General features: G+C 37.6%; 7 protein-coding genes across 15 annotated transcripts in view; 3 read left to right on the top strand and 4 right to left on the bottom strand.

Annotated features, from left to right (window-relative positions):
* Positions 1-32,119: 32,119 nt before the first annotated feature.
* On the top strand, positions 32,120-38,149 carry si:dkey-79d12.5 (protein BTG3). 2 transcript variants are annotated; one of them, XM_060870852.1, is made up of 5 exons: positions 32,120-32,296; positions 34,983-35,162; positions 35,307-35,444; positions 36,170-36,488; positions 36,897-38,149. In XM_060870852.1, the coding sequence occupies exons 2-5, from the start codon at positions 34,990-34,992 to the stop codon at positions 37,089-37,091; spliced, it is 825 nt and encodes a 274-aa protein (XP_060726835.1). In that variant the 5' UTR covers positions 32,120-32,296; positions 34,983-34,989; the 3' UTR covers positions 37,092-38,149. The 2 variants fall into 2 exon arrangements, with proteins under 2 accessions (XP_060726835.1, XP_060726834.1); XM_060870851.1 differs by having other exon boundaries at positions 34,979-35,162.
* A 7,585-nt stretch (positions 38,150-45,734) lies between these two features.
* Positions 45,735-85,255, top strand: kcnn4 (potassium intermediate/small conductance calcium-activated channel, subfamily N, member 4). Of its 3 annotated transcripts, none has more exons than XM_060870850.1 (9): positions 45,735-45,941; positions 57,936-58,031; positions 64,255-64,712; positions 66,378-66,513; positions 72,248-72,358; positions 75,364-75,485; positions 76,967-77,036; positions 78,566-78,732; positions 83,977-85,255. In XM_060870850.1, the coding sequence occupies exons 1-9, from the start codon at positions 45,783-45,785 to the stop codon at positions 83,978-83,980; spliced, it is 1,323 nt and encodes a 440-aa protein (XP_060726833.1). In that variant the 5' UTR covers positions 45,735-45,782; the 3' UTR covers positions 83,981-85,255. The 3 variants fall into 3 exon arrangements, 2 of the variants coding, with proteins under 2 accessions (XP_060726833.1, XP_060726832.1); XM_060870849.1 differs by lacking the exon at positions 45,735-45,941 and adding an exon at positions 49,808-50,300; XR_009648475.1 differs by lacking the exons at positions 45,735-45,941; positions 78,566-78,732; positions 83,977-85,255 and adding exons at positions 49,794-50,300; positions 74,598-74,658.
* Positions 85,256-86,483: 1,228 nt separating this feature from the next.
* Positions 86,484-91,859, bottom strand: si:dkey-79d12.4 (uncharacterized). 2 transcript variants are annotated; one of them, XM_060870847.1, is made up of 3 exons: positions 91,472-91,859; positions 90,676-90,774; positions 86,484-90,451 (listed from the first exon to the last, which is right to left on the bottom strand). In XM_060870847.1, the coding sequence occupies exons 2-3, from the start codon at positions 90,757-90,759 to the stop codon at positions 87,623-87,625; spliced, it is 2,913 nt and encodes a 970-aa protein (XP_060726830.1). In that variant the 5' UTR covers positions 90,760-90,774; positions 91,472-91,859; the 3' UTR covers positions 86,484-87,622. The 2 variants fall into 2 exon arrangements, with proteins under 2 accessions (XP_060726830.1, XP_060726831.1); XM_060870848.1 differs by lacking the exon at positions 91,472-91,859 and adding an exon at positions 90,927-91,077.
* Positions 91,860-93,677: 1,818 nt separating this feature from the next.
* On the bottom strand, positions 93,678-102,374 carry smg9 (SMG9 nonsense mediated mRNA decay factor). The gene is made up of 14 exons (XM_060870846.1): positions 102,155-102,374; positions 101,900-102,056; positions 101,734-101,808; positions 101,287-101,512; positions 100,803-100,900; positions 100,513-100,625; positions 99,761-99,872; positions 98,627-98,722; positions 98,209-98,294; positions 97,241-97,347; positions 95,740-95,847; positions 95,398-95,523; positions 94,886-95,030; positions 93,678-94,405 (listed from the first exon to the last, which is right to left on the bottom strand). Exons 2-14 carry the CDS (start codon positions 102,041-102,043, stop codon positions 94,327-94,329), a joined length of 1,515 nt encoding a protein of 504 aa, XP_060726829.1. The 5' UTR covers positions 102,044-102,056; positions 102,155-102,374; the 3' UTR covers positions 93,678-94,326.
* A 5,759-nt stretch (positions 102,375-108,133) lies between these two features.
* Positions 108,134-124,260, bottom strand: ywhabl (tyrosine 3-monooxygenase/tryptophan 5-monooxygenase activation protein, beta polypeptide like). 2 transcript variants are annotated; one of them, XM_060870843.1, is made up of 6 exons: positions 124,103-124,260; positions 121,122-121,427; positions 114,215-114,338; positions 109,681-109,844; positions 109,002-109,097; positions 108,134-108,696 (listed from the first exon to the last, which is right to left on the bottom strand). In XM_060870843.1, the coding sequence occupies exons 2-6, from the start codon at positions 121,413-121,415 to the stop codon at positions 108,637-108,639; spliced, it is 738 nt and encodes a 245-aa protein (XP_060726826.1). In that variant the 5' UTR covers positions 121,416-121,427; positions 124,103-124,260; the 3' UTR covers positions 108,134-108,636. The 2 variants fall into 2 exon arrangements, with proteins under 2 accessions (XP_060726826.1, XP_060726828.1); XM_060870845.1 differs by lacking the exon at positions 124,103-124,260 and adding an exon at positions 123,337-123,357.
* A 5,113-nt stretch (positions 124,261-129,373) lies between these two features.
* Positions 129,374-135,238, top strand: pon2 (paraoxonase 2). Its single transcript, XM_060870842.1, has 9 exons — positions 129,374-129,531; positions 129,760-129,830; positions 130,845-130,900; positions 131,095-131,254; positions 131,346-131,472; positions 131,561-131,761; positions 131,846-131,927; positions 132,045-132,173; positions 133,615-135,238. The coding sequence occupies exons 1-9, from the start codon at positions 129,455-129,457 to the stop codon at positions 133,774-133,776; spliced, it is 1,065 nt and encodes a 354-aa protein (XP_060726825.1). The 5' UTR covers positions 129,374-129,454; the 3' UTR covers positions 133,777-135,238.
* Positions 135,239-136,071: 833 nt separating this feature from the next.
* Positions 136,072-138,759, bottom strand: part of si:dkey-56f14.7 (engulfment and cell motility protein 1) — a 6,921-nt gene continuing 4,233 nt past the window's right edge. For all 4 annotated transcript variants that reach the window (XM_060869333.1, XM_060869332.1, XM_060869334.1 and 1 more), the window contains 2 exons: positions 137,366-137,443; positions 136,072-136,937 (listed from right to left, as the gene is read on the bottom strand). In XM_060869333.1, coding sequence (XP_060725316.1) covers positions 136,725-136,937; positions 137,366-137,443 — 291 coding nt within the window. In that variant the 3' untranslated portion in view covers positions 136,072-136,724. The remainder of the gene's footprint in view (positions 136,938-137,365; positions 137,444-138,759) is intronic.

The raw sequence follows: 138,759 nt of genomic DNA, 5'->3' as shown, positions 1-138,759 counted from the left end.
ACATGAGGGATCCTACTCCGTCCAGGGTGTATCCTGCCTTGATGCCCGATGACGCCTGAGATAGGCACAGGCTCCCCGTGACCCGAGGTAGTTCGGATAAGCGGTAGAAGATGAATGAATGAATGAATGAGGGATCCTCAATACCATGGCATTTGCAAATGACAAAATTACAGTACACAAATGTTTAAAGCACGTTTCTTTCTTAGTCATTTTGTTATTTGCAATTTAATATTCTATAACAGTGATACCGACTCAACATTTTTATGGTTGCTATTTGGCTTCCTTGAAACAATTGTGTATATTTGTTTTCATTACAGCAGTAGCATCAGAAGCCCCACTGCTGCCACTGTTGGGCCCTTGAACATGGCCATTAACTCTCTCTGCTTCAGGAGCACTGTACCCTGGTTGATCCTGCACCTAGACCCCAGTTTCTTAACAAATTAGGATTTGCAAACAATTAAATTCCTTATTTATAATATTTTAGGTTTAAATATAATAGCATCAAAAAAAAAAGCTGATATCATGTCAAATGTAAAACAACTGTAATGCTAGAAGATCAAATGAAGAGACAGAGGTCGAGAACGATGGCAGAGAACACTGACAGAGAACTAAGCTGTCTTTGCATAACATAATATGATCCCTTTAATACACGGTGTTAAACAATTCAGGAACCAATGAGAGTTTCAAGCCATAGCAAGAAACATTATATCTATATTTTCATCGAATATTAATGCAATTTTTCACATAAAAATTTAAATATGTATGAATAAATGGGTAAACAAATTCGAAATACACAATCTACATACTGTATAGGTATGTAGTTTAACGCCCATTGACTTCTAGGTTTTTGAACACCCTGTGTACACTGGAATAGTACAGTGTTCCATTTTAACAAATTTTAATTACATTCATAATTAATAACTAATAGCACTAGAACACTAAGACAGCTTTGAAGGTAGTCATACTACGGGGTCACGACCCTTAGCTCTCTTCTGACTGGACCATTTTATAGGTCATAACACAAAGCCAGCCTACAGAGTGTGCCCCCTTGAGCCAATATATATATATATATATATATATATATATATATATATATATATATATATATATATATATATATATATATATATATATATATATACACGTATATATATATATATACATATATATACGTGTATATATATATATATATATATATATATATATATACACACACACACACACACACTGTATACTTGATAATAATAAACTAATAATTAATAATATTAATAATTATAATAATAATTATCCTATGAATAAACAGGAGTTCATGAATGGCTCTTGGTTTTTATAATTGATGACTTTGCAGGCTGCCCCGTTCCTGACCACCTCACCTGTGACCTGCATTTACATCACAGGTTAAGGGTCTCAGGGATGGAGATGCATGCAGAAAAATGACAGTTTTTTTTTTTTAAAGCAATGTTTGTGAGTTATACTTCTCTGTTGCTCTACATACTAAAGATTTTCCCTAAGACTTTATATGCAAGCTGCTGCTAATCCATAACTCCACACAGAATAGGGAAATGTGGTTTTGGATTACGTTTGCACCAAATATTTTTGTCAGTGATGATAAAACCGTGGGATGTCGGTGGATATTTTTGCCGCAGTGAGGTTGTGTCGTCACAGAGGATTTAAACCTGAATCTTTCTAAGCCGTATAAGCTCATCTACATTTGCTTACTGAGACAAAATGGTTGTGCATTTTTTCTAAACATTTAGCACCAAACCCTATTAAACATGTTTGCTAGACAGACAGAGACAGAAAGACAGATGAACAGATAGGCAGAAAGATAAGCAGACAGTAAAATGTTAACATATAACAGTTATTTGCTGAATTTTGTTTGAATGCCATGTTATACCATTTTAAATTAAAGCAACAAAAGAAAGGAACAGGAATGATGCGATAAAGATCAGATAAAGTACAGGCCAAGAATACAATTTTTAGGTGCAATCCGTATCCGATTTGCAAAAATAAAAAATGTAATTTAAGAAATAAAAGGTTTAAAAATTCCACAATGTTAAAGTGACAGAGAAATCCTTGGTTTAATTTGCACAAATGTTACATTAAATCCACAGAAAAAAAAGAGTATGGCACCCCCTGTGGGTAGACAGCTATCACTGACACAGGACTGACTTCATCGGGACATGTCTATCTTTGTCTTCTCAAAATCTTTTCACTGGAAACCATTTAAAACACCATTCGAGTAACAATGTGCCTGCAACTGATGACGAATGAGAACATTGTACATAGACATGAAGTCACAGATTCCTGGAGATGGTGATGAAATAATGTGGGATATTCACAGCACCTTAAATGACAACATTACGTAAAACAATGCAGAAACATCATAAAATGTTAAATTACATATCACTCATTACATATTACTAGCTGCGACAACAAATACATTATTTAAGAGATGTAGAAAGTAGGCAATACACAAAACGCTTTATCTTACCATTGCACGCTTTGTTCATTCCACTCTACTTCAGCCAGACTCACATCCTGAATATTCCTATGTGCACAGGTGAGCATGCATGTAAATGGTGTGATCACAATAAACACAAAAACATTCACTATTGTACAGCTTGTTGTACATCATGAACACATATTAATATCTACTAAAACAAGGCTCAGAGGTGAACAGGTATAGAAGGAATATTACCATGGTGGTGGTATCTCACATCTGCAGAGTTGGACAGTAACAGTGCTTTAGAGGAACAATGTATTCTTACAAGAGCATCACAAGAGCATCCAGTCTCTCTCTCTCTCTCTCTCTCTCTCTCTCTCACACACACACACACACACACACACACACACACACTCTCTCTCTCTCTGTCTCTCTCTCTCTCTCTTCTCCCACATGATGACCACAAGAAACAAAGACAGTTAAAATAAAACACACATAAAGAACATGATAGCAAATAGGTGGCCAAACAAAATCAATTTATCTCCCCTTCCCACTCCCCACACACACATCCTACAAGCTGCAGTACTAGAAATATTGCAGCCTGTAAAAACACATGCTACAAACATACCTGAGAGTGCACATGGGTTTGTGCTTTCCCCTCCTGCTAATCAGTCCCATTTGCTGACTCTGACTCTTCCCTCATCTCACCATTCTCACAGTCTTTCCTCTCTTCATCTTTCTCCTCTTGCTCACATTTTTCAGGCACCATGTCTCTAACCCCCCCATGTCTCTCACACCACCCCCCAACCCCCCCTCCCCAGGCTGCGTGTTTGCTGTCCAGTGTGTGTGTGTGTCTGTCTGTGTGTCTGTCTGTGTGTGCGTGTGTGTGTGTGTGTTTGTGTGTGTGTGTGTGTGTGTGTGTCTCTCTCTCTGCGTGTGTGTGTGTTTGATGAGGAGAGGAAATGTGTGCGAGACAGAGGGAGTAGGGAGGGGGCACATGAGGAGAGAGGAGAAGAGAAAAGACAGCAGGGAGGAGAGGGGATGTAGGGGGAGGGTCAGGATCACAACGAAGCATCTCACTGATGAGAGATGAAGCAAAGGACATGTTTGCATCTCTTAATCAATCTGTACATGCCCCGCATTTTGAGCTCTGCCCTGTACGACAAAATGAGCAAAACACTTATGCAATTTTATGAATGCTAAATAATAAACATACCCTGCTGGAGGTGGTTCTGTCGGACATACTACATTATGTACAGCAATTCTTATAAGTAAAGTCTAAGTAAAGGCCTACATTTACTGTAGGTAACCTTCTATGCAGCTCATTTGTAGGACAAAGCTGTGCATTGGTACATTTAAAATAAAGAAAAAAATGTTTATTGTTAAAAGACTGTAAATATGAACATGGTATATTTATACAGCTACTGGACTAAAGCCATTATAGGTTAGACTGTAGCACATCATAGGTTGTGTTAAGCAGTAAGTCAGTTTTGGACGTGAACTCATTTAAATGTGATTTATTATACTCTAACAGCATTAATACAAAAGAAGACTCAGACCTGCACAAAGACTCAAAGACAGCACAGACTTATCACAGATGCCATTCCAACCAAGCAGGAATGAAGAATGAACAAAACAGGAATGACCCTGTGCGCCTTTGCAATTAACGTAGCTGAAATCTTTTGTTCCGGAGCCAACATGCCTACTAGGCGTCAGAGTCATCGCCTGCCGAAATAAAGACTTTCAGACCATGTTGAAAAGCAACAAGAAAGTGTGGTAGACAGGGAAAAAGCTTGGCTATAGACTAGACAATGTTTATAAAAACATATAAACATTGTAACATGTCCAAACTTAATTTTATGGTTATATACACCACAATTATTTTTCATAACTATGTCATTTGGTATTTCCATCTGACCTGGCGATGATGTGTCACACGAAAGTCTCAATTCAACCTTATGCAGAGGCCAACACTGTGATAATGAATAACATTTACATGCGATACATTCTTGGAAGATGGAGCTTCTTACAGGAATGTGAAGATCAGGAATTATATCGTGCTTTCAGGAGAAAGAAGAAAAAAGAAGAAAAATTAGAGCAGAATAGGTTGTCAGTACATAAACTGGACTATACAATATGTATAATGCTATATTCATACATGTCCAATCACACAAAGGGTTAAAAACATATACACAAAATAAAATGAAACAAAGTACACTGCTATCCTTAAATATACATTTGATTTGTACATTTTAATAACAGAATCAAATGATTTGAGTCTCAAATCAAATGAATTGAAATTATCACCATTTTCACAGTCGCCAAGAGGCAATAGCTCCAAATAGTCTAATAACCTGGACTTTGGCCCCAGTACCTGCAAAACAAATAGCATCTTTCGATATAATTCACACAATACTTCATCATCATTTATTCCTCTTTTCATTTGTGAAGCTTGTACCTTGTGTGTGCAGTGCATGCTTTCTTCCAGTTATCCTCTGTGTTCTCTTGAATCAATGTATCTACCATACAAGCCCAGTTCTACCCTTAACACCCCCATGATATTTGCATGCACCAGTCTTATGTTATTTACCTTATTAATACACATCTGCTAAAGTTCATATAAATCTCTTTTTCTGTAGTTATTTTTCCTAGTTATACAAATAGCATTTCTGTAATTTCACATCTAACATTTGGCTGTGATTTTTCTAGGATGTTGATACGAGCCATGATATGAGCCTCTCAATATTGTACACAGCCTCAGCAAAGAAATGCCTCAGCCATCATGTGAAATTTGTAAAGTGTCTATAAGTGTGAGAAAAAATGTTATTATTATTATTATTATTATTATTACCATCACTACTTCTACTACTAATAATAACAATTCCATCTAGGGCCTCAGTGGCATTGAGGGATTGCAATAGATGTTCAGGTGCTGCCGCAGGGAAAGCTAGAAGGCTGTACAGTTATCTCCAGGCCATTTACGATGTGAAACCATACAACCAACTACCTCAATCTGCGGCACACGAAGCTCTTCTCCATGCTGAAGCTGCCAGGGAGCTCATCATAAGTTCCTCAAAATATCTGTCCAAGAAGATGACATAATAGTTTGTGTGTCCAACTGCATCAGCTTTAGTTATTTCATTTTTGAATACTTACAAACGTTACACTGATTTTCATGCATTTTCTGTCTTTTAGTTTAGCTGAAATCAGTCACAAACATTATGAACAACATAAAAATGGCTGATATTTTTATGGTATTGCCCTCCTGTGGACCAAGAAGAAAATTGAGCAAGTACTAATTTTTATGTGACTGGTATACACACACACACACACACACACACAAACACCCACACACACAAACACACACACATGAGATACTTAAGCATATGTACACATTTTAAATTGTAGAAAGTGTTTTTTTCCCATTTTTCTGTGGTATGTTCTCTAAAACGTATATTCCCTTGTATTTTAATTTATCTTTTTATGTACATATTTATTTTTAATGTGTTTATGCTTAAAAGATGTTCAACTGGATCATTCTCATCCCATACACAAAGCCTGGTGACTGCACTACACCCTGCCACTCTGCCATACTATTGAAGAGAGCAGTGGGAGAGAGGGGAGAATGAGACATATGAGCACTTCAAAGTCTTGGGCCATTGGCACACTGCCACAGCAATGCCAGAGACTCCATTAATGCACAGCCAGGTGGATTTCTTTACACTCTTCCCTTTCCCCCACCCCCTCTTCCTGCATGAAGCTCAAGTTGCTAATCCCCTTGTAAGGCCCCCGGCTAGTGCCAGATCCTCTCCATCCCCCTTTGTCTTCCCTAATTCTCTTCTTTTCCCCCTATCCCAAAATGCCACCCACAAACATGCCAGGTGTATACCTTTTTTTCACCTTATTCTGCCCTTTCTTAATTTCACTGTGTAAGTCTTGGTCTTACGCGTTGACTCTAGTTTGTCTCTGTCTGAAGCTCCTAGTCCCTTGAATTCAGCACATCTCTGTACAGCTACAACTGTCTGCGTTATCTTCTCCTCAGTTACTAGCTACATGAGTTATATGTGAGGCGTCTGTGTGCTTTGAAATGATGGCACCCCAAGCCATCCTGTACGCAGAAGTTGATAAGCTGTGATCTGAGAGTGTGCAGATACTCATTAATGGTGGCAGTATTAGAATGCTGTGTGTAATTGATCTCACTGCATGTCTGTTTTGCTCATCTACATCTAGAATTGAACAAATTATTCTGTTAATCCTTTGTCATAGAAAAAAGTTGAAAAAATGAATTCATTTAGAATTACTATAACACTTGTTTTGTGATCTATACTGAATGTACTGTATATATTGGAATTGATTATGGAACAAGGACTTATATTTATCATTCTAATAATAGAACTAACAATTTTGTCTATTTGTTTTTTTTTTAAAAAAAAAATAAGATTTCATTATGCAAATATGTAATTTTTAAAAATTTTTTAATGCATTCTTTAGTTTCTCATTACTTATAGTGGTTTTATTTTGTACCTGCTTACAAACAGAGTTCATGAGAGATGACACAATCTGGTATTTGAACTCAAGCTCACTGAATTGCTTGTACAATTATGTTGGATTTTGTAAGTAATACTTGCAGTGAAATTATACCAATTAAAAAACAAACAAACAAACAAAAAAAATAAACACAATTTAGCATTAATCCATACAGTCTTTTCATTTTTTTCTTTTTCAAAAATCCTTATCTATGGTGGTGTGTGTGAGTAGGGAATAAGTTGTTAAAAAGGGTTTCCATAGAAACAGGTGCCATAGTAACCACTGGCACTTTGGCATGGTGCCAAGCAGTCACCATGGCAGTGTTGTCAGTCAAGTTTGGGTGCTAAAGAGGTAGGTGGCACAGACATTGGATGGGTGTAATGTGGAAGCTGGTGGTTTTCGTTTATCTGGCTTCGATGTAATGAAACGCAGTGTGCCATTTAATGTGAAAAGCAAGAATTTGTATCCATTTATATTAAGTGAGAACTTACAAGAAACTGGACATCATTTACAAGTTAATAGCATTTAATGCATTGCAATACTACAGTGTTGCAGATACAAATATTATGTAGGGGAAATAATTATAGTTTTGGACATCAGTTTGTATTTAATACACTGTAAAAATGAAAAATACAGCACTATAGTAAAATACTGTTTTGTAAAATCCAGTAATACTAGGAATGCTTAATGATTTAAAGAAGGGATTTTGGCAACATAGGGCAACATTTAGGCTTTTTATGGAAAGGAATAGTATTTTCTCAAACCCATCTTGAGCCTTGTCTCCTTGTTAGATTCTGCCTTGTCTGAAATCTTTATCAGGGTTTTTCCTCTCTCATTCTCCACCATTAACACGGTAAGAGGCATCATTAAAATAAATTATTTAATTTGGATGTTTGGATTGATTAACATATATGTCCAACTCATGAAAGTTATTATGTAACTTTGTTTATAAGTTAGTTTCTATATAAATATAGATATATAGACATAGTCGACTATTTTATATACTCTAATATTTCCGAACAATAAGGCAGACATTTACACTATAACATGCAATTATTTATTATTAACCATTTTTCATTCTTAATATATTCTTAATATATTCTCAATATATCCTGATATCGTGAAATTTTCACACTCAAAAAAGTTCCATGAGATCACAACCATGAGTCTTTTCTTAAAGTCCCCAAATGGGCTGCATACTAGTTTGTACTAGCTTATTCTTGTGCTTTAAGATACTCCCTACTGACTTTTTGTGTAACCCCATAACAGGCAGACTGTAGAAATTATATTGTTTATTCACACACCAATATAAATAAATAAATGAATAAATATGTACATATCTATGTGCGGATGTGTGTACATATGCTCACACTTTCATTGTTTTTCACCTGGTTAGTTTGCCTGGGTTTTTTTGTATTTTTGCCTTGGCCTCTGATATCCTGTTTGTGAACTGCCTTTGCAATTTGTTGTTTGCCACCTTCAGTAAAAATATTACCTACAACTCCAGCTTCCGCTTTGTGGAACAAAGGAAGCAAAAGGTTGCTTCTAGGTTGCTCTCTCTCTCTCTCTCTCTCTCTCTCTCTCTCTGTCTCTCTCTCTCTCTGTCTCACACACACACACAAACACACACACACCACTATGAAGCAGTATCAGCCTCTCCCTGTCATCACATGCATGAATTCAGCGTTTTTTGCTTCTGTGTCCCTTGTATGTCTCAAATTAGGAAGGTGTGTCTGAAACTGGCTCAACTGATTATCCTGCACTTTGAAGCTCCCGTTTTTGGTGCAGGATGAAGGCATTAGAGCTGTGTATGTGCTCTGCCATACAGAACACTTGCTAGAACACACACAGTGGGTGGAATGAGCCTACGTTTATGGCAGCATCTCACCAAGGCCTAGATCCTGTGATGCTCACTATGCTTACATGTCATGACAAACAGAAATAGCTGTATTCACTCACTGGCCTCTCTATGGAACAGCTGCCTGGAACAGCTAATTTGTAACAATCTGGTACCCAAGCTATCAGGATAATTTTCCCTGAGCTCTGATTCTATTGTGATGACACTCAGTACCATTATGTCCATTATGTTCCCAGCCACATTCATCTTTTTCATCGCGCTTTGTTGGGAAGTCACTACGATTTGCAGATAAAGTTTATCAGAGGGATCAACTCCATTGCTAGTCCCCAAACAAATCTTTTGGAAAATAGTACACAGAGACAAAAAATATAACAAATGACCAAGCCTTGCATCACCTCAAGGAGGCATGTTACTCACCCTAAAACACCCTGAACCATCTACCCCATTATGAATCACCTGGGACCTGAAACAAGAAATAGCTTGTGCGATTCAGCATCAAAACCCCAGGACTAAGGGAAAGACATGCCACTTGGTCCCATACATCCCCAATTACACAGGGATTCCTAAATCCTTCCAACTGCTCTATAGTAAATACTGGTGGATGAACATGCTAATTGACTACAAATTCAACTCAAGCCCAAGTTTCATGTACTCTGGTACTCAAAGTTTCATGTACCACACTGGTAAACAAGTGCAATTGCTAAACCCACAATGTACCTGATCATATCTTCCACTAGATTTCAAGATGGACCCTCAAGACTCCCAAGGAAGGACTGTGTTTATTGTGTTTGGTCACGTTTTTTTCGGGTTTATTCTAAGTCACTCTAACCTAATTAAAAAAAAAGCCTAAAATGGTTGAAGTCCAGCCACACACATTCCCACACACTTATGTACAGTTCTGGAGAATGAGGACAAGAAAAGTAGAATTAGTTCTTTATTATTTGATGTAAATAGTCTCTTTGATGTAAATAAGAATATTTTAAAGGCTGCTTGTGCGTTAACTATGGGGGAATCAGCGCTTCCTGTAGATGAACTCTCTTGTCTTTTGCATAATTATGGCTACATGTATGAAAAGCATGTACTTTTTTTGTGAAAAGTATTGTTGATCAGTTGGCGAAACATTGTTTACTATGCAATTAGGGTCCACTACTAAGAACTGCTTCTAAGACAAATATGTGATAAAGGTACTAATAATGTAATGTACTAAAAGCATTTGCAATGATGCTATAAATTGAGTGAAGCCTGACTTGGCTCAGAGAGACTTGGATATCTTGTTTCATAACTTACTGACAGACCTAAGATAAAAATAAACATGCACTAAGAGTCAAATATGGTTCTTCCTTAAAGGAAGGTTCAAGCATTCTTTCAATCCAGTCACTAGCTACTCCATTTGTAGTGTTTCTGCGATTCCCATGGAAAGTTATTCCATGTTTACTAAATAAACAACAACAATTAAGTTAGGCTCCTACTACTTATCATGTCACAAGTAATAAGTACACAATCATTTAAAGAAAAAAGACCAAATGATGCACAATCAGGATATTCAATTAGATTACAATTTTAAACAAGGATTTTTCAAATTGCATTAGCGAATACTTACGTAATAGGGTTCGTGATAAATGTTAATATAAAGTGACACACAGGCTTATTAGGAGTACGATTAAGGGTTTTTGTGTCTGTCCTATTTATTATTTCTGTAGTACTTGCATCAGGGAACTTTTTTTTTTATAATAACTGGTATGAATGTGTGTAGTGTGTGTATGTGTGTGTGTGTGTGTGTGTGTGTGTGTGTGTGTGTGTGTGTGTGTGTGTGTGTGTGTGTGTGTGTGGATGTTGCATCAGCCACTGACTGCAAGGTGTTTGTGTAGAGGTGCCTTTTAAGAGGAGTACTATTTATTGAGAAGTAGTAGTCAGTCTTTTCCCCCACCTGCCCTTCAGTGTCCCTTTCGATTGGCCCCACATTGGTAATGCCTGGCTGACCACAGCACCCTTTAAAGGGGCCAAAGGTTAGGCAAAACAGTGTCTGGTGTCATGGCAACCTGGCTGCCACCAACCAGTCTTACTGAAAGAGAGTTATCATGGTAGGTCAATCAAACAAGGTTCAAAACCACTTGCAGGGTTTCAAATGGGCAGAAAAACATACATGCCATGTTCAAATGATCTCAGTAAGCAGAAACACACAAAACAATTTAGTACTATACTGAAACCTCTGTTGGGTTTGTGCATTTTTGTTTGTAGCACACATTTTTTAAAATCCTATTTATATTGTTTATGTATGAGACCTCACCTTTGCTACAACTGAGAAATTCGCTTTGGCTGCAAAGTGATTTTCATTCTTATTATATTCCCTGTTGATAGAATGTGTGTAAATGTGTAATAGAATCAAAATATACAAAACTGTTCATAAAATTATGACTCCAGAAATTCTAGACAAAGATACAGGAAATGTTATTTGATTGTATAGCTGAGATAAATGTAATGCTGAGTGTGTGTGTGTGTGTGTGTGTGTGTGTGTGTGTGTATGTGTGTGTGTGTGTGTGTGTGTTTTTGAGAAAGAGAGAGAGACGTACTCGTTTTGTGTGGGAAAGGTTGTTTTGTCGATAAATGGAAGAAAAATGCATTTAGATCAATAGCAGTTTCAAAGAATTCAAGGATAAGTGTGAGTCTAAGACCAAATGAGTGAGTGAGAGAGACAGAGAGCCACATAGTCTGGGCACTGTACTGTAGATTTCTTGAACCGGACTTTAATAAATAAATCAAGAGGCAGCAGATGAGAAAGGAAGGACCAAAAACAGAAATCTGTTGGAGAATAGAAAAACGTGTGGAAAAACCATGCTCTCTATGCCATAACAATTAACCTTTGTTCAAAGGTCTTGCCTTTGACCTTTTACACTCTACAGTATGAGAGAGTTTCAGTCAGGCTTCAGTTTAGGACATCATCTCGACCCTTGCTAAATGAACATTCTTTCTGGCTCAACCAGAGATATTTGGATGTAGTCATTTTGTCTGTGGTTGTAATATTTTGAGGTTTGAGAAATCCACAGGATAATTTACAGTATACTGTATTCACCATTAGCAATTATTATTGATCACTTTATTATTATTATTATTATTATTATTATTATTATTATTATTATTATTATTATTAATTTCAGACTGGTTGCTTGGAAACAACATTAATTATATATTTCTGCTGATTCAAGAGGATTTGTGGTCAGCATTATATACACACTTAATCCTTAAGTAAAATCCTTTTTTTCACAGGCTTGCATTATTTCTTGGGAGAATTCCACAGAAGTTTACAAATTTTAAAGTAATTTCTGACCTGGTGATAAGATTTTATCACAGCATCACCTACCATAGTTTCCTGATTTTGCCTGTTTCTTGCTGATCTTCTTCTTTACTTTTATAAGTGGTTGCTTGATAACAAATATCGTTGGTTGCTAAACTGCAGACTTAGTGATTAGCTTATTTCTTTCTTCTAAAGCTTTAGATAATATTTGCCTGTGGAAGCTTTAATGACAAGCCATTGGTCCAACAGAAAATCAAACACAAATATCCTCAAAATATCAACACTATGGCTTTTGTTATATAGGCAAACAAGCTAAAATGTAAAGTATTTGCTGGAACCAAGACCACCATTTCATTTCAAATAGGAATTAGAATGGCACCAAAATGTCAGTTCCCTATTCTGAGATTCTCTTCGGATTACTATATATCTTATTGTCATGTTATTGTAACGTAAAGTATTATTGAAGAATGCTGAAACATCATCTGCTTCAGTTTGATTCTTAATAATAGAAAGCTATTTAATGAGATTGAATGCAATATTAAGTAGAAATATGCAAAAATAAGTAACTGCAATAGTGTAGTAGAGGTTAGGATAAGGAATGCAAGATGTGATTTGTTTGCACAATGTTCATTAAAAAAAGTTTAAAAAGTACTACGCTCAGCCTACGTTTTTGCCAACATGGCAGCTAACTAGCCTGCAGGATTTACTTAAGTGCACCGTGGGAAAGTAAAAGGCACAAAAAGGAGTGTGACGTTCAAAATCAACCAAGGAAGTAGGATTTTCAAACTTGTTTTGGTCTGAAAATGCACTTACGCTACCATCTCCCTAGAGTGCCTCTTAACCCAAACACAGGGATAAGAGGTTTTTTCTCCCCCAAAAACAGCCCTAAAAGTCTTGTCCCACTTTTAACAACCCAGATTTTGTGGAAGCAGATATGAAATGTAGATTTAAATTGATCCCTTTTACACTCAAGCTTTTATGAAATACCTTAAAATATGCAAATGGTTTTAACCAGCATTTAAAAATCTAGGCAATGCATCGTATATAAACATGCACCTGTTCATCCTGCTGCATTTATGATGTGTACTGTAAGTAAATTATAAGCTCAAAGCTGATGAAGATAAACTTGTTCTTTTATAATAACAAAGTTATTCAACCATATTAGTCAGTATCAGTGGTGTTAGGATATTGAAATGAAAGGCATTCTAATTCAAAGGAGCACTTCACAGATTATTATTCTGCACATTTAATTTGTTTTGCATGACCTTCGTTCTGATGAATTGCATTAAACTCTAAATGAATAAAATTGTAAAGTGTGAATGCAAGGTAGGTATGAGTGTTTTTTTTGAAGCTGTTTATTCAGATGATATATAAACTCTAGGCCAGGGGTCTTTTATTCTGTCACATACAGTACATATGTTTTAATTTCAAACTAAGGCAGCACTATATCACATGAAGCTTGTGCTATATAGGTAATGTTTGTGACTGCTCAGTGCACAAGGCTGATATATTGAATTGTTTTCCAGGCTATTTTAAAAAGTACTTGCAAAATGCGTCCATACTGGCATGTCATTCATTCTATATTAATTATTAACCTTCTGCAAGTTCTCTTCATATCTGTATATATAATCACAAGCATAGGTTTTGATTTTAGATTATGGATTGATGTTTAAAACCAAAACTAAAATATTATGTAATATATAATATTTAGTAGAATATAATATAGAGCCATGGTTTGTTTGGCCATAATAAAGCTATCAGCAAAACTGGGTGAATAGTATAATGAATGTTCTGCAGTGTCATCCAAAACCCAGCAGGGAAAAAGGTATACAGTCATCACTTTTGCTAATCATGTTGGTAGCAGCATTTGGAACGTGTAAATATGGATCCTTTAGAGCTATGGTTACAAATCTGTCATGTTTGTTCACCAATCACATCAACCTTGAATTTTAAGATGTTTAAATCTCTCATAATGAATGAGAAAGTGAATTAAAAAGATTTCGTAAATAGTCAGACTTTTTATATACTGTGTCTGTTGCCTGTTTTTCACTTCTGCAATCAGCATAGCCAGATGGCCTGGGTCTTGCACATCTGTCAAATGGATCCTTATGTTTGGATGTGGCCAGTGGTGAACATTTAAATATACAAATATACAATATGCTCAGTAGTCAGTTTTTGCACCATAGCTCGAATTGCAAAGGGATGAATCATCCCACAATTCAGGAATGACCTTGGGATACTCTGGCAGTTTTATTAAATGTTGCTTTCTATCATGCTCTTTTTGGCATTAAACAGCCTCTCTGTTCTGTACAGATGTGATAGCCCCAATGTGGTCCAAACTGCATCGAATTTTTGAAACCAAACCCTGTAGGAATATTGTACCAGTACAAATGATTTGGGACAATCTGTCGTTCCAAAGCCCTGTCTCCAAAGTGCTGTTACTAAGCTTTATTATGATAAAAACTTGGTACAAACATTTTTCAAACTGCAACCAATTACATTCCTCATCTATGTTTACAACCTTCAAGATTTGTGTTACCTCATCTCTTTCTGTGAGTATAATTTACTATAGCAAATATGGCACAGTATAATCATTGTCAAGGTGTCAGATAATTTACAAACCAGCATATTGTATCTTCTAATTTCAATCTATTGACATTACAGTTTTATGTGCATAGCGTCATCAGCCTGGATTACGGGATAGGTTTGCAGCTTTAACACACTCTTAAACGTGCATTCTTTTTCTGTTTTGCTTTGTTTTCTTGGGAAGAATTCTCAAAATTTATATATGGAGTTTAAACCACTAAAGCTTTTAGTCACATAGTAACAATTTGTCAATGTCAGACATACCCTTAGACATCCAAGACTGGTCATCGATCTCCAGGTACATAACCTGAGATGTAAACATCTGCTCTCCAGTTTCCAAAGGATGTACCTGGTAGACATTGAAGCTGTCTCAAATAACACACTGTGTATCATCTTCAACTTTTTATTCCTGTCTCGTCTATTTGAGGATAACAGACTATATATACCGTTAATATATTATTTGGACATCATCTCTGGTAAATTTTTTAAGAAGATTGCTTAATTTAAATATATATAGAGAGGATTTTACAGACTTGGCTTGTTTATCACCACTATTTTATGAATCATCTCAAGTTCTCTCTCGTATGTGGGGCTGCTAAGTAATGAAGCAAATTGATAATAAACATTTCCATTTCAGATCATATATATATATATATATATATATATATATATATATATATATATATATATATATATATATATATATATATATATATGATCTAAATCTTCGATATATATATCGATATATATATATATATATATATATATATATATATATATATCTGCTATATGTGCCAAGCCCAGAAACAATATTCATTTTAAGATACCATTATAACAATGTAATGTAATATTTATGACATTACAATTTCTGGTTTATTATCAGTGCATGTCACCATATTTAAATTTTTTAGTTTTTATTAAATGTGAGCCAAAATCATCACAATTAAAAGTACCAAAGACTTAATCTACTTCGGTCTGTATGTACTGAATTTATATAATACACGAGTTGCAAAAGTATTACTGAAATAAATGAACTTTTCCTATAAGTGGAAACAAAAAAAACACTGAATGAACATACCTAAGCAACAAAAATACTTTCACAGAAAATAAATTTGTTACACAAAAGCATCATACATTAATACCTGCTATGTGGCAACATGAGCAATGACACACTCTCTCTTCCCTTTCATGGTCTATCCTCCAACTATTCAAGCTTTTAGACCTAAGAGAGGAAGAAAGAATAAAAAAAATGGGACTGGGATGATGGAGTTAGAAACAGACCAAAGATGTAAAAACAAAGGCAGAGATGTGATCTATTAATAATGAGGTGAGGAATTCTCTCTGGTCACCTAAAACACATTCCATCACATTAACCCCCACAATACCACTGCATGCTGACACATATACACACACAAAGCATCACAAGACTTGACTCTAGACAATTATGCAAATATAGCACTACTTTACACATGCTATGCTACCAGCTGTATAGATTTTCTGGCCAAAAATCTGCTTATGTAAATTCATAGACATCTGTAAATATCCAAAAGGATACAACAACAACAACAACAACAACAACAACAACAACAACAACAATAATAATAATAGTCATTCTATAATCTAGAAAGTTCTTACTGTACAGAACAAAAGAAAACGACATTATATTTAATAACACAAATATCTTGCAGATGATAATGTCTTGTTTATCAACACTATTTTATGAATCATCTCAAGTTCTCTTTTGTATGTGGGGCTGCTAAGTAATGAAGCAAATGCATAATAAACATTTCCTGGTAATTAATAATGTAATTTCATCATTCAACAGAACCCAAACTCCGAGAAGTCTGCCCTTCATCATGACACCTCCATATTGGACTCAAATTCCAAACAGCTTACCAAACTACTAACCACATCACATGTTCAAGCACATCATACATTCATCAGATCATAATCACCAGACTTGGTAACTGACTCACCTGACTTCAATCATACACACAAATGCTATAAACAGACTTTGTATTATGCATTGTCTAGCATTGAATACATTGTGTATGATATTCTTGGGTTTTTTCTTCTTCTGTGATTTGTTCCTTAGGTGCTGGTTCAAATCAGGAAATATACTCTAAATATTAAGCACCTTAAACCATGACAGCATAAGTGTATCAAGCGCGGTCATGTGATGTCAGATTTCCAAGAAGAATCAAATAGCCTTGTACGGCCTTCACTTCCCTGTATACTGTACATTATGTTCTACTGTATATATAATCATAGCCATTGTTATGTAATTTTAATAAAACTGCAGGCTTTGAAAGCATACCTTGTTCCATTGCCCATAATTACTATTTACTAAATTCTTAATAATTAATAATATCATTTAGAAATGTCTCTATGGAATGCTGCTTAGACATAATTAAATATTTCCTTTTTAAATTGTTTAAAAAGTTTAAAAAGTGTTGTCTGGAATAAATTACACACACACACACACACACACACACACACACACACACACACACACACACATATATATATATACATATGCTAGTGCACAGCAGTGAAAATATATGGTATTGTATTACAGGACTATATTGTCAAATAAAGAAGAAGACACAAATATATAGATTAAGTTAGTGGTGTTGTGGTTAGTTCAACAGACCTAAAGCTTGCATTTTTAAGACAAATGCAAAAGCTTTGTTTAATTGGACTGTAAACCAAACATGCAAATAAAATACCACACAACAAAAACATTAGCAAGAGAATTTTTCATAACACAACAAAGTTGAAGCCATTGCATGTAGATACAGTACCATTGTGTTTAGGTCTGTAGGGTTGTATGCATACTGTAACATAACACAGCATAGCACAGTAATTTCTTCAGGCATAACAAGATAGTATGTAGACGTTGTGTAGTATATAGAAGTATAGTAGCTTGCGGTATATTGAAATATAGAAGCATTAAATGCAATTTCAGTGATTGCTCAACAAGGGCAATGTGGTGGCTTGGGGAAACATAAGACAAGACAAACATAACACAAGAAAAGGATGGAAGGAGATGGAAGAAAGCACCACCGATTCCTTTGGGAAACTTCACTTCAAAAAACACCATAAAATTATTATGATTACACACTGTTTATTTCAAATCCTAACTACAAACATGCAGTGTGGTTAGACCTAACATTTTGAAGACACAGAAACATGGATACTGGAGGATCATGATAGGAGTAAGGGAGGAGGTGGAATACAATGAACATATTGCACAAAAAAAAAAGGAACTAAAATCAAGCACCATTGATTACAAGCTACAGTTTGCCCAAGGAAGCGTCAATCTCTGCACATAAATGCACAGTGTGAAAAAAAACATGTGGCATGTGGGTCTTCAAGTAAGCTCTAGATATTTAGGTTACATCCCCTTTAACAGGCCATCTTCGATTTGGGTAATGCTGAAGTTACATGAGCACATGAAAAGCAATCATGTGCAATAGCTAGAAAGCATTGGTTGACTGATTACTCTTACACAATATATGAGTATGGACGAAATGTGATGGTTGGAGAAAGAAGAAAAATGACTAACTACCCACATGGATGGCCTCTTTATCATAGCACTACAAGAAAAATGTGCACTTACATGCACAAATTAAATACATGGAAAAATATATGAGATAATATTTGCAGATAAAAAATGAAGGATTACAAGAAATGACAATTTAGAAATATCACAATAAAGGCATTAAATACCGTGAAGTGGAGGAGAGAAGCTGTGGTTTCATTTCCAGCATGGCTGTCCATCATCCTGTGTTCCTCCCTTACTTTATTTTTCCACTCTCTTCTATTAATCACAGTCGTCTTCACTGGATCCTGCTCCCTTCTTGTATTCCTTCACAGCTTGCGCATTTTTTTGTCTCTCTCTTGCTGTTCATCACTCATCTTTGCAGACATGTCTCTGTTCTTCTTCCCTCCTTTCTTTTATAAATAAAAGGGGATGAGGGAGAGGAAATTTATACTATAAAAGAAAAGGCAAGCGAGGATTCAAGTGGAGACCAAATCTCTGAATGAGAAGCATGCTTGCCCAGTGAGTGATAGAGCTGAGGGGGTGTTAATGCGAAAGCAGGAAAGGACGGGGGAAAGGGGGTGGCTTAGGAAGAAATGTGGGAGGAAAAGAGGAGGAGTGTATCAGAGAGGGGGACTTTTCTATTTTTACCCCAAATTTTGACTCTTTTGCAGCACTGATGTTAATAGCACAGTAGCATTCAACACTATCATAGATTCTAATTCATTTTCCAAGTATTTTCTACAAATTCATTACTTGTGTTCACTTATGGGCAAAATTAAAACTGTGAAATTAACTGTTCCTATGCTTTCTGCATTAGACAGTATTAGGAGATAAGAGAATATTTATTTATACTTTGTATGTGTATAAGTAAACCAGTTACATTTTCAAATATTTAGCTAAATAAAACTGATTAAATGAAAGACAGCTGCAAAGAACTGCATTTTATTAATGGCAGTATAAACAATAATGAATACAAATAATGTATAAACTAAAAAGAAATTATATAAGTAACAAATTATTTTGAAATTTGGCATATTGAGGACAGATTGTTGACTGACATTTACGGTATTGTACATGAACGTAAATACTGTCTGTTACTGTTTCTTTACATTAAATGATTTAAAAGTCTTTGTGTCCAAGGCACCTATTTATAAACTAAGAACAAGTACATTATGAAACCAGGCCAGACCATAAGCATTAAGCAAAAAAGCCATATTTGAACCTCAAAATCAATTTTCTTTTCTCCTTGCCTGCAATTAAACAACTATATATGTCACACTTTAATCCACACGCTGCTAAGATGCACATACCTGAAGTGCACAAGAAATCCAAACATGTATTGATTTGCTTTAGAGCCAATGATCCTGTACATATAAGCAAGCAGATAAAAAAAGGCAGACATACCTACAGGCAAAGGGTGTACTCTCATATATGAGAGAGAGAGAGAGAGAGAGAGAGAGAGAGAGAGAGAGAGAGAGAGAGAGAGAGAGAGAGAAAGAGAGAGAGAGAGAGAGAGAGAGAGAGAGAGAGAGAGAGAAAGAAAGAGAGAAAGAGAGAGAGAAGGAGAGAGAGAGAGCGAGACAGAGAGAAAGGCTATGTTCCAGAGTATGCTTGTGTTTTTATGTTTGTGAAAAAGAAGATAGAAAGGGTGAATGTTTGTGGGTAGGGAGGTGTGTAAGAGGTGAGATAATATGTGAGAGTACAGTCAGCTTATCCTGCTGCTGATCTTGAAAGGGCATGCTTATTGATCACATTAATCTCACTGTGAAATCAATATGTTTTTCAAGATGGAGTGTGCTGTGTGGGTGGCATTAGCCCACACAGTCTTTATTGATACAAGAACCCAGAAGTGGCCAGTTTAAGTCAATAGAAATACGCAGCCCATAAATACTGAGACACATGAAACTGAACTACTCTAAAACAAGATTATAAAGATTGTATAAGCATATTTCTGTAGACCATAGTTTGACAAAATTTGGATACCCTTACCTTATTGAAAGTGATATAAACTGTCAACAGACGCTGTTAAAAATAGACGGTTGCTGTGATGTTAAAATGATACCATGTGATACAAATCGCGCAAAAACATGGGTGCACAAGTGTTCATACTCTTTTATAATAAGACTGCTCAAATTGAACAAATCAGATTCACACTCATGTTCAAATATATTCATCACACACCTGTGATCAGCAAAGTGATTCTGATCTTATTGTCAACAAATGGAGAACATAAGGCACCACAGTGACGTTACCAAAAATTGAATGTGTCTCCAAAATACACAAATAGACAAGAAGAACTCATTTGCATTTACAGTACATCATCTGGCAGACGCTCTTATCCAGAGCGATGTACAACAGTGCTTAAGTCTCTATTGGATACATTAACTCTGGTTCACTAGGTTACATACTTAAGATAACATGAGTCTGTTTTTAAAAAAAATATTTATTTATTTATTTATTTATACATACATACAACATACAGGGAGGTAGAGCTAGTTGAAGTGTTTCATGAATAAGTAGGTCTTCAAATGCCTTTTGAAAATGGGGAGGTTCATTCCACCACCTTGATGCCAGAACAGAAAAGATTCTTGTAGTATATTTACCTCTTACCCTGCGAGATGGTGGAACCAGTCGAGCAGTGCTGGTACATCTGAGGGTGCGAGGTGCAGTGCCAGAAGTGATGAGGGCTTTGAGGTAAGAGGGAGCTGGTCCATTTTTGGCTTTTTAGGCAAGCATCAGTGTTTTGAATCTGATGCGTGCAGCTACCAGAAGCCAGTGAAGGGATCGCAGCAGCGGGTTGGCAGCTGCATTTTGTATCATTTTGGATTGGATCCATTGGATCACACATTGCATTCATAGGTAGACCTTCCATCATTGCATTGCAGTAGTCCAGTCTTGAAATGATAAGAGATTGAACAAGTACCTGAGCAGCCTGTGTGGACAAAAATGGCCGAATCCTGTTAATGTTGTAGAGAAGGATGAGCGTGTCACATTAGCAACGTGTCACATTAGCAACATGAGTAACGTGTCACATTAGCAACATCAGAGGAAAACACAGTTGATTGTCCACGGTTACCCCAAGATTGGGAGCTGTGACTGAAGGTGAGATCAGAACATCATGCAGGGATATTGCAAGATCATGACCTGGGGATGAGTCACCTAGGATGAACAGCAGTTCAGTTTTGCTAGGATTGAGTTTTAACTGATGAGTCATTATCCATGATGATATTTCTGCCAGACATGCTGAGATCCGGTCAGAAGCTGTGGTATCTGTGTGTGGAAAAGAGAAGATAAGTTGTGTATCATCAGCATAGCAGTAGTAAGAAAACCCATGTGAGGAAATAACTTCACCAAGAGAGTGAGTATACAGGGAAAAGAAGAGGACCAAGTATTGAGCCCTGTGGGACACGAGTGGAGAGTCTGCTTAAAGCAGAGGTCACTCCCCTCCATGTTACCTGATATGAGCATTCTTCCAGGTTGGATGCAAACCATTCCCAAGCTGATCCACAAATCCCAAGACTCCTGAGGGTGGACAAGAGAGTCTTGTGGTTGGCCATATCAAACGCTGCTAAAGGTCAAGGAGGATGAGGACGGATGACAGTTTAGCTGATCAGGCAGCATGTAGTTTCTCAGAGACATCGAAAAGGGCTGTCTCTGTGGAATGAGCTGCTTTAAAGCCAGACTGGTTGGGAACTTGGAGGTTGTTCTGTGAGAGATAGACAGACAGTTGATTATGGACTATACAGTACATTCAAGAATTTTAGAAAAAAACGAGAGAAGTGGAACTCTTATCAGTGAGGTTGCTAAGCGGCCTATGGCCACATTAAAGGAGCTTTAGGAATGTATGGCAAGTACTGCTCACCCCTGCATGTGCAACAATTTCTTATATTCATCTGTCTGAGCTATGGGGTAAGGTGGATGGATAGTAGCCTCAAACATTCAAAGCTGTCACCCCAAACCATAGGCTAAAAGGTGTTATGGATTGATGAGACCTACTGTATATATAGACTTTTTTGGCAAAATAATAAAAGATATGTTTGGCTCCAGAATCCAAAGAACATCATAGCCAATGTGAAGCCTGGGGATGCCAACATCATGCTATGGGAGCGCTTGTCTTTGTGGTTCTAGTCAAGAAAGAGAATCATGGTTAGACCCAATATCAATTTATTTTGGCACAAAACCCTGCAGGCCTCTGGTATATCAAGTAGGGTGAAGAACATTCATTCATTCATTCATTCATTCATTTTCTACCGCTTATCCGAACTACCTCGGGTCACGGGGAGCCTGTGCCTATCTCAGGCGTCATCGGGCATCAAGGCAGGATACACCCTGGACGGAGTGCCAACCCATTGCAGGGCACACACACACTCTCGTTCACTCACACAATCACACACTACGGACAATTTTCCAGAGATGCCAATCAACCTACCATGCATGTCTTTGGACCGGGGGAGGAAACCGGAGTACCCAGAGGAAACCCCCGAGGCACGGGGAGAACATGCAAACTCCACACACACAAGGCAGAGGCGGGAATCGAACCCCCAACCCTGGAGGTGTGAGGCGAATGTGCTAACCACTAAGCCACCGTGCCCCCCGGGTGAAGAACATATGCATTTTTAATACCTCCAGTCAGAAACCTTTCACTCAGAAACACACATTCCAAAATGTTCTTTTTATTGATCAGTTTATTCTTAGTCTCTGTATACATTTTACATATTTCTCTTATTTTATATTGAAAAACTTTCTCACTTTTTATTTTACAATTCATGGTAATAAACAGTTAGGTTACAAGGTATCAAGTTCATACTGTGTTCCTCACTGCTTTTTGTAGTTGGTGTTAATAAACCTCATTTAATGATTCAGAAATTGAGATTGTTTATGGTCCCAATAGGCAACAATTGATCAGCAAATCTGATGAGGCATATCAGGCATTAGTCCATTTTTTTCATACTTGGTATCAAAGCATAACAGCAATCTTAAACCTTGAATCTAAACTACAACTAAGCTATATTCGATTAATTCTATTTATTTGTATAGCATTTTTAGCAATTTCCTATTGTCTCAAAGCAGCTTTACAGAAGTATGGAAACAGAAAAGAGAGAAAAGGAAATGCATATAGAATAATAATGAGAAGAAGAAAAAAATAAGAAAAAAATAAATAAGTGAATATACAGTATATACAAGTGAAATTATAAAATTAATTTAAAAAACTTTAAAATACTATACATCTATCCCCTATCCCTAATATGCTGTGTTTCAAGTTCACTTACCCTTTAATCTTATTTATTGTTTGGCAAAATAGTTTTAGTTTCACAGTTTATTCATGACACAAATCTTGTTCCATTGTGTTTAGCTTGTGTTCTAACTTTGCCCTCTGTTTTTACTACGGTAAATATAACTCAGATCTATTTATGTTACCTTCAAATCTTTGTTATAAAAATCTTTTTTTGTTGTAAATTCAGTCATCAGCTGTAATTATACTTTGATCTTTCTAACAGGTAGCAAGGACAGACAAGTGCGGGTACACAAACACTTTATTAGAAAAGTTTGAGGATAAAATATCAATTTGTTAAGTTTGCATTGCATGCAAGGATAATTTATCATTTATCCTTAAACTTTGCAACAAATTTAATGAGTACAGCAAAGGTCAGAAACAGAAAACAGATCATGTTCAGGTGAGTGTCAAACAATAGAAACTAGACAAGGCAAGAATTGAGAAACAGAAAAGGACAGGGCTCAAAAGCAGAATAACACAACATAATATAAATACTTATATATTATATAAGATGGAATACAGGTGCATGACGATCAGTAAGATGGTGAGTGTGAATATGGCAAAGTTTGTGAGAGTTGAATTTGTAGTTTGCAAAAGGCATTTTTGATGTCTGTCATGTCTTGTACAATTCCCTGCCAGAACACCAGGGGGCGTTCTGGGAGGGTTTGTTTATATACTGTGCCACGTGGTTTTGTTTTTGTGTTCTCACGTGTTTGCCCCACCCTAACCTTATCCCATTTCTGCCTCCACACACTAACTTACTAATTACCCTCCCTATTTCTACGTACCTGTTGTTTTGCATATACTTTGCTGAGTCTTTCGTTATCTGGCGTTCTATGCATTATGATTTTAGTTTTCTTGTGTCTTGTTTGAAAATGATCTTTGAAATAAAATGTATAAGGGTTAGATATATTTCACATAAGCGGTAATACTCTACAGTCAACTGCACTGGTCTGCTTCATGTTTGCTGATTACTTGAAACTGTACTCAGTCAGCCCTTTGAGTATTTAAAATATTTAAACCCTTATATTTCTGTGTTCAGTGCAAAGTATTTTTCAGTGTGTGTGCCTGCCTGTCATTACTAAACTTATTGTTCTGTGTTCTGATCCTCCATTTGTTATTATTGTTTCATAATAGGCATTCTTAGATTAACTAGTTATTGTTAACTAGTAATTGCAAATTGCCCACTTGTATTCTATTTTTGAACGTGATTCACATTTTGTATTTATCTGTTTGATCCTTAAATTAAACACTTGACCACAATTGCCTCCAGACTCTGACAGGACTTTCTTAAATTGCTGAGTCAGTCACAAGACTTCAATCCAATTGAGCATGCAGACAGAACTGAACGCAGAAAAACCCACACACAAGCAGTAACTAAATGTGTCTGCTACAGTATAAAGGCCTGGTAAAGAATCTCAAGGGAGTAAATTCAGAATTTGGTTCTGTCCGTGTGCTCCAGACTTCTAGCAAAAATATAATATAAAGATGCTGTAAAGTAAAGATAGTAAAGATGCTGTTTAAGTTAATTATTAGTGTTTGTCCACACAAATTTTTCAAAACAGAAATGACTTCACAAATGCAAACTAATGGACTGAAAAGTTCATAGAAAGAGCTTGAGCCTCGATTAAGGTTGGGTATCCAGACCCAATGTAAGTAACTTTAGTCAGCCTTAATAGGCAGTGCAAATATATTTTGGGAAAAGATAAACGTTTTCAACAAAATATCGTCTTTGTATGCCTAATGTGTAAAAATCATTTTAGGGGCATTTTTAATTTGTCCTATTCCTGGAGTTTTCTTCCACCCTCTAGTGGGCCTATGGGGAATGACAGTTGTTGAATTTTAACAGATGGTTTATTACTTCATTTATATCACTATAACATTGCAATCGGTCTAAATATAGTAAGTTAACAGCACTCTCTATCTGATATTTCCAAAATAATTCAGAAATATTCAAGCAAATGTGAGGTTGTTCTGTATATCAACACAGAGTACAGTATGCTTGTGGCTTCTGCGATGTTGCTTATTGACTGAACCATCACATAGAGTGTGTTGATTGCTTACCATAGGCCATATACTGTATGTAGGCATATTATGTTTGCCACAATGGACTGCTTGGTGAGTGATTTTCACATTTCCACTCCAGGGGTGCACATTAAATTAATATTTTTTAACTGCCATTATTTTATTAATTTTTTATTAATTTAACAATTCAAAATATAAATAATTTATTGTGATGTGAATGTGGTTTTGAGTGGATATAATTGTTTTTTATTACATATTAACTGACAAATAATTGACCATAATGACAAAGTAAAAAGGTGTTTTTAGATGTTTTCCAAAATTAATTAAAAAAAATAAAAAACTAAAATCTCTCATTTCCAAATGTGTTTTTACCATTTATTTAAGATGTTGTAGAAGCCTCTTTAATGGTAATTACAAGTCTTCCTCAATACATCTCTACAAAGATTGCTCTATTCTTACATTATTTACACATATTTATTTATTTATATTTCAATTTGCACATTTTTCCACTGTACATACAACTGACTTTATTATATACGTAGTATGTGTTCATGTCTTACCAATGCCATTCTGTTTACACTGTGGAGCTTCTGTATTAGAACAAATTCCTCGTATGTGGAAACATACTTGGCAATAAAGACCTTTCTGATTCTGATTCTTTATCCAATTCTTTATGGCAGATCTGATCATAATCCATCAGATTGGACAGCAAGCATCTGTGAACTGCAGCTGTTCAATGAGGTTTAAGTCTAGGATAAGCTGGGCCACTAATTAAGGACACTAATTAAGGACACTAATTAAGGACACTAATTAAGGACATTAATTCAGACAAAAAAAATAAAACAAAGCAAATCCCAATCTCCATTCCATAGCTACATTGGTTGCCACAGAGAGGCATCTGTGGAACAATTTTACAATGATTAAAGGTAAAGATAAAGCTTTAATCTTGAATGCCCCGGTTTCTCCTAAGAGCCTGCTCTGTGATTCCATTAATCATTGACAGGTACCAGGAGGTAAAGCAGCAATCTGTGGTGTTCAAAGAGCTTATCCCTCACTGCAGCAAGGATTTAACCTGCTGAGGCAGAAGAGAAAGGTTAGGGGTAGGCCTGCACGCACGCCACATCCATATCAATGAGTTGCCAGTTGAACGTGTCTCCAGCTGGGGATCCACATCTTAGAAGACCTGTCCTGGACCACCAACACAATCCGCCTGGTCAAGAAAGCTCACCAGTGCCTGTTCTTCTTGAGGACACTGAAGAGACATCACCTGTCTTCAGCCAATCCTGGTGAACCTTTATTGCCATGTAATTGATAGCATCCTGACTGACTGTGTCACAGTTTGGTATGGGAACCGCACAGCCGCAGACTGCAAGGCACTGCAACGGGTGGTGAAAACCACTCAGCACATCACAGGAACTTTACATCCAGCCATTGAGGATGTCCAAAGGAAACGCTGTCTGCATCGAGCTCACAGCATTCTTAAAGGCTCCTCTCATTCTGTCCATAGACTGCTGGTGACCAACCACCCCTGAATATTATGTCAATAGCACCTATATATTTGTCTATATAATATATAACACCCTGTATATCATGTCTATAGCACCCAACCTGTATTTTTCAATTCAATTCAATTCAATTTATTCACATTGTCTCAAAGCAGCTTTATAGAAGTATAGAAATAGAAGCAAAAAAAGAAATAAATAGAAAGAAGAATAAGAAGCAGAAAAATAAGAAGAAAAATAAATAAATTAATACATACATTTAAACTTTAAAATGAATTTAAAAAATACTAATTTAAAATGTAAAATACTTTATATCTATCCCTTGAATATCAGGATTGACAAAGTAGTGTGGCACATACCTGTATAGCTACACAGAGAGAGAGGAAGAGGGAGAGGAAGAGGGGGAGAGAGAGAGAGAGAGAGAGAGAGAGAGAGAGAGAGAGAGAGAGAATTGTGAGGTATGATTGTAATCAGGTGATGGACAATGTAAATTATGTGCAGAGTGCAGACAGGGACTCCGGCAAGACTAGCTATGACAGTATAACTAGAAGACTGGAGCCATAAAATGACACAGACATGAGGGCTTCCGGGGATGTAAAGTATCCCACCACTCCACAGTCTCAACCTGAGTGTCTTGTGAGGGTGGTAAACCGGCAGCATCCAGACATCCCAGTTCATTAAACACTCTATGACCATGAACCCTCCAGATCTGCTCCTTTACCTAAGAAAAGCTATTCATAGAGTTAATGAGATAGAGCTATTCAAAAGCTAGACTAAACAAATTTTTTTTTTAGCCTGGACTTAAACACTGAGACTGTGCCTGAGTCCTGAACACTAATTTGAAATTAGGGTTTCCATAACTGTGGGGTTCTGTAATGAAAAAGCTCTGCCCCCTGCTGTAGTTTTTGTACTTGAGGTACTGCCAAATAGCCTGCATCTTTTATCAAAGTAGTTGTGACGGACCATAAAAAAAAACAAAATATCTCTCAGGTACTGTGGCATGTGACCATTAAGTACTTTATAGATTAGTATTTATAATCAATGCAAAATTTGACTGGAAGCAAATGCAATGAGGATAAGATAGGGGTGATGTGTTCATATCTTCTGGTTCTAGTTAGGACTCTAGCTGCTGTGTTCTGGACTAACTGGAGCTGATAGCGATACGTCAAATAAGACCTGAGCTAGGAGAAGGCTGTCGCTTTAAAACCAATAACATGTTCTAGCCTATCAAGTAAAATAGCTGGAATCAAAAGCTAAGATCAAGCAAACCAGCAAAGAAAGCAGGGGCCAGTAACAGGTCACTTACAACTTTAATCAGCGCTGTCTCTGTGCTATGATGAGGCCTAAATCCTGACTAATACATTTAATGAATATTATTATTATTATTATTATTATTATTATTATTTTATATCTTCACTTAGGCTGGAGAAATACACAGATCTAGCAGCACTAATAGATGTTTTGTAGCTATGAAGACTTTCCTTCCATGCTAATCGGAATAATGATAATTTAGTTTGACGCCATTTATGTTCTAATTTCTAGTTGATTGTTTTAAAGTTTGTGTGCTGTCATTGTACCAGAGTGCTATTTTTTCTCTTTAATTACTTTCCTTTTAAGTGGAACTACAATATCTATGGTGTAGCGAAACACTGACTCTAAATAGTTAGTCACCTGATCAAGTTCTGTGGTGTCAGCTGGTGATCCAATCATGGGTGATAATTCTGGGAGATTGTTGGTAAATCTCTCTGCAGTAGCAGATGTAAATGTACGTTTAACATGTTGACCTGGCAAATTGCAAATATCGTGTCCGAAGCACATTTTAAACAAAATTAGATAATGATCTGAGATGGCTTCTAATTGAGGCACTGTGACTATAATTTCTATATTTAATTAGAGGGTTATAACAAGATCAAGAATGTGACCTCCATTATGAGTGGGTCCTATTACGTTCTGGTTAACCCTTACTGGATCTAAGATGGAAGCAACTCTTGTTCTCAGAGGATCTTCTAACTTATCAAAATGAATATTAAAGTCTTCAACAATTACTGCTTTGTCTAAAGAAACAATTAGGTTTGAAATGAAATCTGCAAATTCAAAGAGGAATTCAGAATGTGGTCCAGAAGGTCTGCAAATAACAATTAGAGGAACTGACTCAGCAGACTTATTTTTGTGGCTACATATGTTATGTTAGTATAAAGAACTTCAAATGAGTTGAACATATGTCTACATTATTGCCTGATGCCTAGCTCATCATCATAAATAACCTTCGTTTAATGCGACAAACTAGTTTGGTTTGACCCATGTTTCTTGTCTGATCAGTAATAATTTCATTATGAATAAGAGCTTTAGATGCAAGAGACTCCTAGCTTCAGATCAAAGGTGCTGGCTGTGCATTCACTATGATCTGCTGTAATTCTATGCTAATAAGGTTAATAAAACAAATTTTCTGAGTGTTTATAGTTTTTTTTTTTTAGCTTGGGAAACAGACACAGTCTCTATATTGTGAACCCTGTGTGACAACTCAATGCAGCTGGCAGACGGTCAGATTAGCCTGCTTGTCTGCTCCCTGGCCCTGGTTTCGGATGTCACCGATTAACTAGACCTGTTCTTAAACTATGTGCTCTGTTGCAAGAAATGAGAGCAGCACCTTTCCGAGTGGGATGGACATCCAGCAGTTCAGCGACCATAACCTACTGTAAGCTACATGGCCATGTAACATTGGGATGGGGCCAGAGCATACTACAGCATCGGGCATCGCCTTTGCTAATTTACACACCTCTAAAATATTGCTCTTATTAATCTCTGACTGATGATGGCATATATCGTTAGCTCCTACATGGAAAACTACCTTTGAGTACCTATGCTAGCCTAAGACCCTAAGATTACCTACAATGTCCTGAGCCCTGGTTCCCAGAATACACCTAACCAGTACTGCAAGATACCCTAAAGGGCTAGCTAATTTCACATGCCTTAACATGGAGTATCCTATAACCAGAGCTCTTTCAGGTTTCTCAGTGGGTGCTTCACTGAGGAGAGCAAACCTGTTAGACATGTGAAGCTGAGAAAAGTGGTGCTCCCATGGGCAAGCGTTAACGTTAGCTTTGGCATTGCGACTATGCCACCAAATCGTCACCCATTCACCCCTCTGTGAGGGCTCTAATACCGGAGTTGGAGGGTTACTAACTCTGCCTAAAGGCACCCAGATTTTCCCCTACAGAAACTGCACCTCTAGATCTGAAATCTTCTGCATCAGAGAGCTAACTAAAATACACTTACAATACAATATCACAAGTGAAATTAACAGAAATGACAGAGGAAGAATTACTAAACATCCTGCAGCTCACACACTGGACAAGCTGAATGTTTGCCATACTTAATGATTACGTACCTTAGACTTGAATCAGATCGGAATATTAAAAAGATCGAAGAGCATTTCCTCCGCTAGCTGTTTGAAAACAGAAAACAAAAAGTGACTACGGAAGAAGAGGAATAAAATTAACTGCGATAGAAAACTAAAGTATTTAATAATAAATGAAAGCAACAATGTAAAATATTAACCAAAAATACAAAAGGAAAAACAGTATAATTTAAACGCATAGACAGGCACAAAACTCGCGGCAAATGATTCAAACACAGGAAGTGACATCATCAATATGTTAAAATATGTAACTATACAGTATCTTGACAATATCATATTCATCTGTACAGTATATTATCCTGTTCATATTGTAAATACTGTACTCATTCTGTAAATACTGTACATCTTGCACTTGCTGCTTATTGCACTTCTGGCTGCCTTGTACTTGTACATGTTTAATGAAAATAAAGTTGAATCTAATCTAATCTAATCTGTACTGCGGCAGGCTGGTCCTCTCCACACACTTTTATCAGGTTCTACTTGGACCTGGAGCTTACGCCTGGGTTTCAGGTCTTGCAAGGTTAGTGGTTCATGTCTTTCGTGTATATATTTGAAAATCTTGTTTCTAGTTATTTAAGTCAACGCATGTATGAGTACAATATACACCAAATAGCAGATAGAATTTGAACCCCTGATAGGTGAAGGGAATAACATTGATTATCTTGTTACAATGACATCTTATACAAGGGATAAGATAACACCACAGAAAAGCTACTGTGCCACAAATGAAAAAAAATAAAGCTGATTATGATAGAAATGTGTCAGAACACAGTGTATCGCAGCTTGCTGTATCAGGGGCAGTGTAGCCACAGGATGGTCAGAGTCCCCATTCTTACAAGTCCTAAAAAGTGCACACTCTCTGTACATGAGCAAGAAGATGGCCTAATTTCCTTTATAAACCTCATAAATCATAACAGGAACCATATTTCCTCAGATATGTTCATTCATTTTCTACTGCTTATCCGAACTACCTCGGGTCACGGGGAGCCTGTCATGCATCATTGGGCATCAAGGCAGGATAACACCCAGGATGGAGTGCCAACCCAACCCACTACGGACAATTTTCCAGAGATGCCAATCAACCTACCATGCATGTCTTTGGACCGGGGGAGGAAACCGGAGTACCCGAAGGAAACCCCCGAGGCACGGGGAGAACATGCAAACTCCACACACACAAGGCGGAGGCGGGAATCGAACCCGCAACCCTGGAGGTGTGAGGCGAACGTGCTAACCACTAAGCCACCGTGCCCCCTCAGATATGTATGTTTGTTTTTTGTTTTTTTTTTCTCTATTTTATCTTCTTAAAAAAACACAAAGATATAAGTTTTTTGCTGTGCTGTGCTGTGCAAAAACTTACTTTTTGTTTACAACGCTTCCTTCACTGCCTATATTTGGTTCGTTTCCGATGCATCATCAACTCGTCATTCTGGTGATGTGTATTTTTTGTGGGTGGGAAATAACCGGCATTGCTCAGAAACCCGAACAAGGAAGTGAGTCATGGTCTACGTTCCAAATCGCATTCTAGTGTGCTAAGTAGTGTCAAACCGGTGTAATGCAAGTGGAGGCGTACAGTTCTGTCAGACTGTTCAGAATAATAATATCTGATTGCAGACGCAACCCGTATGTTTTTTTTTTCTTTTTTATGGGAAAGCCTTGATTGAACACAAAGCGAGTAAGAAACGTGGGCAACTGTAGTACACGTTATTAAGGAAGTAACGTAAAGTAACAGCAAACAATAAAGATTTTAGCGATCTGGATCATCAGCATCTATTTTAAAACACAGTATTTTCACTAAAGATCCTTTGGTTAACAGATGCAAGGTGAGTGATATAAAGTTGAATAAGTCATAGAGAAAGTTATAAATAAATAAACGCAAATTCTGAAATATTGTAAAAAGCCTGAAACACTGTAGATTAGTTTAGAAAACGTTTGTATCATTTGTAGTCTTTTGTCTTTTATATATATATATATATATATATATATATATATATATATATATATATATATATATATATATGGATGACCTCAGATATATGATTAGAAATAAACCTAATCGAGAAAAAATATTATATAGAAATTATTAATTGTGATGTAATGTAACAATATATGGATTTTTTTGTACACTTTTTGTAAACTTTATCGATTGCTAGAAATCTGTAATGCTTGTTTATACACGTGTAGTGTCAGTATAACAATAGACTGAACAGAAAGACAATTACAGAAGCCTGTTGGAGCTATGAGCGCATTATACAAAGATAACTTTACATAAGGCTTTTTCTGTGTTAATTAGCTGTTTATAATTTGAGGGGTTTTTTTTTGCATCAAGACGCATGTACTGTATAGAAATCTTTGGAGTCACGTTTTCTGAGTTTCAGCCACGTGATGTGGGATGACAAAGACAAGCCTTGTAGCTTGTGTCACAAGTGGTGATATTAACTTATATTTAATAATGTATTAAATCAAGGAAATCAAGTTGAAATAAAAAGAAAAAAAATAAATTGGTAGGCCTATAAAATATTTAAAGTAAGGTTTCTAAAGTAGATTCTTCTATGTCTTGCAGTTCCTTGAAATTTCTTGATTTAAAACGCAGTCCATTAGGGAAATAAATGAGCATACATTTTAAAATGTTTTTTTTTTTTTTTCATTTGTGCTGATCATTGAATGTGAGTCATTATGGTGTCATTCAAAGGGTTTCTCTGACTAACTGCATCCATACTTCAAGGCTGTTCTTGTCCTTGTACAACAAACTCACTAAAAATGAATAGGAAGCATGGAATTTTTGTCTCATTTTGTTCAATTGAATTGATAAGAATATATAAGCTCTTATGTCCTCACCCTAATTTTTCATATGTTTTTTCAGAATTTCTCAGTTTTAGTTTACTTTTACACGTGTAGTTGGCCAAGCCATTACATTAGTGAGATCAACACTGTCTGGATTATCATGACCTCAGACTGACGTAAGCAGAGCAGCTACAGTGTAAGCATTAGTTTAGATAACACCAAGAACAAACTGTTTTTCACTCAGGAACTTAAGTTTGTTTTGTCAATATTCTACCACAATATTACTGTACCATGTTTCACCAAACCGCTTTACTAAATCTATCAAATAAACTTTAATGTTAACTTTATTCTGCGATCACCTATCTTTAAAATGAAGTTTTTTTTGTTGTTGTTGTTTTATTAACTTTGTCAAAATTTTTCTTAACATAACTCAATATAGTAAATCAATATAGTAAACCTCTACTTAGTTTAAAACAGTTTCAGTCTGTTAAAACAGGTGTGTTTAGTTGCAGCAGGAAATTCCAGATTGATTTGTGGACAGATATGACAGAAGGTCATATTGCTATATTTACATGAAATAATGTTCTGTAAATACAAGGAGGCTTTGTCATTACTTAAGACATTAGCACAGTCTGGACTGATGGGGTGTTGCAAACTGTTGCATAATACCATTTGCTTTTAAACAGAAAGAAATTCATATGGGTGTGCCACTGAGGCATGCTATGGTTGGCATCATATTTTTAACTGACATTAAAAGCTGTAAAGGTCCCAGTCATAAAATGACTGTTCAGCAATAACAATATATTGATTTTGTGACTACCTTCAGAAATGCATGACAAAAAATAATTTATTCTTCAGAGTATGCTTCTTTATTGCTCTTCTTTGAAGACAAAATGAACAATTAAAAGAAAATGAACATTTTCTGAATGAAATCTTCTCTATCCAGGCTTCTCTCACTGTACTCCTGCTAGGTGTGTGACAAGATGCACATCCCTCTATGTATCAGAGGAGTGTGTTGAGTAATGTAGTTGCTTTACTTTTTATATAACACACTACCTGCTAATTAACAAAGTTAGCAAACATCTGTTGCTCATTGTGTCTTAGATTCATGAACACTTTTTATCAACCTGTGTACTGTACATAATAACCGTAGCCATGATACAGTAGCATGCATGCCAAACGTCAGAGAACCGATAATTACTCTGAACCCAGAGTAATATCGCATGTAATCCTAGCATATGATGATGTGTCTTCTGTGTATATATTTGTTTTCATTAATTCCAGACTTTGTGCTAAATTTATTTGCATCTCATTTACTCTTTATGCAAACTCTGCAATATGCACTCCCATTTTCTAGCACATCTTTGGGTTAAGGAACAGAACATGTTTTCAGTAAAGCCGATGGTCTTGAAAAATCCAGTATTAGTGTATACACAGTTACAAAGTTAAATATTAGCATAAGACAAGTTTCTTCTCACTTAAATAACATAAGTGTTCTTTATTACCTAGGGTTAGCAGTTATAATCTAAGCAGTTATAAATGTCTTTGGTTTGTATAACAGTTTAATGTTTCAATGGCCCTATAGTGTAAATAAAATGGCATGTAAAATCCAAGTACTCCAGTCATACATAACAATAAAGTATTTTACAGTTGAAACAGGAACTGTCCTGGACTGTATTTAAATATTTAATACCTGTATTTAAATATTTAATTCCCTTAAGGCAGCAAGGAGATGAAGAGAGAAGTTTGTGCTGCTGTGAACTTCCTGAAACGCTTGGCCTTGGAGCGAGGACATGTTGATGAAGATAAGGCTAAAGTGTTCGCTGCAAAACTGCAGGAGTTATTGTGTGAGAAGTACCTCAACCATTGGTACCCAGAAAATCCTAACAAAGGCCAGGCATACAGGTAAACAAACCTGAATATAACTAGAGCATACTGTACAGCTTTTCTTCTTTACTTGATCAGAATAGGATCCAACCCTAGTTTTAGCAAACATTAGGCTTATTGTAGGACATGATTTTAGTCTAAACACCATTTGCCCCTCCCCAGATGCATCAGGATAAACAATAGCACACCATGTGATGACTCTGTGCTACAAGCCTGTGAGAAAAGCAAGCTAAGGCCATCAGAGCTGGGTCTTCCCCGTGAGATAACATTATGGATTGACCCACTTGAGGTGTCTGCACGGTAAGTGTGCTCAGTCCAAAAGACCTAATATTCTAGGTAATTTAGTTAATACTTGAAAAACTTATTGAAGGCTAGTCCTTGTTTACACTGGTGCAGAAAAGTACCAAACAAATAAAACTTTAGCTAATACATTTAAATACCACAGAACTAGTGGTATTTAAAAAATTTTCCATTTTAAAAAATCAGACTACTGCAGCCAAGAACAGGTGATTATTTTGTAGATCGATAGATAGACCAGTGATTCAAAACATATGCCGATTTCCACAACAACTGGTCCAATGAACACAGAATCAATCTGTTCACATGGTCATCCCATTCCCCCACCAAATGCCTGACGAAAACCTGTGAAGTGCCCAGAAAACCTAATCAGGAGAGAGATTATGTATTGAGAAGTGGTCTCAGATGTTTTTCTTTGTGTATGTTTTCTGCAGTGTTATGTTGACAGAGGGATGTTGCACAAAGTACTAAATACAACAGTGCCAAAGATGCTTAATGATCTCATATTTTCAGTGTTAGGTTTAGATTAAGCTACTTTTATTTAAAGCCATTGCTATTGTTAGTTTCCATAATTCTGGAGCTGACTGTATGGCTGTGGGTCAGAATAAACCTGAGCTACACTATTTGGGTTTAAGGCATTATTACATTACATTATTACATATTTTTGAACATTGTGCATCGTTAAAGTTCAGTTTTTAGAACCTGATCACATTTTTGATCTCCAACAGGTCAGGTGAAAATTGTAGACATTTCACAGTTGCTCGTTTCAGTGAGGAAGAGAGGAAGCATGAGCTACAAGATAAAGAGTCTGACTTGCATTGTGAAAGCTCAGATTCTGTGAACGTGGAGACCTCAGACTATCACTCGGCAACCTCCTCCGATTGCGGCTCAGAAGACTCCAGTGATGCAGAGGAGGAGAGTAAGGAAGAAGAGGTGGGGGACATGAAAGAGAAAGTGAAAGATGAGGAAAGGGGTGAAAAGCCGTTTGTAATTGCTATGAGGCCCAGGGTGAGGGAGCCAAAGCCACAGAAAATCTCCATGTCTCAAGTAAGTACTGTAAGCCACCAGACCCAAAGATCTTTTGACTTATCTGTATATAACTAGGAAAAAAGAAATAATTCATCCCTATATGCAATTATTATTATTTTTATTATTATTATTGTTGTTGTTGTTGTTGTTGTTGTTAAAATAGCCATTAAAGTTTTGTGAAAAGAAATGAGTCTCTATTTAAAGACTGCATATTAGTTCATGTACAATATATGAATGTCATGTTTGGACATTTAACATTGTATGATGTATACTAGAGGTTTATTTTGAGGTATTTTATGATTATGGATATATTAAATTAATTTTCTAAATAATTTATTTAGATTGATTATATATTTCCTCTATATTGCTTTGAATGTGATTTTTAATTATTAGTAGCATTTGTTAATTGCATAATTTTTACTACAGCCTGCAGGACTTCAATACTTTTACCACCCAACAACATTGTGGTCTCCGTATAAGAAGAAGAGGCCTGTGTTGCTCACGACTGTGTGCACTCCCCCACCTGCTCCTGTTCTCGGCTACTACGTTTTCCAGAAACCTATACCACAATTCATAATGCCTCATGCCAGTCTGCAACCCTGGGGGGCAGTCAAAGGGTAGATTGCACTTGGAAATTAAGTACAAGATAGTATGGTACTTTGTTAAGCTTCTTTTCAATTGAACTGGATTTAACTCTCACGTTCTGTTTGTTACTCTGCAATGAATGTCCCAATTTATATTAGAAATCAATATAGTAGGAATAACCTAGTTTAAAATACAGATTTCTAACATAAACAATATAGAAATATGATACTGATAATATATGGTAAATAAATCGTAATTCTAATGCAATTCTGTAAAGCACAAGGCTCTTTTCATTTGCTTATCAAATTCTGACAAATCATTTTGTCTGTTAATGACTATAACATAACTAGATATTTAGAAAAAGACATTCCTAAATTAATTGTTCTCAGGTATGTTAGTCTATCGCCTTTATTCTTTGCTTTTACGCAGGTGAATAGTTGAACCCAAAGAGCTAAGCTGCACTAAAAATACTGTGACTTTTGTGCAATACACTACATTAATGCTGTAGCTCAGTTCACTTTGACAAAATATTTCTCAGGATACCAAATAAACTGCATTAAAATAGACCACGATGTAAACGATTGATAGAAATTCTTTTTCGTTGTCATTGTGTGTAGTTTCTTGCTAATTTCTGTCACTCACTTCAGATATTGCCATGTGTTGCCCAAAGCAGTATATATTGTGCCATGCTTAGAACACCATTGCTGTATTTTTTTGCTTTTCACAGCAACCTTTTTTAAGATGTGATTTTGTACAATGCAGAACATTTCTTAGCTTTATAAGAAAGCCATGCTTTTAATATTTAGATCAATATATTAGAAAAGATATTTTTGCATTTAAGGATAACTAAATACTTCAATTTACTGTTGTAAATATCACAGGACACAGAAATTGTGAGGTTATCGTTTTTTTTTTTTGTTTGTTTTTTTTTTACTTTTTCTCATGTAATTCTTATGTGCTTTTTACTGTAACCCTATTTATTTCTGTTTATTTTTCCTTTTACCATTAAGGCATGTCAAGTAATGCAAAGCCTGTAAATATTTTTTGCTATTCATCATGTCATTTTTTTAATTAAATAAACATATATAACATTACACCACTGAGATGATATTATTTTTCCATTGAATTTCTTAATACATATACAGTACATACATACATACATGCATACATACATACATACATACATACATACATGCATACATACATACATGCATACATACATACATACATACTTGTGGCTTTTTACATATTTTTGTAAACAAACTAATCTGTGTTCTTGAAAATAAGCAGGAAAGAGTGTACTTTGTAAAAATTGAGGTGCACTTCAGATCAACTGCAGATTGTGTACAGTTTCTGGTTAAAATTCTGTGTTCAGTGTTGTATTACAGGATGCCCAGGAAGGCTGTGGGGAGAGTGGACATTAATTCTCAAGATGTTAAGATGGGGCAGGGCAGAGAGGGCAGACTAAAATACAGACATTGAGTTGGAAGACTTTATGGGTTATTAGGATAAAGAAGTAGATGAGATATAAAAAAAATTATATCCTCCGATATTTTGTACGTTTTTCCTGTTTGTTGATTTGGACCACCACTATATGAAAAAAAAAAGAATTCAGCTTTGCCACTTTATGATTCCTGTACAGTGTATGTACATATGTGTACAGTGTATGTATATATGTACATGTGTATGTACTGTGTATATATATATATAGGATGAAAACTGAAATCATCTATCTGACTCCAATCACAACATTGACCCGACTAGCCCAATTTAGCATGATAAAGACAAAAGTAAAGAAAAGACAGAATTAGTCAGACTGGATGATGCAGGGAAGAGCAATGTTTATTGAAGGTCGGTGTAACAATCAAGCAGATTATATCCATTCTCCTTATCCAGTGCTATGACCTCAGCTGCACCTTTGGTTGTTACAATGTTTTACCACATTTTCCTCCTGGACAGTTGGGAGTCTATCGAACACCATTATCTCTCAATCTTTGTGAACAGGGTCACCAACAATGTCAATTATAATCAAACCTCAGGCACACAGAGTATTAAAAATTGAAGTGCCCTTGTTTCTTATCTTTCCGGATTTCTCTCTGGTAAAAGGCTCATTCTTTGCTGAGAGGCCAACATGGGTGTCATTTTTCTGCAAAACTTCTGACAAATTTTCTAAGTGTGATGTGACATTGTGACTAAATTACGATTTGAATTTGGATGTTATTAACCACTAAACATTTTGGTTATGATTTGAATCCAAACATTGTTTAATCAATAGACTTTTTTTAGTGTCAGAATCTCACTCATGATGTTTTCTCATCTATTACACATACACTAGAGATGAGCCGGATACTCGGCTGAAACAAGTATCCGGTACGGATAAAGCACTTCTGCCAAGTACGAGTATTATACGAGTAATACGAGTCAATATCTGCGCTCGGATTGAATGAAAATCCTCATTGGGTAGCTGATTGTGTCAGCGTTCTGTGATAGGCTAGTCACAGCGCCCCTCCCCTACACACATACAGATGTATTGAGTTGCTGTGTCTCGCTCTGCTCACTCACAGTCACACACAGAACAGCTCTCTGTCTCTCCCTCAGTCACTCGGGTTCTGAGGTCTTTTCCGTTAACGTTTAGGGTTTCTTCAGCTTTTTACTTCGGGTTGTAACGATAATAATACGTACTTACTAACCAGTAGAGTTCTGGTAAACGTGGGTTCATTCAGACGTGGTGCTTGCTTGGTAGAATGCGACTCGCATTGCGTCTCTTGCGTCTATTTTTTTTCTTTTTTAAACCTTCAGCTGTCTCTAACCAGTAACCAGACACTGAGTGTCTGACACGTTTTTGCTGTATTTCATAAAAACATAAAGGTAGTAAGCTAGTGTTATAAATATTACAAATGAATTATTAAGCCACACACACACTCACACACACACACCTGGTGTGGAAATAAAAAAATAAAAAAGAACAAAAAATAAATAAATAAATCACACTGATCATAAAAATTTTTTTTTTTTTTTTTAAAAGTTAAAAAAGAAAGTTATGTTGTTCATTACATTTTACTTCATAATTGCACTGCATTGTTTTGTTTTCATTGTTGCACAACTTGTTCTGTAATATAGTTCGTTTGCTATCGTGATCAAAACCATTGATCTGAAGCTCAATCCTGATGCTGTCCTGTAAATATTTTTCTAATCAGCAATAAATATAACAATTTCTGATCAACCCATATCAATTGCATGCTTAAAATAACATACCGGTTAAAGCCCAAGACAAACTCCGCCTACTTTCGGGTTAGGCCCAACCCACTCCGAGTACAGACACAGATAATTCATATGGTTAACAGATAAGGATACAGATACAGATAATGCTGTACTCGCTCATCCCTAACATATACAATTGCAGAAAGGCCACATACATGCTCAAATAAGCCCCAAAAAATACACCAAACAGCCAATGGCACATTTAAATGTAAAATAAAATATATTAGACTCATTAATTAAGTGTGTATACTAATATTTTGGCTATTCATGACTGCTGTAGAGCTTTTATTCCTGGAGGACCAGTTCAATGGTCCAAACAAAACAATAACTACAGTATAAGAAATCAAAAAAAAAACTTTGTTAATAATGAGTTGTAATTTCCAGCATGGTAACATAAAACATGGGGAATACAAAACATGGACCACTTTACAATGTTTCACATATGTTAGAGAGTTTGATGAAGTGGGCTATAATTAGGAAACATTTCAGTGATGGACGACATACCTATATGTTTCTATACTGAGTGAGTTCCTGAAACAAATAATGTCAAGGCATGCATCACAGTGAACAGTTTAACACTGCTGAAAGCTATTGAGTTAGGAATGTGTGTTATTTTTAGGCGTCCAACGCTAGAGGTTCTCCTTTACACAAATTAGAATTTAAACCAGCATTAAGAGGGTTTTTTTTCCTGCACCACACACACCGATCACCTGCTTGTGAGTGAGCAGCCAAATTGATTTGAGATTGGGGAGCTTGGGGCTAAGAAAACCATCCCCAGTAGGAACTCTGAGTTGAAAGAGCATTTTATTCTGTTCAAGAGGCTTAGAACATAAAACAATTGAAATGTCATTAATTATTAAACTGTCAATATCCTAAGCATTCATGAGCTGTGGAAGGTTTTGAAGGAGGCCGCAAATATTTATATCAGGCCAAGATTAGGGCTTTGTCATCAGAATGACTGATCTTTATCTTATCGGGCAAATAACACAGCTACACAGACTATTTTGCAGGCATAAGGAAGTGGACATGGGGCATTCATGAGGCAGTAGCACAATGCATAAAATCATGTAGATACAGTCCAATAGCTTCAGTTAATGTTCAAATCAAACTTCAGAATTTGGAAAAAAAAATTATCTCAGTGACTTTGACTGTCACATGGTTGTTGATAGATAGATAGGCTGGTTTAAGTATCTCTGAAACTGATTATCTCCAGGCATTTAAATTTTAGTGTGGAAAAACCAAAACAGATTAGTGACAGTTCTTTTATTTTCCTGCCAATGTCCCTCTCACCTCCATCTGGCTACTTTGCATCCATTCTTCAGTCCATCTACATGATTTATGTTTTACATTATTTATAGAAGCTGGACGTTGATGAGGGGAATGATGATGATCAGCGGCATGGCAATACTAGTAGCTCTACAATTTATTAACCAATTAAACTTAATTATATTGGTCAAAGATCATTTCTAGAAATGTCAGGATTCGCCAGCCAGTAGCCAGCATTGAAGGCAAAAAAGCAAGCAGGCCACAGGGATTTTTTTCAACATCATCTGACAGCCAGACTGGGCCTGATAGACCAAACAGGGACTAACTCAGGAAACCAGATGTACTGATTGCTACAGAACACATGTATAAACTACTTATATCTGTATTGAGTGGGTGATTTTCAAAGTAGCACAGACACTGATTCACAAGATGTCAGAGCATATATCACATATAGCATTTTTTTTTAAGTGCCCTTGTTTCTTATCTTTCCGTATTTCTCTCTGGTAAAAGGCTTGTATTTTTACAGTCATGTAAATTGACTGTAAATGTTGATAAATGGAATGTTTTCTGGGCGCACCTTAGGCTTTTCCACACTGATGGTCTGCACCCCAGCAGATCTGGACTGGAACGCCTGTCGGACAGCATCTTGTATGCCGTATCTTTAGTCACAATTACACACATTCAAATGTACATATAGCCCGTTCTGTAGAAACCGTGTCTGTTCTTCAAAACAGTGAGATCATAGAGTACATTCACTACAAGATCTAGGAATAATCTTATCACAGTTAAAGCAGAAACATGTGATACTGTATAAGCAATCAAAAAACCCTTTCTAAAGTTTGGGCTTCTAAACACCCAAAGCACTTATAGTAAATGAAATTACCTCAGATAACAGACTTGATGCACTTTGCCTTACTAGAACCTCCATCAGACTGGTCATGGAGGTTGTGTTGTGGCTAATTTTCTTACTGTTACTCCGAGTACAAGATTCAGGTTTAAATCATTTGAATTGCTTGCTCTTAATGTTTCGCTCTCAAATGTACAAAAACAAATCCCTACTATCTCTTGCTCTTGTCACCATGTATAGACTCCCAGAGCCCTATGTTGATTTTATAAAAGAGTTTGCACATTTCATTCAGACCTTTTGGTTAATTTTGATGAAAAGCTTGAAAAGCTGCTGGAAAAGCTGCTAGCACCTGCGCAAACTCATACTGTAGAAATTAGAAAAAAACATTCCCAGGTTCTTATTTAGCACAGTGGCTAGATTACCAGAAAATCAGATTTCTGAAAAGAGCTAATCATCACAGTTTAGTAGTGTACAATTGTATGAATTTCCTCACTTAAAAAATTGAAAGTATTAATCAATATTCACTGAAAAAATTGAGAGAATCAGAATGATTTGTTTTTAGCTTCAGACCAAGTCTGCAGCTCACTTTTAGTTTTGGTTTATCTTAGTGCTGCATTCGATGCTAAAAATCTCGTCATTCTCCTAGATTTTTTACAAAGTTACACAGGTATTCAGGGTCATCAAAATGGTTGAGACTACCTGTACACATAGTAAATGCCTACCTGTGCATTTACAAGTATGTGCTGTTATTACTAGCTCTACTGTGAAAGACCTTGGTGTTACATTAGACAGCAACATATCTTTTGAAAATCATACCTCCCATGTTACAGAAACCTACCTTAGAAATATTGCCAAGCTAAGAAACATATATGTATCTGATGCAGAGATGCTAGTTCCTGCATTCAGATCTCTAGATTAGACTATTGTAATGATTTACTAAGTGGTTGTCCTGCATCTTCAATAAACAAGCTATAGTTAGTTCACTATGCAGCCGACAGAGTTCTTACCAGGTCTAGAAAATAATCATATCTAGACCATCATGATCAAATAACTACAATTTTATCATACACTGACTGTACCGTTTTGAATTGATAATTATTGCTACTTCCTTACAATGCTCTAAATAGTTAAGCTACCATGTATTTATCCAGTCTTCTATCATGCTACGTAAAATATCAAGGTTTACTTGTATATCAATATCAATTCCTCTCCACTTGCTTGTTTTTTCTCAGGATGCTAGCTCCAGTTGGATTCTGCTTCATGAAGATTTCGGACATTCAAATAGAAGATGCCAACCCCAAAAAGACCTTGAGGATAACAACCTTTTAATACACAAAATAACATTCTACATATGCTGTATCCTGTTAATTAACCATTTGAAGGCTTCAGCATCAAGGAGTTAGTGTTAACTCTATATTGAACTCAGATGTTATGATAACTTACGAGTTGCTCAGGAGCTCCTTGTTTACACAACTCCAAATGACTGTATACGACTGTAGAAAGGTCATTGTTTATAATCTCATTCTCTGGTGTTTATGATGATTAATAATCACACTCTCCCTTTTAAGTCTTTTCCTTGTCACAGTCACCTCAGGCTTACTCATTAGGGATGAATTTAAATACATTTTTATACAAGTCTTATATTAAACCTTGAAATTTCTAGTTCTTGAAAGTTCTATATTTTTTATATTCTGTACAGCTACTTTTAGAGAATGTCCATTGTTAAAAGTTATATACAAATAAAATTGAATATCATTTAAGAGCAGTGTTTTACTCTCTATATGCCATCATGCCAAACTGTTACTTAATTAGTCTTTCACTAGAGGTTACCCTTTACACAATCAGATTGATTGATTAATTGTAGATCAATATTTATCTACCCTACCCAGAGGTGTCATGCCCCTTCACACTGATGTGGTAGGTGCTGCTTTGCTGTTTATGTAGTAGTAATTTACAATAATCAGCATTTGTGTGCGCTTGTGGTTTTTGTCAGCAAAAACCCTATAGCTTAAACGATCACAAAACTGATTTAGTAAAAAATAGTAGGTGAATGATGCCCCTGAACCTGCATCATTTCTCACTCCTGTAAGTTCCAAGGTGGGGCTTTCATGGATCAGACTTGTTTGTCCAGCAAATACCCTGCTTCACACCCAGCGTTTCTGGATATTGGCTCCAGATCTTGACCAGGATAAAGCAGTTATGAGCAATCCATCCATCAATCAAGACAGGGGACACCCCATCACAGGGCACAATCGCACACATACTCTTTACAATACATAACTTTGGACTGCTGGAGGAACCTGGAGTACACTGAGGAAAGCATCAAAGCAAAGGGAGCAAAAATGCAAAATCCATGCACACATGGTGAAGGCGGAAATCAGACCCCTAATCTTCATTATATACCATATATATATTTATTATTAGCCATAACATTAAAATCCCATGCGTAATACTGTGTAAGTCCCTCTTGTGCTTCCAACACTTCTGAGCTGTCAAAGCATGGATTCTAGAATACCTCTGAAGTTTGCTGTGTTATCTGGCACCAAGATGTTAGTTGTCTTATTTCACTGTGTACTGCGTAGCTACATATGGTTGAAATGACATGACTATAATAAAAATTACAGAATTTTATATTGATCCCAAATGAGCAGACCTGACGCAATGGTAGCAAGAAAAAACTCCTTGAGACAATTTATTCAAATGTTCGGGAGACCTGACCGTACGAAACAGCAGTTCAAAGTCCCCAGTAGCATTGAGCACCGTCAAGCGACGAGACTCCAACCAGACGTAGGGCTTTCGGATGGATCAGGCAAGTCCAGAGAGAAGATTCATTCACACTGGAAACAGAACACCGGGACTTGGGGATTCGGTATCACTGTCACCTTTTTACGTACCTTAGATCAGAGTATGAAATAATAGGTTTCTATACTTTATAGCCTTGTTTATCTAATTTGTCAGTTTTATAAGCAAACAAAGCTTATCCCAAAATGTCACTTTAAGGGCCTGAATTAATGCATAAATACCTTTTGGTATTGGTGGGTTATTCTATGTCCAACAAGGAGCCCTTTTCTGATTCAGCTAGTGATATAGTGTAGTGCGCAAGGGAAGCACAGGTGAGCGCAAAGTTTGCTCTAGAGTTAATGTGCGTCTCGCGGAACGTTTCTCACATGTGCGTCTCATCCATGTCAAGTTTGACACGTGAATGCGCTCGAATGTGTGAAAAAGAGACCGGACAACGGTAAATTAAGACTATGAAGAGACATCGCATTTGCGTACTAGTGTATGTTTTGGGTTTTTTTCGTACCGGCCATTCGACGGACATCAAGGTGACGCTCTCGCACCGAGGCAAGCAAATGAAGTCGATCAGTGTTGACAGTTTGTACTCACTTAAAGAGAGAATGTTCCTGCTGGAGGACAAGCAGCGCCTTTGCGCGTGTGCGCTCGGAGCCGCTCTTCTCGGGATCCTGCTCATGATCCTGCACGTCGAGCTCTGTCCAGCCGTTTACCTGCCGGTGAGTGAACCTTTCACAGTACAAAAAGCACATTAACTGGCGATAAATAAAATATATTTACAGCGAAAAACATCATTTACACACAAACCTATCACAAGCCCATCGGTTTCCATAGGGACGATATTTAACGTCCCAGGATACCACAAGCTAGGCTCAATATTACACATTTTATTATTAAATTGTTATATATATATATATATATATATATATATATATATATATATATATATATATATATATATATATATATATATATATATGAATCTGTCCAGATTCAGAATTGGACTGATGAGGATCAGACCTAACTACAGTGGTGCCTCGAGATACGAGTTTAATTCGTTCCGTGACTTTGCTCTTATCTCAAATTGCTCGTATCTCAAAACAATTTTCCCGTTTAAATGAATTGAAATCCCATTAATCCGTTCCAGCTCGCAAAATTCCACTCCATTTGTTTTGTTTATGTGTTTTGAATATGAAAAATGTAGAGTACATGTATTTATAAATATTGTATAAAAACATACAGTAATAAAAGAGAATGTTAAAAAAAATAAACTGGTTTTACTTTACGGAAGATGCGCACGGAGGTTGAGGGAGGAGTAAACAGGAGGAATTTTGTCTCGTACGTACACTTAAGCTTTCGTTCACTTACTCGCTACTGTACACTCTTAATGCTACTTTACACTTAAATGGAACTTAACTAAACTTCACTAAAATTAACAAACTTAAATCAAGCATAGGGGGGCACGGTGGCTTAGTGGTTAGCACGTTCGCCTCACACCTCCAGGGTTGGGGGTTCGATTTCCGCCTCCGCCTTGTGTGTGTGGAGTTTGCATGTTCTCCCCGTGCCTCGGGGGTTTCCTCCGGGTACTCCGGTTTCCTCCCCCGGTCCAAAGACATGCATGGTAGGTTGATTGGCATCTCTGGAAAATTGTCTGTAGTGTGTGATTGCGTGAGTGAATGAGAGTGTGTGTGTGCCCTGCGATTGGTTGGCACTCCGTCCAGGGTGTATCCTGCCTTGATGCCCGATGACGCCTGAGATAGGCACAGGCTCCCCGTGACCCGAGGTAGTTCGGATAAGCGGTAGAAGATGAATGAATGAATGAATGAATGACTAAATCAAGCATCACGTTAGTTCTAGCAGGCCACGTGGTCAAGCATGCATCAGCTGTTAATCAGCTGTCCACAACGCGCACCAATCCAGTTACGACATCCATATTACCCGAAGATTTAAATTCCCATTCATAGAGCCACTCTATAGCGCTTTGCTGCTTCTGCGATTTAACTCCCTCCTCCAACCCCGACTCCACCATGCCGGAACCTGTGTTTGTTGTACCAGTTTACGTCATAAATCTCCACATACTTTTCTCTCTCTCTCTCTCTCTCTCTCTAATTATTTAATTATTTATTTATCCATTCATTCATTTATTACTTTCCAACAACGCGTAAGCGAGCAAATCTAATACTATGCATGATTAGTGGTTCTGTTATACGGGGGTCTATTCTATTTTCTAGTCGCTGCTCTCCGCGCTCTGTCCACGCTGGCGCACGGACGGGCGCGTGGATTCTTGCCCAGAACAGAACCATACCGTCAACACTAACTGTATGCATATCATCTAATAAATTCTCTTTTGACAAAGTGGTCCTGACAGAACTGAAATTCTCTTAACTGAACTTTATTGCTACAATTTCTGTTTTCTTTACATTAATTTTGCTTAATTTTCTTCATCGCTTTTCTCTTCACTTGTTTTTGCCTTTTTTGTCACTCTTTCCTCACTAACATCTGCCGGTCGTTTTAATAAAAACCTGTCCGGTCGGCATATCAGATGCGGTGTAGTCGCACAAGTTAATTTTTTAACGGATCCAACGCTTAAAACGGATCCGAAAATTACGGATCCGCAGATGGTCCGCACCTCACATCTCGTATCTCAAAAAATTCGTATGTCAAAGCGCTCGTATCTTGAGGCATCACTGTATAGAGAAATCACAAAGATGAGTAATGACAGTAAAAATATTGAATATAAATGTACTGAGTTGAAAAAAGCTGTCAGCAAAGGCAAAGCTCAAAACCTACTTGACCGGATAAGAAATTATTTTCTTTAGGTTTAGGTCCTATGTTGTTTGTCTAGATGTTCTTAGCGCTACAAACATTAACCATAAAGCTCTCAATCTTGTTGGACATCCATATATCATGAGTGTTAACCAAGGTGTGTGTAGTCAATAAACTTTATAGTTGTAATGAGTGGATGATTTGTAATAAAGTCAGCGCACGTATCACTAATAACCGATGTACTACTGTTGTAATTTGCTGTAGGCCGTGTCGGCTCCACGAGCGGGCCCTGGGGGGCGTGGCCCGGCCACTTGAGTCACTGTGCCCCCTTACTTCTCAAAATAATAACGAACTTAATAATATAAAAAAATGTTTTACAAATTACTTTTATTATACCATGAATACTGGTTAAAGAATAAAGAGTATAAGTTCATTAAAAAAAATAATAATTGTACTAACCCATAATGCAGTGCTAACATAGTCCAAACAATTACATTCTGGGTGAAATGGGAACGCGTTTTAGTGAACGTAATTCAAAGTTGGCTGCAGCGCTTTCCGCTCTTGATCCAGAAAGTGAGACGTTTTTAAATGTTGAGTCTATGAAGCCTATTATGGATTTAACAAATTGCACCATTGTGGAAACAGAATGCATCGTTGCAAAGCAATATATCTCCAGAATTAAGACAGAGGAAAGTCAACAGAAAATGACGGTTATGAGACTTATTTCTGAACAACACAAAGTTGAAAGCTATGCCCAGTGTTTTGTCTGCGCTAAAAGTTGCGGTCACGTTCGGGGCCTCCACTGCCATGTGTGAGAACTCCTTCTCAGCACTAAAGAACGTCTTTACGGACCACAGACGAGCAATGAGCCACACTCGTAAGTCTCAACTCGTGCATCTTGCATTTGTTCGGGACCTTACGAAAAAAAATCGCCATTCGTTGGAGGACCTTGTTCTTCAAAAATGTAATTCTTCCTCTCGTCGCCTGCAGCTCTTCTAAAGGTAAGATGCCTTTTTGCTTTAGTACGTTTGGTTATATGCTGGTGGCTAATTTGCGTGTGTTTTCGCGAGTCTTGCACTTTAGAGTCATGATAAATTATAGTTTACAGTGAGTGACACGTTTAATATTTTATTGAAGTTTAATAATAGTAATAGTATGTGAACGAGATAGGCCCCCTCATTCTCTATTCTCTGGCGCCGACACTGGCTGTAGGCCAGTGTGTGGGACGTATTTCATTTTACCTGCCAACCTGCTACTTAACTAGTCCTCCAGTAGAGGTCGTCCTTTACACAAATTTACCATTTTGTAGCACTGTCTTTAATCAATTCGTCAAAGACACCTGATCTTTACGGTTATATAATGAGGAAACATTAGGCTATACATTTTATCAATGTATTATAAGTAAATGCAAGCAATTAAAGTACTGACATTAAGACATTGGCGTTCTTATATTAATGCCATTTATGAATGAACTTAGAAATTTAGTAAATCATTTGTTTGTTTGATTGTTTGCTTGCTTTCTTTGTTTCTTTGTTTCTTTTTTTTTAGCATTTACTACCGTTACTTAATAAATGAATAAATATAAATGTTTTCTGAGTTTCCTAGATAATATATGGCAGCTATTTGATTGACGTTGTACATCTAATTTGTGTGTTTGGGTCATTTTCTAAGCAGCATTGCAGACTTGGATCGAATCCCAAATGGCACGTAAGCGCCTTAAGTAGTTTAATACATGTCATCTTACGTAGAGCTCTTTTATGTCCAATAGCGAGCCGATAGGAGTTGAGCCAATGACAGAGTGGAGTGCGCAAGGGAAGCTCAGGTGGGCGCGAGGTTTGCGCTACAGTTTATGTGCGTCTATGTACATAGTTGTGTGTTACTCACGTTAAGTCGCGTGCGTCTCCTCTGTGTCATGTCTCCCCGAATTGGGTACGCGAATGCGCTCGGATGGGTGAAAGGGGGACGGGAGGGTGGTGACTGAAGAGTGGGGGAGGCACTAGCGTTTCGTGCTCGCGTGTGTTTATTTGTTTTGGGTAGCCGTAATGGAAATGAGCGTGCGTAACTCGCACTCTGACGGCAAAGTGGACGGGCTCGGAAGCCGCAACGGCGATACGACTGACATCACGGTGTCACTATCGCACCCAGGCAAGCGGATGAGCCCGATCGAGGGAGGCAGTTTGTATAGACTCAGAGACAGAAAGTTCCTTCTGGAGGACAAGCGGCGCCTTTGCGCATGTGCGCTCGGAGCCGCTCTCCTCGGGATCCTGCTCATGATCCTGCACGCCGAGCTCTGTCCAGCCGTTTACCTGCCGGTGAGTGACCGGCAAGTGGGGAAGGAGGGCGACTGGGGTCAACAATAACCTATTTAAAGTCTCAGCATAACACAAACAAGTCGATATACATCAGATTAACTGATGTATATGATATTTAAATGTTTTTTTTTTCTATATAATTTTTATTTTTTGAATTTGCTTGCTCCAGGATTCATGCAGAATATCACTATTGTTATAATTCTATATACCGGATACTGTTACACTTCAATTCAAATGTACATGTAACTATATTTTTTGTTGAAAGGAGAAAGTGACTACATGGGAGATACTCGAGTGGATTTTCTCTGCAGCTGATTTTGGATGAGACTGATAAGTTACTTTACTATAGAGCAAACACAAACTTTAGTGATGTCAGTGACAACATTGAGTACTTCAGTACACAGTTCTAATATTAAAGCCTGAGGTGTTATAAAAGAAACATCCGAAATCCTTCTTGCAGTGGTGACTCCTAAATAGTGTCAGGTAGGGCAGAGCCCCAACGTTCATTAAAGCCGTTCAGCAAATATTAATCTTCAAGTTTTCATTCACAAGTCTGTACCTTTTAAATTGTTAAAACACCAGTGATTTTAAATAGTGTTGCTGTTTGACATATATAAGTCAGTGTTCCTCAAGATGTTTTGCAGTTGTGGGGCAGCAAACTTACTGTCCCACTTAGCTTAGAGTCATTTCTGCTGTTATTATTTCACGTAGTGGTCAAAAATGGGACTGGCAACAAGCACTAAGGGGTTCAAATGGGCAGCAGTCTCTGTGCCGCATACTGTCCTTACTGAGGAAGGAGCAGTGGACACAAACATAAATAACAGGGTTGCCAGATTACTTAAAAAAATTCTTTCATGGCTGCGAGTTTCATAGCTATTTATCAGGAACAAGATCAGTAATAATTAATTTTCAATGAAAAAAGAAATATTCACAAAAAGAAGTATTGCAAAAAATTGCAATGTTTGTGAGAGGTAATAGGGATTATGATAACAGGGAGTGGAAAAATAAATGTATAAAAAACATTTGATTTACTTGTTTTACTACTCAAATGCTTTGTACCAATTCTCCAGTGTTTTTTGAGAGTCTGTTGGGCTGGACATTTTTCTGAAATATCTCATTCTGGTCCATGATATTACCTTGAAAAAATAGAGGCACATGTAAAAGTGCTCAAAACAAGCTGATAGACTGTATGTTGTCGATTTTCAACGGCCACTTTCATTTAATTTTGTTTGATGTCCTTATTTGTGTCCTACAGTAGCTCCTCTCTGTGACCTACGGTCATGAACCACTGCTACCTTATAGACTAAAGGAGGAAATAGTTTCTCTGGCAGGTTTAGATTTAACGTTGTTCATCCCTACACAATCTCAGTCTGAAATGTTGTTACAGTATGTTCATTTGGTAAGGGCTTATATCTAAAGCAGAATCAACACATAGACACGTGCTGGCTACAGTGTCAATCCATCAAACAGGGACTAACTCAGGAAACCAGATATCCTGAGTGCTACTGAACGTGTGTGCAGCCCGTAAACTTTGTCCTTGAGTGTGCTTGGCCAGGAGTCAATAAAGATTCAAAGACAATTTTTTTGTATCCTCTGTGTTTTAACAAACATAGAAACAAATGCCATATTCAATCTTTGTAATAATTATGTTTCGAAGGTATTAAAAAAGCACTACATGTCTGGTACAAAATAAGCCGTTAGATAGAGCTGTTAAAGAACTGCAAGTGCTGCAAGCCTTCTCCATACTCTTACACCAACTAATTAACTAGATAAACACATCTACATCTACTTTCAGAGGACATTGTGCTTCTGTATTGGTATATAGGTCCTTTTAAAACAACTGAGTTCTTAAAGAATGTGATAATCTACAGCTCATTTTTCCTGTTGCTGTTGTGGTTGCCTTTGCTTTATAAGTTCTGAACATAGACCATTATTCCGTTGTCTGCTCATGAATTCATGGTTTACTTGAGCTTGACAAGCGGGTTTTAATATTGCTCTCACGTTTCAAACAGTTCAACATTCTCATATGTTCAGCAGACATATTTTGCTAAGATCTTGATGATCATCAGCTAATCAGTGTTTGCATGAGATTTCCTGTATTTTCCAGTAATTATATTTTTGTGGAAGAATGACCAAATTATTCAAACACATCTTGCATCTAAGATTGCATCTTAGTTTCATTGATCAAGTATCCATTTAGAAGCTAAACTCATCCGTGGGCTGTGATGACAAGGATCCTGGAAAAAAATTTATGCAGGAAACGTATAAAAAAATGATCAAAGTTTTCCACATTCAATCTCCCCCTTTATGACAGACCGCACACGATCATATCACATCTTTTCCACATAATTTAATACAGAAATAGGGCTTGTTTGAATAATGTATTTGAGGGTTGACCTTCAGATGCTGATTTTTCAGGTGTTGTCCTCTCTACCACATACCATGCTAATTGGAGCAACTGAAGCAGCCCTTGTTCTCCTGGAAACCCATTTATGCGGGAAAACTGACTATTTATGGTTGTTTTTCCACATTTCACCTCCCCTTTTGCACTCCTTCAACTGCCTGTGGTCATATTGCATCTTTCCACATCATTTACTGTATAATTGGCACCTGGCTGAATAATGAGATTTGTGGAATGACCTTCAGTGAGTCAGCACAGAATTTCAGGTCTGATTTTCACTACGATGAGCCAAAAGGCAAAAAAAAAAAACATCTTAATCTCGATGTCTGTCTGTGGCACGCATTCAATTTGTGTGTGTTTAGTATTCACAAATCACAAATTTAGGATATCAGCATTAAAAAAAAGTGTTTCTGTTCTTACAGAGTGACTTTAACGTATGATATTATCAATCTGATGATATTCTGTGAGGAGACGTTTACTTAGCATTTTTTCACTTATGAAGTGTTTATACAGTGTGTCTAGATGCAGTGTATCACTGACATTATCAACAATACTGTAACATTGAAATTTATCTCAAATCAGCCATTTGTTTGTTTGTAATATGGAATAAAATAAGATGGAAAGTTAGCTGACTTCTATAGTTCACAGTCACAGGTTCAGGTGTTAACCAGTCATTTCATTTAAATATATACGTCTTTGAACCACCGGCATCTGGAGCACAGCCAATGTGTTAAAAGCGAGCTGATAAGTTATCTGTCTTCTATAACTAATACACAGAAAGGTTTTTTTTTTTCTCAAACCCTCAGGTGAAATTGTATTCTCAATTTTATTAAACTTCAGAACAGACTAATGATTTGTTATATTTTTAGAATGGAAGGGTATATTAAGAGCTTGGGAGTGTAGTGATAATATAGCAGTAGTCTAATAGAAATATAATAAGTTCTAGTACTAAATATCAAGGGATAACACAAAATGTAGGCAGATCATTTGCATCGTTGTGCTAGATTGCCCTCTTTACTGTGTGTAACAGGTATTTATGTGTAACAGCATAAGCATCATCCATGCAAATGTTTAGTTAAAGTACCAAAATATGAACCCAATAATTTCACTTGAATAGAAACCTGAACATAGCAGAAAAACATTTAGCAACTACATCATATCAAAACTTGAGATACAACAGCAAAAGACTACACCTGGTTCCACTCTTATCGGCCAATTGTTTGAGATGTTGTGCTTTGCAAGATGCTTTTCTGTTCACCGTGGTTGTAAAGAGTGGTTATTTAAGTTTCAAAGCCTTCCAGTCAGCTGCAACCTGTCTGGGCACAAAATGGGGTGCATTGTGCTCTAATAAAACCAGACACCAGCAAATGATGGGAAAGCAAAACAGCCTGCTATTGCATCAGCAAATACGTCCACCTTGCAGATTTTCCTAATTGTTTTGTACTCTGTCTGGGATCATTGTCCAGCTCCTTAAACTGTTAAAAGATTCCATTAAAACTTCCATTTACATCACTTCCTGAGTGTTAGTAAGCCACAATAAGAGAGTCATACTGTAATAGTGAAAGAATGGAAAAAAGTTTTCCTGACTTGAGTAAGTTTTATTTACTACAGCATGGTACATTCTGGATTTAATCATCAGTCATTTTCAACTCGTTGACTGTGTTGCTAAAATTGTCTCTGCAAATAAAAAAGATTTAAAAAATTGGCTTCGGATTTGGTTTACTGTAGTATTTAACACATGTACAAATGCTTTGTTGATCCAAATTAACTGAGAAAGGAATTACTGCTAACAGTGTAGTTTTCATTTGGAGTCACTGATTATTACTAAAAAAATAAAATAGTTAGGGTAAATAAAATAGTTATTATAGCTAAAAATGTAGGATGCGTTCCATATTAGACTTCTGTAAAATCAGACATTTAACATTAAAAAAAAAAAAACATTTTAAACATAAAATCCATTTTTTTAATTTATTATCTTAAATTATGATATGAGCACTAACATAATTCAGACTACATATTTTAATTATGCGAACTTGTATTTTCAGGACATACAAAAAACCTCAAATCGTTATCTGTACTCTGTACTGTATGTTTAGCATGAAGCTAAAGTGTAACGTGTGTAAACAATGTTAACATGAGCCTCTTTGTATTTAGCCTATAGTTTGTGGTTTCTTGTTAACCTCTAATGGCATCAGTTGAACATTAGTCATATATATATATATATATATATATATATATATATATATATATATATATATATAAAACAGCATTTAAAAAGATATATAGCTGGGGATTCGAGGATGTTATGTACATTTTGTTTTGCTGAAGTAGTTTGTGAGTTGCTCTGGTGATACGGAGTAAAAAATTTATTAGAAATAGTTCATTGTGATGTTATTTCTTTATTTCTTCATTTTTAAATGATGGCAAATCGAATGTCACCCTGAAATGACCTTGCATATGTTGTACATACTGCCTCTCGTAAGTCTTTTGCGTTATGTGAGAAAACATGACAAACTGGAAATTAGAGCTGATTTTTTTTGCCTGTATTTACTTGTGTGATATAATATACAATCTAAATTCCTTAGCAGTCTTGCACTAGTTAGAACTTACATATGCAACCTAAAATTTCAAACAGATACATGTGGTAGGATGAATAACATGGTGTGTGAAGAGAGGCTAAAAGACAAATGAGTATTTGTTGAAAATACTGACACATTGAGATCTAAACCCCAATCAGACATACAACAAATCTGAGCATGTACACTACACTATATGGACAGTAGTTTGTAGAAACTTGACCATCACACTTATGTGTTCCCTTTGATCATCCCATTCCAGACTGAGTCTAGTCTTACTGTTACAATTAACCTCCATTATTCAGAGAAGACTTTCCATTAGATTGTGGCTGTAGGGAATTGTGTTCATTAAGGAGATCAGATGATAAAGCCTGGGGTTCAGTTGTCATTCTAAGTCATCCTAAAGGTTTTCCATAGTGTCCACTGGAGTTCAATTAAACCAAACTTGGCCCCAACTTTGTGGCAACAGTTTGTGAAGCAGGTGTCCACATAAAGTATGAATATACTGTATGTATGAATATAGCAGCATATAAAGAGAGGTATAGCAACATACAAAGAATCTCGATATACAAAAAAATATATATTTGACAGCTATGATGAAATGGACAGAGTTTATAATCAGTACATAGATAAATGGTCGTACTGTAATTTTGTCATAGCCACCTTTTTAAGGTTTTTAACCCAGTTTCATTCAGTTTTAATATAAAATATAGGAAATATAAGATGTATTGCTGTGTTTTGTTATTAGTGCAATTAAGTTGTAAAATAATATGACCACCGACACGCCCCCTGAGCCTGTCCCTCTAAGTTTTGTCCTTTTTTTCTCAATATGAGTTATAAATGGGAATTTACAAGCATGAAATCCTAAAAATTTAAGGTACGTTTCTGTGTTTTTTGGAAAACTGGACACACTAATCAGGTGGTGTAGGTAAAGCTGCATTATCAAAGCACACATGTAAAGCATATACCATGGGCTTTAGCCAAAACAAACAAGCACGGTAGGAAATTTTAATTGAGACAAATTTCACAACTAATGGCTAATTTTGTTCTAGTTGTAATATATTAACACTGCTTTTTAAGGGTACATTAAGTACACTACCAAAGGTTTAAATCATTATAACAATGTTCATTTTATCACCCACTCATTCAAACCTTCCATCTCATGAGAATTAATGATGCTTTGTTGAACACAGAACCCAAGGCAAGTTTTCCAGGAATTTCCCTTCCACTGGTCAGCTATGGCTTGCTTTAACAGCTGCAAATGAGTTTGAAGCTAATAATACATCATATAAGTTAATGACAAGCCAACCCAGGAAAGAATGCAAAAATGTCACCAGGGTGATACCATGACAGCATGACATCAATAAACATAATTGTACACACATTACACATAAATAGGTGCTTAAAGCTCATTTGCACACCGATTTGAAGTTCGAACAGAAACGTACTCCATAACAAAACCATAATTTAGCAATCCTTTTAGATTCTATCAATACAGAATCATCAGGTTTATATATTGAAAAGCTGCCAAGAAATAGCTTGCTGTTTATTACATTAATTGGTAAGCAATTAGCTTATTCTAAATCTAAATGACTTTTTTTTGGCCATTTTTATGGTAATTCATGATCTAAGCTTAATGAGTAATTTGAAATGCTATTTAAATGCTATGACTCTATAAAACTTTGGAACTGCAATGTGTTTATCTTTACCTGAAGTGTTATTGTATTTGAAGGTGTGTTGTAATTATAGATATTTTTATTAACAAAATGAAGAAAAAATAAATTCTGCAAACATTTGTTATTGTGCAGATGTGTTTATTTTTGCATTCTGCATCCTTTGGACTGCAGGATGTACAGCAAATGCAGGGGAAAATGTATTAACTCTTTATTCACTTTCTGTTAAATGTGTACATCAGCCGGTCTAAGAAGAATCCAGGTAAGCCATAGTTGTAGCTTTTACCCCTGTGAAAGATTTTGTTTATTTCTGTAGGGTTTAGGCAGGTCAGTTGGGTTGCAGTGCTGTTTGGAGGAAGAGATTGTGAATTTCGCCATGGTGAGCATGGTGTCTTTTATCAACACAGAGCAGGCATTGTTTTACCTACGAGACCTGGGCTTTTTGACCAGGAGGAAAGTGGAGTTGGAGTAGTGGATATAACCAGATGCTAAGACATGGTTCATGGTAGCTGACTTAGTAAAACTTATTTTCTTTCCCCTCTTTTCAGGAGGCTGTGACTACTGCAATGAACAAGTTGTCAATTTAAGTAACATAAACTTGGAAGGGATTGTTTGCTCTCTAGCCTTTGCTGATTGCACCCAGTCCTAGCTCGGTTTCATGTGCTTGCTTGGTTGTAGTTGTTTACGGTGCTGTCAAGCATGCCTCTTGGGTCACTGGCCAAAGTGCCATACCTGAATACAGGTGTAGCCATATCCCACAAACAAGCAGTGTACACACCAATAGAAAATTAGAACAAAATATTGAAAGAGACAATGAGGGATGTGATGGAATACTGGTACAGTATAATGTCATTTTGTGGTAATATGTAATAGTCATACAGGTTGTGTTATTATGTTACAAATGATGAAGTAAAGTTCAAATCCAGGATATTATTCTGCCAATGAAGACTCACATCATGTTTCCCTTATCTGTGCATTTTCTCAGGGGTCCATCTATGCCCTCTGTATAAACTGCCTCATCAGCTTCTCCACTGGCTGTCTGCTAATCCTTATCATCGCCTTCCATTATAAAGACGTCCGGGTGAGTGAGAAACAACTGTATACATCCTAGGCGTACAATACACCCTTAAAATGGTACAATCTTTCATTTTGATGTTAAAGTCTGTTTTCGTGTCTATGCCTGCAAATATGAAGAGAAGAGAAATTTGACAATAAGATTTGAAGATTTTCATTAATTTGATAATTTTCTGATTTATTAAACATACTTTCATACAACACCAAGATTCTTGTGGGATGTTCAGTCGAAAGAAAAATATGATGTGCTAGCATAAACTGTGTTTAAGTGCTTATATATCTGCTTAGGCATTTTAAGTCTGTTGCTCATGAATATCAGTGTCCGCGAATTAATGCTAGCTGCTGATATCACATTTGCGCCTTGATGACATGGCTGTTTTATTTTTGTCAGTGGTGTAATCATAGTCAGTGTACACAGCAGTTCAGTGGAAAACGATATCATGATATAATACTTCACACCGTCTCAATACTCATACTCTTCTGCCTTCACTATTTGAGTCACAGTGGTTACTAGGAGAAGCCATGGACTTTTTCAGCATTTTATTTTCAAATTTCTATTAGCGCTCATGTTTAAATTAGAAACCATGCTGTGAAAATATTTTATGTTGGTGACATGATTCAGTACTGTGGAGCTGCTGTAGAGCTCCCCAAAAAAAGTACTTACCAAATAAAACAGAAATAAATTTGTAATTATGTTGATGTGTAACAGGGGGGCACGGTGGCTTAGTGGTTAGCACGTTAGCCTCACACCTCCAGAGTTGGGGGTTCGATTCCCGCCTCTGCCTTGTGTGTGTGGAGTTTGCATGTTCTCCCCGTGCCTCGGGGGTTTCCTCCGGCACCCCGGTTTCCTCCCCCGGTCCAAAGACATACATGGTAGGTTGATTGGCATCTCTGGAAAAATTGTCCGTAGTCTGTGATTGCGTGAGTGAATGAGAGTGTGTGTGTGCCCTGTGATGGGTTGGCACTCCGTCCATTGTGTATCCTGCCTTGATGCCCGATGACGCCTGAGATCACAGGCTCCCCGTGACCCGAGGTAGTTCAGATAAGCAGTAGAAGATGAATGAATGAACGAATGAATGAATGAATGGATGATGTGTCCCACAGTATTATTTTACATTTAAATACACATATTGATCACATTTGTTTCACATTGCGACAACCTGTTTCGCATTGCGTCATGAGGGTTGTGAAAAGAAAAACAGACCCCTATTTTATAAATGAATTTGGACTGACTACAACATTCTATAACTTTGTTTTATTTGTTTAACTACAGATTAAATGAACAATTAATGAATTAAAATACACTGAGTACAGAGAAAAGAGGTAAATGGTTAGCAGAAGGAAGGAACCACATCAGAATACACCTTTAACCTTAAGCCTTTGTCTTGAAACCATTTTGGGATGATTTATTACCCATTCATGTCAAGATTACAAAAAATATTGAAAATGTGGAATCTGGCAGAAATTATGATCAATTATCATCACTGATGTAATCCAGGTGTTATAGCTAAGATGATTATAGAAGAATCATGGTAAATAAATAAAAAGAAGACAGTAGATGAACCAATTAGAGGTGATTAGCGTGAGGACTGTTATGCCATGACTTAGTGTAACTCAGGAAAGTGTTTATCATGGGAAAGTGATCTGTGAGTGCAAACCCAAGATAAAGAAAACAAGAACAGCGTGGTTGCTTTATCTGGTATGCTGTGAAGTGAAAAACAGATGACTACAAGATAATCTACCCTTGCAAAATTGACACATACCATCTTCTTTTTTTCTACAAAGGAGGTTACATTGTAAATGAAATTTAATAAAACAAACAAAAAATCCTGCTTCATCTTTAAATTTCTAATCACGTGTAGCTTGTGAAAAAGCATGCCAAGATATTTGTTTTTTCCTGATGACATTTACTCCTAATCTGATATTTTGCTCCCACACGACTCATGTAACACTTGAGGAGAGTCCAACATTTTAGAAATGTGTCCTGTAAATTTTGTCTTTGCCTGTTGAATCATTGGAGTCCCTCATACAGAACATTAGATTAGATTAGGCATTAGATTCCTAGTACCGATTTTAGCTGGTATACTTTCTAAAATAACTGAAAATCCGGACGCACCAAGCTTTACAGGCATGCTTGACAAAATAATAAATAATTCAAATGGCAGTGTATATTATCACAATATGAAATCACAAATTATAGCCAGATTTCACATCTGTGCTCATCTTCAATTCACTTAGTGAATCTTTTTAATAAGATAAAAGACCTTTTATCCATGAAGGAGGAGACAACTTCCAAATGATGTGCAAACTTATGTTCTAGTTTGTGTTATGATGTATTTAGCCTGTGATGGTGTAATTATTTATTGGTTGGCAAGCATTGAAATAAATTGGATTAACAGTCCTGAATTGAGTATTATCATTTATAATTATAAATTGATTATTATAGAAAAATTATAGATAACTCGTATGTCAAAAAAAAAAAGTTGATTTATATTGATAAATATTTCTGATTCATTTAAACTAAATATTTCATTTCTCTACATTGTTCAAAAATTAACTGTAGGCCTACCCGAGTTGGTCACATATCGATTAGAGGCTACAAAACCTTATCATTTACTAGTAGTATTATAATGGTATTAATGTTCAATCACTATCATATTGTGTGGAATCCTGAGGTTTATACCCCTATTAGACTTTTATTTTACCATTTAGCAAAGTTTGTAAAGGTGCTGTATATTTATATTTTTTTAGAGATTCCTACAAGCATAAGACAAAGTAGTGAACCCTTTGGAATTAGTTGTTTTTTTTGCATTAATAGGTCATAAAATGTGTTCTTATATTCATCAAAGTCAGAAGTATAGTATAACAGAGGTGGGAGTAAGTCACACATGTGCAAGTCACAAGTAAGTCTCAAGTCATGAATGTCAAGTCAATGTGAAGTCGAGTCTTTTTTTAATATTTGTCAAGCAAGTCTCAAATTTGTGACTTTAGTCTGACTCGAGTCAAGTCGAGTCCCCCATCTCTGAGTCATTTAACTCAAGTCCGAGTCAAGTCTCAAGTCATGTATGTCAAGTCAAGTCGAGTCTTTTTTTTAATATTTGTCAAGCAAGTCTCAAGTCTCAAATTTGCGACTTAAGTCTGACTTGAGTCAAGTCATATGACTCGAGTCCCCCATCTCTGTAGTATAGACATATAGAATGTGCTTAAGACAACATAAAAGCATTTATAAGCAAAAATATTTCATGTTTTTACTGAACATGTCTCTTGGTTTTAAGAGCTAGTTGATACTCTTTTGGCAACAAAACCTCAACCAAGCATTTCTTCTATCCTCAGATCAGATCAGAAAAAGGTTCAGGAGGAATTTTATACTACTTTTCCTAAAAGAACTGCTTTATAGACTTTTTATAGACTTTCTTTTTTTTTCTTTTTTGAAGCCATTCTTAGTTCATTTACTTCATTGCTTAGGATTATTGTCCTGCTGCATCAACCAACCTTTACTGAAGTTCAGCTGTCGCACAGCCACCCTGAAATTATTCTGTAGGATATCTTGATAAACTTGGGAATACATTTTTCTATCAATCATTCCCTAAAAGTGTTCCAGGCCCTGCAGCAAAAGCAGCCCTAGATCATGATGCTTTCTCCATCTTGCTTAACCATTGGGATGATGTTTTCATGTTGGTATGTGGGGCCCTTTTTTCACCAGACATAGTGCTGCATGTCATTCCTGAACAACTCAACCTTAGTTTCAGCAGTCCTCAAAAAAACATGTTGTGGAGTTTCAAGGTGGTCTTTGGCAAACTTTTTTTAAATGTTTTTTTTTTTTTTTTTTTTTATGGAAAGCAATTCCTTTCTTTGTGGTGTCCTGTCATGTCCAGACACCATGCCTGTTTAATGTTTTCAGTATAGTAGACACATAAAAAAGATGTTCCAATGATTTCTTCGAGTCTTAATCTGTCAATCTTTTTTTTTACCTCAGTGACAATTGTACAGTGTGCCCTTTGAGTTATCTTGGCTAGACAACCACTTCTAGTGAGAGTAGGCACAGTACTAAATCGTCTCCGTTTAGAGACAATTTGTCTAACAGTGGACAGATGAATATACTTTGTAACCCTTTCCAGCTTTATGTAACACAACAACTCTTGATCGTAGGTCTTTTGAGAGCTCTTTTTTTTTTTTTGCGAGGCATGGTTCACATTAGCAGATGCTTCTTGTTAATAGTAAACACAAAATGTTTTAGTGCTTGCTATAAGTCAAAGTAGCTTTAACCCACACCTCCAATCTCGTTTCATTAGCTGGATGCCAGGTTTGCCAGTTTCCAGCTTTAATTAGTTAAAGCCATTAGCCTAAGGTTTCACATGCATTGATGAATATTTAAAGGATATATTCAATATGTGCAAGAAGAAAAAAATATGTTGTGTTTTATTAGTTAAAACAGATTGTGTTTGTTAATAGTGTTACGCTATGTGACTCTGAAGGGTCCACATACCTTTTCTTGCAACTGTATATTAATCACTGCTGTCTGTGAAATGTAGTGAAATCTCTGAAGTGTAGAAGTAGATAATGGTGTCCTCAAAAATGTATTTAAAATAGTCTGAAATCATTTCCATATAGTACCTTTCTTTGCCTCTCTTACTGAAAGTGATTTCAATGATATAACCAAGCACTTGGTGTGGCTGGTGATTGTTGCAGAATGCAGGAAATATGTCAGTACAAACAGATGTCATCTCTGAAATCGGTTGATTCTGAAATCTGAGTAGGAATATGCGGGTTAATTAGTTAAGGTATTGAAACCACAAGCTAAATCAGTTGCTTGCAGTTGTTCCATTCTGTGTATTCAATGCTGTCCACATTTGTTTGTAAAAGTTTAGCAATAGAAAGTTGCCAAATATTTACTTTATTACTTTCTCATGGTTTAGTCTTGATTAACAAATGTAAGACTCTGCAGCAGGAATGACACTATTATCAAGACTCTTTTCATTCATCATTTTGAGTTACTGTTTACTAGCTTACAAGCTGTTGGTTCGTCCAAACTTCCATAATAGCATATTAAATTAGACCTGCTAACCCCTGTCATCCTGAGAGAGGAAGTGGAGGTGGTGGAGACATACAAATGGGCGTACATCTGGACAGCAGACTGGACTGGACAAGTAAACAGCAAGGCAAGATACAGGAAGGAAGAGAGCAGACTCTACTTCTTGAGGAATCTCAGTTGTTTTTTTGTTTTTTTTACTGTATGAAGCATGATGTCATGCAGGTTTTATCAGTCCAGCAGCATTTTTGTGCACCAGTCTGCTAGGGAAGTGGCATTAAGGCTGGAGATTCCAGCAGACTGAACAAACTGATCAGGAAAGGTCAGACAGGTCAGGGGGACCAACCTAGACTTCCTGGAACTGATTGTTCACGAGATCTTTCATTCCGGCTATGAGTTTCCTCAGTCTGCAACCCAGTAAACCAGTATCAGTGTATTGATAGAGACTTCAAAGCACCTTTGTATGCAGCTCTAGATAAGGGAATCTGCCAGATGTTGTCTATAACCAGGTCTATGATTGTAGGCACACAGACACACCTCCATACAATTTACACAAGCACAACCACACCTTTATACTTTACACATTATCTGGCCACTTTTCTACACTTTACTGTTCTGTTTTTATTATATTTATTAACTCGCTCTCATTTTAGAACCTGGGTACTTTATTTCACTTGACACTACCTTATTTACAGACATAGATAAGAGTGTCTTACTAGTATTACACATCTGTAATGGCCATGCGTTATGTTTGCAATTGTCTGCTGTTATGACGAAACAAATCTAAAGGTCAGAATGTCTACATATACTGTAGTGAAGTACAGTATTCTTCAGGATGGTATTATATGATTGGGAGCCAGTGGGGAAATACGAAGGCTAAGGTTATTATCTGTATGTTTAGAAATGGGTCTCATATAAGCTAAGAAATGAGAAGGTTTAGCTAGGCAAACAGAAATAACAAAAAGCACAGATATAATGCATAAATACACATAATTAAGCTATAAACATTACAAGATGAACTGATATTCAAACATGCTTTTCATATCTTATTTAAGGACAAGACAATTATATCTGAATAGTTTTCCTGTTTTTCATCAAATATGAATTTGTTTGCTGCATTTTGCTAAGTTTTACACTCCTATCAATAGAAGAATCCTTGCTTATTGATACACTTGCTACTTTTTTTTTTTCCTCTTACAAGCTCTTCATCATAGACCACAACCAAGTGGATTGGCGTATTGCCATGACCACCAACCGTGTGCTCTGCATTTCTCTGGAGTTATTGGTCTGTTCCCTCCACCCAGTGGGCATCTACTTGGGCCCCTTGACTTCAGCGACAAACTCTTCCTCCTCCACTCTCCCCCCAGTTACGACGCCACTGTGCCTCTGCAGCAGTCCCATGGAGGCATGGCTGGAGTTGGAGCTAGTGCTATCAGCACTGATGTTCTTGCGCCTGTACCTGGTGCACCGGGCCATTCTGCTTCACAGCAAGGTGCTGCTGAGTGCCTCATATAGGAGCATTGGCTCACTTAACAACATCAACTTCACTTTCCGCTTCGTTCTCAAGGTACTCATGAACAAGTATCCGGCACGCACACTCCTGGTTTTTATCATGCTCTTCTGGTTTACCTCTGCCTGGATGCTACGGCTGTGTGAAAGGTAAAAAAGAACACACACACACATTCATACACTCATACTCACACACGTTTTGTATATGTACATACTCACATGCACATCATACTGCCAGGCACTTCAATTCATCCTCCCATCTCTGTTGATGGTCAATTTGAAGTCCTGATTTGGAAATAAGTATTTAGTAATAGATTTGTTATAAATAGGTCCTCTTCAAGACTATTTATAACAGACAAATATTCCTTTATTTCCTGCCAAGTCAGCATAGATTGTGAAATGGAGCATCAGCTTGTTCAGGGGAATGAATCTTGTTTTTTAGTGAGGTTCGCAAAGAGGCTAAGTTATTTTCAAGTACGTACAGTGCACTTCTTAACAGTTAGTGAAGGTATTTATTTATATACCAACTTTAAACTGTAAAAGCAATTAAAGGATTTGATTGTATTATTATTATTAGATTAGATGTTTGTGTGTGTGTGTGTGTGTGTGTGTGTGTGTGTGTGTGTTTGTTTCCCATGTTCCTAACACACACATCTACAAAATATATTTGAATAACTAGTAGTATCAAAATCAAAGCAGCTCTTTACTTTGTTGCAAATGTTTTGCAGTTAGTGACTACAAAAATTCAAATCCATAGACATCACCAAATGCTGGGCTTTTTCCCTGGCCTCTGACTGGTGTTTCTTCTGCTCGTTTTTGTCTTCAACAAGTGAAATGCACTTCTTTGCCTTAAAAAAGCATTGGCATTGGTTTTTGAAGTATGCTTCAGGGCATTGTCTATTTAAAGGGTGACACATCATCCATTGACCATTTGGCAAAATCTAAGCAGATAATTTAGTTCTATACATTTTAGAATTCATCCTGCTGTCTTCAGTCACATCTTCAGTAAATACAAAGGAACCATTTTCACTGGTAGCCATACATATCATAACGATACCTCCACCACTTCACAGTAAAGGTAATGCCTCTACAACCATTCTCATTTGTCCATCTTGTGGTAAAACATTTACTCTGATGGAAAGTTCTCTTGATTTTTTGACTTAAACTTATTAAGGATGTTCATGATCTGGCCAACTGGTTCTTCAACTGGGAATTTCTTTCTGTCATCCACCACACTTGATTTCCATGGGCATTCTGGCCTTTTGGTGTTCCTAAGCTAACCAGTGCATCTTGCAATTTAAAAAAGTTATTACACCCAATGGCTACATCTAATGTTTTTGCTATCTCTCTGAAGGGTTTGGTTTGTTTTTTATATTGAAAGTTAACAGCAACATATTCCAAATGCAACTTGAAATTTTGTCTGCTTACTTATAAATGAAACAATGACGGAGTAATATACACCTTTCTATGGAACAACTGAACCTAAATCTAGGCTCTGACTTTCTAAAACCTCTTATTCTTCTGAATCCAGTCCTTTGTTTACTTGGATTTATGCCTGCAGGTTTACTGCCAAAATAGATTGCTATTTGGATTTTATAATTCCCTTTATATTGACCAGAGCCCAAGTCCCATAGGATGATGCTGCTGCCACCATGCTTTACTGGAAAAAGATCTGACATTATTTGTCTTGGTTTCAAAGCAAATCTAGGCAAATGAGTGTGTAGAGCTTTCATATCCATTGTATGTTTATAACAGCCATGTTATCTAGAACAATATATTAAGTTTGCCCATTCTGGCTGGTGTCTCCTTCTGTAGGCAGGCCCAGGTGGAGACAGGTGGTATGGGTACAGCTCTCTGGCTCATCGCTATCACCTTCCTAACAGTAGGTTATGGAGACGTGTCTCCCACAACTACCTGTGGCAAAGTGGTCTGCCTCTTCGCAGGCGTCATGGTAAATACAATTTTTTCCAGCCTTTTGTTTTTTTTTTTGTGGATGAATGATGAAATGGTTCAAAATATTAGTTCTTTAAGGAAGCATTTATTATACATATATATATATATATATATATATATATATATATATATATATATATATATATATATATATATATATATATATATAAGTAATGGTTTTATGAAGTAAACTGTTAGGTCCAGTTCTCTCCAAAAAGCAGGTTATTGGTTACTCTAAAATTGCTACTAGGTGTTAAATGAGTGTTAATATAAGAGGTTGTGGAAGCCTAGTGGTTAAGGTGTTCCAATCAGACGGTTGTGAGATCATATCCCTGGTCCGTCATGCTGCCTCTGCTTGGCCCCTGAGTAAGGCCCTTAACCCTTGATTGTTAAGTTGTATAAAGTGAGATAAAAATGTGATTCACTCTGGATAAGGGTGTCTGCCAAATAATATAAATGTGTTTGTGTACATGGTGCCTTCTGATAGTCTGGCATCCCATTCAGTGCGTATTCTTGTATCACATCCTTCGTTCCTGGGACAGGCTCTGACCAAAATTATATTACAAAGTTTCAGAAATTAGTTTCTTCTCTTGGAACTTTGACAAAGAGATAACTGCCATATTTTACATACACTAATGTCATTTATAGAGATAAGTCAGGATGCCATCCTTTTAACCCAAAGAGTATAAGAAATTTTGTTCCTTTGGCTCTTAGGCACAGTAGATTTGGCACTGGCATGGTTTGAATTGAAAGGTTCCTGGCATTCTTTAACCAGTCTTTCTTGTATTCTGTCTTTTGAAGTAACAAAAAAAAAAAACAGCTTTTCATGGCACTGGATGGCATGTTGGGAAGTTTCCTGTCTGTTACAAAATGATAATACCTGGAACCCGGTCCATAAATGTTAAATAAACTTCCTAACAAAGCACGCTTTTCACTTTTTTATTATTAACCTTAGATTGTGTAGCATGCCTATGTATGGGCTGTTACTGTATGAATGGTAGCATATGAGAACAAGAGTGATAATAGTAACCTGTTGTTTATATTACAGCAGTAATTACTGCAAGAGACGTGCTGTTGTACCAAATTTATACACGCCTTCTGATTCAAGAATTTAACTGTGCTCAGGTATAATCCGAAGTATTCAGCACACAACAGATTATCAAAATCCCAATTCTGCATCCAGGAGACAGCTGTAAGTTATACATATTCCATATATATATATATATATATATATATATATATATATATATATATATATATAGATAGATAGATAGATATTCCCAAGGCAACAAATATTTTGAACAATGGTGAAGTTTCATTCAGTCATCACGCAAGAATTACATGCAAGTTTTACTGAGAAATTAATTTATATTCGACTGTCAATGACTGTGTTTTCTGTTTAGTTTTCTACTTTTATGGAAGTTTATGTTTTTACATGGCCAAATATTGTTCCAGTAGTTAAATTCCCCTTCTCAATTAGAATAGGTACATGTGATAATATGCTCACTTTTTTTTAACCATTATAAATCACATGGATTTATAAAATAAAAGTATTAAGATATACTGTACAATGAATCGAAATGGAAGGCAGTTTGCCTGTGAATTGCCACATTTGGGTTACTCCAAATTCAATACATTTTCTGTATGTTCAATGGTTGGAAATTAGCTTCAGTGATTTTTGAATTGTGACTTCAGAATCCAGTATATATTCGAAACAGTAGAAACTTATATTGTATATGAATCAGTAGATAATTCAAAATCAGTGAATGTAGAATCCTTTATAAGCAATGGAGAGGCAGGATACAGCAGCATGTTAGGCATGTGACAGTTTGTGTGATAAGAGACAGAAATGAGGTAGAACTCAAACTGAATTTTATGCGTGGATGAGCAGCATTTCTGATTCATGTGCAGATGACATCACACAACAAGAGAGTAAGACCTGAGCCAGACCTACATAGACACCTCCATGGCCAAGTGGAAAATAATCTTTCACTCCTCTGACTCTCCCTCAGACTGTGTTTTATAAGTAGCTTTTTTTAGGAAAACGTTCCACCATTGCCATTTTTAGGTGGTTTATAGCATTTGGCACCAGTGAATCCAGATGGCGTGCCAACCTGTATCCAAGTCTTGGAAAACTGAATGTAAAAAAAAAAAATGTTTCCTAATCCATTCGGAACAACACAATACAGTGGGCTGGTTACAGATTTGTGGGATTGCCTGCTCACCTGTAAAAAAAAAAAATCACACACTTTATTTCCTACTGCCTATGTTTAATATTAGCAGTGTTAAAATCACCTTAGACCAACTCCAATTTACAACATAATGTTTAAAATGTATGATACTTCCTGGGGCCGACTCATGGCACAGCTGATGAAGGACTTATTTGTATACTGCACTTAACATTTACTAAATCTGTAATTGCGACTGAAGTACATTGCAGTTTGTGAATTCTTATACATGTTTAAATATAAAACATTATTTGAACATACAGGGAGGGGTCTTTTTTCAACGGACATGTTTTTCCGAACACCCTTTAAGTAGCGAACTTCTTTCCGAATGGGCTGCACCCTTGGAGTTGGTGTTTTTATATAGCATGGTTGCTGAAACAAGCAGAAAAATCCTGGTCTTTCTTTCTTTCATTTGGTCTTTTTTTAACCCTTTCACTTTGATTAGGAAGTACTGTATGTTTCACTATTTGTTTTTTTTTGTTTTTTTTATGAAATATTTTTGTACAAAGCAGATTTCATGATACTATCAATGACACTTTCATGACACTGAACCACAAGCCATAATTGTTTACATGATTGAATGTGTTGTCAAGAAGTTCACATTTGGTCTCATCTGAACACAACAAATGATGCTACATGTAGCCCTCTATTGATGCATGGTGAAATTGACCACTGCATGATGAGAGTGGCTGTTGTTATGAATGGTGTTTAACTAAACTGTTCACCTCAGAACTTTTTCTCTCCTTCACCATCCAGTTATGAGGTAATATGATATGAGGACGAAAACTTGAGTGGTATCAGACTCAGAAAGGAACCTCATCCTCATTTGGGTGACACTGGATAGTAAATAAATATTTAAATGTAAATAATGTCCTTTCTACAACAGTTTGTAGTCAAGTGAAATTAAGCAACCAAGAGCTCCTGAGTAACAAATAGGTTAGTGTCATTTCTGAGTTCATTACAGACTTAACACTAAGTCCTTCCTACAGAAGTCTTCAGATGATCACTGATGAAGAGTCGAGCACAAAGCTGAAAGTAGTTCAAAGACGGCGGGTCGGGATTGTTACTAGATCAATAATCATATTAACACCAAATACAGTATTGAACAGTGCTATATATCAGAAGCGTTCTATAGCAAAAAGAAATATTTAAAACACTTTGCTTAAATAAGCTGGTGGCTTTGGGTGAAGTTGGCAGAGCCAAAATGCCGCAATTCTGTGAATGAAGAAACCTTTTGTTGGGTCTATAGAGGGAAGGAAAAAAAAAAGCATTACAGAGTATCACTTGCATGGTACATAAAAGCATGTTGGACCTCCTAGGTCTGTAGATGGGTTAGAGATGGGTTAGTACAGAAACTGGCGAGTCCGGGGGAGTCTCAGAGGACTCTGACAAAACCGTGGGATCAGAAACTGGCGGCAGTGGATCAGAAGGTTTCTGTGACAGAAAAATACAGCATTGTTGAGTCTTAAGCATGAATTACCTTGTACGACAAAAGAAATCTGAGTACTGTTCATAATGTGTGACTGTCCAGAGTTAAATGGCAATGATGAAACTAGTTACTTCAATCTAAATATGGCAGAGCCCAGTTTGCCATTTTGTGTGCAGAAACGTAAGCAAGAGAACACAGACACATAGCACCTGTTCATTTAGAACTATGCCCCTTGGTGCCACCTTGATATTTGTGGGATCCTTATTTCTGTCAGTTAAAGCATAGTTCATCACAACATTTGAAAATGGTTACCAAATAACTACAATTCTGATTATAGCAGTCACAGACTTGAACCAATTTGAGTGACCAACTTGTGTAGGAGACATTTCTTTACTTCACTATCTAGCTTCCAGAGAGAGGAAAAAATTGATCTGGTTATGTGACATTTTTGCCTGTCAAGTAGAAGTACTGTAAATTTCAGCTCGGTAATATAAAACCAAGCAGACCTACCATACACTTTAAGTAACCGAGTGAGCAGCACTGGAATGTGTACCACCTTGATTACGAACAGTATATACAGAAAGTTATTGATTTCTGGTTAGCTAACAGTAGCTTGCAAGCTCATAATTCATTTTTGAGCTACATACTGTAGATAGCTATTCAATAGCTAGCTAACAAAGATGTCCATTACACATTATCCTGCTTTACCTTTAGGCTGTAGCAGCATATAGATTTATTAAATAGAAGAGACCAATTTAAATCCGAATAAAAAGATCAAAAATAGATTAGATTAGATCAGATTCAGACTTTATTTTTGTTTTGTGCAAAGTACATGTATAAAACCAACAAAGTTAGCATTTAACCAGAAGTGCATAGTGGTATATTTACAAGAAATTACAAGTCTATGGTGGGTGATATATACTGTACAGGGTAGTGGATGACTTAGGTATAGGAGTGCAGTAGTTCTTATTAACAAGCCGTGGTTGCTCTGTGGTTTAGGCGTTTAGGTGCTGCTGATCGGAAGGCTGTGAGTTTAAATCCCAGGACCACCAAGCTGAAACTCCTGGGCCCCTGAGCAAGGCCCTTAACCTTCAGTTGTATAAATGAGATAAGTCTATCTGGATAAGGGTGTCTGGGAAATGGCATAAATATAAATAAACAGGGATGTATACAGTATGGTCTATTTATTTATATGTATTTATTTTTTTAAAGATGTCCTTACCATCACATATACAGTATGGACATGCCAAGATGGTGAATTCTTTTACTGTAATGAAAGTACATTCCACCCCTGACCAACAGCTCCGATAAGTCAACCAACTGGCATTGTTTACCTGGCATTGTTTACTGCCATTGTTTACCTTCTCACATTGTATAAGTCACACAAGGTTTACCATCCACTACAAATAAAATTCTTAGGGGCAACAGTAATGTGTCTAAATCCATCCAAAATCAGCCAGTGTAAGCCCAGGTTAAGACTTTGTCTAATTTGATAGGGCATTATGGACCCAAACAGTACGTGTGATAATGTAACGCGTGACCTGGTGAGTCATTATTGAGCCTGAGAGTGGGTGTGGTTTAATAAGTGGCAGCTGTTTTAAGGGAGTTTTCACATAACTTATATCCTCTACAGAGAGTGTGAACAGATCCCAGGAAGGATACGCTTCCTCCTCTGTAGCATTCTGTGCACATAGGAATCATCTCTGAGGAATCATCTGTTTAGGGAGATGATATTTTAAATTGTGACTATTACAGTCAGTTATTGCTTAGTCATGTCCAGTGAAGCAGGAGATTTAAAGGTTGATTTATGTTTCACTTCTGTGCTCATGTCTCTTATGGATGCTGAACGATGTTTAATGCTTACATATTTCACAACATTATGTGACTGTTGTCTTTTCCTCTCTTACCTATGCAAGCCTTTCAGAAGAACAGGTAATCTGCACTACTACAACTGATGTGCTTGAATTTTTCTGATTGTTGTTGTTTTTTTTGTTTTTTTTTAAATGTAGCAGTGCTTTAAGAATCAAAGACACAACGTTAGATAATAACGTGTGATATGTTTGTCTGTGTGCCAGGGCGTAGCGTGCACTGCCATGTTAGTTGCAGTAGTTACGAAGAAGCTGGCACTGAACAAAGGAGAGAAACATGTTCACTTCTTCATGATGGATATCCAGATCTCTAAAGAGGTGAGGAAGGTCTTCTATCATATAACAGCTGAGGGATGTAGTGACCCAGATGGAGCAGGTGTTATTCTCCACACCATATGTGTTATGGTTTTTGAGGCTTTTGTTTTTTTTAGATATAAGGTCAGTATAATGTTGGAAAATGCTTATTGTGGTCAAAGGCTGCAGATCTTTTATTGGTCTCCAAAAGGCGTCAAAGGCAGGAAATAATCAGGTCGCTTTCAAGAAAAGAACTTGTGTCTGTCTGTGTGCTTTCGAGCAGCGGACAGGAAACTGCATGCACTGGCATGCGTGTGTACACACCCGTGTGTTATGACAGAGGACAAGAGAAGGTGGGGCATATGGATGCTGAAAGGATGGGTGCACTGTGTTATACTTCTCTAACAGGATCCATCTGTTTGCTTATCAGAGGGAAGGAGAAACCCAAAAATAAACACACTTTGCGGAAGATACTGAGAGAGTTTCCACAGATGAAAACATTCAGATAAAAAAAAAAAAAAAAGCAGGGAAGTGGGTTTCACCTCATGCGGGCATACGGTGATGGTGGGCAGGTGTTTCTTGCCCAGAAATCTGCACCACACAAGTTACATAAGATGATTTCCCATTATCAATAGTGTGCTTTACTTCATGCCTTGCCAATTGTCACATCCTGTCACAGGGTGCATCCGTACGTCTTCAACTGCTATGTGTATGTCCTGTGGACTTTAGCTGTCATTGTCAGTGATTTACCCTGATGCATTTGAAGGAAGACATCTGGATGCCCTAATAATATCCAATACCACAACACAACAGAGCCAGTGAGTGTGTGACATCATATTGAGCAGCCATAATGAGTTAGAACGCTGCTCTCAGGAGGATGGCATGGACAAGAATAGAATCAAAGACCAGAAAAAAAGCAAACCTCATGAATGTCTGTAATGCATATGATCGTTCTGGTGTGGATTCTGTTCTTAGAACTACCATTTCTGTGTTCATTTCCTTTTTAATTCTTTTTGTAGCACTAGTATAAAACTGGGGGGCACGGTGGCTTAGTGGTTAGCACGTTCGCCTCACACCTTCAGGGTTGGGGGTTCGATTCCCGCCTCTGCCTTGTGTGTGTGGAGTTTGCATGTTCTCCCCGAGCCTCAGGGTTTCCTCCGGGTACTCCGGTTTCCTCCCTGGTCCAAAGACATGCATAGTAGGTTGATTGGCATCTCTGGAAAATTGTCCGCAGTGTGTGATTGCGTGAGTGAATGAGAGTGTGTGTGTGCCCTGCGATGGGTTGGCACTCCGTCCAGGGTGTATCCTGCCTTGATGCCCGATGACGCCTGAGATAGGCACAGGGTCCCCGTGACCCGAGGTAGTTCGGATAAGCGGTAGAAAATGAGTGAGTGAGTGAGTAGTATAAAACTAGTGAGCCTGATTACAATTTCATATCAAAATACAACCTGTTCGATGTACACATTTCATATAAAAGTGTTTTTTTGGACAATTGAACACAATGGTCACTGAGGAAAAATGTCTAAGCATAGAATGATTTTAGAATTTATACATTAATCTTTAGCTTCATCCTGGTTACGTTTGTGGTAGATTCAGAGCTAAACCTGGTAATACTAGGCACAAATCATCTAGGAAGGGACACTGAGGCAACCCACACCAATACGAGGACAACATCTAAAACATCTTTAGGATCAACCCTGGAGCCGATATTTTGTTCAGATCAATTCCATTTTATTTCTATAGCACTTTTAACAATAGCTATGCCATATTGCTAAATGTTTATGGACACCTGACCATCACACCCATATGTGCTATTTGAACATCCCACTCCAGAGTTAGTCCTCCCTTTGCTGTTATATTCATCGCCCCTTGGGTGTTGAGATCAGGGCTCTGTGAAGGTCGGAGTTCTTCTACGCCAACCCTACCAAGGTGCTTGCATTGTGCACTGGGGCATTGTAATGCAGCATACAGTACAATGACAAGGGATAGCCAATTATCTTAGGATAGATTCATAGAAGAGTAAAGAGCTAACTACTATGTGTTTTGAATGGGATAGCCTTTATTATTACAGCAGCAGTTCTTAGCTGCAAGTCATAATGTCCAGGGCAGATTACCCTCTGAAGCAAGGGTGAGACTTGGGTATAACATGTAAGCAGGTGGATTAGCTATGCTAGTTTGCCCCTAGGTGTGAATGATTGTATGAATGTGTGTGTTGTGTGTTTGGTACCCTGCGATGGACTGATATCACATGCTTCATAACCAGTGTTCCCAGGATAAGCTCTGGATGCTCCGGCACTCTGATCAGGATGAAGCGGTTACTAAAAGTGAGTGAATATGATATGGTCTACTCTTTGAGAAATTAATTTTGTTCTATGTCAGTGTCACTTTTATCAGTATTTGGTAGTGGACCTGGCAGCAGCATTACAGGATGGTATTTAGAGGAGCAAACACTGAGCTTACATAAAACATTTGTATAGTTAATTCAATGCAAAACTTTATAACAGTGGCTGAAGACCATGGTATAAATGACTGTATAATATTTAAAATACTGATATTCTGCTGGGGGTTAATTCCCACTTCAAATTCCCACCCAAACTCAGTGTGTGGTGTTTGCATGTTCTCCCAGTGCCTCTGAGGTTCCTCTATGCACTCTACATTGTCCATAGTGTGTAAAAGGATGTGTGATTGTGTGCGATTGTTCCATGCAGTAGACTGGCATCCGGTCCAGGGTGTACCCTGCATGTGCATAAACTCCACGTTCTCTGCGACCCAGTAGAATAAGTAGTGTAGATAATGGATGTACTGTATAGATGGATATTGAATGGACTCAGGCTCTTCCTACTGCTTGTACCTCTTTTAATGAACTAATTAATTTTTTACCACCCATCCTCAGCTTGCCCATTAGGTGTCTGAAAGTGGTTCTCTAAAACCAACTTTGAGAAAAAGCTTATTGTGAAAAGTACTGTCCAAAACAAATGGTGGGAAAACCGACTGAATGCTAAGTAGACTGATTACTCTGTGTACTAAAGATTCGCAATGCTGCTGCTAACGTGCTGAGGGAATGCTGGCTTCTCCATCGCACCATACAGGCCAGGGACAAGCACAGCGAGCACCGACGACACCAGAGATGTCTGCTGGAGGCCATTCGTATGTAAGTAAGCTAACCTCCAAATAATCTATTACAGCTTTAGCCACAGCGCATTATGTACGCGTGCGCGAATATGACATAAGACTGGATTTATGCCGGTTTTCGTTGGTGAAATCCAGCAGACCACCTCACATCTAGTGTATTTGTACAGGGTGGAGGTTACAGTGTGATTAGAAGGAAAAGATATTATTAATTAATTCCTATCCTTTGTTTATCTTCTGTTTGCTTATTGGGTTGAATTACTTTATCAATATACACATAGGCAATGAGTGCAATTAAACTTTCCCCATTATGATCAAAGTACAAAAATGTTTAGAAAATACGATCCAGCGATTTTCACATTAAGTTATTTTCACATTATAGTAGGTTACTAACCAGACTTATAAGCCAGTGCACATTTTTATGGAGTATTTGTTTCAGTTGTTGTCTTCAGTCTGGTGTTTACAATCTGCACTCTCAACTTCCTGCTGATAAGGAGATCACTCGGGCTTTAGTCCAATCATGAACAGGAAGCTCAGATGTGTGAATGTGTGAACCCTTTTTAACACCATTAGCGAAGGCATCTGGCCTTCAAACTTTTCCATACAGGTTTGAGCCAGACAGCATGTGAGAATGCTCTTTCGCGTATTTATGAGCGTGGAGGGATTTTTGGCTGTTCCGTTTTACAGTTAGTAGGACCACACACTGGGACAACAGTCCAACACCTTGGCCTTTCAGATGATGACAGTTCAGATTTGTCGACCATTTGCCCTATTTTCTTTACTATTTAAATATGGTACATTTGTTTTCACTTTTAACCATTGTTTGTGTTTTTTTTATTATTATTCATATGGTGATGCACCAAGACCAGCAGTTTGTGCATGTTTCAGCAGTTACCTAGAAGTCTTACTGCCAGGGGCGGTTCTAGAGGCGGGGCCACAGGGGCCCTGGCCGAACCTGAAATCTGATTGGCCCCTGATTGGCCCCCGTTCCATCAATCGTCGACAAGAAGAGCAACCGGAGAATTTTTCACAACAATCACAGATGCAATTCCACCCCCAAACAATTGGCGGCACTCGAGCGTTTGAAAAAAGAATGACTGCCGAAATGTATTTGCACCGTACTGAATACATTTTGTGTGCCTGAATGTACCCTGTACTTGGCCCCTGAATGTAACATGTGGCCCCTTAATGGCCCCGTTACAGAAAAATCCTAGAACCGCCACTGCTTACTGCAATACTGGTTTCTGTTCAGCTTTCTAAAACACTGAAATAAGCCTCAAACTTCTATATATAATGATATCAGAAACGTTTTGAGATATAGTCCTTTATTTCAGATTTTAAAAAAGTCCTGAAATAGAATGTGACTCAATGATTTATAAAACTAAGTGCAGCAATTCACACTAGAAGGTTTACCTGACAAAAGCAATTATTTATTTATTTCTTTTATGGTTAGCGATGCTGTCTGTTGACCTCAGTGTTTTCTCTTATATTTTCCACATACAGATTTCGTCACCTACGGCTGAAGCAGAGAAAGCTGAGGGACTACACAAGTGAGATGGTGGACCTCTCCAAGGTTGAAATAAATGCTGGGGAATCCTAGAAATTATTTTATTTTTATTTCAATTTCAATTAATTTAATTCCCCCCCCCCAACACCTTGCATAGATAGATAGATAGATAGATAGATAGATAGATAGATAGATAGATATTATTATGAGTAGTAGTAGGCCTATCATCATTACTAGGCTATTGCTATATCATTATATGAGGTTACATGCTTTATTATTATTATTATTATTATTATTATTATTATTATTATTATTATTATTATTATTATCATCAGTAGGCCTATTATCATTACTAGGCTATATCTCTAATTGGGAATTGGCACCAGACCGCTGATATTAATTTATGCTTTATTATTGTTATTATTACTAGGCCTAATAGTAGGCATATCATATGCATTCTTTACAGAAGCTTGCAGGTAGGTGATGTTAATGTGAGACCTGAGCCTGCTTTCCCTTGCAAAGATCCTCAATTCTTGGCTCAATGTCTGATAAACTTAGCCTCAAATCATCCTCGATTTGTGCACGATTGCGGTATTTCGTTTTGAGTGCAGTCATTTTTGAGAATCCTGCCTCACACAAATATGTTGACGCGAAAGGAAAGAGAATCTTCAAGGCGATGTCACAGAGTTCAGGGTATTCCTGCATCAGTGCTGCCCAGAATGACGAAAGAGTTCAGGAGCTAAAGAGTTCCTTCAGTCTATTCATTCATTCTTGATGAACGAATCGTTTGAATGAAAGACTCAATAAAACCGCTTATCACCTGTATTTTCGCGGTCACTATCGACAAACCAGTCCAAACACATTTTAATTTTTATTCAGGAGTTATGTATATACAAAATGATAACTTTTGATGACAGTAGTTTAGTGATAAAAAAAGTAACAAAATTGTTTTTTCAGATTTTATTTTTTCCCTCCCATCCTGTGCAGCCTACTCGCGCCCCACTGGTTGAGAACAACTGCTTTAGTCAGTGCATCGTCATTACATTGCTATATGCTATAATAACACAAAGTGATCTTCTTTTTTTTTTTTGGAGACACATTGTGGTCTATTCTGTATATATTTACGCTGTCTCAAACATTATTTGACTAATAATAATAGACATAGCTGATTATGACCCATTGTTGAAAGTGTTTCTAGCTAGCAAGCAGTGAGTGATGCAAGGAATGTATTTGCTGGATTCATTTACGTACTAGCCCACATAAATTTGGGATAGTTGCAGAGAGAGTAGTAGAGTAGTCTCATTTACTTACATGAACATGTGTTCTGCACTTAGCCATCTATGAAAAAATAGCTGAAATTAATAATGCAGTGAAGAAAATGTTGCCTAAAGCTTTAAAGCTAAATTTGGTCAGTAATCAAATGTGTACCAAAATTATGCATTCAATTGATTTTTAAGTACATAAGTGAAACATTAAATATTAATGAAGCATTTTATTGCAAGACTGTGTAAAGCTCTACTCTGCTATTTTAAAACCAGACCAGGCCTTAAAGATAATACTTAATAATAATGATGTCTTAATCTTTTAATGGACAGATGCAGATGATAATGTGTGACCTGAGTGCCAACTGGAACAACTCATACCGAGAGCTTGAGCAGCGTATCATCTCTATGGAGCAGAAGCTAGATGAGTTGGGCCAGTCATTCCAGTGCACATCCGAGCTCCTGAGCAAAGCACTGCAGCACCGACACCTTGTCCACAGGTATTCTCCCAGTCCAGCAGGGCACAGTGTATCAACTGTTAAAGGGCAATTAATCACATTTTAAAAACTGTTCGTAGCTGCAGTGACAGATAACAGTTAACCAAATTATTAAAGGTGCCCTGCCACACGTAAACCATTACTTTTGTGGTAATGTCTGAAGTTTACCATGGACTCTGTCATTTTTTTGTGGAAATAATGCCTTGGTTACCTTGTTTCAAGCCATTCTAGTGTGGTATACAAAGCCTGCAGGAAGACTCAGCTCGATTTGCGCCAGTTCTCATGAATATTCAAATGAGCCATGCTGCTTGGCTCCGATTGGCTAACCGCTAGGATATGAGAGCATGACTATTCATTCACGCAGCGCAATAAGTAGCCTAGGCTAGAGGAAATTTGTTTACAATCACCTTGAATTGCGGCAGAATGGCTTCTTCACAAACCCGTTGACGTTCAGCCATCCTTGCTGTATAGGAAACTCACTGAGCTACACGAATTCTGGGGGCGCGGTCTCAAGTGGGAGAGCTCATGAATAGTAATGAGCTCAATCATTACGACGTCACACTGAGCAGCTTTTCCAACTGACTTGATTTCTCCCCTTATTTCTTTTAAGTGGCTAGAACTGACCGGGGAGGTAGCAGTTCGTTTTCACATTCACGACACAACACAAACACATATGGACCTAACACATATCAAAAAATACAAGTAAAAACGGTTTTGTGTCGAAGGGCACCTTTAAACAATTTGGTTACAAGTGTATTGAAGAGAAAAGGGAATATCAGATGATGATGGCGGAAAACAAACTAAAACAAATTATATGAAAAACCAAAATCTTAAGTAGTAGAGAAGAAATGAGACAACATCCGTGAACTGTGAAGTGAGTTCGACCATCTGGCCACTTCAACAGTTGTTTTCTTTCTTTACAGAGTGAATAAAAATATAAACCATAAGCCGATTCAGTAAAGGATTAATGTACTGTAACTTCTGCACAGGAAGTTATGCGAGAAGGGGAATTTTTTTATGTGACACGGATCACGCTACGTGCATACAAGACACGTTCTGCCTTCTAATTTGCCCTGTAGCTTGAGGGTAAATTATAATAAATAAAAATAATTAAATATTTATTTTCTGTTGTTGCCTTAGTGAGACATGCTTTTCGTGCTATGTCCACAAATGTCCTATAAAATTCAGGTCATCTACACTTCAGAATGTTTACTTTGTTCCCTTTATGCCAATTTGTTACAACTTTGGAGGTCTTAGGAACATTGTCCTGCTGGAAGACTCAGCTGTGAGCAAATTTTTCACTTTTTTTGATCATTTTTTGCTTTAGTATTTCTTCAGATTAAACGCCTCACCCCTTTTTATTTCATACACAGTACTGTTTTTGACCTGAGAACACTTGTCCAAGAGGCTAGGAAATTTTATATCAAGGACATCTTCATTGCATGATATCTTTCAGAACATGGCAATGAAAGCCTCTGTTAATGGTGGATGAACATATTTTGGTACCTAATACCTCTAACTGTTTCTACTTCAAGATCGTTTTTGTGCCTTGAAGATCAGCTGAACCTTTTAGACTAATGTTTCTTCCACTCTGGAAGTTAATGTGTGACTCCTTCCTGTGTGGTCCCAAGATTTGTATACTTACATACAACTGTTTGTTTGGTACTGATGCTGGTACCACCATGCTTATCTGATGTACTGGTATCAGCCAGTTCATGAGCTGTAAATGGATTTCAGCACACATAGTATGTGGAGAACAGAAAATGACATCTTTTTCCCTCCCATTGTGTTATGAATCCTTAAACTGTATGCCATATGACTTTTACTTGAATGGCAATGATTTAGCAACTTCAGCATAAAGGCCAGATTAATAATGTAGCACTAAGATGGTTGTTCTTCGGGTAGTTATTTCCATTTCTGTGAAGGTTTTCAGCTCTTGAAGAGTCCTGGTGGTTCCAAAGATTTCCATTTCCAGCTCACTGTGCTTCTGAGAGTTCTGTAGACATCTTAAGATAATAAAAGCAAAGTGGTTGCACCTTTTTATATTAGTGCATTTAACCAAAGATAATAAATAAAAAGTTTACAATCTTTAAAAAAGGGAAAGGAAATAAGAATTTTTCACAGGAGGAACGAAATAAATAATTATCAGTGACTGTTTGGAGACAGGGGGCACGGTGGCTTAGTGGTTAGCACATTTGCTTCACACCTCCAGGGTTGGGGTTCGATTCCCGCCTCCGCCTTGTGTGTGGAGTTTGCATGTTCTCCCCGTGCCTCGGGGGTTTCCTCCGGGTACTCCGGTTTCCTCCGCCGGTCCAAAGTCTTGCATGCTAGGTTGATTGGCATTTCTGGAAAATTGTCCGTAGTGTGTGATTGCGTGAGTGAATGAGAGTGTGTGTGTGCCCTGCGATGGGTTGGCACTCCGTCCAGGGTGTATCCTGCCTTGATGCCCGATGACGCCTGAGATTGGCACAGGCTCCCCATGACCCGAGGTAGTTCGGATAAGCGGTAGAAAATGAGTGAGTGAGTGACTGTTTGGTGACAGAAGCGTACTTCCATTGTATGACCAAAAGTATATGGATAACTGGGTATTAAAGAGTTCATTCTTAAACCATAGGGATTCATTTTGAGTTGTTCCAGCTTTACTGCTTATAACCGCCACTCTTCTGGGAAAGCATTCCAGTAGAGTTTGGAACTTTTGCAGCCAAAAGAGGCTCATGCAACTTTATGCCAAAGGTGTTATGTGGGCTTGAGATTGGTGTTCTCTGAATGCCACTTGAGTTCTTCCATACCAACCATGGCAATCTATGTCTTTATGGACCTTGCTTTGTACAGAGGGGTATTGTTATACTGAAACATGTTAGGGCTAGGTCCATTAGCACAGATCATCCATAACATTAAATGATCTAATATTGTGTAGGTTCCCCATTTGCCAACAAAATAGTTAATGTCCTTTCAAAGCATGAATCCCAAAAGTTGATTTGGAACCTCAGTAAGGGTGCCTATGTCTGTGGGTGTGGCCTCTCAGAGGAAAGTGAAAGACAAGGTCTGGTCTGTGAACCAACAGTGCACGACTTGAATAATGGGCATGAATAACTTGTGACTTCACTTGAGTCACTTGGCCCTTTTCAAAACCTAAGATTAAAAATTCAACTGTTTTTCATTTTAAATTAGCATCAATGTTCATTGTCAGTGTTCAACGCGACAGCCAACCAGCTTGCACGGCCATAGTAGCCTCCACCTAGAGATTATGTTGTTTCCCACAGGAAAAGGGCTGCAACATCTAGAACCTGTGGTTCCCGAATATCAGACACAAAACCAAATCAAATCTCACACAAAGTAAAATCAGAAGGAAAAGCAAAACTGATCTGAGATAGATGGGTACACTTAATGAAAATAGAAACTCTTCATGTGAAACTGAACATATATAACTTTTTTTTTCCATTCATACTTTTAAGTAACCTGACATGGACTTATCAGCCTTGATTTAAGACTTGTCTTGAGACTTATTGTGACTTCCAAAACAATGACTTGAACCTATCTCTGGCCCCCAGAACAGTGACCTCGTTCACTCATAAGTGGTGGTAATGAAGTGGTATGACCAATAAAAATGGCTTTGAAGTACTAACCATACTGTAGGAACTGCAGGACCCACTAGCTGTTATAAGGTCTTATAGTCTAATATATCCTAAATGTACACACTCTGTATACACTGTACACACACTGTTTTTTGTGATGTGAAACATCTAAGTCATGTAAGACCTTTTCCCACCTTTAATGTGGTAAAAAGACAACAAAAAAAATCCAAGTAAAAAACAAATAGAAACCTTTTAGGGGAAAAAAGAAAGAAAAAAATGTACTCAGGTAAACAATAACTGGTTGTATAGGTGTGCACAACCCTTAACTAACACTTTGTTAAAGTGACTTTTGCCCCAATACACTACTCATTTACATTCTTTTTAGGTAAGAGTCTACCAAATTTATCTTCACTGCAAAAGTTATGGACATTATAAGATTGCTAGGGGATCTCCTGCACATAGACCTCTTTAAGTCCTCTTCAACAGGTTGACATGATTCGTCTTTAATTTTTATATCACGAAAACCTGAAATTTTAACAAGTGTATGTAGACTTTTATTTCCACAGAATGTAAATAAATCTATGGATGGTGTCTAACTAGGCATTCATAATAGGCTTTCTGTAAGAAGTGAGGTGACTCTTCTCACCTAGGACAACACCCCTATGGCAGTCGTTTGGGTCCCTCACTAATGAACTCATACCTGATGCTGTAAGGAAATCGATTTCTTTGAAGACATTCATTCATTCATTCATTCATCTTCTACCGCTTATCCGAACTACCTCAGGTCTGTGCCAATCTCAGGTGTCATCGGGCATCAAGGCAGGATACACCCTGGACGGAGTGCCAACCCATCGCAGGGCAAACACACACTCTCATTCACTCACGCAATCACACACTACGGACAATTTTCCAGAGATGCCAATCAACCTACCATGCATGTCTTTGGACAGGGGGAGGAAACCGGAGTACCCGAAGGAAACCCCCGAGGCACAGGGAGAACATGCAAACTCCACACACACAAGGCGGAGGTGGGAATCGAACCCCCAACCCTGGAGGTGTGAGGTGAACGTGCTAACCACTAAGCCATCGTGCCCCCCCTCTTTGAAAACATCTTCTCGTCAAATCTGACGTGCTTGTCCATGGCCATGTCTCCCATTTTTAGGAATGTATCAATCAGACTCAGGGTGACTGTTTGGTCACGGAAGCCTACTATTTTCATTATATGACCAAAAGTGTATGAACACCTGGGTATTAAAGAGTCCATTCTTAAACCATAGGGATTCGTTTTGAGTTGTTCCAGCTTTACTGCTTATAACCTCCACTCTTCTGGGAAAGCCTTCCAGAAGATTTTGGATCTTTTGGAGCTGTAGGGATTTGTGCTCATTCACTTTATGCCAAAGGTATTATGGAGTTAAGAGTAGTGGAAACTGCCCCTGTCTAAAGGCAGGCAGGCAGGCACATTGCCGCCGGTGCCTGCCATGGCCCCATGGGTAGTACTTACAGTCAGGAAGTTTGTGACCTTCCCGTCAGTCTTACGGAGGTGTCAATTCTTTGTGACACTTGGTATTCATAGCATGAACTTGCATACCCTTCCTGTTAGGTTTGAGGTAAGAGATGGAGAAAGGTCATTGATAAGGTTGTGTTACTTATGTATGTTACTTTTTCCAAACAGGTGACGTGTGGCATATTGTTCCTCCGAAACAATACAGCGGAGGCTCAGATCAAAACTGCACAAAACTACTTGGATCAGCATAAATGGAGAACATGTGATTTCTTTTTCAACAGACCTCCAGGGAGCAGTTGCTGCACGGACTTCTTTTTTGCAAATGGGAAGATTACCGCTCTTGGATATGGAATTAGGACAAAAATCAAATGTATTTATGACAATATTTATGTGTATCTATATCTGCAGCACTGTGGTTCAGTGTTTGATGCTTTTCAGGTTTAGTGAAAATGTTTTCCTTTTTAAATTCCATAGTGCTTTAAAAGACAAAGTGATCTCAAAGCTTTTTGAGCCCATTTGAGTCCATTTAAGACCAAGAACTTTTTTTTTATCATCAATTATCATTAATAGATTTTTGCTGTGTTTATTCTTCAGGATGTAGTATTATTAATACTGAGCAGAACTCAACATTTGGCATAAAACCAAATTTAAAAAATGATCAGCTTCCAATATTCTCTTTTTAAATTCTACGGGGGATTTGTGCTCATTCAGCTTGATTTAGGATGCAGTCTGTATTTCCGTTGTTAAGGATATCTAGTGGCTCCTTCCAAGACCATCCCAAATGGGGGGGGGGGGGGGGGGGTTATTTTAGCTAACAGTCTAAACTACACATTTGGTGTTTTATAATATTGGCATGTTTACCGAATCTTAGGTCTATTTTTGACAGTTCTACGTAGCATCTTCTAGAAATTCAGCATGCCAGATTCAAATTGTTGATGCCACCATATCAATGATTTAATAAATTATGCAGCGGTCAAATCGTAAGGAAAAAAACAGTGCCAAACATAGCTAGGGTACTTTTGTTACCTTGTCTAAAATGTACCTTTAGTTAAATATCTCATTGTAATTGAAATACTCGGATTTTGTGTCACGGTTACAGGTTTGGAGTTTAATTATGTGGCCTCTTGTGGGTGTTTGTTTCTGCAGAGCAGCCGAAAGCCAATAAAGAAGATCCGACAGCATCAGAGGAAATAGTCTGTTTAATTTGTCATGAATTAGTTGTAATTAGACATGTAATGAAGGAATGTAAATCTGTTCAATCTTTTACACTGCACTAGTCAAACAAAGTGCTTCGAAACAAACATATCAAACCAATCGGATGAATTAAAAGCCAATGTAATGCTTAAGCAATTAAGCATGACAATTTTTTGGCTCCCAAGATAAAAATAATAAAGAGACAATGTTGTATCTGCAGTACGACTTTCAATAAATAGATGTCTTAATTCAATTCAATTCCATTTATTTGTATAGTGCTTTTAACAATTCACATCATCTCAAAGCAGCTTTACGGAAGTTTAATATTAAGTTACTATTTATCTCTAACATCTATCCCTATCCCTAATGAGCAAGTTGGAGGCGACGGTGGCGAGGTTTGAAGAATGTTCTAATATTATCTTATCATTTGAAAATTGTTAGCTTATTGATAATATGGCTATATGTGGATTTGGTTTTTGACACACAAGATTTCTCAGTGTTTCAAAAAAATACAGACATTTCCACGGTTTTACCGACAGTTTTTGCTAACAATTTACATTAAGGTTTACTTCATTTATAAGATTATTTAACACATTGGTTGCACAAACCATGAGCTTCGGGAGTACTATACCATAAATAACACTAGCAAAGTAGGTAACACTCACTTTAATAGTTTTTAATAAACCAAATAAATAACACCTGTGTTAAAAGGTTCATAGCATAATAATACCACTAGTAAGCCCGCAATAATAATAATATAACATTATAAGCACCCCAAGCTCAGGATTAGGAACAAGCACATCAGAGGGACAGCTCAGGTTCGTCAGAGAGGCTAGATTGAGATGGTTTGGACATGTGCAAAGGAGGGAGATGGTTATATTAGTAGAAGGATGTTGGATTTGTTAAAAGAGGACATGAAGGTAATTGGTGCGAGAGTAAAGGATGCTGAGGATAGAGTTAGAAACAGATGGAAACACGTGATTCGCTGTGGTGACCCCTAATGGGAAAAGCCAAACGTAGAGGAAGAAGCTGCCAAAGCTAAGAACTGACTTCCATATTTACATCTCTTATGAAATACAGTTATTTTGGCTCATTTATATGGACTCCATATAGATTTAATCCTAGACTGAATCAACATTCATCAATGCAGGTGTATCTTATTAACGCTTAAGCCTAAGTCAATATAGGTGTAACTTTGTTATTTTCACCAAAGCTGAGGTTTGGTAATGGGAAACGAATGCCATAAATAGTGTTAGCTAATGGAAATTTAATGTAAAGTATTTTTCTTCAGTTGCTTAAACAGTCATCAGACCCCATCAAACATCGGTTAACACATTATATTTTATTTTATTTTTCATACTTCTATCGTCAAGAAAGTGTGTACCTGATCTGAGTTGTTATTGATATGTTGATTTTACTAATCACATGAACAATAATACATAAAATATCGATCAAATAAATGACAATAAATCAGATATCCAAGTACAAGTTAAAGGTTTGTGATTTAACCTGCAAAGAATGTGGAATTCATCATTTAAAAAGTCATTTTACTTTTATTTTTATACATTTTAGCTGTTAATGAAAAGTTTCCCCAAAGCCACAGCTGTGTAGTGTTACATGTTGTCATGAAACACACAGAAGTGCAGTAATGGTTTCAGTGTCACAAATACAGACAGGTCAAGCGATATGAACGTTATAATAAAGATCAGCACTCTTAGATCTTCACTTGTCCAATCAAATTGGAATGAAGATATTTTATAAGAATTAATATAGTTTCATAGATTCAATATGGTGTAGCGTTTTAAAAATGTAGTGAACATCAAGTCCCCTTTAAGCAACCGAGGGGTAAAACTGTAGTCTCACCATGAAATGACTTCACACAGTCTCAAGGATGCTGCTGTAACGGAAAAACTCTTTATTACTAAATCCTGTTTTCTGGTGTATTAAAACTGAGGTAGTTGTCTCCATAGGAGACGATGACTCTGCATGTTTTTTTTTTTTGCATTTTTGCTCCCTCTAGTGGGCAAATATATTATTGCACTCTGATAAGTTTCTAGATTTCTTGACTATGGTGCTCTAGAAACACACTCACAAAATAAAAAAGTTCTCTGAGGTTAAATAGTTTTATCATCTTCATAAAGCTGTACTGGAGAAGTCTGTTGCAGGATTTCTTGGTTCCTTCAGAGGCACAAGCCCAAATATCCTTAAGGATTCAAGATGTTCTTCTAAGTGTAGTAGAGTGGTCATTTAGCATTGACAGAGTAAATCAATCCATAACTGAAATGAAATACAACTGAAAATATATTAAAAACGTTCCCTCTGGACAAAATACCAATGCCCATCTCTATATCTGGGCAGCCCCGGAATATCTGCTGTAGAAATGAAATCCCAATAGCAAATACAACATTCACAAAGCATAGGTTTATTATAAATATGGTCCTTAGTAATGAGTGTACATTAATCAGACTCACCAAAATAACTTATCTGATTATCCAGTTCAACACCACAGGGATTTTGATGCCCAGCTGACTATGTAGGATTATTTAACAGCAGAAAAAATAGCCACTCTAGTAGTCTTTATTGTCAATTTCACTGACAGCAATCCATTTCACTTTGAAACTTAGTCAATTTGAACAGTAATATACTGTAAGCCTTTTAAGCGCAGTTTGCGGGCTTTGGAGTTTTTTAACATATGCCACAATAACGCGGCAGGTCTTGTAAAGGAATGGCCGCAGTTGCACTGAAAAATGTTCCTGCACTCTTTATTTGCTTGTTTTTTTCTATTTGATTGTGTGATCCTGAATAGGGGCCTATGGCAGGCCAGCTGCTTCGTACCACAGAACATCTGGCCACAGGCAGCACAGATGTAGCGTGTGGCCTCGGCATGCTGAACCTGATGGCGCAGTAGGTGCATGCGCTGATGGAAGGTTCTGCCACACTGGCATCTGTAAAGGCGTGGGCCACGGTGTTGATAGCGGTGACGTACACCCAGTGAGAACTGGCGTGACAAAGCGCCACACTGCCGGCATGGGAACACAGCCTTGGAACGCCAACTCTGGCACATGCGCTTCTGCAGGGCCAGCTCCTTGCTCTGGTTCACAAACATGGCCACTATTTTTAAAGGCCTGGGGGATGAAGGGTGGATCTGGGTAGATTGAGAATACCTACAAATATCCAAGAAGGGAACACTGGATTTAGGGAGCTGGTCTGTTTGAGATGGGATAGACACTGAGTTAGAGATCTGGGACTGAAAAGGATGAGGTAAGTGGACTCCAAAAGCAGGATGCAGCTGAGGCTGGACAACTCTTGTCGTCAGCTCTGCACTGCCTGCAGGTGTATGTGGAGTTAAACCCTGAATTTGTCCACTTTTTGTCTGAGTAACTGTAGGAATGGCTGTCAGTTGCCCTTGGCTCTGGGGTGAAAAGTGGATTTGTTTAGGATTAGAAGAAGTAGAAGAAGAAGTTGGAGTCACCAATTTGGCCTGCAATGGACTTAAAACCTGCACCTGCCCAATTTGTTTCTCAGTACCTGTAGAAATGGGAATCATCACTTGTCCTTGGTCTCCATTTAAGGTGCAACATGTCGAATTGTTTTTCTGGGAATGACTCATTGTCCTAGTGACTGTTACTTGAACTGGGGCCTTTTGTGTATCAGAGATGGAAGCACTGTTGGGCAATGAATGTGAAGTGGAATTCAGCATGGTTTCAAGATTTTGAGGTTTTTTAATAATGTCGACTCCTTGACAGCTCAGGGGTTGCTTTGAAGACTCTGCAGCAGCAGCAGGTGACGGAGCAACGTTCAGAATCCTGAGCAATAGCTCTTTTGAACTGTCTGAGATGTTGGACGGGGTTAAAGATTTTTCACTGAACCCCTTGGGTTTGCTGCAAACATGCTGTATGAAAATATTTTGGGTGTGAAATAGCTGCAGGCAGTTCCCACACATATATTTGGCTAAAGGGTGCTTCTCTGCTTGATGGGTCAGTAGCATTTGTTCGGTGCTAAACGCAATTACACACAGAGAACATGTAAACGCTTGAGTGCATGTGCACCGTACCATAGAGTCTACAGTGTTGGGAAGTTTGCTAAGGCCACAGTATGCACAGGTCTGTAGGTCTTTATATAAACTGGTGGCAGGATATGAATTTACAGAGCCTACAGGTCTGAGTGGTTTCTGGTTAGTGTTTTCATCGTTTTGTTTCTGAATCACGATCCTTGTCTGACAATCCTTAACTGAAGTGTCATCATTAGTGCCTGTGGATGTGCAAGATACTGTATCTGAGCACTGATCTTCCTGACCTGTGTCACTGTCCTCATGGTCACTTCTCTGAATCCTTCCCACATGTTCCCACATTCCTTCATCTTCCTGAACGGGTTCAAATTCACAAAGTTCTTCCTCCACCTTCATTTTATACTCCAACTGTGATGCTTCTAACATAGTGGTTTCTTGATCAGTCATATCGGCATTATTTCCATGACTTGGATTTTTGAGTATATTTTCTTTACTTTGTACTTGTTTAGAGAGAACAGCGTGATTTTCGAGTGTTTGTCTGGAGAAATAAGTGTGATCAATCAATCCACTCGACACCAACTCATTCTCCTGGTCTTGATTTTGGTCACTTTCTGTACTTTCTGGGTCCTTACAGAATATCCTACTGTCTGCTTTATTATTAAACACATGCATGTTTTCAGGAACCGGTGCTTGTTCTGCAAGGAGCGTGTGATTTTCAAGGCTCTGAAAGGAAAAGTAAGTATGATCATGTATGCCTTTGCACGCGGCCTGATCATCCACTGGGGTCTCCTGCTGATCACTTTCACTATATGAGTCATTAGGGGATATTCCTGTGTCTGTTTTGTTAATTAAAACAAGCACATTTTCATTGCTGGTATACAGAACAACATTATTGGCATTTTCTCTTATAGAGCTGCATGCTTGTGAGAAGAAATAGTTATGATCATGCAAGCTTCTGTTGACCATCTTATCATCCTCTGAAGTCTCCGTAATGCTGTTTCTTTCTGTTTCCTCCATTTTTCCAACAACAACCTCCTTCTCTTCCTCCTTCACATACTTTATTTCAAACTCCTCATTCTCAATTTTGACCTCCTCCACCTCATCATCAAGTAGTGTCATTTGTGGGGTCTTTAGTGTCTTGTCAATTTCCACAGTCCACTGCTTCGGTCGATGTCGCCCCATGTTGCAACTTTTACAGAATATATTGTATTTAGTGTGGGCATTTTTCAGGTGCAAGTCCAGCGAGTTTATATGGGGGAATTTCGTCGGGCACAAGTGGCAACAAACCTCATCCGTGTGCTTAATAAAGTGCTCAGTCGGATGGTCCAGAAAACTGAAGTTTCCCCCACACAAACAGCACACGTCATCACTGAATCCTCTCGAAACCACCTCCTCATCACTCGAGGCCTCCAGCTTTGGTACACTCCAGGTCTGTGTGCACTAAAATAAAACAAATAAATTCAAAGTTATTGAATTTCTTAGACATGTGAACTTATATAATATTCAGATTAGCATGCCTGTCCTTTAAATGAGTTTTATTATCATTTTTAATAGGATAATGGCCAAAACGTGTCACGAGATTAATCACAAAATATATTTCTACAAAAAATGTAAACTTAAGACTTGTATTGTGCGGTTTGTTCCCACTTTAACAAGTAACTTACTTCATTCGGTTCTTTAACTATGTTTACATCTCGCTGTCGTTCAGCACCGACTGCACGCACCATCTCCTTAGAGACGATTTCCATGGCAACGTCACCTCACTGTGGAAACAAGAGAGACTGGAAAGCGTCACAAAAACATGTTCATACATAGAAACATACAAAATATATATATATATATATATATATATTATTTGAATCACTGGTTATATATCATTATTTCGTGGGTCTAATGTTTAATTAAATGTCCTCACCTCGATTTTGCTTTAAGACACTTTTAAAGCTGCATTTTTGGCAGCTTGACAGACCTTTATTCTTTAAAATTTATTTATGCTGTGCTCAACATGTCCCCAGTTTTACTACATACTGTTTATCACTGAATACAAGTTCTCTTCAGTCGCTACCTTTTTTATGAGATCACCCAGCGTTAGGATTTGCGCATGCGCATGTCGTTCAATTATAAACCCAAAAGAGACGTTGGTTCCTGTAAGTAATGCGCATGCGCCCGGTCCGTCAGTTAATTCAATCCGTTTCTCATCAAGAACAATGATCAGTTCCGTGTCAATTTAATTGTTTACACTGCTATTTCCACAAGTATAGCACTTGTTTTCTAGATTTAAAAAAGAGCCAATAAGCGAAAAGATGATCTTTTGTGTGCATAAAAGTTTTTATTAAATTCTCTGACAAACAGTGTTGGAAAGTGAAAGTTTCATTAAACATCACGAAGTGTCAGAGGCGTCGTCTTATATATATATAAAATTTTATTTATTTATTTGCTTAAAAAAAAAATAATACATACATGGTGTGGGTTTGTAGTCAGGTCCAGTAAAGTTGGAATGAATCCATCCTTTTATAAGTTTTCAATCCTGGAAGTTGCTGAGAAAGTAATCCGAGCTGAAATGTGCTTTTTTTGCGCAGATAGATAAGTTTATGTCTGAAAATCTCAGGGGAAAAATAAACTGCATCCACTTGTGTCTAATATTTGGGTGTTTTGACAAGATCTGGTAAAGAGCCACTTTCTTTCCGTCATCTTTTTGTTTCCCACACTGAGAAAGATTTAATAATATTACATTGTATAAGTATAAAAAAAAAAAGACTTTAATTGTATCGTTGAAAAATGAAATTAAAACAGCACAAAAATAAACTGGTGTGATGTTCAAACGTCAATCCGTCCGTTTCCTTTGTACGTTTATGGACACGGAAATTACGTCACAAAATAAGGCTTGCTAGAGGATACACTGGACTATCGACAGTATAATCATGCGCATGCGCGCGCACAGGGTCATTAGATACACTGTCTGTACCTTGTACCGTTACTGATTATTACACACATCATATACATATACGGACATTTGATCATATTAAACACACCCACGGGCCACCAATGACTATTTGTGATGTGGGTGTCATTTATAAGCCATGTTCAGCACAGCAGTGACCATAAACACACTGGTGTTTGGATAAACAGATGCTCTACGCTTCAAGCACAACACATTTGTTGGACCATTTTTGCAAGACTATACAGACACAAACACAACTATACTGTTGCCTCATTTTGTATACACTCACTGACTGGCTGCTCACACAGTTACAGGTCAAGAGATTCAATAAAAATACATGATCTCAGTGACTGTTGCTTTGACATGGTAGTTGGTACCAAACAGGCTGGTTTGAGTGTTTAAAAAACTGTTGGTCTCAAGGGATTTCAAGCACAACATGGAGGGGAGTGACATCTGCTCCACGCAGACTCTCCACTGGTGTCCCACAGGGCTCAGTACGGCTCTGCACGGCTTGTTTTCAACCTGCCAAAGTTCTCGCATACCACCCAGCTGCTGCAATCCCTCCACTGGCTTCTGGTAGCTGCACGCATCAGATTCAAAACACTGATGCTGGCCTTCAAAGCCAAAAATGGACCAGCTCCCTCTTACCTCAAAGCCCTCATCACTCCTCGCACTGCACCCTCCGATCTACCACCACTCGACTGGTTCCACCATCTCTCAGGGTAAGAGGCAAGTATACTACAAGACTCTTTTTCTGTTCTGGCACCAAGGTGTTGGAATGAACTTCCCCTAGAAGTCCGGACAGCTGAGTCAATGGCTATTTTCAAGCAGCTGAAGACCTACTTATTCAGGAAACACTTCAACTAGCACTTCTTTCCTTATCTTTTGCATTTAAAAAAAAAATACAACCTTTGACACTTTTTCATTGTAACTCTGAACAAATGTTTTAAACTCATGGTATCTTAAGTATGTAACCTAATGAGCCAGCATTAATGATTCAATGTTAGAGATTTAAGCACTTATGTACGTCGCTCTGGATAAGGGCATCTGCCAAATGCTGTAAATGTAAATGTAAATACAACAGTTTCTAGGGTTTGCAAAGAGATATCGGAGAAAAGAAAAAAAAACAATGTTTTCAAATGAAAAGGTTATTACAGTTACTCAAATAACTACAACTGTGGTACGGATAAATGCTTCTGATTCTAAAACATATCAGAATTGTAGTGGATAGGTTACAAGAGCAGATGATCATATCAGGATCCATTTGAATCAGACCAGAACAAGAATCTGAGGCTACCTTGGGCACATGCTCATCTAAACTGAAGAGCTAAAGACTATAAACATTTAGGCTAGTTTCTGAATTCTGGCTGCAATGTAGGGTGGGGATTTGGCATTAACGGCATAAATCTATGGACCAAAACTTATTTTAAGGTAACCTTATTACCTTGGTGGTGAAGTAATGTGGTGTTGGGAAGTTTCCCTGGCACACACTAGACCCACTGTTAATACACATCAAGCTTTATCTAAAGGCAGCTTATTTGATTATTTGTTACTAATCGCATGCATCACTTTATGGACACAATGTTCCCATCTTCTATTGGCATGAATCAGCATAATACTGTAGTTAAATGAATAAGACACAAGGTAAAATGTTTTATAACTTCAGCGTTGTTATGCAGCAGATACACTTGTACCACAATTGTCTTGATCACGACTTGTCCGCAATTTGTTTAATTTCAGTGCTGTTTTATTAAACATAAAAACTTGTTTCCATACAAAGTAATCTTACAACCTACATTTTAAATTTGTTCATTTACAGCAAATAAATAAGTGGCATAGTGGCACAGTGGGTAGCCCTGTCACGTCAGATCTCCAGGGCTGGTCGTCTGATCCTGAGTTCGGGTTACCGCCTGTCTGGTGTTTCTACACATCATCTCGCTGTTTCCACATGGGTTTTCTTTCCAGATCCTCCTGTTTCCTCACACCATGCCAAGTAGGTGGATTGGCTAAGATAAAATGCAGTACAGTGCATGAATGGTGCCCAGTGATGAACTCATCTGAGTTATGGAGCCACCATAACAGACCAGGTTAGAGCAATAAATGTAAGAGCAGTGTGTGAGTGAAAATTCAGCGCTCAGCTCTTTTTCCCTTAACCTCTGATGTAGACCGCAACTGATGGATCAAATCCTACACAGTCAAAAAGTTGGCAGAAGATCCGAAATCCGTGCTCTATTTCCCTATTTATGGTAGATTAGTGTGTGTTCCTGTAGCTACTGTCTGAACATCAGGTGTTCCAATGAAGAGTCAGCCTTGGTCTAGTTGCTCATGACACCTTCATCATTGCTGCCATTTTCAGATATGTGTCCTGTGTGGTTCAGGACAGTAAGCGGCTGTATTCGGATAGTGCAGAGGATTTCTTTACCCCATCCCATATTCTGGCAGCGTAGTGGAACCTGTGCAGGTATAAAAAAAATCCACATACATTAACACACAAAAACCACTACATGAGAAGCCATTAAACTTAAGACTGCAAGCAACATTAAGTGACAACTACATGTTTCTATTAGCACTTAAACTGAAAATATGGTGTGACAATTATTTGTTCTCTTTATCAAATAGCATATTATTTAGATTTTCATTTCGTACTGGAACTTCTCAAATGGCTAAAAGCATTAAACTGTCTCAGTTATTAGCGAAAAGGCAAATAACAAAATGACAGCGTCTGGTTTAAGAGCCTTGGACCCTAATGTATAATAGTTATTTAGTAAAAAAAATTAAAATCTGCTGCAAGATTAAAATAATGATGCTTAATAATAAATAATTCCCTCCATGACTATATTGACGTTTTACAATACCTGCAAATTTTTAATCATCTGCATGAACCGGTCACAACAGAAATCTAAATTGTCTATTTATCTGCATTGTTTGATTACCAGTTTTTCTCAGTGAGGATGGTGTGGGAAAGTTGATTGCGTGGCATGGCCAGGACTTGGCTACGCAATTTGGACATCAGAGAGGAAAAGCTTGGGTGGCCTTTGTAGCCAGGCAGCAGAGAGAAAAGAGGAGTAGATCCAGATCCTAGTGATTTAAACACAACACACAAATCATCAGCTAAAGGTTTAACACTGTGTCGGCAGTGTTAAGAAACCAAGGATGGAAATCAGTTTCAGATCAACAGAAAAGATCAAAAGAAAGCATGTAATGTTAAAAAGTTATCTAGAGCAACTTTTATTTAAAAAAGAAAATAAAAAATAAAAAGTGGCAGCAATGGCAGATTGATGGTGCTGAGCTTCGAACTCACTGATCACTAATCCAACACCTTATCCACTGAGTTGCCACTGCCAATATAACAATATGAAAATCTGGTCACTCATATTACTGTCAAACATTCACCCATGAATTAACACAAGTTATAAATAAAAAAAAAAAGAAAAAATCTTCAGACCTGCTCTTGTCAAAGCGTCATCTCCATCATTCTCCAAAATTGGCAAAAGGAAGAGATTGACTTCATTTTCAAGGTAGTCCCGACCCAGTCCAGGGAATATATTACAGTCCAACATGGACAGCATGCCTAAGTATCAATATCACAACATCGGCAGAGTCAGTGAGCAAAGCATCAAATAATGATAAATACGTTTTTCACAGGTCCAAGATACAGCTGCGTATCATTTCCATGTAACATGAAACCTTAATAGAATTTCTGGAATGTAAAAGTAAATGCTAGCATTTATCTGTACAGAATCTTGTACAGAGATGTTAGAAGTGCTAAGAAGCTTTCTGGACGAACCTTTATATTTCAGGTGGGAGTGGGCCATGAGCTTGTCCACAACCATGTGCATATCTTTCAGGTTTCGGGGACAAAAATCCTCCCTTCTTGCTTTGTTCTGTAAGAAAACTACAAAACACAGTGACACCAAATGTGCAGCTTGAGTCGTTTATTTATTGAAATGAATAGTTTCTTTTACTCAATATTCTGGCAGTCACAGTCAGTATTATTGGCTTTTCTTTTACTAGTTGGATTGATCAAAATGAAGTGGAGCTTTAAAGATGCTAGCCAGATTTAAATGACCTTTTACAAGTAACAGGATGAGAGGACACCGTAGCTCATTTCTGACTTTTTATCAATGGCACAAGCACAACCTGGAACATCAGACACGTTCTTATAAAGGATAGCGACTATGGCCGAGTCGCTTCGTGCACAGCGATTATATACATGCTTGTGATTGTATTAATATGTTCTTAACTAGCCTAATAGCTGGTAATACTTTATTACATCACCTTAGCGACCTATTTCTCTGATCTCTGGGCTGAACAGACAGCTTTCACTAGCCTAGCCTGGTGGACTAGCTAATGCATGTCTGATTCACCTGAGCTTTATATTCTAAAGTGACATTACAGTACACAGTCAGTTTTATCAGCTCAAGCTAAATTTTACTGGCTGACAAAATGAGCTGCTGCATTCAAACTCTGAGTGCAAGAAAAACAATTCAAGAGCATTAGTTATGCTAGGCAGGTTATGGCCTGAGTCCATATTCATAAAGATTTTAAAATTGAGGCATTTTTTAGTAATTTAGTCATTCGTAATAATCCTAATTTAGTATAAATATTTCTAACCAGAAATCTTATCTCACGAGTGATCCAGGATTCAAGGAAAATATACAAAAACTATGATCATAGAGAGGAGGCAGGGTCTTCGCTTTGTCTCCATGTTAAGATAATTGAGTCTATATAATGATGTCTGTGACCAATCATATTAGAGATGCTCCAACATCTGTATGCTATAATTGTAAATGTAGATAGAAACATCATAGCGCCAAATTTCTGCTGCTATGGCATCTGTAGATATGCTTACATCCCCGTAACAGAGAAAAAATGCAGTATCGGCAGAATATATATATATGTGGCATTTCTGCGCTGTGTCAGAGATGTTAACTCTAATATGATTGGTCACAAAAATAAACCACGGTCTAATCTGTAGCATCTTATTACCTCCCTATCATTATTAAATTTTCCCCTGCTAAAGAAACTCTTAGACCGCTTAAAAGTCCTACTCACTACTCCTAAGACTTTTTGACCTTAGGAGCTCTTTTAAGGATCAAGATGCTTTATAAAGAACTTTTATTTTTACTAGGATCTTCTTTCATTTTAAGGGGACGTGCAAACATTTCTCTGAATTAAGTCACTAAGAGAAACTGTGAACACTAAGAATTTTCTTGAATACGGACTCTGATCTTTGGCAGTAAAATAAGAACAAAGTTCTGATGTGATCTTGGTACAAGTAGGCTTACTTAGGTGAGGATAGTATTCTGAACCATCATCTGGTCCTGATGAACCAACACTATCGTGGCTGCCAGATGGAGTCGAAGGCTTTAGCATCTCAGCGGTTTGTAGAAACCTAAAGATCAGCAGAAAAAATGTCTCATGTATTTCCAAATGTTTTATTATCCACAGGTTTCTCTTTATATCAACTATGTCTGTATTAAAGACCTTTTTCAATGTTTCCATTATAAAACAAAAACAGATATAAAAGAACATTTAGGGCCTTTTTACATCTGGTCACTTCATGTGTTTTCTCTGATCCGACAGCTATCTGATTTGTTAAAACTGTTCCATTTACATTAGGCCACATAAATGCGTCTTGGCGAATCAGATATCAATCTGATCTTTCTATTCCTGCCCAAAATGCAAATATATTTTACCTCATTTCCGGGGTAATTGAAATGGAACACGCTTTGGTGTCTGCTGTTTTCAGAATACAATCAAAAAGAAGACGTTTATGCTACAAAAAACAGCATTTACTGTTTGCTGCATTTTCGCTGGCAGCAGCAGTGCATTTTAAGACCCAACAAGACTCCTGGGTGAAAGATTACTTGCGAGTGACGTACTTCCTTTTGGGAGGAGTATAGCGCTGACGTATGTGGCTTGTACAACCACATTAATTTACACCTGTCCAGTTTCATCTGAAATGCGTCCCAGACCACCTCCTGAAGTGGTTTGTACAATCGGATTTATATCTGTCTCGAAAACGTTTCGGAGGGCATTTAGACCTGGTCTTTTTACCATCGGATAGCTATCAGATCACAGAAAACGCATGAAGTGACCAGGTGTAAAAACCCCCTTATAAATCTCAATAATTAGAAACCCATTGGTGACCATTTGGGCTAGATATTGGATATTATATAGCACAATCTGAACTGAAGTAGTGCACCATGTACACAAGCATTACGGCATATCCTGAATAAAAGCAGTTTCTTACCTGTAGAGGTTGATGTCTGTGAACCAGTCCTGAACCACGATGACCACATGACACACAGTGAAGAGAAAAGCAGCTATCTGGAGCGACTGATTACATACCAGGAGACGATGAGGGAGTTAATAAACATACTTGTTACACTGCTCACACATTAATTCAGCGGCTTTCGCATACAGTTTAAGACAAATTTATTTAAGGAAGAAATATCACCTTTTTGTAAGTACACGTGAGAAATAAGAATTAAATGAGATTTATGACAGAAATATGAAGGCTATTTTATCTTCTACTCAAAATGAATCAAACACTCAGACATGAACAAAATTTTAAACAAAATCGGTTTTTAGAGCATTTCTTTTTTTTTTTTGTACCTTTTCAATATTAATTATTAATGAACAATATTTCCTAGTTACTACAGACTGACCTGCATCTCCACATACATGTGTGGCAGGTTATACTCAGGCGGCAACTTGCGGTCATTGTTAATGAGATGATCCAAGATCGAAGGGCTTAAAATTGGCTGAAAAAGAGCAAAGACAAACACATCTACTGTTAATACTAACACTTGCATGGTCATGTAGTCAGCCAATCATGTGGCAACAGAGCAGTGCATAAATTATGGCAATTAACGGTAAAAAAAAAAAAAAAAAAAAAAAAGTTAAATAATGTTCACCTAAAACGTCAGAATGAGAGAGAAAAAAACAAAGTATTTTCAGTCATTTTGACCGGGCCATGAGTTTTGGTGCCAGATAGTCTCTTGAGTATTTGAGAACCTGCAGAAAACCTTTTTCTCCCCACCCTCAGACATCAGACTCTTGTTTAAACTTTAAAGAATGAAACATAAATGCCTTGTTGTGGGGAAAATGTCATCTCGAGACAGACTACAAGAGCAAGAAAGCAGCCACATGACAGCTACAGGTATTCCTGTGACCAGTGTGGTTCTGATTGATAAACTGACTGTTTAAAGCAGTAAGTGTGATGTAGAAAATATATACATCATATCATTTTCATCCTGCTCATCTTGAAACATCTATTAGCGGTAATACAAGATGATTTGCAGCTGAATCTTGACATCTTACAGCTCATCAGAGAGACATTTCTTTTTTTTCTTTTTTTTTTTTATAATTTCTTGGGACGAAATGAAGCTATTGTGCCACAACGAAGCTATTGTGCCACATGTGATAAAATTGGTAGTAGATTTCCAAAGTAATAATTGTATTAAGACATTTCACTGCGCATTAAACCCTAACCCTGGCCCTGCACCTTTTAGTGTTACAACTACTCAGCAGTATTTCCCGGGCTGACCTGGGTGAGTTAGAGCAAAAAATATAAAATAGGCTAGAAAGGGGGTTTGTATTATCAGTTAATCTTGGTTTATGCTTGACTGGAATGTAATAGACACCTCTGATATTAACAAAAAAAAAGTTAAATCCTCTCCAGGACATAATCACTCTGAGTAAAGACCACATAGGAGAAGAGAAGAGAGAGAGAATACAGTTAAATTCCGGTATCAATCAATAGACAATGAGAGAAAAAAAGCCAAGAATCTTAGACGAACCTGTGTGTCTAAGAAGATCACTCTTTCTTGTGTAATGTAGAAGTCGATTCCAGTCGTTTGATTGCCCCCTCGCTCTTTGATCTCCTGCGTCTGGGCCTTGAACACGTACGCCCTGCGTGGCACAAAGCACCGAACATGCAGTTAGATATGAGGAACTGTATTTTCCATGTGATAGGTATTAACAGTAACTCAATTTATAATAATCAGATTAGAAGAGATGCTGAAAGAGAAAAAAAAAGTGTCCAGTGATTTTGCTACTTAGACGTACAGCACAGATGAGGTAACAACCAACTGTTTGACATTGTGATATTGGGTATCTCAACAGACCAACACTGCACACTGCAAAGCGTTATAGTTCTGGCTATTTGGTTTAATATGAACTATAAGGTTATTCTGTTTAGTTACTGATAGCTATCTGGTGACTGTTTCTATTTAATTATTATTAAGGCTTTTAAAGATTATTTTACATTCCGGTTTGATGAACTGTACTTAAAAATTTACTTGCCTACATTCCACAAGTGAACAAATTAAATATAATTATTAGTTAAATGTGTTTTGGTTCCGTCTAAAGGTGTACTAACAGAGGATACTCTAACAATATGCACGCTGTATGAACACACTGCCAGGATTATTTTTTACAATACATTAAATTTTAAACAAATTTTTTAAAATACCAGAGAAATCCAGCTGTATTAATCTACAATTTAAAAATAAACCAGTCACAAAATAAAGAACCATAGTGTACCGTTTACCTTTGGTCTTCTTCAGGCATATTGGCTGAGAGGAGAGACAGGATGGTGGACTTTCCCATCCCCTGGAGCCCAATAACTCCCACAACCAGCATGTCAGTCTGGTCTCGCAGATACTAAGACAGAGAGAGACAACGCTAGAAATTAAGTTACATACAGATATATATAGATATAGATATACGTTTGTTTAAAAATGAAAGTCTACTATAATAATATACTAATAAACAATACAACTAACCTTCATCAACATAGTTACATGTTGACATATTAAAAATAAAAGTTCACAATCTTACCTCCATAGCACTGTCGCACCAATTCATCTGGTCATCCACCAGTTTAATGCTGTGCTTCATTTTCTCAGGGGGGAGGAGCTTCGTCTGTCCAATCACAGCTGCCAGTGAAAAAAAGAAGAAAAATATTAAGAACAGCGTTTGTCTGGAGACACGCAGAAAAGCAGAAAAATGGGCTGACACAGCAGGTCTATGTATATTTATGTATATACATTATTTTTTACTTATATTTTCATAGTTTATGTATATTTTTTATATAGTTTATACATTTATCTACGTATCTACTTACTATTTATCTACCTCCTTTTGGTTATTTTTTATCCCAAATTGCATTCCTTATGTTTGAATACTGGACAGATGCAAAAAGCATTTCACTGCATGTCGTACTCTGTATGTATATGTATGTGATAAAATTTAATTTGGATTTGATTTGAGGTCTATAAGTGTACGAGGGATAGAAAACATCTGGCATCTGAGACCAACTCACGATCAACAGCACAAGTAGATGCAGCCGAACCCATCCCTCGATTCTGGATCTGATACACAGGCTGCGTTGGACGCTGACCCTCCCTCTCCAGCTTTGCTGCTCCTGAGCCAGACATTGGAAGAGCAGCATCTGGTGTGGTCCCCGGTTTGCCTCCTTCATCTCTGGCTTTTATCAGCATAATCGGCTTCTCCAACAAAGTGCCGCTGCTGGCAGCGCTCGACTTTGCCTGAAAGGACACATGTTCGTCAAAAAAAGAGAATTATGGCTGTGTGTGTGTGTACCGGTGAGTTCCCAGGATAGGGCGCGTTTCGACTATGATCCCTAAACAAGATAATGCTCTGACTGTAATGAACATCAATACATGCATAGGGAACAGTTTCAAGTCTGACAAACAGATAGATAGGTAGTGATGACGTTTCAGTTTGTTGTTTTTTTCCCCAAACTCACCCTTTCTCCTGGTGGTTTGGCCAGGATGATGGGAGTTTTCTGAAGAAGTGGACCAGACGGCTCCTCGCTTCCATCCTAAAGTCACAGCAGAAAAAAACCCAAACTTACTGATTTAATATAACGCTCTGATGTAACGATTGAGTCACTATAATAGATACAAACATACTCTCCGCTCCCGTGGGCCGTAGTCTCGATCACGACTCGGTCCGGAGAGGTTTTGTCCAGGTGGTCCAGGCTCCCTGTCCCTGCGTCTGCGTCTCCTCCGTCCCTGTCCGTACATCCCGGGCTGGCTGTGACCCGACTCCGACATTTTACTACGTTTACTTACAAACAGACATGTAGCGGAATGAGTCAGTCACAGCTCTTATATTAACATACAAATCAGTTCAAACCTAATTTACCTGCCAATACAGTTACTTACTTGACAGTCAGAAGCTCTAAATGTCTTCTTGCTCTGTGTAATGTTATTCACGCAGTGCTTTATATATCCACTAGTGTTATTTACATCTCAACCATTTTAGTACATACTTAATATATTAAAGTGTTCAATATAAATATGAATTACTTAAAACAACAACATTCGAGCTCATTAGCACGCTGTACTTAGCCTACATATGCTAGGTTTTCCTGATCCGGGGAATACGCAACGGACCAAAATAAAGCGATGGTCGTTGGGAAACATCGGTTGGGTGTTTTGGGTTCCGGACAGAATTTGGTTCTGACAAGATCACAATTATTTGTATTAAGCATATGGCTATGTGGATTGGCTAAGATGTGGTTTTTTTTGTGTGTGTGTGTGCCCTGTAAACGATGAATACATGAACGAATCGCGACTCTGAATCAAATGAGTCAAATCGTTGAGCGTCATTCGCCAAAAAGATCCGATTCTTTCAGCTACCAAACGAACAGCGAGTGCTACGTCGTTTACCAGTGTTTACTTTGCACTGAATGTGATATTCATTCATTCATTCATTCATCTTCTACCGCTTATCCGAACTACCTCGGGTCACGGGGAGCCTGTGCCTATGTCAGGCGTCATCGGGCATCAAGGCAGGATACACCCTGGATGGAGTGCCAACCCATCGCAGGGCACACACACACTCTCATTCACTCACACACTAGGGACAATTTTCCGGAGATGCCAATCAACCTACCATGCATGTCTTTGGACCGGGGGAGGAAACCGGAGTACCCGGAGGAAACCCCCGAGGCACGGGGAGAACATGCAAACTCCACACACACACAAGGTGGAGGCGGGAATCGAACCCCGACCCTGGAGGTGTGAGGCGAACGTGCTAACCACTAAGCCACCGTGCCCCCACTGAATGTGATATCTGCATAATAATTGTGAAGGCACTGTAAATGTGCACTAATGTAATTATTCATTAAAATAGCTGAATGATTAGCTTCTTACACCCCAGGCCTGGCCTCACTAATGCTCTTGCACCAGGCAAATCACCATAGTCTACCATCTGTAATGTGATGGTCACCAAGCACATGTGGCCATGATGGTCAGGTGTACACCACAAATCTCCAGCTATACTGTGTATTTTTATACCATACAAACCGTATTGCAAGGGTATATACATATACTGTATATAACTTGTAACATGTAACAAACCAATTTGTGGACCTCTTGGACCATCACGCTTTACCGTGAGCTTGTTTTACATCAATCACAGTAACATGGTGTGAATGACCGTGGCATGACAGCATTATAAACTGCTCTGAGAGAGTAATAACTCTCAGAGCATCACACAACAATGCAACCTACTGCAATCTAGTGGCAAATGCAATAGCATCACACTTACACTTTTTCAGTTTAAATGTAGATTAAAGACATACCTGTTTAGCCACACATACACATAATACATCCTAGAAACTTGGGCTCCAATACTTCTGATTAAATGCACATCATCGTCTTGTGTTTGCTCATATTATGAACAGCAACTATGCTAATTCTTCTTCACTTGCTTCTGTTTCTACCTATCCTGTGACATGCAGTGATTGTGTAAGCTCCAGTTGTGTTCCGCTTCATGAAGATACGGACCTTTAATGAGAAGAGGCCAATCCTGTGAGGATCCTGAGGCATATAGAGATGTACCAGCTCCAGCTGGATTCTACTTCATGAGGATTTTGAACGTTCAAAGACAAGATGCCAACTCCATGTGGTCTTTGAGGACAACAAGCTCCTAATCAGTACACAACTGTCAGACTGTATCTGACTGTAGAAAGAACATTATTCATAATAACACTCTCCAGTTTTTATAACAATTTTTAATCACACGCTAATGAGGTTCCCTTTTGAGTCTGGTTCCTCTCAAGGTTTCTTCCTCTTCAATCTAAGGGAGTTGCACATATAATTACAAGTCTAATATTAATCTTGAACATTTGTATAATATTTAGTTTGTACTAAATTTCTTATGTTTTGTAAAGCTGCTTTGAAACAAAGTCCATTGTTAAAAGTGCTATACAAATCAAATTGAATTGAACATACAATTACTTATTAATGTCTACGAATAGAAATACACAGAATCTGTTTTTATCTTTTATGTTACATTCTTTTTCATTCACTCTGTACTATTTTCATACATTTTGTATTGTCTGGCAATTTTTTACTCTCAGTAAAGAGGAAAATGAGAATATTAAGTAAAAAATATGAAGCGTAGGAGGCTTTATTGTTACCATCTTTATAAAACAGGCAGGATTGTGTCGTCTTCTGTGTATCTATTACATAGCATTGGCTTCATTATATTTACACTCAGCATGAAAAAAGTCAGCTCCCATTTAAGTCTCACTGCAGTCCAAGATAAAATCAAGATGACTCACTCGGCCCTTCTCATCCTCATGAGTCAACAGACAACTTGTCTGCGAGATATTAGAAGCACATTTTTTTTTAAAGCAATAGTTATGTTCAAACAGTCCCAATAGTTACAAAGGCAATAATGTTAATGTAATGTTTTTCTATAACTTAAATGCCGTAGAAATTAAGAAAATAAATAGTCATTTTATGAATTTTTGTGATAACTAATAATCATTTTTTAAAGGAATTCTAATCTGTACTACAAGTTTGCTTAGCTTTACATAAATAGTTTTGGAATTAAAGTAGAAAAAATATTTTGAGAGTAGAATAATTTTCATTCAAAAACACATTCATATCGAGCATCAGAATGAGGAAAAGTGTGATCTCTGTGACTTGACTGCTTTGAGTATTTCAGAAACTAGATTTCCTGGGATTTTCACACACAATGGTGCAAAAAACAAAGAAACATCCTGTGAGGAGGATCTGCAAGCTGAATCACCTCATTGACTAGAGAGATCAGAGGAAAATGACCAGGCTGGTCTGAGCTGAGCTGAGAGGAAGTCTATAGTAAGTCTATTTACAAGCATGAAGAGCAGAAAATTATCTCAGAACCTTGAGATGGATGAGCTACAGCAGAAGACTATATCAGAGTCCACTCCTGTCAGTCAACAACAGGAATCTGAGGATATAATGAGCACAGGTTCACCTAAACTGGACAGGTTGTGGGAAGAAAAAAAAAACAGGTAAACTGTTCAGTTCTAGTTTTCTGATTACTGAGTTCGGATTTCAGTTACTGCTTAAATTCTGACATTCACTACTTGGCAGTATGTGGATAATGATGTGTACACCTGACCACCATAACCATATATGATATATTTGTGCTCTAGCATTAATTTCCCTTCGCTGAAGAGCTCACGATTACTATGGAGCCTGAATAAGCACAAATGCCCACAGCTATGGTGTACTTTCAGAGGTGGACTTGGGGTCAGCATGGACACTCTAAATGCTGTGCAGATACACAGCAAGCTGTTATGCACTGTGTTCTGACATGGGCAAGCCTTGGATGTCTGTGACTGGTCACAGGTTCACCTCACTGTCCTTCCTTGGACCACTTTTGTTAGGTCATAACCATTGCATAGCAGGAACACCTCACAAGACCTGCCTATTTGGAGATGACTCAATTTGACAATTCGGCCTTTATCAATGTCAGATCCAATGCTTTCCCATTTTCCTGCTTCAAATTTGTAACACCTGCTGCTTGATATATAACAGCCCTTGACAGGTGACACTATAACCAGATAACCAATAAATATCACTTCACTGGTCAGTGGTATAATAAAAATGTTTAACAAAGAGGAGTTTCATGTGAGGGGGGAACGGTGGCTTAGTGGTTAGCACGATCGCCTCACATCTCCAGGGTCGGGGTTCGATTCCCTTGTGTGTGTGGAGTTTGCATGTTCTCCCCGTGCCTCGGGGGTTTCCTCCGGGTACTCCGGCTTCCTCCCCCGGTCCAAAGACATGCATGGTAGGTTGATTGGCATCTCTGGAAAATTGTCCGTAGTGTGTGATTGCGTGAGTGAATGAGAGTGTGTGTTTGCCCTGCGGGTTGGCACTCCGTCCAGGGTGTATCCTGCCTTGATGCCCGATGACACCTGAGATAGGCACAGGCTCCCCGTGACCCGAGGTAGTTCGGATAAGCAGTAGAAAATGAGTGAGTGAGTTTCATGTGGAAAATAAGGTGTATTCGAATAATATTCTAGCACGTTCCCAGAACACAATACGTAAGGTACTGTAGGTCAATATGAAGCCGTATGCTGATACCATGCTAAACTGTCAGGCATCATATTGCTCACTGCTGGTAGGTCTGCCTATGAACACAATTTGTTCTCTGAAATTGATCCAAAATACAGTCAGATCACTCCATCAGATATACCAGCACTGCTCAATTGGTCCCACCATCTGTCAGGGTAAGAGGTAGGTATACAACAAGACTCCTTCATCCTGGGACCGATGTGGTGGAATGAACTTCCTCTAGATGTCTGAACAAATGAGACACTAACTATCTTCAAACACTAAGTGAAGACACAAGTCATTATCCCAAGTCTTTAACCGAGTGAACCAGTGTTAATGTATTCATTGATACTTCAAAGCACTTTTGTACATTGCTCTGGATTTGGGTGTCTTCCAAATGCTGTAAATGTAAATTTTAGGTGGTATGGAAATATTCCATATTTCTTGCCACCGCTTCACCTCTTTTCTATTTTCAGACTTCTTTTAGTATCAAAGCGAAAGCACTGAGGTTCTGCTTTCTCCTCAAAGCCAAAACACAACAGAGTAACAATAGTAACAGATCATTTCAAAACAGGACAGATTCATTTTCGCAAATAGAGCTACAGTTACCGGATAGTCTATTTTCTTACTGTCTGTCAGACGCTTAAATACGTGGAGCTTCACTTGTTTCCTGCAGATTAATAAAATTATTTTGAACTATATTTACATGTAAAAAAAAGTTTCAAAATGTTTATCACTATTAGAGGATTTTACTGAGATCATTTTTTAAAGTCGGATCTGTATTTCTATCTGTATGAGAATTAAATTCAACCTGCATGTCATTCATTTTTGTTTCAAAATCAACAATTTATAATATCAAATGGTATGTATGTATATATATATATATATATATATAAAATAAGTGTAGAGTAATTGTAATGGAGACTAAGACTGTAAGACTGAATAAGGAGTTAGTTGTTACTTTTTCTCCTAATATGTTACTGAATTTTTCTTTCACCTTCTACATTTCAGTGAATTTTTCTTTTCGGCTGGAGGACGTAATTCAGTGTTCAAACGTGCAATTCTTCAGGTGAATCTGTACTGCCATAGCGACATGACCAAACCCAAACCTGGGGCTATGTTCTCAACCTCCACCAGCGCTGTTTAATGATAAAAAGATGTTGCGACATCGTTTTAACGCGATATGGATTAGACAGGATGTGGAGACTTTTAAATAATAAATGAAAAAAGGCAAACATATTAAAATGTTAAATTATTACTGTTTATTACACTTAGATGAAATTACATAACACCCGGCCCCCCCTCCCTCCCCCCAAATAACGTTTATGCTCGGTGTTTCATGTGAAAATAGCAAAGACATGAAAACAAAAATGCTAGCCAGCCCAACAATAACACCCCACCCCCATTAACTACTTCATAGCCACATGCAGTTCAGGCAAGTATCAAAAATTATCAAAGAAAAAAATAAAATAAAAATAAAAATGTAACGGGACAAAATAGTAACTGTATATGCACGTAGGAATGCTTGATGCTCTGCCTGTGCAGTCTTACGGTATCGGTATCAAGCGTATGTGCTCTTTGATCTTAGGGGTCCTTTCTACCTCGTAATGTTAAAGAAGAGCAAAGATAAATGAAATACGGACGTCACCTGCAACACAGAAGAAGAAGAAGAAAATAAACCAGACACTAAATCCACCAAAGTGACAGTACATGGAATGTTTTTTTTTTTTTTGTTTTTGTTGTTTTAAATCAGCATGATCTTGCTTATTAGCATGTGAAGCAGATGTTTCTTTATTACCTAGACTGACACTCTTTCTCTGTTTAAAGATTAGGGCTGTTTTTTTATTTTTTTTTTAATTTTTTTTATTTCTTTTCTTTTTTATTTTATTTTAAAGAACGCTTATAAAAATTGCAGCTGTGCATAACGAGTATGTCAAACACTCCAACTCCGGAACCAACGGACGTACAGGATAAACAAATGTAAAAGACAGAACTTGGAGTTGAGAACTTGCCTTTGCCTACACAGACACTTATGAGCTCACTAGCGGATGAGTGTCACTCCCTAACCCCCCGAAAAAAACTCCAACCCCCTAAAGCGTCCCTCAACCTCCCTCCCTTTACCCCTACTTCCCTACAGACAGATCCCTGGGTGGATTAATGACTGACGAGAAAAACAAGCAAAGAAGAAAGGAAGAAAGTAAGAAAGGACAAACTAAAGGAGGCAGAAGCTGGATGATGTGGTATTCTCAGTGGGATGATGTAAGCCAGATGTCAGGGATGACGGATAAATGGACGAACGGACGGACGGATCAGTTTTCTTTTCCTTCCTCGGTGTCCTCGGCCTCGCCCTGGTTGTCTGAGGTCCACAGCTGAGGAGGGAAGAAAAAGATCAGCGGCAAATACATGATTCTTTTTGATTTTCCTTAAATCAATTTCCCAGAAACAGAGTTTTACTGCTTTGTTAATTAGCTAGTACATGACCGCCTACCTTGCTAGCCAAATTAAATAAGTAATTCAGTTACATCGGTCATGTATAGGCGGAGTAGCTGACGACATTTCCCCTCGTTTTAGCATAAAATGATTACACGCAATTTCTTTTTAAGCCTGAACTGAATCTTTACACCTTCAAATCAAAATCAAACTTTTAGAGCAAAGTAAAGATCAGAAAACTCACTGTCAGGTTGTCTCGCAGCAGCTGCATGATCAGCGTGCTGTCTTTGTAAGATTCTTCATTGAGCGAATCGAGTTCTGCAATGGCCTCGTCAAAAGCCTACAGGGAAAAGAAAACAGACACAGTGTTTATTCCTTCATGTAGAGCCTCCTGATTAATTCCATGAACTGAGTTGCAAAACACCTCGTTATGTACATTTATGTACATTCACTGTCCACTTTATCAGGAACTCCTGTACACTTACAGTACAGTGCATATAATGAAGATGTAGGTCATCAGTTATGGTTCGAATCACACATCAGAATGGGAAAACTATGTGATCTCTGGGACTTCGGCTGTGCCGTGGACAGTTTGAGGGTTTGAAGTCAGCAGTTACTTCCAATCTAATATAATAAATGTGACTGTAGGAAACTAGCAGATTGGCATTGACTGCTGGTCTACAAGCACGAGTCTCCAGTCTCTTCTCACCGGCTCGTCCATAGCTGTTTAATCAACACTATATAAATAACACTATATAATTTCTTGGAGTTTAATGCGTCTATCTTTATTGATATGTTCCATCCCAGCCCCATCACCCAAGTGTAAATTTTTTTTAAAGCTGTTTATTTTAAGCCTGTGCAATGCACGCAAAATGGTTACCGGACAGAGACTGTGTAGAGCTGACTTTGCCTTCACTACATACCGTTTTGGCTAGCTTGCAGGCCTGCTCAGGTGAGTTGAGGATTTCGTAGTAGAAGACGGAGAAGTTCAGTGCCAGGCCCAGACGGATCGGGTGTGTGGGCTGCATCTCGGCCTTGCTGATCTCAAAAGCATCACTGTAGGCCTCTTGTGAGTTTGTGATGATGGCTGAGAATAGATGCAGAAAACAGCTGAATTGATTTGGTTAATGAACTGTAACAGAAACAGGCCTATATCATTTACTGTTACATTGTGTTATCATGGATACTTTCAAATATCCTTATTACTCTTTTCCTTAATCAGGACACAAAGCTTGCTCTAGAGCACACATTAGTTAGTCTTATAATCAGTCAGATCATCACTACAATAAAATACAAAAAAAAATAAAAATACAATCAAGACATGACAAACAAGTCCCATGTGCCCCTCTCTCTTTGTTCTGTAGGTGTCCTTGAAAAAAAGAAAGTAAAACCTAAAGTAAAAGAACGAAAACAAAAGAAAAGTTAAGACAAAAACAAACAAAAGAACGAACCAGTGGAATTCAAAACAAATAGCCCACAACTGTATGTGCTGCAGTTCTACAGCAAGAACCTTCTACAAGTTAAACCAAAAGACTGGAAAAGATTGTTATACTTTTATTTTTAATTTAAAGGAAAATGATTAAAAAAAAAAAATCTAATATTTTTCATCAGACTTGTGGCAAGTCAGAACAAATACCTGGAATCGGGTTTGAAAATATCCGAAATATTTGAAGAAAGTCACATCCTTGTTGTTGTGCTAGTTTAGATAAATGGCAAAACCATATATTTGCTGATCTGTGAGACTCTGGTTTAGGTTTATCTAGATTATGTTTATTAGAACTGTGACACGGTAAGTGTAAAGGGATTATCCGTGCCTGAAGTAGCAGGAATCCGACAGAGCTGTTAACACTACATACTAGAACAAATGAAATCTGATAAGCAAGTTACAGCTATCGAGACGCCATTTGCACAATGCTGACTGGTGGCTATTCAGTTTGATTCATTACTAACATTCGTCTGATGAAAGAAGGGTTTCTCGTTTCTCGAGCTACTGAACCCTCTATGGTATGTATTACAACATCAATGAGGAGAAAAATGATATTTTTCCTGGTCAATCTTGGACACTAACAATATCAGTAAACATTTTCATTATTTCCCTGATATGGACCCATATGCAATTCCATTACAGTTGCTTCAATGATTTCCTATGATACATTTACTGATTGGTCATGGAACTTTTTTACATAGAAAATACTTCTATGGTGCTTGTCTGGACAAAAAAGGATAAACTAAAAAAAGCACTTTTTATTAGAGAAAGTAAGAAAGAATGTGCTGAAAGAGGAACTAAAGATTGATCCCTTTGGGTCACGTGATAACGTTCTCTTTTGCATTTTCATCGGTTAGTCTTTGAGTTCCTCTCAAGTACTGAGAGAACTGGTATCAGTAAACCTCAGCAGATGATCGTGATTTAATAAACGATTTCTCTTAAAACTTGCACTGATTTCATTTTCATGACACAGCAAACGCTAAGGCAGTGAAGGTGTCACACTGTGTGTGGCTAGTAAAGCAAATAAAAAGGTGTTAAAAAATAACAAAACAAACAAACAAACAAACATTCATTCATTCATCTTCTACCGCTTATCCGAACTACCTCGGGTCACGGGGAGCCTGTGCCTATCTCAGGCGTCATTGGGCATCAAGGCAGGATACACCCTGGACGGAGTGCCAACCCATTGCAGGGCACACACACACACACTCTCATTCACTCACACTATCACACACTACGGACAATTTTCCAGAGATGCCAATCAACCTACCATGCATGTCTTTGGACCGGGGGAGGAAACCGGAGTACCCGGAGGAAACCCCCGAGGCACGGGGAGAACATGCAAACTCCACACCCTGGAGGTGTGAGGCGAACGTGCCAACCACTAAGCCACCGTGCCCCCCAACAAACAAACAAACAAACAAATAAATAATAAAAACACTAACACAATCAATGCATTATATGCATGTTCTTTTTCACGAACTGAAACAGCAGCAAGACCTCCAGGACCTGACGGTCACTTAACAACTTCATACTGAGTTTAATGATTAAAAACATGTAAATTAAAATATGTGAGTTTAGCTGTGAGGCACTACAGGAAAATATACACAAGTGAACAGACATGCGCGCACAGAGACCCACAGGCAGACAGACAGACACGGGCACGCGCACACAGAGACAGACAGAGACGGCGCGCGCACACAGACAGACAGAGACGGCGCGCGCACACGGACAGACAGAGACGGCGCGCGCACACGGACAGACAGAGACGGCGCGCGCACAGACAGACAGACAGAGACGCACGCGCACAGACAGACAGACAGAGACGCACGCGCACAGACAGACAGACAGAGACGCACGCGCACAGACAGACAGACAGAGACGCACGCGCACACAGACCGACAGAGACGCACGCGCACACAGACCGACAGAGACGCACGCGCACACAGACCGACAGAGACGCACGCGCACACAGACCGACAGAGACGCACGCGCACACAGACCGACAGAGACGCACGCGCACACAGACCGACAGAGACGCACGCGCACAGACAGACCGACAGAGACGCACGCGCACAGACAGACAGACAGAGACGCACGCGCACAGACAGACAGACAGAGACGCACGCGCACAGACAGACAGACAGAGACGCACGCGCACAGACAGACAGACAGAGACGCACGCGCACAGACAGACAGACAGAGACGCACGCGCACAGACAGACAGACAGAGACGCACGCGCACACAGACCGACAGAGACGCACGCGCACACAGACCGACAGAGACGCACGCGCACACAGACAGACAGAGACGCACGCGCACACAGACCGACAGAGACGCACGCGCACACAGACAGACAGAGACGCGCGCACACAGACAGACAGAGACGCGCGCGCACACAGACAGACAGACAGACAGAGACATGCACACACATACAGACAGACAGACACCCGCGCGCGCACACTTATTTCTTAATCCCCAGTAACTGGTATCCTACAAAACATGTACTGGATGTTTTTCAGCAACTCTCCAAAATCTGCCAAAAATCCAGATGTAACCGGATAGCCCTCAGAGTTTCACGATCTAACCGATAACCCTGATATAGACAGAAGGAAAGAATGAGCTCATTATTCGTCAATCTGGCGAACACAATTGACTGACTGTTTTATAAATGGATTAAATAACTAGCAGGACTTCCTCTATTCTCAGATGGATCAATGCTCTTTACACTGGCTCATCAGATGATACCAGACATGTAACATAAATCTACTCACAATTAACAGCAATGTGTTCATCTGGGATTATTTTTAAGTGCAATCGTTTTATGGAAAATAAAAACTGATTTTGGAAGTTTTTTTTTTGAAAAGTAAATAAACGCTATCCAGATTAACAAGCTACAAACGCTTTAGGGCGGTAACACTTCAAACTCCTGCTCCTCTCTATTCACCAGTAGAACCCAGTAACCCTGTTCTTTCATTTCAGGCTGTAGTGGTATGAAGCGAGGGACGCAGATAGCTGTTGATAAACTTTGATCTGTGGCAGAAGTGAAGAGCCGAGCTCATTTGAATGTTCTCAATGCTTCAGTGCCACGTGATGTCCCATAAACTTCCTGGCACAGGAAGGCAGTCGGTCTGTGATTCTCCATACACACAAACAGACTAGATGATTCAACATGATTCATCCCTCTGCACTACTGGAAGCCAGAAACTGGAATCACACCATTACAGTTATAATCTTTCTGCAGCTTTCTGGTCATTCCATTAATACGCTCAGAAAAACGTGCACGTTACTTTAAAATGCTTATTTTTATCCTCCTTTCATCGATACTGAAACAAGCACCAATGTTAACTTTTAGACAATGTGGCTACAAGCTGGCTAAATCAGTGTTGTGTTGTGGTGTGCATGTGGAAACTGAAGAGTTTGGTTTATAAACTTTACTGGATAGTAGCGGGAATACGGTACTTTAATGAATGGGTCTTGACTTCCTAAAACCTCGGTGCCTCATCGCTTCCTCTCCCTTGCCTGTGACTGTTCACGCAAGAGGAAATGGTTACACAGTGGAAACCACAATGCCCTGAGGTAAGCGTGTTAAGAGCACTTCTATGGCTTCAGACTGCAAAAACATCCCATTTTACACAACGACAAAATCATTTTATCTAGTGAAAAAGGTTATGCTGCTGCTTAACGCTCACAGCTGTAATTTGCAGGACGGAAAAAATGTCAAGGGTGTGTTCAGTACGGGATGACTAACGTGCTTTTCAAAACAGACTTTACACTTTCAGGAAGAAAATAAACCTTAAAAATGACAAGGTTCTGAACCACGGGGTTGCGCTTATACTTGGGCAAAGGTTTAAACGAGTCGGCTACTTCTAAAACGTGCTGACTTAGATTAGGTTACAGGGTTCTGTGTGCTTCAAGTCTAACCTCCTGCTCGGTGTGTGAGATCATGGAGAGACAGAGAGTGGCTTACAGTTTTTCTCGTCTCCCACGGCTACCTCGGCTAAGTAGCGGTAGTAATCGCCTTTCATTTTCAGGTAGAAGACTTTACTTTCGGCTGGGGTCGCCTTCGGGATCAGATATTTGTCCAGAAGAACCTGAGAGACAAACAGAAAGAGGAAATTAGAGGAAATGTATCAACATTTTCTGTTATGCCAGTAAACAAATCAACTGATTTTCCCCACCATCACTTATATAAATCTTTCTGCAGCGGTATTCAAACAGTTAACTGTATTAATGTGGTGTGGACAGACATATTAAAGAAAGACTTCAACCTAGAACGTAAAGACGTATACACGACTCGCACTATTTGATCTGCTATTAATGCAGTGCTTGGAGCAATAAGCAGCTACAGGGTCAAAAGTGTCACGCTGTTGTCTATAAAGACTTTCAAAAAAGGTTGAAGCCTGCATAAAGCCTGGGGCTGGATCTGAACAAGGATATGATATCATACAGATTTGAGAGCTCAAGGCAGGCTGGACACTCACAGATATTTCCAAATGAATATTGCATGACAAAGCAGTGGCCTTGTGCAAAAACATCTGAATTACAAACCTGGGAAACATTTAAGCGTAAACTTGTCTGTCTGTCTGTCTGTTATATATAGAACTCATTTGCACTTGTAGATTGGCAGAAGGTGAAATATGGCAGAAGGTGAAATAAGGCATTCTTTAATACAAATTACAGTAAAATGCTTTACAATCAATTTCATTAAAAAATATTGTTTTGGGGAGTCTATTTGCAGGTTTTTTCTTTTGTAATGGAATTGTTTCTGCTCTGCGTGTAATTCACATGTAGTGTTAATTTCGTCAGACGAGACGAAATATGTTCGTCAACAACCTTTTTTTTCATGACTAAGACGAGACGATGACAAGACTGCACCACTGTCCAAAAACGCTGACTAAGACTAAATTAACATGCATTATTGTTGACGAAAAAAGACGAGACGAAAATGTTTTGTATAAAATAAAAACTAAGATAAAATTCATTTTCGTCTACAATTGTCTCTGCTTTTTCATCAGCTGTTTAAAATATTCAGAACGAGTTCGCTGCTTCGCGCTGTTTAGTGTGTGCGTAGAAAGAATTCGTCCACACGCCGCTCAAAATAAATAAATAAATAAGTAAGTAAGTAAAAAAGTCCTGAGCGCAAGTCCACCCCTGGTCTAGGCGGCTTTTTGTGTTAAATTATATTTCCTGTTGCTGCACAGGCTCTTTTATTGTACACGACAGCTTATGTCCCGATGACCGGTCTTTGCATTACGATTAAAAGCAGTATCAATAAAGTAAAAATGTGATGTGCAGTCAAGTTCGAGTGAAACATATGTGAAACACTTTTTTACTGAAATGTTTATCAGTAATAATCTCAGTAATAATGTGTTATTTAAAAAAAAAGACTACAATTTTTTGACTAAAACTAGACTAACAAAAAAAGATATGTGAATGACTAAATATGACTAAAACTAACAAGGACATTTGGCACAAGACTAAGACTAAATTAAAAATAGGTGACGAGATTAACACTATTCGCATGTTCTTCAAACATTCTTTGGGAGTTTCCTGCCCCAGTCCATAGGCATGCGTGGTTAATTGAAAGACATCTTTTAAATTGTACTAAGTGTGTGAATGAGAGTGTGTGTGTTTGTGAGCACAGTTGTGCCTTACAACAGGTTTCCCCTCTGCCTTGAGCCAAAATTCCCAGGGGATCTGCCCCAGACTCACCTCCAATGTAAGAAAAATGCTATAGAATATGAATAAATAGATGATGATCAAGTGTTATAATGTGCCACATGCTAATCTGGGGGCTGTGAGGAGCGGTTTCAGTTCACTTACCCTGTAATTAGCAATCACCACAGAATCATAATGGCTTTTCTTAACAGCTGAAATGTGACACTCAGTCAGAGCAATGCTCTCGAGAGAGCTTTTACCTCTCAAAATTCATTAGACGGTGTACGTGCTCCCACTTCCAATCACCTGCTCAAAGTCCATTAGTGTCTTTCAGCCTAAGCAGACTCTTAAATAGAAAACTCTCGGCCTAATTGGGATTTTTCTCAAAAATGAGAAGTGACAGACCTGGGGATGGTTTTTTCTTTTCTTAATTTTGAATTCCCGTTTTTGCCCGTTTTCTTTCTTCGGATGATTTTTTTAACCGTTTGTTAGTATATTTATAGGCATAAATATATTTCCAATGCAGAGATCATCAAATGACTGAAACCGACACCCTTCTGCTTTTCTGTTTTCATGATCGTGTACCATCAAGCAGTTTTGTTTCATTGCTCAAGCGTATGAATTCCAACACGGCCAGTGAGGTCAGCCAGCTTCATGAACACCTTCTCGGACACAGAGCTAGTGAGTATACGTGGCAAGTATTCGACATATGAATGTGTCTTTAGACGCGTTTTAAACTGATCTTTTAAACTTTTAAACTGCAAGTCTGTGAGAGTCCGTGTGTATGGCTTTTTTTTTTTTTTAAATTGTGCTGCTTGTTTTGAGAACCAGTTTATTATTCTCATCAAAGCAAAGTGTTATTGGTGACAGCAAACCAAAAAAAAATTAACAAAATATGGTGGCTTAGTGTTTTACATCTGCACACCATTCAACAGCACAAGAAAGCTAACTGAGGCCATCCTTAAAAATATTCGTTTGCCATAACCCGACCGACCCTGTCAATTTAGACCCGACTCAATTATTTATTTATTTATTTATTTTTTGCTTCAAGTCCGACCAACTTGCCGTTTGTAAATTTGCGTTAAGACCGACCAATTTTTTTACTCTTCAAACAACTAATACAAATTCTATTCGAAAATCTATTGCACGAATCGATTGGACCAACCAACACAAGTTTCAAAAACGAAAACAGGAAATTGATTTTAAGGGCTTTCTCTCGGAGCGCGTCCAGTTTTTTTTTTTTTTTTTGGAACGCGTCACACAGCAACTGCAGCTTCGGAGACACACGCATAACAGATAACAGCAAATAATACTTCTGCACAATGTTTCTCTTTTTACAACAGAAATGTGAATGGTGTGTTCGACCTAAGGCATGGGTTGAAGACCCAGTCAGTGACGTCACGAAAATCTAATTTGTTTAAATTCAAACCTACGTAATCACCATCACCAAAATTGTACTTTTTTTTTTACACTGCAACTTGAAGAAAAAAAGACCTACCTACCGACCTTTTTTTTTTTTTTTTTTTTACTGCAAACCAAAATATTTTTAAGGATGGCCTGAGGACGGTTCACAAGCCACAAGCCTCAGAATGTTGGTTTGATGAGCAGTGACACAGGCAGCAATCTAATAGCACTATTCATTACATCGGTCAGCTTTGTACTCAGGTCTTCATCAGTAAATGTTTGAAGACTTCGGCAGGAAGGAATTAGTGTCGAGTCTATAATGAACTCAGAAATTACACTGGACTATTAGTTCCTTAGGTTCCTGGTTGCTTAAATTTCACTTAACTAAAAAATGTTGTAGAAAGGACATCATTTCCTCTCCAGTGTCACTCAAATGTGGATGAGGTTCCTTTCTGTCTGGTTCCTCTCAAGGATTCCTCCTCATATCTTCTCAGGGAGTTTCTCCTTGCCTCAGACTTGGCTTACAGGATTTCGTCCCCCAGCCCTGTGCTTGAAGTCTAACCGAACAGGTTCAGTGTGTGACGTCGTGGAGAGACGCCTCGTCCCAGACTCGCTCATTAGGAATAATCGTTAGAGATAAATAGTAACTTAATTTTAAACCTCATAATTCTTATTCTGTTTCTATACTTCTGTAAAGTTGCTTTGAGGCAATGTCAATTGTTAAAAGCGCTATACAAATAAACTGAATTAAAAAGAAAAGAAAATCTAATGCGTTTCTTACACAACAAAGAGCACATCATGACTCATACATGCAAAGAATGTAGACACTGATTCCAACAACAATAGAAGACAAATCTTTACAGGACTTTCTTCTCCTGTATAAGTATTAGAAGAATAATTATCCGTGTTTTACAGTCATGTTATTAACAGATTATTAGGCTACATGTAAACAAAGTTACTGAGCAATCAATCAATCTCAAGCACAAGAACGGAAGTAAATGTTGTTATTCAACAACAAACATCACGGACGGCAAGGTTCAGAATATAGACAAACAACAAATAAACTGACCAGACATGAGCTTGAATCTTGCGTCTGTTTTATATGTTCTGGCCAGCAAAACCTAGGTGTAAACAGGAGTCACCTGTAAGTACTTTCTCTTACTCCTTCTCCTAAGTATTCTAATTTCACTTACAAAAGCAATATTAAGCCAATATTTCATTATTCACACACGTTTACATTCTCAAAAAATGCAGCAGTATTAGAAATGTGGTGCAAAAATATCCCCGAGATCTACAACTGGAGCATTAATGATTCTTCTGGTCACTAAAAGTTATTGAGGTTAAAAATCACAATAAATGGGTTGTGTTGGTGTACCGCCATCTTCGTCATGACACAGATTCTCAGATGCATTGAGGTCTGGGTTTTGACTAGCTTATTTCAAGACATTTAAATGCTTCCCTGTAAGCCACTCCAGTGTAGCTTTAACAGTATCTTTGGGTTCATGGTCCTGCTTGAATGCAAACTTCCACCCCAGTCTCATATCTCTAACATACCGAAACAGACTTTTCCTCAATTGCCATATATTTAGTTCAATCTATCTTTCTTTGGTGACCAGTTTTCCAGACCCTGCTGATGAAAAGCATCGTAATATGTTGTATGATGCTGCCACCACCATGCTTCACTCTGGGAATGGTGATATTGGTGTGATGAAGTGCTGGATTTGCACAACACGTACCATAATGGTCTTATGGACAGATACTCCCATCTCCTCTCTGGAGCTCTGCAGTGCCTGCTTTGTTGTCCTTGCTGAATAGCTTAAGGAGTAGGTTAAGGAGTTGGACTACCGATTGGAAGGTCGTGAGTTTGAATCCCAGGTCCAACTAATGGTCCAATGAGCAAGGCCCTTAACCCTCGATTGCTCAGTTGTATAAAAAATTTAAAATATTTAAATGATTCTTCATAGTACAACAGTCCATGTGCTTGTTTTCTATTCTACACAAGAGTTGAAATCATACGATAAGATGGTCGTACGATGAGTGGCATTACATTTATATAATGTCCAACATACCCCACGCTTATGTTAGATCACAGGAGCACATTCATTGGGATGTTTGGAGAACAGATACATGACCAGCAGTAGTAGTGATAAGGGTTAAAGGGTTTCTGGGTCTATGTAGCGCACACTTCTAGTGCTGTAGATATTTTATTTATACTGGAATCAAATTTTTTTTCTCTAACAATCGTTTGGTATGACGACTTCAAATCTCTGAAGCAAAATTGTATTAACAGTTACAAACTGGATTCAGGAATCTGCTGTTCATGACAGCAGAATCTCTTTGCTATTTCTAACAGCTGGACTTCCAACTAGTCCCACAGAAGTCCACAATAAGCGGTTCATAGGAGAGAAAATTAAATATGCTTAAAAATGATCAGAGCCTTGGCAACCATATGCAAAACAAAGAAAATCAGGACACTGAATAACGCACTTTACTCAAGTAAGTTTCATGTGTGCGTACAAACGGATAGCCGCCAAAATTTCAGATCAAGTCAGTGCAAGTTTAAAACAAGGAACTAGGAAATCAGGAGGAAAATCATATATAGTACACACTTAACTTCAACCATGAGAAAAATTCAAGCCCCAAAGCTTCATGGTAACTTTTAATTCTTATCTGTAGGCCACTTTGGGTAATGGTGTCAACCCAAACGAATAAATGCAGATGTAGTTGTCTTTATCCAACCTGTTTGTGTTCACCTGAGGACTGCTTTCACCCACTAAGGACACACTTGTGTCTGGGACAAATGAGATCGAGGCTAATCTGATAGGCTTGGCTGAAGAAATTCTCTGCTCAGGAGCACTAATTCGAGTAATGTCTTATGAAGATTATCACGCTCCATTACTATGGGATGAGTAAAGAGGTTGGCTGATTCACTGCCACCTGGTCATAGGCACATTCATTTTTACTGTTGTTTTCTAGACCAAATTAAAGCAAGATATTAGGCTTGTACTTATACACAGCCATATTATATGCAAAGAATAAAACACAACGGGATTTGCTGTTAAAAGAAAATGATCACGTCCCAATGTGCTTGAGTCCACTTATACCACAACTTACCCTATTTGCTGACAATTAATTATTCCATTCAATACATAGAGTCGTTTAACATTGTGGAATGTCGGTGAAAAAAGTTAGTTCCTGTTATCACTTACGTTATAGAAGCAACAGGCGTTCTTTCACAGGTGACCTTTCCCTCTTTTGAAGATAATATATAAATTTACTTATCTTGAAAGTAATATAAATAAAGTGGCCATACATATCTTGTTACAAAAAGCTTTACCATGCCAAGAAGCTTTTCTGTCATTATTTATAACAGCAATTTTTAATCTATACAACTCCCTGTTCATGTTGGAACTAAAATAAAAAATGAACCTGTAATTTGCCTTTACAAAAATTGACCGACACCTTCAAATTAATCAGATTCAAGCGTTCAACAGCTCTGAACAGCGTATGCCTTTTATAAACTACAAATCTGTAACACTATATGGTGAAAATGCTAAGCGGTTATTTTGCTATAACAATGTAAATATCACGAGCTGTGTAAATGTTATGTGTACATTCTTAATATCACCGAAGCATTTCAGAAGAAAACAATTTGTTCAATAAAGGACACGTGGATTATTTTGCAATAAATATTCCATGAGATCTTGATCTGTTGTGCCTACAAAAAGCTGGGGCGAGAGAGAGAGGAAATAAAAATAAAAAATTTGAAGAAGAAAAAAAAACCAAAACAAAAAACCCACAGTCACTCTTACCAGCACATCATTGCAGATCTCCTTCAGCTCCTTCTCGATCTTCTCACGATACTCCTTGGCCATCTGCTGCTTCTTCTCACTGCCTTCGGTCTTCTGCTCGATGCTGGAGACGACTCTCCAGGAGGAGCGCCGTGCGCCCACTACATTCTTGTAGGCCACCGAGAGCAGGTTGCGCTCCTCGTTTGAAAGCTCAGCGCCACCCTCCGTCACCGCCTTCATGGCAGCAGCCATGTCATCGTAACGCTCGGCCTGCTCAGCAAGCTTGGCCTTCTGCACTAGTTCACTTGTGTCCATGGCTGCTCAGAGCTAGAAGGAAATTTAAGCATACTTATGCCATACAGCGTTTGGATCTTTAAGAGGCTTATGTGTTAGTTGGACAAGTTAACAATAGACTATTTTACAAAGTCAAAATATGATGATTATTATTATTATTATTATTATTATATAATCTATGAAAATATAAGAAATCTAACAGTGTGTGTAATTTCTAATTAAAGCCAAGAAATATTTAAAAAACAAATAGTTGCATATTGAAAAGGTGACACATTCCAAGGGTAATTTTTCTCCACTATGTGTGAGGTTAGATGATATATAATAAGACACAGGCCTACTCCTGATACATCTGCATGCTGTTTACACATACGCCCCAACTCCCCAGCTCTATAATAAATTCTTTCTGATCTTAAAATGGATATGCTGGTGCAATTAATACACCAATGTCTGCAGTGCACAGGAAGCTAAAAGAACTGATGCATATTATTCTGATCATTTATATTATAAAATACTGCTGAATTATATATAAATCAAAGTTACATCAGGGCAGTGAGGCTTTTACTGAACAGACCAATGCAGTCAAACATGTAGATCCAATTCGCTATTTCCCATGAGATATTCCGATATGGAGATTACATCACAGAGGCTGTGAGGTCATGTGTAAACCAAAACATTTACAATGATGCCTGTAAAATTGCGTGTTTCCTTATTGAACTCCATCTGTATTGCATATTTTCTGTTTTCCTCTTGCTCCCTGGCATACACTGCGCATTTTCCGATATTTTATGATATTCAACAAATGCTGACCAACTAAGGACTTTGGGGGTAAAGGATTGCCTCGGTGGCTGGATTAATTTAGGTTGTATCCCAACTGGTTGAGAATTCCCTACACAAGTGTCCTATATAGGGAATGAAATAATGGCTCCTATGACCCATGTAGTACAGAGTATGTCCAATAAAGAGCTGTTTGTGAGTCGGCGATTTGCATTATCTAAAAGCAGTTAGGTTACACCTAACTTATAACTATTATTCGTTTCCTGGATCAACTTTTACAACATTATCAAGGATTCTTCTATAATGCACAGAGGATTGGAAAACAAGGCATTTTGAGGAGGTGTGTCAAGTGTCAGAAAAAGTGCCATTATTGTAATGATTTATTAAGCAGCCCTCTTACTGTGTGCATTTATAGGTCTTTGTTAAACAATAGAGCAGTTAGTTTTGTCTCTTTATTAACGTGACCTTATCAGAAAATGTCTTATGCATAAATCCGGGATTCGTAATCTGCCAAGCTGATCGTATGGTCAGAAAAAGCCTCCAAAATTAAAATACGTGAAGTAGCAATCATTTCACGAGTGAGCAAAAGTGCGCATGCGCGAAACGTCTCGATAGCTACCTAGTGACAATTCGTCACCACACCGGACTCGTTTATGATGTTAATCTTCATCTTCGAAACGTATCGAACAAAACCGACACGCGATGTGACGTTTTTTACTATATATTATACATTTTTTTTTGCACTGCTCGTTTTATATAAAAAATATATGCATTACAAGTCAGCTATAAAGCGAATTAACACAAACGTTTCGGTGAAATAAATCAAACAACAAAAAAAAATAAACGACAAATACAACATTTGTGGAAACGGCGAGCATTCACACGGAACCTACAACGAAGTGGTATTAACACAGGAGGAAAAATGCGGATGTGCCTTTATTCCCCACCACACCCAGTTCTTCCCTCGGCTACTAATTGACCGACTAGTTGTTTTTTAACCTCTACACCACTCCAGCTAACAAATACAGAAGCTCGAAATTCAATAAGTCAATAATAATAATAATAATAATAATAATAATAATACAGACGCGAATCTGACTTCAAAGTGAAGCGGCATGATAACTAGCTTAGCTTTGAGATAAACAAACAGAGCATTTTTACAAACCACCTCAGAGAACAGCGCTTATCCTGCTTAGCCTAACGTCACCGCGTTCACATCAACACACCCATATATATCTATAGATCTCTATATCTATTCATTCGCTCCCTCGTTACACGACACGTTTTTAACGTATAAACGTATTCACGTTTATATGCGCAAAATAAAATACTTCAGGACTTCCGGACAAAGCGTGCTAAGCTAGCTAGAGCTTTTTTATAAACCGTAACGGATGCTTTCGTCATTTTAACCGCTCGATTTTCGCAGCACAACTTTGACATGTCTGTTCCTGCCCATTTTCATACTCAATCTGGGAGTCGTGCTTTCATTTTTTTTTTTATTCACGCCTAACAGATTTTCCTCGTCTGATTACGGGGACGTTTTTTTTTTTTTTTTTTTGTAGCGTTCATCATTAACTATACGGCGTTGCTAAGTGGCTAAAACAGCGTAGCCTAAGTGCATTTGCGTATCTCGTTCGGTGTCTTCTCGGTTCAGATTTACAACCATCTCCTTCACAGATAATATATATATTTATATATATTTTAGTTCGGTAGTTATTTATTTTCCTCAGGTTAGCATCATTCCATTCCATTCCGATCAAGTTAAACGAATCTGTAGGCTATAACTAGCTAGCGACCGCCTTACGAGCTATTGTAGCTAATTTATCTACACATAATGGCACGGGGACCATTTGTAATCCTTGTGTTATGGATGTAAGGCTAAAGCGGTGCAAGAGGTGGAAACCGAGGCGAACGGATGATTAAAAAAGTCTTACCTGGATGAGAGTGATGGATGAGGATGCTGTTGTTAAGCGAAAGCTGGCTAACTGCTGCGCACAGCTGATTCTCGTGGGGGTCAGTGGCGCTCGGCACGGGGTTTCCCTCCAATCACAGACCGGCCCCAGGGGCTGAGTGAGAGCCGGGCGCCATTACGTCAGCGGTAACCAAGGCAACGCCTGATTTAGCACCCTGTGTTTCAGCAGGCAGTTCAAACGTGCTATAATGTACCATAGCTAATATATAGTACATACCGGTAACAGATTAAATGTACTTAATGTGTGGTGAATAACACAGACGTGTAGTACACGATAGCACTAAGTTATTAAAATCCAGATTTTTAGTCTGACCAGTTAGTCACCAGATTTTATATTGCTTGATCTGATTAATAAATAGTTATTTGAGATTTTCTAATTGCCTAGCTGTTTTTTTTAATACTGAAAAATAACTACACTGCAGACAAGTCAGTAGTCAGATTCTTTTCTGTAAGCACCTAGTATAGATGGTCTACCAGTTTGACAAGATCGGCCTGTGTTGTGGTATCTGGTAACTGGTCAGATTAAGCCAACAGGGACGGTATATACCATGAGCAAACCCAAATGACCTCAATTATATTTCACACGACGAGAAGGTCTTAATATATTAAGACAGGGTCAATTTTGGACCACATATAATGCTTCATTTACAAGGGCTGTCCAACTGGTTATATTTCAATAGGAACAGTAAAACAATATCTGCCTTTAAGATCTGCAAAGCGGTTTGTGGTCAGACGTGTACGTTCAGTGGCTGTGATGCTTAGTGTGCTTTGTAATTAAAAGCAGAAGAAAATTATTCTTCAGGTAACTGAAAATGTTGACGTGCGACGTAATCAGACTGTCAGCAAAAATAGCATTTCCACAATCATACAGAGACCAGGGTGCAGATTACAGACAGGTCTGATTTCTGCCTTGAATTTAAAATTGATATGAACGTCTGGATGAGGTGGAGATTTCTTTTTTTTTTTTTGTGATTTCTTTTTGTATCACTTGAGCGTGAGCAACAAAAAGTTTCAGATATTACCATGTCCTGGAATAAAATTAGGGAACAACATGACAGTTGTACATAATATTATGAAACATAATGTAATTATATTGTAAGAACTTTTCCATAAATCAAGATAGCCAGGGGATAGAAATTAGACTGACAGCCTGAAAAGAGGATGAAGGGTAACTACAGACAATAAACTATGTAAGAAATGTAGGCTATGCTAGTCTATGTAAGGGTATTAGTTAATACTTATTCATTCATACGGTAAGCCTTTAATCTTTCTGGTTTAAAATCACAATAAGTGAATTTACCAACAAGAACTTTGGCTTGAACAATATGAATGGTTTTCTTATTCTTTCTCCTTTACATTTGCAAAGATGAAGCTTCTTTTAAGCCTTGTCAGTCTTTAGCGCTTTAAACTTGAAGCTTATTTAGTTTGTTCTGTAGTGAGTAGACAACCTGGCTATAAGGGGAAGTGAAAGACCTGGATATAATTAAATAAATATACATAAAGACATACATCTATAATTAAAATGTTCAATTTAGTAAATACCACACACACTATTTTTCCAGTATAGAAATCTAACATAAATTCATTAAATATGAATATCAGAAGCAAAAATTTCAAATAAAATATGGTTTACAATGTATAAAAATGAATTACATAAACAATCAGAAATAGGAAAAAAAAAGGAAAACATAAAAAATAAAACCCAAAACTAATATTTTTTTGAATCACCTTTTGATTTTCTTACACCATGTAGTGTTTTGGTGTAAGAATCTATCAGCATGGCGTGTCTTGACTTGGCAATATTTTCCCACTCCTTCCTTTTATTTAGTAGATGTCTGGTCTGGACCAATCTTCTGTTCCATTCCTTTGTTGATTTCACTCTATGCTCTGGGTCCTTGTTATGCTGAAAGGTTCCTCTTTACTCTTAACTAGTAGACGCACGAAGGATTTTACCCTAAAATTGACTGGTATTTTTAGCTATACATGATTCCTTCCACCTTATAAGATTTTGTCCTGTTCTTGATGATCTCCTTTACAGAGCTCTAATGTTTTAGAAATTCGTTCGATACCGTTCAACAAGTATCGATGCATGCATGCTCTGTAAGCTCTATGTGGCCCTCAACAATCAGATGAAACCAAGAAGATGTGAAGAAACTTCTACAGAAACAGCTGATCTTTCTCAAGGGGTTATTCAGAATAATTTCATTGATGATAGCTGTACAATAATTACATTTCAATGAGATTAAATGCGATTGCTTATGCAGTTTTTTCCCCCCTCAAAAAGTGTTTATTTTTATTTGTATATGCAGAAATTTCACATTCACATTCAGCCTAGGAAATGTTCTGAAATTCATTTTGAATTTTTTTATTACTAAAATCTGCTATTTTAACTGGGCTGTGTAGACTTTTTTATATCCATTGTATTTTTCTTTAGTTTTGACATTTCTTGCCATTTATCACCACATATTATGATGTTATTCATTTCAAAATCTGACAACTTGCGTGAACAAAATCATCACTAACTCTTAAACCTTACTGAAATTTGCTGATCTCATATCTAACAGCTTACAAGCGTCTTAACACTCTTATGCCATGCCTTTGTGGAGGTGGTGGAAAAAAAAAAAAACGCTGGCAAAACTGGAGCACACAGGACACAGAGCTTGCTTGATAGAAGATGAGCTATTTCTGCTCTCCTCCACTTCAGTTCCATGGGGAAAATATGAGTCTATTTTTTCTTCATTGTCACATGTCCTGCTCTCACATGTGCAATCTTTAACCTATTTCAGGCAAATCTTATCATTGGTGAGCTTGGTGATCTATCGTCTTGTCACATATTGGTGATCGTGGATGGCTTGAAGTGTGATAAATATGTAGAATCACTGCTTACACATCTCATTTTAAACAAAATGCATTTTGTAACAAAGATAGATAGCAGACAGACAGACAGTCAGATAGATATATATATATATATATATATATATATATATATATATATATATATATAGATAGATAGATACAGTAGATAGATAGATAGATAGATAGATAGATAGATAGATAGATAGATAGATAGATAGATAGAGAAATAGATTTCATTGTTCCCATTAGAGAAGCTCTGTGGACTATACCACACTGCTTCTCCCATTTCTCACATAAGCAGGCATGTTACGCAAGACTGTGTACCTTGTATGACCAGTATTGCAAGGTATTTTTGCATAGACAGAAAGCCACACCTCAGCCGAGAATTATAGTAGTGCCTCCAACTACACCAACTACACTACTGTACATGATCTTGGTATGAATGTCACATGACACTAACCCTTACGTCTTGATGACCCTACAGTATAATTCTATGCGGGTTTATACTCTCGTTTGTTTATCATCTTAACGATTAATGCTGATCCAAGCAACAAGGAAAATACATTATATATTCCAGTATATTTCAAACACATTGAGGTTTCCTTTTGTTCTTTTGACCTTCAGGAAACCAGCACTGCCATTCAAATGTATTATTTTACCAAAAATAAAATGAAAGAAAATCTGAGGATTGAAGATTAGACATATATCACAAATATCACAAAAAAAATACTTTGAATTATTCAAGTTAGCCTGGAGATGTATGATGTAAACATGAACTGAAACACTATCTGAATACCAGCATCTGTATGATTTTATGCATTGTAGTGCTGCCAAATGATTGGCTGATTAGATAAGTGCATGAATGAGCATGAACGTTTATATTAATGTGGCCAGTGAGTGTATATTTCATTCATAGTAGTGTGTTTAAAAGAAAACCAGCCATTAAACAAAGCTCTCTCAATTCTCCATTCTCTAGCATTTGTGATACATCCATGCCACATTGCTTTCATTTGATATTTTGTCTTGATTGGATGAAACAAAATAGGGTGAATTTGGATAAATTGGGATATCAAGTAAACTTGGAAAAAAAGTCTTGCATAAGACAAAGTTAAAACGTGTTACTATACACATGCAGTAAAATGTAAAATTTAAAATGTACCCACAATGAGCATGCAAGAGGACACAGTGGCAAGGAAATCTCCCTGGGACGATATGAGGAAGGAAGTTATGGGCCCAAACGTGTTCCAGTATGACAATGCCCCTGTGTACAAAAGAATGTTTATAAAGCCAAGGATTGCCAAGGTTGAAGAAGTGGAAGATCTCAAGTGGCCTGCACAGAGCCCTAACCTTAAACTCACTGATCTCTTCTAAAATGAACTGGTGTGCCAACTGTGACCTATTCCACCTCGTCCGACATCAGTGTCCGACTTCACTGATGTTCTTGTGGCTGACTAGACAAATCCCCAGAGCCACGCTCCAATAAGAAAACCTTCCCACTAGAGTGGAGATTATTATATGTAACGTACGTGTATAGTCAGCAAGGAAAACCTCAAACTACGTATGTAAAGGATCCCCAGAGTTGAGAAAGTCTCCAGATCAAAACCTTTAGAAAAAAATATTTTAATCTTCCACTGTCTCTCTGGAGATCTTTTGTAGAGGGTTTTCTCTCCATTCAGAGAGGCTTCCAAGTCCCACTTAAAGCAGCTAAGACAACGTGTCATTCAGAGAGAAACATGTTTCCCTGTTTGCTTTAAGGTTAGAAAGTGCACTGTGATAGGAGGAATGTGCAGCCTACTGTTTTGGCTTGTTTTTATTTGAGCTAATTTGTAATATGTTTTCGTTGAAATCCTGAAAATCCAATTGGACAAAACAAATCAGACGTTCTCTGACCTGAACCCGAAGAGAATCGCGGACGAATCGGTTCTTTCCGAACGAGTCTTTTAAGCGAGTTGAGTGAATCTATTCTTCATAAAAGCTGCTATATAGTGAAAGAAAATACTATACATTTACTTTTAAATTAAACGTATATGAGACTATTTAATAATGAACAGTTAAGTGCCTAAAATGAATAAAGTTCAATACTGATTTCACTATATTTTGTGTCTCAAGGTGCAGGAATCTGCTTCAACTTACCAGAAAATATCGCCATCTAGCGACACCTTGACACACACACACCAGTAGCACTTTCTTTACAAATATCAAATAAACCTGGACTATTTATTGAGAATATGGCCTTAAAAGTTTCTAATTTCCTACTTAGGCTACATAAATTGTTGCAGTTGATGCTTTTTTTATGTTGCCGTTTTACTTTAAAAAGGTAGAACCTTTTTAGATCCGAATGGTGAATCAAATGAATCGAAACAGTTCCTTCACTTAAACTGAATCAATACAATCTTCAACTGTGGCGCCATTTCATAAGTTAGCAACTTAACATAAGCAGGTTGTAAAGTGAAAAAGCATGGGGAAGTTAATGGTTCTCTCGGTTTTGGTTGTAGCTGTAGCTGTACTGATTGGAAAGCGATTTATCGCGTTAAGGTTGGTCTACATTGTTTATAAATAACAACAGTGCAATAATGTTCTCCCTGTTTTTATAAGGAGTGTATCTGCTGTTGCTGCTGTTTATAAGTATACCTGTCCTGTCCTGTATGTAGTTTGCAGGTGAAGCCTTTTTATTTTGTGTGTGTAAACAGTCAAGACATTGTTAGGTTTGCATGACTTATTAATGTCATTTTTCTACATGCCTTCCATGTTTGTTTCCTGCAGAAATACAATGTTGGTTTCTAGAGAAGTCACCCAAAATCACCTCCCTAATTGTGAACTGATAAAAGGAATAGGTAAGTGTTAAAAACCCAAATCAGGTTTCCAGGGAATGTTTTAAGATCAAGAATGTGGAGCAAGTGTGTTTTCCATCAGTCATTAATTCATTAAAACCGACCCTCAACTTAGTAAACACCTTCACTAGATGTATTTGAAATAATACTCTTCTAGGAAAGTAATCTGCAAGGTTTTCTTATAACGGTACATCCTGGAGTGTTTTATTCCACTTGTACCTCATCTATTTGACCAAAAGATACTGATTTTATTATGTCTCCACCACTTTTGTAACGCTGAGTTGATGATTTAAGTGGTATTATAAGTGCAGATGTACTGGTTTAGATTTTGAAATTGATTCAGGATGGTTTAAAGCCATAGCATGGTGAAATTATTATTTCTTTAATAACTTCTTTCTTGTTTGTAGTGCCTTTTTTAAGGATTTTGTGGTATATAAATTAGTAACAAGAAGGACTAGATATACCAGTTGTGGAGGTATCACTGTTAATAGGGTTGACTTATTATTATTTGTCTTGTAGTATACAGCTGAGTCCAAATATTTACATATACTTACTCTGAAGTCAGTTTTTCACTACTCCGTAGATTTCAAAATTACCAAAAATATCTTTTAAGTCATTTGTTTTCTTTACAATAGAATTAATTGTCACAATAATTTATTATAGACTTCTACACTCCACAGTGACTGTCTCTTTAAGTGGTCTGGAAGATTCCAAAAATTGAAGGAACGACTTTAGAAGTTTCTGATGAGCAGAATTGTGGCTGTATTTTAGAGCAAATGTGTTTTTGATACCTCGGGGAAATCCAAGCATCTTAACCAATACAGAAACAAATGACCTCAGATAAAACAAACATGAATCGGCAGTATGCATAGAAGCTGATTGGTTATGAAATATCCATATAATCTCCTCAAAGAAAACTTCAACGTATCAAGACCTTTTTTGACCAATCTGATTTAAAGATTCAGTCGTGTTGTATTATAAACGTGTTCAATAGCATGGTGTTTGTTCTTTGTGCAGAGATTGGAGCTGAAGACATCACTGTACTTGAAGATGGTCCGGCCTTTATAAGCTCTGTATGAGCTCTTATTTCATACACATACATATTTAAATAATTTTTAAACCATGGTTACTGCAGATGAATTACTTAAGGCTAATAAATATAAATGTGTATTTTTTGTGGTTATCCTTAGTTGTTGTTGTTGTTGTTGTTATTATTATTATTATTATTATTATTATTATTTTTTTTTGTTTTGTTTAAAATCTATAGGGATTGAAGTACCCAGGTATGCCTCGATATACAGATGCGCCTGGTAAGATCTACGTGCTAAATCTGCCCTCTGGAGCAGATCTTACAGAGCTCCACATCAAGGGAGACTTTGACACAGCTTCGTTTGCCCCACATGGAATCTATATCTATATTGATGACGGTATAAGGAGTTTCAATATATGTATTGAATTATGAGTTCCTTAATCCTACCAGCCATATGAAAAGTACTGTTTTGTGAAATCTTGTTTCAGATGGCTCTCGATATTTATTTGTGGTGAATCATCCACATGAAAACAGCCAGGTTGAGATATTTCAGTATATCGAAGAGGAAAGCACTCTTGTGCACATGAAGACCATAAAGCACGAGTTGCTGCATAAGTATGTCCGTCCTAAACACTTTTCAACATATGAATGAATAATGCAGAGGTTCTCGTACATCTTCTCTGGTAAAATTGCTTTATTGTAGTGTGAACGACATCGTAGCTGTGGGAGTGGAGAATTTCTACGCCACTAATGATCATTACTTTACCATCGGGCCGCTGAAGGTTCTGGAAACGCTGCTCTATCTGTACTGGTGTGATGTGGTGTATTACAGTCCTGAAGCAGTTCGCGTTGTGGCAGAAGGATTTTTTGGTGCAAATGGCATCAACATCTCCCCTGACAAAAAGTAAGTCTTTATGAAATGTTAGAAAAAATTAAAATAAACAAACAAACATCCACATGAATTAAAACTTTTCTTCTTTTGGGCCAGGCATTTGTATGTGTCAGATTTATTGAATCACAGAATCGTTGTGCTGAACATCCAGAAAGACAACAAACTGTCCCGTGTGAAGGTGAATGAATAAAGTGTGATGAATAGTTTTGAGTATTTTTTTTTTTTTTACATAGATTATTATTTTTTTTATTTAAGTTTGCTGTTTGAAGCCTGTATTATATTCTCTGTTGTACAGGAAGTTGATGTAGGCTCCCTCTGTGACAATATTGAAGTGGAGAGTAAAACTGGAGACTTGTGGATGGGATGTCACCCGAATGGAGGCAAAATTCTTCTACATGATCCAAATGATCCACCAGGCTCAGAGGTGTGCGTGTGTGTCTGCCTGTGTGTGTGTCTGCCTGTGTGTGTGTCTGCCTGTGTGTGTGTCTGCCTGTGTGTGTGTCTGCCTGTGTGTGTGTCTGCCTGTGTGTGTGTCTGTCTGTCTGTCTGTCTGTCTGTCTGTCTGTCTGTCTGTCTGTCTGTCTGTCTGTCTGTCTGTCCGTCCGTCTGTCTGTCTGTCTGTCTGTGTATGAGTGAGAGAATGAAAACAGGCATCAAAATGCCTCGTGTCAATTTTTGGAAAAGTTGTCTGTAAATGTATTTTACACAAGATATAATATGAAATTTCCCCCTAAAGTGCACTGTGCATGCACATCAGCTCATTTGTATTTAGTGATGTTCATAAGACTCCATATAAGGTCAAGAGCACACAAAGCTGAAAACAAAATGAGCACAAAACAACGAGATTTGCAAGTGAAGTTGTTTTGACCTGCAAATGCACCATTAAGCAATTTTATTTAGCAGTGGAACAAAGCCAGAAAAGCCTAAAGTTTGGAGACAAAAAATGAATTAGTTATAAATTAACTGATGTGAGAAGAAAACAGTTTAATGTGAAGATGGAAATCCTCCCTATACCCAGATGAGCATGTGAAACAAGTACAACACATAGGAAAACGCTTGTGTTTAGTTGTTTTAAGTGGCTCAGCTCCTGTCTCTCACACCAACGTGATCTTTTGCACATTTTAGCTTCTCGCATACTAGCACAGCTTCCACGGTGTCATTCTGGATAAGCAGGAAGGCATGTGTCTCAATGACGTCTGATGCATTCAGGAAGAAACTGATGACGAAATGTGGCACACTAGGGACAATACAGCGCAGTGCAGTATCCATCACTTAGCCCTGACTCTTAAGAAATGTGCTGCATTAAAACAAGTTCCCAGCATTTTTTTTACTGATTTTTAACCATTTTTCTTATTACTCCCTTTAATATGCGATCACCAGGTTTCATATCACTTTGTGTAACTCATCACCAGTTGCATGGTTTGAAGCTGAGTCTCCGTATTCATCAAATACATTTTGATTTAACTGGGTTTTATAAATACCAATTTATTCTTTTGTAAATGCTTTTATTCATAATATACTTATAAATTTGGTTATATTGAGATTGAAAAATGAGGCCTGTAGTAAATGGGGTAATTAAAAAATGTTAAATGATGCAATCCTGAATCACATGGTATTGCATCGTGTTACCTTTAAACACATTTAGTACTGAATTATGAGTTCATACATTGGATCTTTAATACATCATGTTGTAAACTTTATAATGAAATAGAAGATTTTTAAATAGTGCATTTACGAAAACATCCTCTACCACTTTTTGACAGTGTAACTCGTTCCTTAGCATATCACAGTATTTCATCTACATAAATATCATCTAAATGCTAGTTGTTGTGGATTTGCATATGACGTTGGTCTGTCGATTTTAGGTCATTCGTATTCAGAAGATCCACTCCGACGAGCCGGTGGTGACTCAGGTGTACTCTGATAACGGCAGCGTGCTCATAGCATCTTCAGTGGCTACTCCGTATAAAGGGAAACTCCTTATAGGAAGCGTGTACCAAAAAGCCCTGATCTGTGACCTCGAGTAGAACATGGACTTCAACGTCTAACACTGCTCTGCACAGCTGAAGTCCGTCACATACATGCAAGTAGCAAATAAAAGGGAAATGCATCTTAGTAAAATGTCAAAGGCTCCAGAATAACATCACTGTGCCTTGTTTCTGGAACTGTACTGGAGGGATAGACACCAAGATCCAAAATATTCTCTCAATTGGGGTTGATGAAACAACATCTCCTGCCATTGTTTTCTTCTCTTTGTCACCCATCTGTAGATGTTTCCTCTATAACGAAACATGTTCTTACACTATTGGGTGTATTTCTAATCTCTACTAAATTCTCTCAGACAAAATACATAAAATTCAGTATTTGTCATACCAATAAACTATACATTTTCAGTAGGCCTGTTGGCTATATACTTAAATAATTAAATAAAACCAATAATGTTGAACAATGGTCTGAAGGAGTTAGAAAAGAGGATTATTTGGCAGGATTATATGGATAACCACAAAAGCAATTCTAAATAGCAAAATACAAGAGTGTAGCAGCATAAGATCAAGTAATTGGATAGAATTATTAATGTATTGTAAAATTGCCAATTTAAAAAGCAATCCAACATAAATACATTGGCTCCAATTTCCTTCTGTCTAGTAGATAGACCCTGAATGCACTCTGTGTAGATAAATGAATGAAAAAGTTGATTTAAGCTATTCATAATTGTGATAAATTTATTAATTAAAAATGAGTGAAGTAACAAATTATTTTTTTATTCTTCAAAAAAAAAAACAACCTCAAAATGTACCGTCAAAATAATAAGATATATAGGCATATAATGAACAAACTGAGATTTCTATATTAGTTTCTAACGAATACGTCATATATTTTTCATTGAAGTAAGTTAAGGTTACTGGAAGACACAAAATATCAAGTAACATTGAACTTAATTGCACTGATAAGACTTCTTTGACTGAGATTACTTGATGAACATAGTCACAGGTTCCATATTCCATGTCTAGTATTGAAGAAGAAGCCTTTATTTTGTCACATATACATTACAGCACAGTGAAATTCTTTCTTCACATATTCCAACATTGGTTGTTGGGGTCAGAGCACAGGGTCAGCAATGATAGATCACCCCTGGATCAGTGAGGGTTAAGGACCTTACTCAGGAGCCCAAAAGTGGCAGCTTGGCTGTGCTGGGGTTTGAACCCTGATCCTCCAAGCAACAACCCAGAGCATTAACAACTTGATCCACAACATTATGGGTAGTTATACAATGTGCTTATGTGAATTCAAGAATTTTTTCCTACCCAGTTCCAGCATATGCAGATTGTAGCATCAGAATAACATTTCAGAATATGGATTCTATTTACTGTTGTGTTTGATGTGCTTTACAGCTGATAATGTGATTTTAAAGTTGATACTGTGAATTTTAAATTATGAGCTTAATTGTTCCACTTTATGTTCAAATAAACATGACCATTTGCCTGTTTATCTTTGATGAGATCTTTGACTTCAGGACACAAAAACACTTTAACATCATGGGCATCCAACAAACCCTTTGTGAACTTTGGTCATCATTGTGTAAGATTTCTAAACACATCGGTAAAACCACTAAGATCAGTTACATCAGTCTGATGAAATATTTTAGTACGACACACCAGAAAACTCTTTGCAGAGGTTTCGTAATGGTCGACGCAGTATTTAGAATCAAGTTGCCTAAATTGTTTGATTCTTAATTTCCATTAGTACATCTTTACTATCTTCTCAAAGTTCAGTGAGTGCAACAGTATCTGTGTCTTTTAACTGTAGGATTGAAACGATTTGAGGTCAACCATCAGATTTGATTTTTAGCTTTTTTAAATGATTGAATCTTAAATATTTTAATTGACTATTCAGCGTAGATGAGCATCAGAGCCTCTAATAATATGGAAAAATTAAATATTAGTAAATATAACTTTAGTATGTTCTTGTTTTGGTCAGAGATGCTGTGGATCCAGGGCCTATTCCTTTTTTAGTGACACACTCAATGTTACATGAATCCGTGTGCAACATGCACACACACACACACTCTAGGGACAATTAATGTAGCCAGTCCACTTACTGGTATGTTTTTCAGAGGTGGAAGGAGACCAAAGAAGGCAGAGGAAAACCACTGCTGGAAACTTCACACAAACACTAACCCAAGCTGACTGAGTTACTGTAAAATAATGTATGTCCTATCCTAGGTAATGTGTTCTAAAAAGGAAAAAAGACATAATGGACATTTGTAAGTATATACATATATATTAAGTTTTATTACAACATGAATATTGAAAACAGCTGCAGCTGATGTTTTGGAAGTGGGTGACAAAATTAGTACCTCTTACTATGCAAAGAAATGGTATTGGCATGATTATGTCAGACCCTGCAGTACAATATGACTTTAACACACACAATATGTCCTTGTGTCCTGATTCCAAACATAACATATATATTTCACACAAGTAACCACAGCACAAAATTCAAGGAGTTTGTAGTATAGAGTGGACTTTTCAGACAAACACGCTTAAACTTGGTGGCAGATCTCTTCTTACATTTACATGGATTGTTTTTTTTTCCTTCAAACAATATAATATCAGCTTAACAACACTGAAGAATAAAGTAACTCCATCTTTAGCTGGTATATTTAATTGGACTTAGTAAAAAACAATTGGATAATAAAAACAAATGCTGTATTCTTGAAATATTAGGTATTTATTGCTATGTTTCTATTTAGAAATAGCTATATCTGGGAGGTCCCTGAAGTCAATAGTTTAATTTGTTAGATTTGTTAACCCTAGTGGACTGATCTAACAAACATTACTCCTTCCTTAAGATGGAGGAAACTGATGATTCAGTATTACAAGCATCAGAAAGCAGGAGAGTCCGTATGAGAAGGCTTGTGAATCGGTGACAGTAAAGAGTAAATATATTACAGTTTAACATGTGCTGCTGTGTCTTAAGTGTGTTGTTGGCTGTAATCATAAACAAAGTCATAATCTTTGGGTTCTTTGGGTATAGGGGGCGGAACTTCAGGGATCTGGACATTCTCGAGGTCTAAGAGCCGGAGTTTTATCTCCATGGTAACCAGTGTGTCCATATCTGACTTGGTGAGTTCGCTTGTCATCTCTTTTCCCAATAGAGCATTCAAGCCATCTGTCCAGATGCAGTACTGATGAGCAATGAAGAGAATGTCAAAGATCAGACATAAGCCATATTTGAACATATAACATTTTTAACATGCAGTATTTCAAGAAACTTTGGACAGCATGTTGCATCAGTTTGCCTCTATATGTTGGGTGTTTCTTAATTACAGTAAAACATATAGGAAAGGTATGTTCACTATATGGGCAAAGGATTGTGGATTCATGCCCGTAACACCTAAATGTTAGAATGCAAGTTTTAGTTTCAGTGTAAGGATATTGTTATACTACAAGAAATAAAGATAAATCCTATAAAATTGTGTCCTTCCAACTTTTTAGTTGAGGAACACGGGTGTGATGTTCAGGTGTTCATATACCTTTGGCCATTCAGTATGAATTATTCTACTATACAGTATATATAACTACTATTCTATTTTAAACTAAGTTATTACCTCACCTCATACTTGTCTGGTGCAATGAAGTTCAAATATTCATCAGATTCATATAAAATGGAGAAAGCAAGCTCAGGGACCTCCTACAGAACAGAAGAGCAATAATGAATTCACATTAGACCTCTGTGTCTGACCTCTAATCTTACCCCGCTGTGGCTATTAGCACTTTTTTCTGAAGGGATAGCGCCATGCCAGATGGCAGCCCTGTCAGTATTGCATGTGTCCTCCAAAGCCACTTCCTGGGACAGCAAATTAACATCTAAGGGTATCTTGAGGTAAGCTGTAAAGTCATACTTTAGAGTTTTTGAGAATGTAAACAAAGACTGAATGATTGAGGATACTGCAACAGATTTTAGATCGGCTCCAGAGGTGGTTTGAGCATGACTGCAATGACTGTCTGGTCTAAAACCAGACTTCTGGTAACCATAGGTATTGAATTAACAGCCTAATAGCTATGGATATCATGTGATCACAGTCAGAGTTATGGGTATCAGAGCTATCATCAAAAGCTGGGAATAGCATCCTCTCATTCCTTTCTACCCCAGTGGGAACATTGGGCTTTGTGTTGCTCAGGAGTCTTTTTCATTGCTAATCTCTCTTTGTCATTACAAGCTAGTAAGTAGTATGTTAGCAATGTGACAAGCAGCTAAGACACAGAGCCATATTTTTCTTCCAAAGACGGTCAGCACATTGCCTTGTTTTCCACACCTACGGTATTTTGCTAAATGATGGAACGCCATGCAGATTTCTCCCTGTAGCAGATGTGCTGTCAAAATGGATGGTGGGATTCGGTACTTGTCCATTGCACTGAATTGCCAAGTGAGGTCTGTGATTTAAAAGTCCCTTGTATCATATTACATGCACTTATTCTACCTTATCTACCCTAAAGATATATGAGGCAGTCATCAGAGTATGCTGAAGAACCATGGATGGCCATCTCTCTAGTCTTTCTAGAGCAAACAAATCACCTCTATCTACCTATCACAGTCCACCAAAGCAAAGTGAGGAATCCAAACCTTACAATGAAGTACCTTAAAGATCAAACTTAATGAATGACTTTGTGAATCTGACTTGAAGAGTGTGTCTTTAAAATCTTTTTGCTCTTCAGCATGCTCCTGGTGATAATCTTGTCTTGTATCCATTGGTGACCAGATTGACTCTGAGGTGACTGTGTTGCTGAATCTGGTCATTCTGACCAAATAAATCAGTCTGTTGACTTCGCAGCTTTTAATAAATGTGAGCTTGATACATTGGGTTATTTGGACAAGTCAGAGTCTGGGATGCTCTTTTCTAGGTGCAAAAACTATTTATATAATGCTGCATTTCTTCACATTTAATGATGCCTACAAAAGTCCATAACAAGAAATGCTCACAGAAAGCAAAACATGTCAAACACATC

This window comes from Tachysurus vachellii, chromosome 5, assembly GCF_030014155.1.
Source record: "Tachysurus vachellii isolate PV-2020 chromosome 5, HZAU_Pvac_v1, whole genome shotgun sequence".
Classification (NCBI taxonomy): domain Eukaryota; kingdom Metazoa; phylum Chordata; class Actinopteri; order Siluriformes; family Bagridae; genus Tachysurus; species Tachysurus vachellii.
The sequence above is the reverse complement of the archived record's forward strand: the minus strand, read 5'-3'. Positions and strand labels throughout refer to the sequence as shown.

Bases quoted from the DNA above. Each gene is read 5' to 3' on its own strand.
- si:dkey-79d12.5 (XM_060870851.1), top strand. The intron at 35,163-35,306 runs GTAAACAAACCT...GCCCCTCCCCAG, and splicing joins AACAAAGGCCAGGCATACAG to ATGCATCAGGATAAACAATA. The intron at 36,489-36,896 runs GTAAGTACTGTA...TTTTTACTACAG, and splicing joins AGAAAATCTCCATGTCTCAA to CCTGCAGGACTTCAATACTT.
- kcnn4 (XM_060870849.1), top strand. From the start codon at position 50,031: ATGGAAATGAGCGTGCGTAACTCGCACTCTGACGGCAAAGTGGACGGG. The intron at 66,514-72,247 runs GTAAATACAATT...TCTGTGTGCCAG, and splicing joins GCCTCTTCGCAGGCGTCATG to GGCGTAGCGTGCACTGCCAT. The intron at 72,359-75,363 runs GTGAGGAAGGTC...TGTGTACTAAAG, and splicing joins ATATCCAGATCTCTAAAGAG to ATTCGCAATGCTGCTGCTAA.
- si:dkey-79d12.4 (XM_060870847.1), bottom strand. From the start codon at position 90,759: ATGGAAATCGTCTCTAAGGAGATGGTGCGTGCAGTCGGTGCTGAACGA. The intron at 90,452-90,675 runs GTAAGTTACTTG...GTTTTATTTTAG, and splicing joins TAGTTAAAGAACCGAATGAA to TGCACACAGACCTGGAGTGT.
- smg9 (XM_060870846.1), bottom strand. From the start codon at position 102,043: ATGTCGGAGTCGGGTCACAGCCAGCCCGGGATGTACGGACAGGGACGG. The intron at 100,901-101,286 runs GTGAGTTGGTCT...TTTCACTGGCAG, and splicing joins ATCTACTTGTGCTGTTGATC to CTGTGATTGGACAGACGAAG. The intron at 99,873-100,512 runs GTAAACGGTACA...TGTGCCACGCAG, and splicing joins ATGCCTGAAGAAGACCAAAG to GGCGTACGTGTTCAAGGCCC.
- ywhabl (XM_060870843.1), bottom strand. From the start codon at position 121,415: ATGGACACAAGTGAACTAGTGCAGAAGGCCAAGCTTGCTGAGCAGGCC. The intron at 109,845-114,214 runs GTAAGCCACTCT...ATCTATTCTCAG, and splicing joins CGTGGGAGACGAGAAAAACT to CCATCATCACAAACTCACAA. The intron at 108,697-109,001 runs GTGAGTTTTCTG...TTCCCTCCTCAG, and splicing joins TGCTGCGAGACAACCTGACA to CTGTGGACCTCAGACAACCA.
- pon2 (XM_060870842.1), top strand. From the start codon at position 129,455: ATGGGGAAGTTAATGGTTCTCTCGGTTTTGGTTGTAGCTGTAGCTGTA. The intron at 129,532-129,759 runs GTTGGTCTACAT...TGTTTCCTGCAG, and splicing joins AAGCGATTTATCGCGTTAAG to AAATACAATGTTGGTTTCTA. The intron at 130,901-131,094 runs GTATGAGCTCTT...TAAAATCTATAG, and splicing joins GTCCGGCCTTTATAAGCTCT to GGATTGAAGTACCCAGGTAT.